Here is a 144,179-nt window from a genome sequence, read left to right as displayed (position 1 = left end):
CCTAATTATTTGTTTATAAATAAGCAACTTGTTGTCAACACTGAGCTTAGAGTTCTGTGCAATGAGCGGATACGTGCGTTTTATCGCCGCACCCGCTCGTTGGATCGCCATACTCAAGTGTTCCTGGAAGTTCAGGCGGTTGTCCAGGATCACTCCCAGATATATCGCACTCTTCTGCTCGTCAATGCATTCATCCTTAACTCGCAACTTCCTGAAGATCTTCACATTCGTGAATTTCCTCGTGAACTTTACGAGTTCAGTTTTATCGGGATTTATTTCGATTTTATTTTGTTCGAAATACGGCACGACTAGCCTATCGAGGTGGATCTGAAGCTGCTGCTTCGCCACCTCGCTCGAGAAAAAGTGCACGTAAATCGCGGTGTCATCCGCGAAAATACCCACTTTCGTCCTCGAGAACATAGGGAAGTCATGCGTATATAATGAATATAAGTGCGGTGACAAACAGGACCCCTGCGGGACACCTGCCTTGATTGAATAATTCGCAGATGTGGTTTGGTTCACTCTTACACGAAAAGTTCGGTTGCTCAACATCATGGTTTTCGTAGCCAATACTCTACTACAACAGCAATTATCTCCTTCTATGAGAAAGTATTAATAGCTACTGAGAAGGGTGAAAATCCAACAGGAATATTTTGTGATTTAAGTCGAGCTTTTGATTGTGTTCAATACGAAACTCTGCATGATAAGTTATATAAATTTGGTATAAGAGGTAAAATTCATGACTGGTTTAGCTCGTATCTGAAAGGACGGAAACAAATTGTAAAAATCTCTCATTGTGGTAAAACATCTCGGTCATCTCCTCAAAGAAATGACATTGGGGTACCTCGAGGCTCCATTCTGGGGCAAATACTATTCGTCTTATATATTAATGAGCTACCTCTGATCTTAACTGATGCATTCACTACATTGTATGCAGATGACTCAACGCTACTTTTTACAGGAGAAAACTCTGAAATTCTGAAAACAAAAATTAACACCACAATGCTCAACTTTTCAGTCTGGTCTTCTGATATGTCTCTTCTTTTTAATACAAACAAAACAAATTGTGTAACTTTTCATACTCATCAAAACAAAAACGTACCGCCATTAAATATCAACATTAATAACACATGCATTTATAGTACTGAAAGTGTTAAATTTCTTGGAATTTTTTTGGACGAAGACTTATCATTTCGAACTCACTGTCTACAGCTTTCTAAGACACTGAACTCAAAATGTTACCAAATCAGAAATCTTAGATATACATTGAACTTGAATCATCTCCGTTCATTCTATTTTGCAGAAGTTCAATCAAGAATAAACTATGGTATTGCAGTCTGGGGTGGATCAGCATATGCACAAAATGTTTTTCTGGCTCAAAAGCGCATTGTTAAATGTATTGCTAGAGTCTCATTTAACCATAGTTGTCGTGACCTTTTCAAAAACATGAGGATTTTAACAGTTAGTGGTATTTTCATTTTAGAACTTTTGAAGAATATACACAAAGCTCGTGACGACCATATGCGTGTAGATGAACTACACAATTATGATACTAGACAGAAAGGCAAATATTGCGTTCCCTTCAGACGCTTAAATATTAGCTTAAATTCACCTACTGTACTTGGCTTAAGACTCTATAATCGATTTCCACAAAGATATAGATCCTTTTCAAACCGGAAATTTCTTATTGAAGTGAAAAAGATACTAATTGATCTGTGTCCCTACTCCCTAGAAGATTATTATGAATTAATTTTTTAAAGAACAACCTGTAAACATGTATTATTTCACTATCCTATGTTAATTGTATTTTGTCTGCAATCCTTGTTATGCATGTACATAATTTATTTTATTTTATCATTTTACTCACTGTACTTTGTTGTATGTCTATATGTTTTTTGACTTGTCCTATAGCTGTATTTGCTCGAATGGATAAATAAAGAATTGAATTGAAAAAAAATTGACCCATTCAAATCAATTAGCAGCATATTCTTTCATATCCTTATTTGAATAATTTTCCTTATTTTGTTGTGTCCCCCATGTTTATATTGGGTTCCATATTTTTCGTGGGTCGGTACAACATATTGAAAGTTTCATTCAACTAGACAAGTGAATTATTAGTTCATCAAACATTAAATTTCATTCATTTAGTTTACTCTACTGATTGCTTGAACAATAGCTCGTCAAATGACCTCTGAAGTATGCTTTCATTCGCTTCTCATATAATCATAGTTTCTTGAAAATTTTTGATCATTCATTCTAGTGTTTTTTCTAAGGGTGTTTTGAGAAAACATTCCCAGAACGTGATGACATGTTAATGAAGTTGACCATGATAATCGGAATCTTGAAAAAAAAATTAAAAATTAGATTATGCCACATTATTAAAAGTTCATATTCCCATACAAAATTTTCTTGATGTTTGGGTGATGAGTTGGCCAAAATTTTATATTCAAGCATTAATATTTTTGGAAAATTTCATTATTTTGATTTATATTTAAATATATATATTTAATAAATTAGTTCCGATAATTTCTGCACATTTGAGACTTCGATTTTTCAGAAATTCCATTGTTCCATGTTTTAAATGCAAGAATAACCTTTGGCAACATATTTGCAATGGATTCTGAAGTAGCTCATGTTTCCAAAGTGCAAGAAGAAGATAGATTGACGTGTGTTCTTGACGAATGCCTGTTCAAATGTCCCTCTGGATACTCTCAGATTGGTAATGGTATAAGTATTTTTTGTTTTTTTTATTTATGAAATTGCTTTTTCATTTATTTTATTCCCATTATGATTGACAACTTAGTTCATCAAGAGCAGCGATTTCCTTCCTCAAGGATACTTTCTATTTTATTCTGTTTGTTGTTTTTCATCATTGTTGACAGTTGTTTGTTTCAAGTTTCTCAATGTTTCGCAGACTTGAGTGCTTGGCATCTTCAGTACCAAGGTGGTCTTTGTACTCCTGAAGATTCTAATCACTCTTGACAGCGTGAAAGGTTTAAAACTTATTAAAAACAAACTGCAATCAATAATCATGAAATGACAAATCATTTTGCTAAAGCCTCACTCTGTTTATTACTTTCTTTCTCTTTTTGGATCATTCTCTATAAATGAACATTCAAATGATACGTAATGTTTTTTATATCAACAGGTATTGACGGACGACGCCAATTCAGCATGGAAGAGGAAGATGATTTACTTCAATTTGCAATACAGCAAAGCCTCATCGATGCAGGCACAGAGAAGGACGAGGTTAGTGCTTAACAGTTTTTTGTTTTAATTGATAAATAACATTATTCAACATTTCACAAGTTGTGTTGTAGGTTGATATCTGGGAAGCATTGAAGGCCCAAAAACCTTCTCGACCTGAAACACCAAGCTTCCTTGGAGAAGAAGAAAGACAACTACAAAGGTATATTTTTTCAATAATGCCACAATATTTATTCTTGTTTAAACTTCTTATTTTTAAGATTTAAAGCATCAACTCCACAGCACTTGGTGTTGACTCAGAAAAAAATGCTTAGAAAAAAATCCTTTTAGTGTATTTGAATTGTACAGGGTTATTCCATCCATTATCACATACTACTGAATTAATAATAATATAAAAATTTAATTTATAATTGACTTAAACGCATCTTTTATCGAATCATTGGGATACACTCTGTACAATTGTACCCTTTCATAATTAGTTATCACTTTAGGTTTGCTAAAGTACTCTAGTTGCTAGTTTGAAATATTATTGTAGAGCAATTCAAGCCAGCTTAGAGCTTTATCAGCACGACGTGAATAATCTTGAGCCACAAAACAACAGCCCCGACACAGATTCAGAATTTCATAAGGCACTGTTATTGTCACAACAAGATCAGGAAAGGAAGAGACAAAGGGAGGAAGAAGAAAGATTAGAGGAACAGAGATTGTTGGAAGAAATATTGGCATTGTCACTTACTGAGAAATAACAGTACTAAAGCTTTGACTAAGATTAGGTTACTTTAAAAATTCTTTTACTAAAATGTAAACTGTACCAGTCTTTTCAGCTGAACAAAAAATATCATCCATCTAAGTGAAAATATCATCGGGAGAAAATAAAATTTCCAAAATTATAGCTTAAAGAGGATTCTGTAACTAACCTATATGTGACAATCTAAAAACAAACGGATGAAGGACTGGTAAACTTCTAATTAAATAATGGTGATACATTTTGTAACGAATATCATTTTTTTACATACCTCATTAATTGTATTCTATCTATATTATCTAACTTACCAGAGCAGCAGAAATTGATGTTTTCTGATAAAAGTCTCGTGATATGTGATTATATAATTTTTAAGCTGAATCAAGCAATGTATAAATTTTATGTTTTTATTTTATAACTTCAATCCAATCTATATAATTTTTAATATTAGTTTTTGTAGTTCCTATATTTATTGTTTAAAACGAACTGTCCTGTCAAATTAGGAATAAAAAAATCAGTATCTTATTTATTAAAAAAGTAACATACAGGAGGCTTTAATTTTTTCTAACCTTGACGTTTCAGGATGATTCCTCTTGAGCTCTGTAAAAAGGTAAGGTATCAATAAATTCACTTCTCGCCACCAAAAAAATAACTACCAGTTTTCAAGTGTTCATGATATTATAAAACTTACTTATTATAAATTGTGTGAAGAGCCTGTGTACTTCTAGAATATCTTGCTTCATTTCTTGAGGCAGTTTCAATCCATTTCTTTCTTACTTTAGCCCACCTCTCCTGGTGCATTTGCATCAAAATATTTTTAGCAACTGGTGGACACTCCTCCTGAAACAAGTTTAAAATGAGAGATTATTTTGTCATTTCAGGTTTTTAATAATAATAATAACATGCTTTATTGTCCAAAGAACTTCAGGTCTTATTGACAAAGTTACTAATTTTCTGCAAATATATATATATATATATATATATATATATATATATATATATATATATATATATATATATATGCATTCATATACATAAATTAAAACTTGCTGAGAATAATTATCTGGTGAACGATACTAATACCAAATTATTGAAGGATCTATTCAACTCATTTAAATTGAGATTCAATATGTTAGGCCCTACAAGAATATTCACCAACATTAACGATCACACTACCAGCACTAGTATTGATTATATGGTAACAAATTTCCGTAAAGAAATTTATAACTGTGTATTGGTACAACCAAACATTGCAGATCATCTATCCCACATATTAACTGTTAAAAAACAAAAAGTAATAATAATGAAAAAAAAAGTTCTGTTAAATCAGTTATAGTAAAAAGACGTGTCAATACTAGCAGCATTAATGAATTAAGAACCAGACTCAGTACTACAATATGGTTTCCAATGTTATGTGATATAACTATTGATGTTAAGAGTCCCTCTTGGTGTTTTGATGCCTCATGCCCCAAAAGAAAAACTGTTTTAAACAAGGGCATTAATAATAACTGGATTTCTGACGATGTTGCCCAGGAAGGAAAATATCTAAGAGATATGTTCCATCTAATTACAACTGATCGAGAAGTTGACCCTAGTAATATGGTTGTATACAAATCTAGGCTGAAACAACACAAGATAACGTTAAGCAAAAAAAGATTAGTTACTTTTCCACTAAAATTGACAATGCCAGTAACAAAACTAAAGAAACGTGGAATATATTAAACGAGTTGAAAAGAAAAAGAAAGTGTTATGCTGATAATGTTATCACTCTCCATCATGAATCAGTTGTGGTTAAACACCCTTCTGCTGTAGCAGACCTATTTGCCCATCATTTTGCAAATTCTGCTAAAACGGCTATTTCCACACACTTAGGTCAAAATCTAACATTACCTTGTACAACAGTACCTTGTATCTCCTCTCATTTATCTAATGAATCAATCCTACATGCTAGGCTACTTTCCAGAAGAGTTCAAGAAAGCCTTAGTCATTCCTATTTTTAAAAAAGGAACTAGAAATTACCTGAATAATTACCGACAAATTTCATTACTTTGTTCTCGTTCGAAATTGTATGAAAAAGTGGTGGCAACTAGAATAGTGAATTATTTAGAGTCGAATAATATACTATGTAATAATCAACATGGATTTAGGAAAGATCGTTCCATAGAAACCGCTGCCTATGATTATCTCAATAACATATACTCCGAAGTTGATACCAATAGTTTTGTAATTAGTATTTTTTTTATCTGTCAATGGCATTTGACACTGTTTCTATATATAAAGTTAGAGAGTCTTGGGTTTCCACATAACATTTTGACTTGGATAAAATCCTATATGAGTGGTCGGCATTTGACAGTCAAATATAACAATATTGTGTCTAAGGAACATGATGTGTTTGTGGTATTTGTTAATGATCTCTCAGAACATGTTGCCACAACTATGTTTGGAGATGATACCACAATGACAATCACTGGGTCTACAGTGGAAGATGTATTAACAAGAGTCAAAGAGGTTATTGATAGATTTACGTTATGGTGTGAATGCAATCATTTGATATTAAATACCTCGCAATCTGTTTCGATTAAATGTTATAATAGAAAAAATAACATTCCAGATGGAGTTGATATAACTGATGGAATAGCCATGGCACATGATGTTAAACTTCTAGGAACCATGTAGATCAATCTTCAAATTGGGATCTACATATTGATGAGGTTTGCAAGAAACTTAATGCAGCATTCTTTGCGATTAAGCAGATTGCTTGTAGATAAAAAAATCTCTCAAGTATATATTTTGCAATGGCATATCCGCATATTTCCTTAAATAAAATGTCATGGGTATGTGGTAGAGATTTTAATAGAATATTTATTGCCCAAAAGCGCATTATAAGACTGATTTTTTATATCGATTATCGTGATAGCTGTAAACCTATTCTTGTATGGGAAAATATATTATCAGTTCCATGCATATATATATATATATATATATATATATATATATATATATATATATATATATATATATATATATATATATATATATATATATATATATATATATATATATATATATATTCAAATGTGTGACTTATGTAAGAAATAATCTTGCAACGAGTGCTTCTACTCATAATTATCATACACGTCATCGTGGTATGTTAAGGATACCCTCACACAAATCAAATAGATTTAAAAATTCACCAATATACAATGCTATCTCGCTTTACAATAAATTACTTGATTCAATCAAGGAGTCAAAATCATATAAAATCTTTAAGAATAATACAAAACTATTCTTAATAAAATTTTTTTTTTATAGTTTAAAAGACTATTGGAGTGATAATTCCTGAGAGTAATTCCCAAAGTAATATAATATATGTATTTGTTTTTAAATTGTAACATTTATATATTAGGTGCCATGTTTTATGTTTTTATATTCATATTTTATCTTCATTCTTTAATTTGTTATTCAAGTATGACTATTATTTTTATTCTTAATATGAATAACATATATTACAATTATTGACTTACCATATGTACATATGGTAAGACATGTACATTAAGTGTATATATAGTTAAAGGACAGTCTTTGGTGACTAGTTAGAAACAAAACTTAGGAATTGTAGTTTTTAAACTACTTTTAAAAAAAACGTTTTTGATTGAAGTTTTTATTAATTTCTTATTTTATTTTTCTAAACAAAATCATCTAAACAAACACATCTCCTAGCAACACCTAGTATACTCCATTTGAAGGAAATTGTAGGGCACTACATAACACCCCCCCTTAAAAAAAAAAATATATTAAACGCGAAAATGAACTCTTCTTCCAAAGCGGGTTACAAATTTGATTTTTCTGGATTTTCATTTTGATTTTCTGATTTCTTCTTGAGAATTCCATTTGGTGTATTTGGAAATTTTGCATTTTCAGGTAACTTTTCATTTGATGATTCTATAAAAGCTGGCTTCAACCTATCAATCGAAATATTCTTTCTTTTTCCATTAACTGAAAGTGTAAAATATTTTTCGGTTCTTTCTAAAACCTTGTAGGGACCAGAATAAGGAGTTTGCAATGGTTTCTTAACACAATCCGTTCTTAGAAAAAAATGAGAGGTGTTTCGCAATTCCTTATGTACAAACATTTTTTTCTCTCCATGATGACTGGACTGATTGTTGATTTTTATGTTTCTCATGGTTTCTTGTAAAGTTTTCAAAAATTCTATATGCGATAATTTTTTTTCTTTTCCATTGGTTAACACAAAATCTCCTGGAACACGTAACGTAGAACCATACAATATTTCAGCATTACTTCAACCATTTAAATCTTCTTTTGGAGAAACTCTAATACCATATAGAACAGTGGGGATATATTCGGACCATTTTTCAATAGGGTGGCATTTTAGTGCAGATTTCATTGATCTGTGAAACCTTTCTATCATTCCATTTGAACTTGGATGGTAAGGTGTAGTATGTATATGTTGAAAACCCATGATCTTTGAAAACTCCTTGAAAAGTGCACTTTCAAATTGTCTTCCTTGATCTGTTGTTACTCTGAAAGGAATTCCAAAACGAGTGATCCAGCCGTCATAAATTACTTTGGCAACTGTTTCTGCTGATATGTCTCGAATTGGAAAAGCTTTAACCCATCTTGAATATCTATCAATACAGGTGAGGCAGTAAGAGAATCCATTAGATGGGGGTAGTGGTCCAACAGAGTTTTTCATTTTTCTTTGGATTTCCTTTCAGGAATTCATTAAGGGGTGCTTGAATTTCAGCTGATTTGGGTATAGATGTTCGGTAAAAATTGACCATACCAAGAAATCGTCCCAGTCCATTAATATCTTCTGGCTTTTTATATTCTATAATTCCTTGAATTTTTTTATCAGTTGGTTTTATTCCATCTTTTGTGACTAAGTATCCTAAAAACTCTATAGCTTCCTTGCCAAATTCACTTTTATCCACATTAATGGTAATTCCATGATTTTGTAATCTTTCAAACAAAAGATTCAGATGTGCTTTGTGTTCATTTTCATCCACTGAAGCAATTAAGAAGTCATCCAAATAGGGGAAGCAAAAATAAAAATCTTTTGTTATTTGATGGACATATCGTTGGCACGTCTGCGCTGCATTTTTTAGCCCAAACGGCATAAAGAGATATTCATAAAGTCCAAAGGGTGTAATTATGGCAGTTTTCTCGATATCCTCTGGAGCCATCGGAATTTGGTGAAAGGCCTTGACTAAGTCAATTTTTGAAAATATCTTTTTGTCCTCCAAATGAAAGGTGAAGTCTTTAATATTTGGTATGGGATACCTATCTGGGATAGTTTTAGAATTCAATGACCTGTAATCCCCACATGGTCTCCAGTCTCCATTTGATTTTCGTACCATGTGTAAAGGACTGGCCCATGGGCTTTTAGAAGGCCGAATTATTCCCTGTTCCATTAAATATTTGAATTCTTTCTTAGCAGCATCCAGTTTTTGGGGATTAAGTCTGCGAACTTTGAATGTGTGGGTTGTCCTTTGGTTATTATTTGATGTACAATATTTGTTTTTTCTTTCGATTTATTTAGACATTTACTTGTCAAATTAGGAAAATCCAGTAAAAGTCTGCGATAAGGGCAATTAGTGTTTATTGTTTCAATACTGAAACATTTATCAACAAGTAATATTTCACCATTGCTCATTAAATTTGTTTTAGTATCAACCAAAATTCCATTTGATAAATAAACTGTTAATCCAAAATTCTTCAAAAAATCTGCTCCAATTATGGCTCTATCAACATCTGCTATGATAAACTTCCAGTTGAATTGTCTTTTCAATCCTAACGTTAATGTCAGTAGTATTTCTCCATAAGTTTTTATTTTAGATCCATTAGCAGCATATAGTGTTTTATTTAAGACTGGTAGATGGTGATCTAACTTTGGTATTAATGATATTTCAGCACCTGTGTCAATTAAATATTTTATCTTGGACTCAGGATCAAAAATTATGAGACGACTTTCATTCGGGCCATTTTCGCTAGTCGTCATTAACGATTGGCTTATAGGTTTTCCGAAGATATTTTGACGAAAGTACAAGGTTGGATACATTTTCTAGCTGAATTTTTGAAGAGTATGTGGTAATAACAAAGTTCATCGTTAGACTTTGAATCTTGGAATTTTGATTTAGTCCTTGATTTTGATCTGAATCTTGATCTTGACCTAGACCATTCTCCTTCAAAAACTGGGCTGCGTCTTCTGGTACGAGATTCATAAAGTTTTTGAATAAGTTGCTCAATTTCATTTTCTAAGCGATTTTCTTTTTGACCAGTTTGAATAGAACAAACGTCCGTATTTGCAATTCCTTTCATCATTCCATCGGCCATAGTTATAAGTTCTTCGTCAGGAAGTTTCTCGTAAAATGCCCGAATAAGTTGTTCCACTGTGTTTGGAAGTTTCATCAGCCAAGATAATAAGATGAAATTTGGAGTCATTTGTCCTGAGGCAAGATCCTTCATTTGCCGATAGAGCTGACTAGGTTTTATATCTCCAAGTTGACACTCACTGAATAACTTCGTCATTTTTTTCTTCGTCTGATATTTGATACATTCTAATGAGTTGACTTTTTAGTAGTTCATATGAATCTGAAGAATTTTTGTGCTGTATTGAAAAAAGATTTGAATTTTCTTTAACAATACTGCAATCTAAAACTGTCAGTATCTTTCCAAATTTGATTTTATTGGAATGTATGCTATTTAGGTTAAAAATTGTTTCTACGGTATTGAACCACAGTTCGGGTTCAGTCTTCCAGAAGGATGGTAAAGTGACAGATTTTGCATGATTGAATTCAGTTTCTGGCTCCATGCTGTAGTCTGGACTAGTTTGACTGATAGAACAACGATCTTTTTCTGTGGAAGTTGAAGGCGTAGTAACTGCTGTATTAAGTATAGGTGTAGACTCTATACTCATTTGTTGAATAAGTTTTTCTATGCCTTCCATTCTCCTATTATTATTTTCGAGATTTTCAGTCAGCTTATTACAAAGAATCTCTAGCTTGTTCACCTTTTCAATAACACTACCTTCTGCTTGAGATTCCTTAGATTTTTCCCGATAACTGATTTTGCAAAGAAGTTCTGTGAAATCAAAGTCTTGGGAATTTATCATTCTAGGATACTCCTTAAGAATTTCAGCCTCCAGCATTATTTTCATGTCAGGAACAGTTCCACCAGGATTGACATTGAAATATATAAGTAGGTTAACTATCTGCTCTCGCGAAAGGTTTTGAAGTAACTTGACCATGGTTTTATCAAATGCGTAAGAACTATTCACTTCTTGGGTCACCAATTGTAGTTTTTAAACTACTTTTAAAAAAACGTGTTTGATTGAAGTTTTTATTAATTCCTCATTTTATTTTTCTAACACATCTCCTAGCAACACCTAGCATACTCCATTTGAAGGAAATTGTAGGGCACTACAGAACTATCTTTGGGTGATCAGCAGAACGGAAGTGTACTCTTAGTTTATTGTTATAATAATTTAGTACATTTTTTTAATTGAATTTGGTCCACCTACACATTCTAATGTCAATATATGGCCCTCTGCAAAATTGAGTTGGACACCTCTGCTCTAAAGTTTCTTTGTTACGTTCAGTGTTGGAGACAACATCAATTTTCCATATTTTTTTATAATTTCCATTGGCGCCATTCAAATTGTTTTTATAATAATCATTTTTTGTTTTTTTTTTAACTGAATTATTAATTTTATTTCCATAATTCTTCACATCGATTATCCAAAAAGTGTGAAAATTTATACATAAGATAATTTTAGATTGTCTCTGGTGTGTAGAGTTTATAAGGTATACTGTAATTCAAGGTTTAAATCAACTCACATAGTTCAAATTGATGTTATCTCTATCTTGTTGTTGTTCAGGAAGTGGCGAAGGAATTCGTGTATCAACAGGACCAGTAGGAGGGGGTAGTCTAGTCAGATCAGATATTGAATCATTCCAACTGGGCGTTGATGGTTCTGGTGAAGATAATCTTCTCCTAAAAAAGAGATATAGTTTAATTTGAGAGGATCAGTGTCGCAAGGCGGTGCCTAGTGTCAATGCAAAACTGAGGAAATATAAAAAAGTACGTTGATCATTTCTTAATTCATAAATGAAAGTAATTCATGAACTTGTTCTCAACCGAAGTATTCACTACAAAAACAAACATTTTTGAATTGTTTACCTGAGTTCAATTCTCTATTCCCAAGTCATTACAAAGAGTTTTACATTTATAATTGTGTAAACGAATATTACAATGAATTAAGGCAACAACAGAGTGCAAACTTTGACGGTCGGATGTATTTCTGCCAAGGCTTAGTTTTTGGGTTTGTTGGCTGTGATCTGTAGGTTTGTATGCCTATCATTTCGTGTATAACTGCGGTATACATAAAAAACATGTTGGTTGTCCTTACGATAAGTAATACTTTATTCAATGTCTGGGTCTCCGGTTTTATTCCATTGGTGGTGGGCGTGGCTTTATTCCTTTTAGTTGACTCAAATGACCTGATGTTATTTTTTAGCATCGGTAGCCAGACTTTATGTTAATTCCCTCTTCCTTTCAATAGAAATTATATGTGTTTATGATATCATATCACTTCCATATACTTGAACAGTAATTGTGAGTTATGTCAATTACTTGTGACTCTTCGAATGACCTAAGGTGAATGCACTCAAAAAAGGCATTTACGTGATTATATAAGGATGCCATACAAATTCATAGAAAATTTCAATCAAATGGAAAAGGAACACTTGATTCACTCAATAGAATAGAACCACCCTCACTACCATTGATATAAAACCAGAAACTGAGACACTGAATGAGGTAGTATGCACCATGAGGACAACGAGAGTACTGAGTCTACTGCCTCATCATCATTGATACTGCAGTTGTAAATGAAACTCAGGCATTAAAACCTCCAGACTAAAAAATCAAAAAATAGCTTTGACACAGTATAGAAATAATAATTTTGAATGTGACGCTATAGTTTCTTATGGCAATGAGCAAAATTGTTCTAATTATAAAACTGAGGTCCTTCCGAATTACCTCAGTGTGAATCAGGAACAGTTAACTTACTTGATGACAGGTTGTGGATTTTGGGGAACGTTTTGCATCCATGCTCTGCAGATGGGGTACAATGGGGTATCCTCCTCGAACCTAGCTAAATCTACACTTCTGTCATATAGTTTCATAACGTAGGTATGATGGTAGGGAGTAGGCATATTTTCAATTGGACGTTTCTTTGAGAATTCTCTGAAAAAAAAACGAGATAAATTATTAGCACGATCAAATTAACTTGTCTTTGTTGAAAGAACTCTTTGTATGCAATGTGAGAAAAGAAAAAAAGTATTTATGGAAAAATATTAATCACATTAAATGTTCTATTACATCGTTATTTTTATATCGACAAAAAATATTTTTTTAAAATATGAACATGGATACAACTCACTCAACACCATGTATTTTTTTCTCTAACTACATTGAGAGAGTCACATAAAAATGTCATAATTATGAGAAAGAACTTGACTTCAACATTGAGGATTCTCTAAAAAAGATAATGAAACTATAATAGAAAAAAAAGTGCTAGAAGGAGGTATGCGTTGAAAAGAGAGCTAATACAAGTTCTGCTTTCACGCTTACTATTTTTAAATCTTATTTAATTGAGTCTGAATTCAAAATTTAGTTACCATAAGAAACGTGTTTTTTTATATTGAATATCATTTCGACCCAAAATAATAATGATTATTGCAGATGGAAGTAATAAATATCACAACTTTTATGTCACAATGCTACTAGTCAATTACAATGAACTAACTGTATTGTATTATTGCTATTACAATGAATAATTGTCAACTGATAGAGAGCTATACAAACACTTAAATATTTTGTGAACTTATGAAAAAGGACAGATATTTACTGATACTGAGATTACGGATAATGCAATATATAATCTATCATCAAAATAGTAGTGAAATTTGAAACAAAAATGTGAAAACAATGAAAGAAATAATTTTTTCATTTTTATTGCATTTGTATAAAAGTTTCTCTTTAATTTTTTTTATAATTTTTATTTTTAAACATTTTTGAATTGAAGTAAAAATTGAATATGTATGAAAATGTAGGAAGCAAATTATTCACCTGGTTGGTGCGACAAGCACCAATCAGGTATTGCCTAATGTCTTTCAAAATATTACTATTTCATTGCCTAGAATCTATAGTTAGATATAAAATAGTTTATAATAATTGTAATTACAGTGAATAGAATAAAGTATATCAAGTATACCAACTTTAATTTTTCATTTGAATTGTTTGTTAACTTATGAAATAGCTCTGGCAATCAAAATTGATGATCAAATCAAATCAATCAAATCAAAATCAATTTATTCATCACTGTAAACTCCAATACAATTGCAAGAAAAAAAAAAACAATGTATAGAGTCTGTTGGACTTGTCAGAAAATAGGATTAGATTAAAATTATGAACATAATATATGTGTATACACACTTTAAATAATTAAACATAGGCCCAGTACATACATCTATACAAATATTATACATACTAAACATATAAATTCTACATATTTAAGAATTCTTCTGTGGAGTAAAATGCCATATTTAACAAATAGTCTGATGATAAAGATTTTATTTTTTTGAACTTTCTTATATGACCAAAAATGTCTATAACTTTATTATAGAATCTTATCTGTTGATAATGATCAAAATTTTGACCCACTGTCAGTCTAGAGAACGATTGATGAAGATGATTGCTATTCCTAGTGTTATAACCATGTATTTCATTATTTCTTACCAATTTTTTATTTGCCATATCTAATACTAACAAATATATATAAAGAGATGGTAGTGTCATGATGCCTAATTCAATAAAATAAGGCCTACACGATTCTCTGGGATGTATTCCTTTCATGCAACGTATCACCCTTTTTTGCAGAATGAAAGCATTATTTAAGTGTGCCGATGATCCCCAGAATATTATGCCATAAGATAATATTGACTGAACCAGCCCAAAATATGCCAATTTTAAGACACTGATCGAAACCGTATTCTTTAGTTGTCTAATTAAGAAACATGCCGAGCTCAGCCTACCTACTATGTTATTAATATGTATCTCCCATGTCAACTTGCTATCTAGTGTTATTCCTAAGAATTTCACTGAGTTCAGTTCATGTAAGGAATGTCCATTCAATTTTATCAGATTACTATAATCGTGACGAATATTTTTCGGTAAGAAAGTCATAAAAACACTTTGAGGATTTACAGTAAGTCCGTTGCTCACGCAGTACTGGTAAAATTCGGCCACACTTTCATTGGCGACATCTATGAATTCTCTGTTTTTCCCACTAATGCCAAATGTAGTATCATCAGCAAACGCCACTATTGAATTTAAGGTTAAACATACTTCCTTTATGTCATTCATAAATATAATAAACAATAATGGGCCTAAGATGGAACCTTGAGGTACTCCAACACTGACATACGTTACGTCAGATTTGGAATTCGCAACTGTAACAATCTGTTTCCTATCACTAAGATATGATTCAATCCACTTATTAGTAATACCACGAATTCCTATTCGATGAAGTTTCTCGATAAGAAGAGCATGATTGATGGTGTCAAAGGCTCTTGTGAGATCAAAAAATATAGTTACCGGTTGTAATTTACTATTCAATGAATTATAAATGAAAGTGGTCAATTCACAAATTGCTGATAATGTAGATTTCTTATTCCGGAAACCGTGTTGATGAGATTAAATGATTCTAAGAAATCAACTGCTCTTCTGTTATAACACATTTCAAATATTTTTGCTACTTGGCTCTGTAGGTTAATATTTCTATAGATATATATGAATATTTATACCTTAACAGAAATCTAAACTGAAAACTATCGAGGAGAGATACATACATATAAGGAAAAAAATCTCTCCCATCTACCTACACAGTAGGATCTGGTAAACATCTATGGGAAGACAACTATTTTCCCGGATAATACCACGTTGGATCTTTTATTATATCCGACAGACATTTATGCTAGTCTCGCAGATGTTTCTCGTTCATTCAGCAGCAGTTTCATGCCAAAATTATTCAAATAGCCTCTGCGAGGAATCTAGCATAAATGTCTGTCGGATATAATTCAATATCCAGCGTGTTATTAGCCGGGGAAGTAGTATTCACTTCCTTATATTTATGTCTTAAGATTTATGAAATAGATAAAAATACTGGTATCTCTGTTTTGAAGAATGAATCAAAGTTCAGTAAATTTCTAGGTTTCTATAATTTGTTTATTAGTTCTAGAAAGGAATATTCTGAACTCACTCCTCATATTTGTCAGAAAAATTAGTCATTTGGTGAACAAAATGATAAGGTGAATTCTAAGCAATACACACCTTTGATTTTTTTTGGTATCTTCTGAAGAATCACTTTCTTCCGAAGACTGTTCCGTGAGCTGTTTCAGAACCCCTTTAAGACGTCCTTTTGCCATGAGATAATCATTGCCCATAGTATTTTCTTCCTTTACTTCAATTTTAACAGGACTTGAACCCGACAATCTTCGTTTCTTGGTCATTTTATTATTCACAAATTTAAGATGACGGCACTAATATTATTCAAATACTACAATCTTTCCTTGGCTTTTTTAGGATTTGAAAATGTTTAGGTTTCAAATGAATGAATTGAATTTAAAATTGAAATCAAACATTATTCTTCTTCTTATTATACCCTACATCTTCTTTTTTATGTTGGGCCTACTCAGAACATTCAGCCAATTATGATATATGCGGGAGGATCACGGAGTGGGCGACATCTATGTATTGTTATTCAAGCGACAGGAATAATGAAAATATTTTTCTTGATAGAGTCCATAAACGAAATGCATTTCACTCAATTCAGAGTTGTTCATTTATACTTGGTAGAATATGACATTCTGTGGTAGTATGTACTAATACGACCGTGTTTCCATGCTTTAAAAATTTGAAGATATTACTTGACACCTACTGTCAGAAAATTTCACGATACAAGTGACTCTTATCGTTGGTATTATTTTTGAATTCTACGAAAAAAACAACTCGAAAAAATCAAGAATGTCGTATAATCAGTATCGTGGTTAAATTATGTCTTTTCGAAAATAATGTCATATTTATTTCAATCTTGCCTGTCTTGACAGGTAATTAAATCAAAAGAGAATAATTTGTTTCTTACATTTTCATACATATTCAATTTTTACTTCAATTAAAAAATGTTTAAAAATGAAAATTATAAAAAAATTAAAGAGAAACTTTTATACAAATGCACTAAAAATGATTTCTTTCATTGTTTGATCTAAGTTATTCTGTGACTGAGAGGCTTGCCGCGGATATAAAATAGGTAATCTTGAGCGGGAAGATTTTGAATGTGTTACAGAATAACCTATATCAAACAATTAAATTATTTTTCCAATTTGGTGCATTTGTGTAAAATAAAAGCTTGTCTTCAATTGCTTTCTTCCTTATTGGTTGTTCAATCTGATAAAAATATCAAACTTGGAGAAAAACAGTGGCGTACACTGATATTTACCATAAATATCAATCAGATAACCCTGTGTGACGCAACTGGAATTATCCGAAATTCAATTTCATGTTTCTATAACATCGGGGAAAATTTTTTGAGTTATTAATAAAAGAACATTTTTTTAGTAAAACATTGACACCCCGTTACTGGGAAACAAAGTAAGTTAGGACACACTTTTGTGAACTGGCATTATTGTCGACGGCGTCGATGGAAGCAAATGATGGCTGTAGATAGAAATTCGATGACACATTGTTTCTTTTGATAGAATAGTATTCATTTGTACTCATGAGTAAGGTATTAGTTAGCAATAGGGAAATAGGAATGATTATTGATTTAATAATGTTTGTTCCTCGATAGAGTACAGTTCGTTACATGTAGTGCATTAGTAAGTTGCCGTTAAAAATATTAGTGAAATTTAAGGATGTTATAGTGAAAGTTCAGTGTATTATTTCTACTAGAAGTTCTCAATTTCGTATTAACTTGTTTTTCATTAAATATGACAAGTAATCACTACCTGAATTTAATAACATCAGTTGAGATAATCCTGAATAACGGGGCTATACGGGGACAGGACCCGACCGGCACGACCTTTTCGGGATGAAAGTAATAATAATATTTACATATCTAGATGAAAAATATAAAATGACTTTCACAGTATAGTCTATACGAAGTCAATCCGAACAGCTAAATGAAAGACTAATGTACCGGGTTTGATAAATTAAATAGTTAATACCATATAAAACCTCCCACATCAAAATAATTATTAGACCTCGTAAATTATAACACGCCGCCCATGTCATACAAAGAAACTGCCGACGTTCGGTAACTATTTAATTTCCATGCCATTCGAATTGACTTCGTATAGACTATAACAGGGTGTTCAACATAATGAACTTAAGTGAATCAGCAATTATGGCCATTCCAAAGAGGTCAGTCCGAAGCGTACAACCAAGGATAATACGAATTTCACTAGTTCGGACTTCCATTGTCAATTATATAAAATGATTTGAAATCCCTGAAACAAGTAAAAAAGAATAATTAAAAAAAGAATAGTTGAAAATAACAATTATATTAAGCAACAATAAACCTGAAATGAAATGATAGTAAAATAACCTACAAGTAAAAATATAATAATTGAATAAATAAAAATTAAAGGAATGCAAAAAGAAAATAATAAAAAAAATAAAAAAAAAGTGTAGAGATTCCAAGTCACGTTAGTTCACGACGTTTCGATTGTTGGTATCTACAATCGTCTTCGGGTGATGACTGGACTGATTCCTCCGAGAGATGACTATTTTATAGGTCGTTGAAATACTTTCACTTTCTCTACTTTCCATTTTCCGCTTCACTGATTCCGTGAGAGATGACCGATTTGGCGGGAGTTGGTCATTTCTCGTTTGATGATGGGTTTCCATATGTTTCGTATATCTACGCTGGCCTGGCTGAATACGTTGTTGGACAACATGTATGCGGCTTCCTTAAATTTTCTCCTGAACCAATGTTCCTCTCTGTGCAAGATCTCAGCTTGGGACCACTCGATGTTGTGTTGATGGGTCCAAACATGGTCTGCTATTCCTGATTTGCTGGAATAGCAGACCATGTTTGGACCCATCAACACAACATCGAGTGGTCCCAAGCTGAGATCTTGCACAGAGAGGAACATTGGTTCAGGAGAAAATTTAAGGAAGCCGCATACATGTTGTCCAACAACGTATTCAGCCAGGCCAGCGTAGATATACGAAACATATGGAAACCCATCATCAAACGAGAAATGACCAACTCCCGCCAAATCGGTCATCTCTCACGGAATCAGTGAAGCGGAAAATGGAAAGTAGAGAAAGTGAAAGTATTTCAACGACCTATAAAATAGTCATCTCTCGGAGGAATCAGTCCAGTCATCACCCGAAGACGATTGTAGATACCAACAATCGAAACGTCGTGAACTAACGTGACTTGGAATCTCTACACTTTTTTTTATTTTTTTTTATTATTTTCTTTTTGCATTCCTTTAATTTTTATTTATTCAATTATTATATTTTTACTTGTAGGTTATTTTACTATCATTTCATTTCAGGTTTATTGTTGCTTAATATAATTGTTATTTTCAACTATTCTTTTTTTAATTATTCTTTTTTACTTGTTTCAGGGATTTCAAATCATTTTATATAATTGACAATGGAAGTCCGAACTAGTGAAATTCGTCACGAAACATTGTCAACCACCTTCAAACAAACCAAGGATAATACAATGTGACAATGGGATTGATTTCTTAGGTGCCTCTTAGGGAATACAAAATGTAATGCAGAGCATAGACGCCACAAAAATTGAAAACGTTGCGTCAGCTGAAGGTATTGAATTTAATTTCATCCCACATGGTGTTCTTAATATGAGTGGAACGTAGAAAAGAACCATAGGGTCTGCATAAAGGGTAATCTGAAAAACATTTACGGGATCGATGAATCTTGGGGCCCTACTCCTAATCATTTCCTGAGTAGAGCATGAAGTGGTATAGAAGAATCGATAGTAAGGTTGAATCCAGATTATACCATTCTTCGTCGCAAGTGGAGAACGGCTCAAATGGTACCTATTAGATAGTTTTTGGAAATGATGGGTAAAAGAATATACATTGGACCTTAATCACATAAAAATTGACCATGTGGTTGTATTGGTCGACGATGATTCTTCAAGAAATGATTGGAAGTAACTAGGCAGAATAATTAAACTTTACTAAGTATCTGATGCACGAATTAGAGACGTGGGCGTTAACAACAACTGGGCAGTTTTGTCACCTTGTCACAACATTGTATCGTTTGGAATCAGATACATAGTTAGTTTCCGCGTGTTACTTTTTTCATCAGATGAATTTCACGAATCAATCGTATAAACACTGCCAAATGAGGCCATTAATTTGTTCACGATGAATTTGATGAAGATTATTTTTGATGAGAAACGGAACAGTGGCCGGAGTTAACAAGTGACAGAATGTTATAATTGTCATAACATAACATTTTCGTAATTTTTATTTGTCTTTATATTTTGAAGCATATCACACACCACTACTTACAAATATAAATAAATGCAACTAACGTGAATTCATACAATTGATCGGCTCTGGAGTCGATATGATCGATGGAATTCATCGATGTACAGCGACGACAAAAGGAACAGTTTGGTGAAATCCATCGGTAAACTGGTGAAAAAATGAATACGCATTTCGCCTTTACATAGTTAGCCCTTCTAATGGGGGCTTGCGTGATAGTTTTCAGTATCACACACTATACAGTTAAAAAAGTTGTAATTACGTCAGTTTTGATCAAATGAGAATCTGTCTAGGGAAATGTTGCCATTTGACTGAAAAAATCGACATCGACTCAATTATTCTGAATGGTTAATATCTCGTCATTCTTTGAGTAACTCCACTTTTGTCAATACATTTCTCACGTCACTCAAAGAATATTAGCTTGTTTCAAAAGTTTTGTCACTTTAAATGTCTTGTGTTTTTGTAGCTCCATATCTCCATGAATATTTCTTCTACTGTATCGTGGTATACGAGTATACTCATCGATAAAGAATTTTTATACTCTTCATTTCTGTTCATTCCTTAAAAATTTTAATTTCTTCCTTCTTTTCAGCTTTTCAGCCCAGAAAATCAATCAGGCATTGGCAATGACAGTGTTATTTAAGGCACTGTTCGACGTTTGGTTTGCAAAATTTCGTTCCGGAGATTTTAGCCTCAAAGATGAACCCCGAAGTGGTGGTGATGGAGACTGACCCATCACAAACAGTTCCTGGTATGGCGGAACAATTGGACGTCAGTTCTCATGCGGTTTTTGATGGTTTAAAACGTATTGGAAAGGTAAAAAAAACTTTATTTCACAATAGTAGAGAGTACATGAGTAGCTCTTAATCAGAGGCAAATTTCTACACTATTACAAGTTAGTTTAAGTTAATCTTAATACAACAAGCACCCAAAATTTTGGGTTGCACAAATCTACAGTTGTTGTCCAGATTGCATTATGTTTTGGCTAATGCTTTGATTTAATGCTTCTGAAACTGTAGTGCATAATTGTGAAAAACAAATATTTTTGGATTGAAAAACTGACAAAACAGAAGTTCTTTTGTCTTTTTTTCGGGGGCACTTAAGGGGATTGGACAAACTGAGTTTCCCCACTGGCTAATTGACGAATCTTGAATTTAAGAGGATATGGACCAACCCAAAATGACGTCAAGTTTTAAATGTTGCAAAAGTAAAGATTGCCAAAACGTCTGTTGTATACAATGCTTCAGTATGTTCCATGCCAGTTGTATTGATAGAAAAAAACATCTTGCAGTTGATGCTCTAAAATATTGTGCTCTAGAGAATGTATAAGGAGAAAAAAAGCTGATGAAGAGGCTGCATTAAAAATGGAAGAAAGGTTTGAAAACCTGAAGAAGGATTTATCTGAAAGAGACCAATAAATTAAGAAATTAGAGATGGAAAATGAAATGAGGATGAATGGCTTAATGGAAGATTTGAAAAGACTGAAGACCGAGAATAAGGATCAGGAAAATTACATTAGTAGAATGAAAAGAGCATCCACGGACTTTCAAAATGAAGCTGTCATTGCAGAAGAGGACAACGTAATAAAAATTAAAGAGCTCAATTGTCAAGTTGAGTATCTCAATAAAATTAACTACGAGTTAGAACTAAAAAACATTGATCTTCGCGAAAAACTAGAGGAACTAATAGCTCATATAGCCACACTTCAAGATGAACTAACTAAAAATAATATGCTGATCTCGAATGAAACACTAACCAAGGAAAATGAAATACATACTGATGAAATAAAAACACTGAGAAATGAGAAACTCGATCTAATAACAAAGCTGAACAGTGAGCTGAGATCGAAAACCTTTAATCAAAATAGACATGAATCGAGCATTCTAACGTCTAACTGTCCAATTAGAACGTCTTACCAAAACAAAGTACAGCCTACTATCCATAATCAAATTAATGGGAGAGGCAAGATAAATATTTTAATAGTAGTAGGATACTATGGAAGGAACTTAGCAGGAGTCATGCAAAGAAATACAGACGATAGATATATAACTCAATCACTCATTAAGTCTGGAGCTAATGATGCAGCTTTAATCAATACCGCCATTAGCAAGTCTACAAATTTTAATGAGAGAGACATTGTAATATTATGGCCCAGTAAATTATCAAAAAAACTCAAAGAAACTTTTCTAACTAAAGTAACTCATACTAATTCATTAATAATCACTGAACCATATCGACCCAACATGCAGAATGGATGAAATGAACGCGTTTACAATAATAACTTAGCAGTATTTAAAGCCTTTCATGAAGCACATTTACATAGGCACTTACTCGACTGCAATAACACTTTGCGTAAATCAAATTTCTACTCAGGGCGTAATTTAAGCCTCCTTAATAACGCAGGGATTTTCTTCCTATCCAAAGCTATTATTGCCCACGTGAAATCATTGATGAAATTAGATCAGAATTCAGAAACATTAATTAAGTACCAGTAGTCATAACAAAAACGAACATAAATGTACAAATTCATTCGAAAGAAGTCCAAATGAAATTGATGCATATAAATATACTAATGATACCGAAAGAAATCCAATTGAAGTTGATGGGGATGTGGCTTCAGGAATCGTGCCAGCAACAAATGCAGCCAGCACGACCGAAGATCAAAATCTCTCTTTATATGAGGAACTGTCACGTCTAGAAAGTAATAATCGAAATTTTCAGAAAACTAGCTTTGTCGGGTCACTAACAACTTAGCATGTATTCCCAAGAACCTCCTTTCATCACAGCAACTGCGAATATCCAGTCAATCCGCCACAAGACCAATGAATTATTTATTTTCTTAGAAAGCCAGAATTTTCCTAAATTAGTCCTTTTGACTGAACATTGGCTCAAGTCAGGTGAATCTGCTCACGTGCCAGGATACTCAATAATTTCCAAATTCAATCGAACAGATCACATTCATGGTGGCACTTTAATTTTGATCAAAAATTCCCAGAACGGACCCTCCTTTATTAACATTGACAAGTTTAATACATTGCAACTTGAAAAAACTTTTGAATTTTGCGTGATATACTGCTCAGAACTCAAATTATACATAATATGCATATATAGGACTCCTTCATCGGACATAAATTTGTTCTTAAAACACTTGGAATCATTACTCTCGCAACTACCAAATAATTCATCGGTTATTCTTGCTGGCGACCTTAACATCAATTTTGAAGACTCCAGCTCCACAAGTACCTTACTATTAACCAATCTCCTTACATCTTTCAATTTATCCATGCATGTAAACTGTCACACTCGTATTTCTCAATACTCAACTTCATTAATAGACTACATTTGCAGTAATTTAGATTTAACAAACATTGATTGCTCGGTTATCCCTTCTGGACTATCGGATCATGAAGCTGTAGTCTTTTCCTCCAAATTCCCTTCCAAAACTGCCAGTAAATGTGAGAAAAGGAGTCGTTTATTCAGCAAGCGAAACTATAATAGGTTTTATCAACGTTGTGAGCAAACAAACTGGGCTTCCTTCTTAGACAATTCTCACCCTTGTGAGGCATTCTACAATGGGTTATTAGAAAATTTTAATAAATCATTTCCTCTACAAAAAATCAAAATAAAAAATAGAAAACCCTGGTTGACTAAAGGTATTAAAATCTCTGCCAAGAACCTAAGATCATTACATTATATAAGAAAATTTATAGATCCTAACCAAACTTCATTTATCAATTACTATAATAAATAAAGGTCAATTTACAGAGTTACTTTGAAGCATGCTAAGCAGATCTACTACAAACATAGACTGAATATAGCAGGAAATAAATCTAAGGAAAGCTGGTCCATTATCAACGATCTCAGAGGAAAGTCCAATAAACATTCATTCGAAGTAGGCTTGGATTCCAATTTATTAAATAACTTCTATTGCACCATAGCGGACAAACTCACCGAAAATATATCATCAACTGTTAATCCCTTAAATTTTCTTTCCAATATTGACATATCAGAAAGTTTCTCCCTCTATGAAACAAATCCCGAGGAAATAATAGCAGTTATCAAAAATATCAAAAACAAGAATAGCAAAGGTATAGACGATATTTCTGTTAAAATTTTTGAAAATCTACCTTATTCAACCTTAGTGGTTTTATCACAACTCATAAATCAGTCTTTTGAATCTGGCGAGTTCCCATCGTTTCTGAAGACATCTCTGATAATCCCTTTGTATAAGGGTGGACCCAATGATGACCCTTCCAACTTCCGGCCTATAGCACTTGTTCCTACCCTTGCTAAACTCATAGAAAAACTAGTGAAAAGCAGAATTTTATGTTTTTGCAATGATAATAACATCCTTACTTCTCATCAATTTGGATTCCAAGCAAATAAGGGTACTAGTGATGCTATGTTCCCTCTGTTAGAAACGATATACTCCGAATATAACGCTAAAGAAGCAGTAGCTGCTATTTTCTGTGATCTATCGAAAGCTTTCGACTGTCTCAACCACGAGATCCTTCTTAATAAGTTGCAACAGTATGGCTTCAGAGGCAACACTCTCCACTGGTTTCATTCGTACTTATCAGGTCGCAAACAGGTAGTTAAAACAACCGAGTGTTCCTCTGCTCAAACTATCAAATGTGGTGTACCACAAGGATCGATCCTTGGCCCAATTTTGTTTCTTATCTACATAAATGACTTAGCTTTTATAGATATAACGTCCACAATTACTCTCTTTGCTGATGACACCACTTTATTATGGCACAACAAGGACATTCCTACCCTTCAAGGTGCCATCTCAGCTGACATCAACAAAATCAAAGAATGGTGCGACTGCAATAAGTTATCATTTAATATCAATAAAACTAGCATACTTACTTTCCACTGCAACTTACCTGAGATCTGCCTTGGTGATAAAATCTTAGACAGGGTACATAATTATAAATTTCTAGGGTTGAACATTGATGATAAACTGAAATTTAAAAATCACACAATAAACTTAAGCAAGAAGCTTGCTGACGATCATCTTCATTTCATCCAGGATTTGGAGACCAGCTCCCCTACCCTTTTGGCTGATCATTGGCCTTGAGATGGACCAATGGGTACATGACTGATGGATGACGGCATGAAGTCCTTAGACATCAGTGCCGCCCTTCACGGGATACCCCTACCTGGCTGGGGTGGGATGGATGAAAAAGTTATTCATCCTTTAACGGGGGACATGAGGGCCTCATTCGACAGAGTATCGGGGCCTTCTATATCGGGAGGGGTCGTCTACAGCATAATCTGTGGCTTCCCTAACTAACGGGTTTTCGTGAGTTTCCGTTTTTTCGAAAACTCTCTCATTCCTCGACTGAATGGACTGCCGAATGGAAGGCAGCTGCAAATCTCTGCGGATGGCTTCATTCCGCACGAACCAAGGAGCATTCACAATCATCCTAATTAGCTTATTTTGCAACCTTTCCAAAATGGAAATGTTGGACGGAGCCGCTTGTCCCCAGACGCCTGAAGCGTACATGATGACAGGCTTGAACATCGAGTTGTAGATCATGATTTTGTTTTTTAAACTCATCTTGGATTTCCTGTTGATCAGAGGGTACAGACCGGCTATCCGACCCTCGATCTTGGATTTAACGTACATGATGTGCGGGTTCCAAGTGAGACTCTCACTTTTCTGGCCGGAGAAGATAGTAATCTCCCCATGGTTATCGCCTGAGTCTTTTCCGGGTTTACTCGGATCTTCCAATCGAGGTACCAGCGCTCGAGGTCGTCCAATGCACGTTGCATGTAGACGACGCCGAGCTCCCGCCCCATGGAAGACGAGAGTAGAGCCGTGTCATCGGCGTACAGGGATATCTTCACTCTTTCGGACCTAGGTAGGTCGCTTGTATAGAGCGAATACAGCGTCGGAGAGAGCACGGCCCCCTGTGGCACTCCAGCGAGGATCTCTCTGTTGTCAGACAGAGAGCCCTCTACTCTGACCTGAAAGGTTCTGCCTCTCAGGAAAGACCCGATCCACCGGATCAGGCCCCGAGGTAGGTCAAGCGCGTTTAGCTTATGTATAAGACCTTCGTGCCATACGCGGTCGAAGGCCTTTGAAATATCTAAAAGTACGATATGTACTTTTTTGTTGTTGTTCAGCTCGCTGATGGTGTTCTCGACCAACCTTAGAGCCTGTAGTTCAGTGGAGTGATCTCTCCTGAAGCCGAATTGTTCGTTAGGCAGAACATTTCGGTCCTCAACTTCTTCGTTGAGTCTTTGCAGAACGACTCTTTCAGCCAGCTTAGCCGCCGACGAGAGTAGACTGATCGGGCGATAGTTCTGCGGGAACAGCTGGTTCTGACCCTGTTTCGGGAGCATGACGACGATCGCATGCTTCCACCTTCTAGGGAAGTGTCTGAGGGCTAACGAACTGTTGATTAGACTCAGCAAGAATTCAACGCAGTTTTCCGGGAGTCTCTTCAACAACTTGTTGGTTATTGAATCGGCTCCCGGAGCTTTCTTTGCTTTCGCAGCCTTGATGTGACCCTTCAGCTCTTCCATAGAAGCTGGACGGATGTCGTCGTCGTCGTCCTCCCTGAGAAGTCGGTGAACCCGGTCTTCCAGCAGCATATCGCGATCGATGTCGTCATCGTCGTCAACGTTAAGTTGAAACTGACGTTCCATCGTGTCTGCAAAGGCTAACGCCTTGTCGGCGGGGGAGTAGCACACTCCGCGCTCTCCGTGAATGGGTGAGAGAGCAGTCTTCTTCCCCCTGAGCCTACGAGTGACTCGCCAAAGCTCGTCACTCCCAGGCTCGAAGGATTCCAAGAGCTCTTCCCACCTTTCGTTTCGGTGTTCATTGATGGCCTGTTTGACACGATTGGCCATCCTGTTCGCCGCTGTTTTGTCCCCTGGGAAAAGGGTTCGCTGATAGAGCCTTCTCAGGCGGTTTCTCTCTCGTATCAAGGCTTTGATACGAGGGGGAAACTCGTTGTAGCTCTTCAGCGGACACTCCTCCCTGGAGGTGGCCGCTCGAAACGCATCATTCACGGAAAGCTCGAAACGCTCAACTGCCGCGTCGAGTTCGTCGGGAGAGTCGAGTACCTCAGGAGGGGCGCGCATCTCTTCGAGCTGGGCTGTGAAGACATCCCAGTCCGTCTTAGATCTCACGCGGTACTCAGGGGGAGGAAGATCATCGCCCAAGCAAGAAGCTTGCCTCAGGTTGCTATGCACTAAGAGTGATTTCTAGAGAACTAGGCTACTCCCATTCAAGAACAGCTTATTTTGCTCTAATAGATCCCCATATTAAATATGGAATTGCCTTCTGGGGAGTCTGTTCTATAGATTTATTTCAAATGATTTTTGTGCTCCAAAAAAGGGCTATCCGATATATGTGCAAAGCAGTTCCCAGGGATCCATGCAAGCTCTTTTCATAGCTCACGGTATTTTAACAGTAGCTGCCCTGTTTATCTTGGAATCAATTTGCTTGATAAAAAAAAAAATATTCTTGTGCATCTCCCCCTTCCTCATATAATACTCGTAGCCACAATAGTAACATTGATCTGCCTATTCCTGCGAGCTCCCTTGTTAGGGATTCAATTATATTCAACGGGATCAAACTGTTTAACCACTTACCAGCCCGAATTAAAGTGCTTAACAAATTCAAAAAAGCAGTTAAAATGCTACTTGTTGATAGGGCCTATTATTCAGTTCGGGAGTATCTTGACGATTCACTTGAATCTTAACTTTTATTTTTATGTCTTGTTATTTCCAGCTGAATATCTCAGTGTATTTCACATTTTTAGCTTATGTTTATTGTATTTTGTTTAAATTGTGTATGTTTTTTTATGTAGATTTTTGTATCTTACATATTATTTATTACTTTGTCTACAAGATGTAGTTCTTCAGACAATGAAGTATATTTGATTGATTGATTGATTGAATGAGAAGTGGGTGTCCATGAGTTGAACGATCGACATAAATTGTCACGTTTCGAAGTCTATACTTCTTTGTTTTTGTGCAACCAAAACGATACTTTTTTGAATCGAACTGTCACTTGTGATGAAAAGTGGATCCTCTACGACAACACGAGACGTTCAGGGCAGTGGTTGGACACCAATGAGCCATCCAGGCACTTAGCAAAGGCCATGGTTACTGTATGGTGGTTAGCGGCTGGTGTGATTCACTATAACTTTCTACAACCGGGCCAGACCATTACAGCAGAGTCCTATTTTGAGCTAAACGACGAAATTTACCGAAAACTATGGTAACAGCAACGTCACTTGTCAACAGAAGAGATCCGATCCTGTTCCACGACAACGCCCGTCCTCCCAATTGATAAATAACCGTCTAAAAATCAAACGAATTGAACGTCGAAATTTTGCCTCACCCATCATACTCCCTAGACCTCCTCGCCAACCGACTACCATCTTTTCAAACATTTCGATAACGTCCTCACTGGTAGAACCTCCGCCAATCAGGACCAGACAAAAACGGCCTTACTCGACTTCATCGAATCCAGAGCACACATTTTTCATTCTGACGGAATTAATCGACTTGTGTAACGTTAGCAAAAGTATACTGATTCAAATTACGCTTATTTCGATTGAGTATTTATTGAGATATAACAGTTTGAAGTAGAATAATAAAAACGGACAGACCTTTTAAAACAACCTAATATAATGAACCTCTCTGAGTCCAATAATATTTACGAGTTTACGTATATCTTTATTGTGTAAAAAGGTTCGAACATTTATCGGCATGCCATAAATTGACCCAACGATTAGGTTTTGTATCTCCTCTCAAAAGCTTTCATATCATATAATTTTTTGATAGAATCAATTTTTTACTTGTGGTCATATTTTTCCTATTCTAAACTTGTCACTTGAAGGATATTACTTACTATCATTACTAACAAATGTTAGTAATATTTGCCACAATCATTTTATCGATAAAATTTTGAAGTCTTATGATATTTTTTGAAGGACAAAACACAAGCACTACAGGAAAATCCTTAAGGTGCTCTCAGAGCGGTGCCTGTGCGAAAGTAGCGATTCACATTTGATTTGAATCGCTGGAGATTAAATCCATTTGGAAAAACGTTCTCAGGAAGTTTATTCCACATAAACGCAGATCTTCAAATGAAAGAGTTCTTAAACAGTGAAATTCGAGGTGTACTAAGTTGAACTTCAAAATGATGAGCAGCCACAGTCCGTCGCGTATTTCTGATATGTACCGCTCTTGATGGAATCAAATGTACCAAGTCACTTGAACACCTCTCGTAAAAGTATTTATAGAAGAGAGACAAATCTCCAACCTTTCTTCGATGTTCCAGGCTATCAAGGTTGCACGTGATGTTCACGTCTCAGATGGATGGCTCTTTTCTGGATGTAATCCAGCAACTTATTCAGGGTATGTTTGGGGGCAGAGCTCCATACATGAGAACAATACTCCAAATAAGTTCTGATTTGAGCGTTATAAAGCATCAAAAGTTGCTGAGGTGTGTACAGTTTTCTGGTTCGATACAGTGTTTCAAGCTTTTGAGAAGCAGCCTTTACAATTCCAGTGACATGATTGTGCCAAGCCAAATTGGTGTCCATTTTAACCCCCAACAAACTTATCGAAGCAGAAAGCGGTATTGTCTGACCTGACATTATTATATCCGGTTCGGAGACATTTATCTCCTTGGAGAAAACCCATGCCTGGGTTTTTGTGGCATTGACTTGAACCTGGTTACTTTCACCCCAATTTAAAATCACTTCTAGATCCTCATTGAGATATGCAACCTTCTGCTGCCGGTGAAGATGTGCCTCCGTAGGCGATGTCCTGGAATCCAAATGTAATGATGAGACAAGTGTGCTGTCGTCAGCAATATTGGATTATTGGTTTTTTCCAATGAGTCGTTGATATACAATAAAGAGAGGGTTTTGAGACAATATGGATCCCAGAGGAACACCAGCGTTGATGGTGAAAGTATTCGAGAGATATCCATCGACGGCCACTTACAGGGAACGTTCTTTCAGGAAGTTTGGCCAGCAAACCCTCATGCCAGATACAGTCAAAGGCCTTAGAAATATCAAGCGCAACAGCTCTTGATTCTCCATGTTTCTCGATTGCGTTATTCCAAATATGGGTGACACACGAAGGTCGCCTGTTGATCTTTGTTTCGCTCAAAATGCTGAAGCCTTCCAAATATTTGAGGATATGGTGGTTTGGTTTACGACTTTCTCTTTACCACTCATGGAATTGTAACAGTGATTTATCTCTTTATAATGGAAACAGTGTGTTTAATTAAGAAATATTTGAACAAATTTCAATCCCCAACAACCCATTATGTGACAAGGCAATCCAACAACATTAAGTTGCCAATACCAATGGCATCAGTCATGAAGAATTCCATTATCTATAATGGTTATAAAATGTTCAACCACTTGCCAAAGAATGTAACAGAAATAAACTATTAACATAGCTTCAGGAAGGCTGTGAAAGGTTTTTTAAGTGATATACCATACTATAATATACAAGAATTTTATAATGATATTCTTAAAAAAAATATCTTATTTGTTTATTATTTACCAGCATCCTGTACGATTTATATGTTTTTATATATACAAACAAAAAAAAATTTTTACTCATTTATTATTTTTCAGTATCATATATGACTTTATGTTTTTATGTATACAAACTGTTTTTTTTTATTTATTTATTATTTTTACAAACTGATTTTATGTATCAAGTGAAAATTGATCAATTTAAATGCACTTTGTTTCTACATAAAAACTGTATTGTAAATTAGGTGAAACTTTGTCCACAACATTACTCTTATATGACAATAAAGTATATTCCCTTTCTCTCTTTCCATGATTTTTGATATCACTGATAGCAAAGCGACTAGTCTATAGTTATTTGGAAGATATTTCTTGCCCTTTCTGGAAAGAGCCCGAACGCCAGCAATCTTCCAACAAGAAGGAAAAACCCCTTTCTTGTAAGACAGGTTGAAAAGTCTGCAAAATACTGGTGCTAGTTCATTTGCGCACTTTTCAAGTTCGATGACGGGCACTTCATCAGAGCCAGACGCCTTGTTGTTATTAAGCTGTTTCAAAATTCGCCTGACTAGACGCTGCCGATAAATAATTTTCGGCATTGTGGATTCTAGTGTGGGAATAGTGGGTGGTGTCTTTGCCAGAAAATCAACTGCGGAGTGAGACGCAAATTGTTCAGCTAGTAGATTTGCTTTTTCTAGCTGTTGCAATAATTGAATCATTCGCTTGCATTAGTGGTGGAATTGTGGATTTTGTAAAGTTCTGATTAACAGCTTTAGCTACCGACCAGAAGAATCTAGACCTGTTGGGATTGGCAAGCAGTTTATTCCTAATTCTCTGATTGTGAAGTTCTTTGCTTTCATTCATCCTAAGTTTGCAGTTGTTGCGAGCATTAATAAACCTATTTCGTTTTCGTCACTGGGATTTTTGAGCCACAGCTTGCTCGCAATTTTTGTTGAACCAAGGTTTGCCGTTAGAAGGTAGTTTCATTGGAAAAGGAATATATGCATCCATGGATGATAGAATAACTTCCGTGAATTCAAAAGCACAAGTTGATGGATCTTTAGAGCTGAAACTTCCAAAAGTTGACCTAGGATAGTTCGGTTTGTTACTGTTTGTCTGCTGAAATATATAAGAAAGGTTTACTTAAATTCAACAAGTGATATTTAGAGTATTGAGAAGGAATATTAGAATGCAAATGAATGAAAGTCTAAAATGGTTTTCTTTATTCTTATAGACATTAAAAACAATTCATTAAAAAATATTAAAAAAATGTATCAACAATATCATGCAATCCTGAATAATAAATAACTAGCAAAATATTTGCTTTGCACATTAGAATCTGTATAAAAAATAGATGTATTACCTACAGAAAATGTGAGTCAGTGAACTATTCGCTTTTCACTCTTGGATTTGTTGAATGAAAGTTTGGTATCTACATATTTATTTATAAAGACCATACTCTAAGAATACCAAAATACACTATTCGATACCACAAAGTTAGGCACAAATTTCTTCCGTTCGTTAAAACCATATGTAACAACATTCAATAATTACGTTTTGGTCACATCTAAGTTCATTGTTCAAATCCATTTACTATTGCGAGTGAATATAGAAATGAATCACTGGGTACACATGAAATAATTTGCCCATTGTTAATGATGTGAATGAAATATTTTCAATCAAGCTATTTTTTTTTAATAAAATTTTGCGAATTTCTAGTAAATTTATTCAATTTAGAAAAAAAACTTTTTGAGTTTCAAAATAACGAATTTGAGTCTTATTTCCGAAATATTGACAAAGTAATGAATAAGATCAAATATATATTCATAATTTCTAGGGTTAGTTTATACAAATGAAACGTATACATCTACTGGACGCAACACTGAATCATAAACATTAAATCTACTCAATGAACTAACGAAGCATACAATGTAATAACAAATAATATCAATCTTTGGACCAGGTAATTGACGATGATTTATCAAGTAATACCTATAGCAATAGCTGAAAAGCGTACATTTTTCTGCATTTGTAAATCAAGAGATAATCGCGAAACTACGAGGTCATAATAATTTTTTGAAGTATTTTTCTGAGAGGTTTCCGCTATCATTTTATTTTTGGGGTAATAGGCTCTTTCCGAAAATATTGGCAGCCATATCAGTTGCTTCATCGAGACCGGCATGTGCTCTTTTATTACTCTCGTCTAAATCTTCGTTAAGATTATTTCTGGTATCATCAAGTAAGTTCAATCCTTGCTGCAGTTTGTTGTCCATTAATCTTCCAGTTTCCATCATTTTGTTATCAACGGTCTGGCCAAAGTGTTGCAGTCCACCCTAAGGAATCATATACTTATGTAGTTAATCTTGTCAATATTCTTAAATGATGAACATTTCAAATTTCTCAATTGAGTTAAATAGTTTGTATTACATCATTAGACATTGTAACAAACATCTACTAAATCTACATCGAACTTTAATTTGTTTAATTAATGTCCTGAAGACGCCAACTTGGTTGGAACGTGCATTCTCGTGATTAATATTTCAACTGTCTGCTCAATTGAGTATGATACTCGTATTTTTATTAGCAATATTTTTTCCATTCGATGTCAAATCATTCAGATACAATTAGAAAATAATTGAACCAAACACCAACCCCTGTGGTAGACCATTATTTATATAGTTAGTTACAGATGATCCACCACATTTATCAACGAATTGAAACTTATTGCTAAAACAGGAGTCAAAACAATATTTTTTTTTTCTCTGAATTCATAAAAAAATTTTAGATACTACTGGATATCAGATGGATTTTAAATTCAAGCGCAATTTACATCTTGATATCCGTGGATTCTGGATTGGAAATAAATACCAATCGGACAATTTGAATATGTAGTGAATAATTCATTTTTCGAGTGTTTTTAATGTATAGGTTGAGCTGAAAATTTCGTAGGCTTACCAAGGAAAAAACATTTTTTTTTTTAAAATTTGATTTCATTCACACAATAATTTTTGCGGTTTGTCTTTAGCCTCAATAAATATAATTTAAAAAACTAAAGAACACGCTTTTAAAGAACATCGAACTAAAAAGTTAAAAATATTTTTTTAAATAAACTTAAAACAATATCGAACGAAGTATTATTGTGAAAAAAGGGACGGGTAATGTTTGTTCGTTATTGTTCTATACTTATTAAAAAAATATTTTTAACTTTTTAGTTCGATGTTCTATAAAAGCGTATTTTTTAGTTTTATAAACTATATTTATTTTTAATTTTTTTAGATTTGTATGCTATAAAAGCGTGTTTTTCAGTATTTTGAAACTATATTTATTTTGTCTAAACTTTGGGATCAATCAGCCGTATATTGTTTAGAAAAATGACCATTGATATTTTCCGATTCCGGAGAGGGAGCCTGAAAATCAGCAACCAAGCCAAAAGGAGGGTTACAAATAAGGCAGCAGGCGCGCGTGCTAATAAAAAAATACTTTTTTCAAATAAAGAAATACATGTACAAGTGAGTTCGAATTATATCAAGGAGGTTACGTACAGCGCCATCTGCCCGCGAATAGATCAAGCAATAATGTCGATAATTTTGTCAAATACAGATCCCGAGCGTTCAAACGGGAATAAATATGAAATGAAAAGGAGAGTTACAAACAAACAAACTGACAAACAAACAAACATACATACATACAGGTGAAGCTAATGTTTTTTTTAATAAGCTTAAATACTAGTATTATTGTCGCCCGTCGCTTTTCTCACAATAATACTAGTATTTTCAAATGAAGAAATACATGTAAAGTGAGTTCAAATTATATCAAGGAAGTTACGTAGAGCGCCATCTGTATCAAGCAATAATGTCGATAATTCTGGAGTTACAAACAAACATACATACATACAGGTGAAGCTGATAAAAGCGTGTTAAAAAAAATTGACATCAGTTTCGACGATTACCTCTTCACCATCGATGGGGGCCAGATCTGAAAATCTGGATGCGAAAGCAATTCAAAGCCCAATTCCGCGATTTTGTCCTTCAAACGCCCCAATAGTCGCTGATGATGGTTTTCTCTTCTCTCTCACAGGTTCGTTCCAACCTTGAGTCACCAACAGATTTCTAACAGTTTGTAAATCGTTATCAACGCGCATGTCTGGTAGATATTGGTTTCTGATTAATTTGAAATTTCTGATTGGAACAGCTGACAGCTGATAGTTCAACTGAAGTTTGGCATGGAATTTCAACATAACCTTCAAAAATAAATCTAATGTGTATTTCTGGAGAGTAGTAGTAGTAGTAGTAGCCTATATTTTAGGAATCCTAATATACAATATATAGTTATGCATATATGAATAATTTATAAACGTACATAATTTTACAGTGCGTCATGTATTACAATTTGATATATTCTAATAATAACTTTTTTAAGGAATTTACATGTTTTATTTCATCAGGTAACTTATTGAAACTATCAAAACCTTTAAAGAACAATGAATTCATTTCACTCTTATAATTTGTTCGGGATCTATAAAATGTATTACATGTTCTTGTGTTATATGAATGAATGTCACTATTTCGAACTAAATATCTGCTAAGATAGGCTGGTTGTATCCCACTCGAAATTTTGAAAATTAAAATCATGCTCAAATAATACATTCTTTTATGTACCGGCTGCCACTGTAGAGTATTCAACATAGATTCAATAAAGGTATATATTGGTTGCATCTCAAAATGATTCTCATACCTCGATTTTGTAGTTTCTGCAACTATCCCATTTGATTTTGATTGAATACATACATCAGTGTGGCGCAGTAGTCAAAGTGTGGCCTCATTATGCAGTTGTAACATGTTAGTCTAGCAAAGGTTGATAAAGATTTTGAAATTCTAGAGAAAAAATACTTTTTCTTACATATATCTTTCTAATGGTATATTCGGCATGCTTATTCAAATTTAATTGATGGTCTATAATGAATCCTAGGTACTTAATTTCATTTACAATTGTGAGTTGATTATTGAATATGCTAATATTAATGTCGTTAGTATCAATCTTTTTTTGATTCGAATTTGTTGTAACCATCATTGCCTTAGATTTATTGATATTCAATTTGAGTTTATTCACTTGTAGATATAATTCAATGATCTTTAAAGATATATTGATATTTTGTACAGCTTCTTTTAAATCACAGTTTTCCGTATATACAAGGGTATCATCAGCAAATAAGAGTAAAAGAAGGTTGAAGTATTTTATATCTCTATTCTATTTACTAATCAACATGGAACTGGGAGGTAAAAGTAGGTCACCGCAATAATTAATTTGTGTAATTAAAGATGTTCATATTTTAGGTTCACTTAAAGAATTCCTAATTTTTCCAGCGCCAGCAAATACATAATTTATTTTATTACAATTTTTGCAGGTTATGTTGTTTGCAAGTTGCATGAACATAAAACAGAAATATGGAATACGCATGCGTCAGATTAATGGTTAGATTAATGGAAACCATTCTGATAGATTTCGAACAGGTTTGAATCTTGGATGGAACAGAAAACTGATAGTTTACTAATGGTTGGAAACTCACGTTGGAACGCAATCACATTACTGCGCACAATCCTGACTGTCAGAAACTGTTTCTGACGCTGGTTGGAACGAACCTGGTCGATGAATATAATGCCATGCGCATACTGATACCATAACATAGGTATACAGCAGACTGTTGCGTCATTGCACGCTTTAGTCAGTTCACCACGTGCAGTCCACTCAGATAACGATCGTTTTTTATTCTGGTGTGAAATGATGGAGTCATGTTTCATTTATTTCACATATCGTCGCATAAATTCGGGTTTTTTATGGTGGAACAGCTTCAAACTCTGCTCAGAATTATCAATTCTTGTTATTTTTGATCGATTGTGAGCTCGTGTGGCACCCAGTTTGAACAGAGCTTTCACATACCCAAATATTAATGGACGATATGTCCAACATATACCTTTGAGCCTCAGATATCTGGATCAACTTCACTTTGCAGTCATCCAAAACTATTTTGTGGTCTCTTTTGATGATTTCATCGCGTCGGTAAAAACCTCTTTCGGGCATCCACTTGTTTAAACTTAGCAAACCACATTTCAACGGTTGATTTTCCTGTTTAATGTTTATCAAACCAAGCCTTCGTTTCAACAGTATTGTTTTTTGCCAAAAAGCAATGCTTCATCAATACACGAAATTTCTTTTTATCCATTTTTTTCAAACTAACAAAAGTTGCTTCACTCAAATTAACAGTTCGACAGCTGTGAAATTTGTACAGGTGTCTTTTGAAGGTTAGGATTAACTAAAAATAATATGGATTCTATGCTAGTAGCGCCATCTCCGTGTTATCCTATGAACTTTTCAGCCCACTAGATAGGTATTGGACGTCGGTCATATATCCGCAAAATTCATAATGGACATCGATTGGGTTGGAAGATGACCAATTTTACTCTATACTCTGAGTAACAGTAGAAGAAGAAACAAAAAACATTTCTCATTGAAATACAGCTTCACGCCCACTGTACACTGTACGAAGACACGAAAATGCATGACAACGAATGTAAGTAACATATTGTTGTGAGATTTTCACTAAACAGTTCACAAAAACGCAACACATGTTTCCCTATACGATAGCTTCTTCTATGTTCAAATTGGTACGTAATTAGTAAATTAATACGTAAATTCAGGTGAAATAATTAGTATTGAGTAGTTACAAAGTCATATAGTTCAAATCATATGAAGTACTAAGCAGGTGAAATTTAGTTAGTATGAATAAGTCTGAAACACGTGTTGCGGTTTTATAAACTGTTTAATAAATGAAAATCTCACAATGAAATAATCGAAGACATTTTTCACCACAGACTGAATCAATATACTGACTGGTTATTTGTTACACGCCGTTTGAGGGGCCTTCAAGTATTTACCCCCGCCCCCTTTGTCAGCAAAATTAGGCGAAGCTATTACCCCCTCCCATGCATACGTAAGCACTGTTATATGCATTTTTCATTTTTCAAACCTTGACAATGTGTAGATATGTGTAGAAAAGTAAATGACTGCTGCTGACGTAATCACCATCTAGACCTCCCGCCCCCATTTCATAAAAAATAATCAAAAGAAGAACCCCTGCCCCCCCATAGTGCCTATGTAATACTTGAACTGCCCCTTGCGAGACGCAATACAGAGAAAACGTCCGGTATTGTGGAAAAACAATGGTTTTTGCAATACGATAATGCAACTGCTCAACGTCATTATATGCTGTTAATTTTTTGGCCAAAAACAATACCGTAATCATGCCCTGGCCACCATACTCACCAGATTTGGCCCCAAGAGACCCATTAAAGAGCAGAATTTTGCGACGATTGAAGAGATAAAAACCGAATCGCTGAGACAGCCCAAGGTCATACTAAAAAGATCTGCTTCGAGGATTAAAAAAAACCGCTGTTACAATAGTATTATATCTGAGTGGGACTACTTTGAAGGGGACACAAAAGAAGTTGATGCATAAATGAATATTTCTGAAGGAAAATGAAAATTCACCTTATTTTCTTAACAGACCTCGTATATCAATTTCATGATAATGATTACAAATTTTCACAATATTGACACGTTTCACTACATAGTAGTTTTCTCAGTCGGGCCACTATGTAGTGAAACACATATTGGAAATAATGTATATATTACGAAAATTTGTATTTATTATCATGAATGGTGGGTCAGTGTATTTAAAATTTCAATCAATTTACTTTTAGTAGGTAATACGTTACCTGCATCTGTTGTTTCTGTTGATTGGCAAAATTGTTTGTATGTTTGACAGTATTATCAAAGGCATTTTGTAAATTATCAGCTCCTTGCTGAAGCGTATTTTCCGTTTTATGGGCTGCTTCTCGTAACTTATTATCCATTGAAATTTCGGCATTGTGAAATCCAGTATTGATATTATATGCTGCTTGGTTGAGTTTATCTAAAATGAAATTCAAAAGAGGTTCATTTAAATATATTGGTCATTCAAATATATTGGTCATTCAAATATATTGAGCAAGTTTACCGAAAAACTAAGAAAAATGCCTGTAATCTAAATAGCTACATTAATAATTGATCACTTTAGTAGGTGATATACATTTTACTTTTATCCTGAAATCCGACTTGAAACTTCCAAGAACAACATAATTTTTGTTCAGATAGGTGATGAAAATGGCCGATACTCAATTAAAATACATTATAAGGTATTCAAATAACACTTCAATGTGAGTTTACAGAACGGCGACACGTGTTTCACTATACAATAGCTTCTTCAGGCATGTTTCAATAGTAACAATTTCTACATCCAGCTTCAATATATTATAGTGATTTGAATATTAATGACTATTAAGTACTACCTGACAATTACAAGCTAATACATTTTCTGCATAATAAAATTTAACTATTTTAGGTTCAAACTCATTACACTGGACATATAATAAAGACAAAACTACCTGTGACATCTTATTTCCTTCGTTAATATCTACCCCAATTATCAATTTCATCATCAATAAAGGAAAAGTATTCAAATCTATTTGGTCACTGAACAATCGTTCCGAATTCTCAATCTATTGAACCTTTCTCTTCGACATGCAATATATCGTATCAGTACTGAACTTTCATTTGTCATTAATATCCACCCTTCGATTAAATTTATGGATGGATAGAAGTGAATAGCTCAATAAATTCTCCAGACTTGACTATCACTGAAACTATTAATAATGTTATGTTTTTACCCGTGGGTTTCCTGATAATTAACTGATGATTTGCAACGCTACCCTCTTTCCTGATGTTGTTCGCTCCGAACAACATTCCAAGAGGGAGCATCACGACCCATGTACGGACTCAATTTCTCTATGTGAACAATTTTAGACTTGCTTCTGGGTAATATTTGGATTCTGTACACCAGATCGTTAATCTTTTTGGCAACCAAGTGAGATCCTTGCCAAGGTCTCTGCAACTTGGGACACAAACATTTCCGACGTTGGGGTAGGTAGAGCCACACTACATCGCCCTCCTTGAAACTCACCGACAGCGTCTTTTTGTCAAAGGTGTAATTTGGATCTGACAAATGTATGTACAATTTCTAGTCTCTCCTTCAGGTCATTCACATACTCTGAAATAGGTACTTCTAGGCTACCACACAATTCATCTATGGGAAGCTTCAGTTCTCGGCCACTTAGTAATATGGATGGTGTGTAACCTGTCGTTTCATGTTGGGAGCTCCTGTATGCCAACAGAAAGAGAGGAACCAGTTTATTTCAGTCTCTTAGGTTGATCCAAGTGTAGTTTCTGGGGTAGTCCGTGTCTGGTAATTACGTTCTGCAACAGGGCTTCTGCCACTGTTTTAGCCTCTTGTTTGGGTAAGGCTACTACTTCGGGCTATTTGGAAAAGTAGTCCACCACAACCATAAGGTACATGTTACCGGATGTGGTCATAAGGGTGGTCCCAGAATGTCAACTGCGATTCTCTCGAAAAGGCACCCACTGACTCTGACACTGACACTGTCCTCTTTGCCTTGTCTTCGGGTCCTTTCTTTAAGATCACAGGTCACAGCGCTTACACCACCTTCCCACATCTCGACGACAATTGACCCAATAGTACCTCTCCTGCACTCTCGCTAGAGTTCTATTTACTCTGAAATGCCCTTCAGTGCACCATCCTGGAGCTGTTCAAGTATATTCGTGATACACGTATTAGGAAGGATCATCTGGAATTTGTGGGTTCCTCCATCCGGGCTTTCCCATTTCCGAGTGACTAGGTCATCTCGAATACACATGGAGTCCCATTGGAGCCAGTAACTCTTTTCCTGCTGGCCGTGCTTGGCCAGCAGGCCCTACTCCTTTGTCAACCCATTTTTGTACAGTTTTCAAGATCGGATCCTCCTTCTGCGCTACGTTGACATATTGCCTTATCATGAAAGTAGTGTCAACTTCAGAGGCTGTTAACGATCGTACAACACCATAGTCAGGTGATACCTCATATTTTCTGTGCGTATCCCTGGACAAGGGACCCTTACATGTTGCTATCCTCTAGGAGAGAGGGAACCCTCAGCAGCGGGAGGTAGAGAAGCTCGCCCCCCATCTGTCCGCTACTTTGTCACGTCTGGTGGAAAGTTGTTCTTCTGGTAACTGGGTATCCTTGTTTTTTTATCGACTCCTTTAAGCTTCTTTTCAAGTTTCCTTTCAGCTCCCTCAAGCTTCTCATCGACTACTTTTTCCAACCCCTTCTTTGTTTGTTGAAATACTTTTCCAAATTCTTCGCCAATCAATTCCTGTACCTCCCCTCTACTCACTTGGGAGGAATTTAAATCTTCAAATAAATGAAGGTACACTTTTTATCTTGTCTTTTTCTTGTTTTCCTCTGAATATTTACCAATAATTTACGATATTCTTCTCTGTTTCTTTCTTCGTCTTCCTCTCTTCTGTGTTTTACATTCTCCTCCAGTCTCGCTTGTAAAGCCTTTTGTCAAGCTTTTCCATCTCGTCGTCCACTCCTTGTTTTCACCATAATCAGAAAATGTTCAGTCAATTATTCCACTTACGACACCAAATGTTACCAATACCCGTGGGTTTACCAATAATTGAGTACACGCGTTTATATTTGGCAATCAAAGGTAGTAAAAAATTCATCGCAATGCCATGGAAAAATTTGACATTATTATCGCCACTCGAATATCGAACATTCGCGAAAAGTTGGTCGGACTGAGCGCGTTCTTAGCCACGTCACAATTGGTTTATGGCTTCCAGTGGCGGCCGGCGTTATTTTATTTAGGACATGATTTACAACAATAAATATGACCTTGCAATTTTCCACAAAAAATTTCATACAAGTATTGTCATTCACAATTCATTGACACATCCAAATCAACATAAAGTAACCTCATTCAATAGTATGCTTCACAGATTATTGAACATTTCACTACAAGAAAGCAATTTTCAACAAGAACTGGGTTTCATTAAACACATTGCTGTCAAAAACGTTCAGAAGGTGGATCACTGATTCAATTCTTTCTGAAAAAAATTACGGAAACAATGTTACGCCAGGTCTATGCAATTTTAAAAAACATTAATTTACTAACCAATAATATCACTCATTTCTTGAAAAACAAATATTTGGAAATAGCCTTTAGAAGAAACAATATTTTGAGTGAATTTATAGAAAATAATAAATCTTTTGACAGGGGAGGACGAGTTCGAACGTGATTACGATGTTTTATTGCATTTGGATAATAAAGGTTCGAAACTCAATGTTTTGGAATGCTTAGTAATCAATGGATTTGAGAACTCAGAACTATTTCTCGATGACCAAATATATTTGATTAATTTTTATTTACAAATTTTTTTGTAACGCGATGAAATTGGTAATAATGCAATATAACGTCACAGCTAGTTTTGTATTTATTATGTCCAGTTTGATGAGTTTGTTCCTAAAATGGCAAAAAAAATGCATTAGATCGAAAATATATTGAATAGAAATTGTCAGGTTTTAGTAGTTATTAGGATTCAAATAAGTATAATATAAAAAAACACGACGTAGAAATAGCTAGAAGCTGTAATATAGTGAAACACGTGTAGAAGTTTTGAAAACTCTCAAGTGAGAATCTCACAATAAAGTGTTATATGAATACGTTCCTATCTCTTCTCATTTACGATCTCTGACTTACGTATACTTTCTAATCATCCAAACCATAATCACCATTCTAAAATCATCTCTACTAAAACACAGAATTGCTTCTCTTCTTATTATATAATTCATTCTGGAATTGGCACTACTCTCTCATGGGATGAGTATGCTAAAATATTCGTGAGATCAGCATCGTGAAAACTCTGCTTTCTTTATCGTGGCCGATATTATCCTTACCACGAGATTTTCTGAAATACTGAAATACTGTTCATCAGTTTCACTACCCAAACCTAGTTTGAAGCGTCATGACTCATTGTTAAGTTGAGCAATTTGTCCCAATGATGACCCTTCATTACCAATGAAAGTTCAAGCATAAAAAACAATATTAAACAAGAGTGAATTATATTATCTGAATAGGATTAAACTAATTTGGGGTCTGAATCACAAAGAAATGACGGCTTACCTTGGGCTGCCTTCTCCAAATTATGTGCACCTTGAACCAACTGCCTTCTTTTCTCGTCTGCTGCCTCGGTGGATTCATGTAGCTTGTTATCAATGTTTCTAGCTGCATTTACTGCAAAATTTTTCGCTCCCTCGGCGAGTTCATCTTTCTTTGCTTCAGCTGCTCTAGCAGTTTCATGAAGTCTGTTATCAACGTTTCTAGCGGCGTTCAGTGCTCCTTCTGCTAAGGCCTTCCTCTTCGCTTCAGCTGCTTCTGCTGTTTCTTGCACCTTGTTATCGACTGTTCGCGCTACGTTCTGTGCCAAATGCTGAGCTCCTGCAGCAAGTTCTCGTCTTTTAGCTTCAGCTGCTTCGGATGTCTCGTGAATTTTATTGTCGATGCTTCTTGTAAAGTTCTGCGCCCCTTCAATCATTTCTCTTTTTTTAGCTTCAGTAGCCTCTGCCGTTTCATGAACTTTGCTATCTATATTTCTAGCGAGATTTTGGGCTCCTTCGACAAGATCACGTTTCTTGGCATCTGCTGCATTTTTCGCTTCATGAATTTTGTTATCAACATTATGAGCTACGTTCTGAACACCTGCTGCAAGTTCCCTCTTTTTAGCCTCCGCTGCTTCAGTTGCTTCACGAGCTTTTCTTGCCAAAACATCTTCAGTTTCTCTAAGCTTGTTGTCGATGTTTCTAGCTACGTTCTGGGTGCCTTGGATTATGTCTTGTCTTTTTGCTTCGGCCGCTTCTACTGTTTCTTTAAGTTTGTTATCGACATTATGAGCAGCGTTCTGCACGCCTTCTGCTAGTGCTCGCCGCTTAGCTTCTGCTGCATCGGCTGCTTCTCGAGCCTTGTTTCCAATTTTATCTTCGGTTTCTTTTATTTTGTTGTCGACATTTCGAACTGTCTGTTGGACACCTTCAGCAAGAGCTTTTTTCTTAGCCTCGGCTTCCTCAGACGCTGCACGAGCAGTTCGTTGTATAGCTTCCCCAGTTTCTTTTATTTTGTTATCAATACTTTGAGCGGCAGTAAGCGCTCCTTCTGCTAACGATCTTTTCTTAGCTTCTGCCGCATCAGCAGCCTCCTTTGCCTTTTGTTGAACAGCGCTTTCTGTTTGTTTGATTTTAGTGTCAATGTTTTGCGCAGTATTCCTTAATCCTTCTGCAAGTGCCTTCCTCTTAGCTTCAGCAGCTTCTTCCGTCTCTCTGACTTTCTGAGCGACAGCTGCTTCTGTTTCCCGCCATTTCTGATCAGCTGTTTGAGCTGTCCGCTGGATAGCTGTGTCTGTATCACGGATCTTTTCGTCGATAGCTCTACCAATGTTCAGTAAACTTTCCTGAAGAGTATTTTCAGCAGCTTGTCCAGTCTCCTGAATCTTTTTGCCAGCATCATTTAAGTCTTCGTTCAAGTCATTTTTGGTTTTTTCTGCAGCTTCGTCTGAAAAAAAATATAAGAATTTTTAAGCAGCAATCTAGCAGATGAATTGTGTAATATCATGGAAATCTACAGTTTTTTTTTCGGACCAGAAAAAAAGGAAAATTGTATTTTTTTACTTGAAATCTAGTTACGATATTTCTCTTGGTTGTGGTCAAAATTGAACACTATATGAATGACTGGTTTCTAATTTCCTCATTATAGGGTTGGTTCTGACATAATCTAAAAGTCACGGATTATCAGGATCACTTGTCCCATTTAGGAAATATACATCCGGTATTATTGAAACAAGGTAAATGGAAGATTCTAGACAAAAAGCACAGTCAACTAGTCTAGTCCTTACATGAGTAAATAGGAATAATAAGAAAGTATGACACGCAGTTCTATGGGAGTGCCATTATCAATAAAGCCATTTTATTTTCAAAAAAATCACAATTTATTATTTAAAATATATAGTTCCAAGGTCATTCATAAAATAGAACAATGAATAAAAATTGTTTACAGTTTCATAAATAATAATTTAAGAAAAACCAAGCTTGACAGTGAGTAAACCAAAAGGTAACCTTTCATAGAATAATACTGAATGTTTAACTTTGAAAGTAACAAAAGTATTTTAAGTTAGGTAGAAAAATTGAAATTGAAAAATAGCTTCTATAAAAATGATTGTCTCACCAATATCATTTGCAAAGTTTTTCCCATCTTTTTTGACTTCTTCAGCTAACTCGGCAGCTTCGTTGGTTTTCTTGTCGATTACTTTCTCAATCTGATCTGCACCTTCTTCGGCTTCCTTGGCGACTTCTTTCTTTTTTCGCGAAAATAGTTCAGATACTCTTGTACCGAAATTCCTGAGAGAGGCTGAAACGAAACTAGTCGTTAGATTGTCTCAAAATGAGAATTATATATTAAGAACAGAAGTACGAAAACGTTAAATTCTATAGTATAGACTATCCAACTACATTTAGGTAATGTTACTTTTTGAAAAAACAAGAGATGATTTTTATTCAGTAGAGTCGTTTTTAAATTTTATCAATATTTGGATAAACAATATTTTGTTTTTTCGTGGATATCTGAAGTGTTTCTTGTTTTCATGCAATTTGTTTCGTTTAATATGTATATAAATAATCTCACTAGATTAAGTAAGAGTGGGTCTATTCGACCCTCCACCGCAACACGCAAGGATTTATTGTGGTTCACACCTATTCGCAATCGACCAAATAAACCCAGTTTCTTAACGCAGCCGATTAGTTGTCTTTCAGGTCAGATAGTAAGAGTACGGCTTTGCCAAACTCTGAAAATTTGATCCGGTCCCCAGCGGGGCAGGCATAAAGTGTGTGCTCTGCTGTTTCATCATAATCCAAACAGAGGCGACGCACACAGTCATCCGACAGTCCGAGGGTCTGCATATGATGATTCAGATGGCAGTGACCTGTGAGAAGGCCTGTTATACATCGTAGTTCATCCCTACTGTAGTCCAACAACTGTTTGGTATCAAGCTCCGAAGGGTGAATAACACGTTGGAGTGAGCCAATCCTAGAAGATTCTCCCAGAAGTCCCTAAATCTTCTTGCCATACAGGTGTTCAATATTTGTTTGGCAAAGTCTAAAGCGATGACAATGACAGGTTCAGGTCCGATGAAGCTGCTTGCAGCACCCTCCTTTGCAGGGGAGTCAGCAGCATCATTGCTTTCCAGGCCAGTATGGCCATGAATCCAGACCAGAGACAATCTGTTGAGTCTTACTATCGAGGAGAGTGTTTATGACAATTTGCTACCAATTTAGACGTCGCTTGGTAGGAGCCCAGAGCTTCCAACGCCGCTTGACTGTCCGAGAATATTTGTATTGACTAGTCGCATAGGTTCCTAGGCAAGTTGATATCTGTCCTGGGTCTGCGACTGAAAACACCTGCACCAAAACCTGGAGGTGTTTTTGATTCATCTGTGAACCAACCATCTGCCCTCGATATTTCTTTCTCAGGGAGGATCTAATCCTCTCTACTCGGGAACAATACTTTATAAGGCAGATTGTAGTTGACAGTTGGAGACATCAAGTCAGAAGTCATTTCCAGAATGCTGTGACTTCCAGTGTCAACCAGCAGTCTGTTGTACTCTGCATTAAATTGGTTTGTGCAATTGCCAATGTGCGAAAATCTGTATGCAGTCCATCTTGCCTCTCTCTCCAGAAAAATGTGGAGAGTTAGATCTAGAAGGATCTCCATGGCCGCTGACCATGTGGTACTGATGGCACCACTGATGGCTAGACAAGCCTGTCTCTGTAAAAAAAATCTGTTTTTCCGTTAATCAGCTGTCGCCCCCATACGAACGACAACTATCAGAAGTTGAGACACTTATGCGAGCTAAAGACTGAGTAGGTCCTACATTTTAACGTGTGATTCCTAACAAGCCAGAGAGCTTCGCTTGAGCCGTTTTCCGTAAAGCTTTCGGCCACCAGACAATTGCTCCATAAGTGATCATTGGTCTGTCAATCATCACATAAACCCAATTGTTTTGTTTGGGACCTAAATCATAAGTTTTACCACAAGTTTTACCACAAATCCTTCGACATGTCCATAGGGACAGTCTGGCTTTGTGTAAAACCTTTTCCAAGTAAGCGTTCCAGATGAGTTTTCTTATCAAAAATAATGCCAAGATATTTCACCTCCGTTCCAAATGGAATGACTTCACCATTGAGGGAAAGTGGAGTTTTTTAGTCACGATATCACTCTCGAGTGATAGTTTTTCTGAGAATCACCTGTTTTCATAAGAGCATACCAGAATCGAAAAAACCAGTAGAGGAAACCGCCAGCGAGACAGCTCGCAACTCAAGAACACTATGGGCTCAAAAAGTGCCCGAAGAAGCAGACCGTCTGAGAAAGGAAAAACAACAAGAATAAAACAAAGACATGGAAACTATACAACAAGACCCACTTATACTACCAAAGCAAGACCGGCGAAACCACCGATAATGGAGAGATATATTGGCCGAATCGGCCCGCCGAAAAATATCGTACACACAGGCAAAGTTACAAGGGAATGTGTGGCAACGGACGCAAATCGGTTCTACGAAGGAAACAGGATAGACTTTCGCACAAACACACACACACACACCCAATCCTCAAAAATTTGTACAACAGATGTACAGGTCTTCATTGACAGGTTGATAGACACGAACAACGGTAAGTTTTGAGGCTAGGTAGTTAACTAAATTTCATGCTGAATTGATAGCTGTGCTGGAGTTTGAGACTGAAAAAATTGCTTACTGAGAGTTAGTAGTGAATACGCCCGAAGAAATGTCATGTTTTTGTAATGCATTAAATGAAAATCTCACAATAAAGTGTTGAATATTTTATGATAGATTTTCATTAATTATTGTCAAGTTCCATCACATTTCCTCAAACTGTTCAAAAACCGTTACAAGTATTTGAGCGGTATCTCAATTGTAAGCAGTATCTCTTTTGAAATCAAACTTTCAGCCGATTTTTTAAACCGACTGCGAAAAGTTTGGGATTGAATCAAATATCTTTAGTAACGGCTAGGTATGGTCCTAATCAGAAACGAATGTGCTCTTCTAACCTGGGCTGAAAAGTTCCGGGCCGATTGTTGTGTTTTCGGGAACTTTGGACGAAGTTCACCAGTTGCTCTCCACTCAGATGACGATCGTTCTGATTTCGGAGTGAAGTGATGGATATGTTTCATTCATTGTCACATATGGACACAAACATTCAAGTTTGTTATGTTTAAACATAGCCAAACGCTGCTCAAAATCATCAAGACGTTCTTTTTTTTTGGTCAACAGTACATTCGCGCGGGACCCTTTTTGACCAGAGCTCATAGACATAGACATAGTCTCATAGACGAATGCTTATGCAATGTAAAGCCAACAAACTCTTTTGATATCTTCACAATGTCAGCTAACTCATGCAACTTCACTTCACTTCAAAACAATTTTGTGGATTTTTTTATGTTGTCTGGTCTGGTCTGCCTCATTTGGTCGTCCACTGCGTTCTGCATCATCGGAGTCCCTACGGCCACGTTTGAACTCAGCAACCCAACGTCGTCCTCTTTCTGATGGAGCAGAGGACTTATAACACTTTTCAAGCCATTACTTCACTTGAATGATATTATTTTTTATTCATCAAGAAGCAGTGTAAAATTAAAACACGAAATTGTTTTCGATCTATTGTTTTGAAAATAACAAAAGTAGTGTCACTCTTAGCACAATATAACTCACAAATTTATGAGTAGAACATCATGAAATTTCAACAGTTTTTTTTTGAAGGTTACTACTAACTGAAAAAGCGATAAATGCAATAAGACTAAGGCCATATATGTGGTAGGCCAGAGTATAACATTCAGCCATATCATTATGTCTGAATGGTTCAGCTATTTTCTATTTTCTGAACACCAAAAATCCGAGTTTTTGAGATATTCAACAATGACGCCATTCATCCAACCTATTCAGGTTCAATTTTTAAGAATCGAGAAATATTCTTTACAAAACACTGCAAACAATTAAGTGTGGGGTTCCACACAGTTCTGTTTTAGGTCCAACTCTATTTATAAATATTCATCAATTCTATTACAGAAATGAATATATATCAGTCTCTTTGCAGATATAAACCTTATTTACTTTCCTAAAAATACCAATATCATTGAAAAATGAATTATTGCTATACAATAATATCCAGTATAAATGCAGGTAACAAAACTTTTTTCCTTAGTTCAATAATTTGATGGAATTTGAGATAAATAAAATGTTAAGGTTTATATCTAGATCAGAATTTATCGTGGAATTCACATATCTGGCAACTCTGAAAGAAATTTGCACCTCTTGTAGGAATATCTTATAAAATAAGAAATATTTTTCCATTTAAAAAATTTTTTTTTATTTATTCGAAACTCCAGTTCTCAGTTTGGACAACAGCTACTAACTCCTCTCATTTCAAACCTGTGCAACAGTTACAAAATAAAATCATAAAATGTATGTATTAGCTGAATCAGAGAGAAAGGATCATCAATCTGTATAAATTATTTGATATTAGAGGAATATACAATTCATGACGTTAAAAATGATAAATAACATTCAGTTCTATGTTTCCACGAAATCAATAAATTCAATCAATTATTATAATACAAAGCAAATACAAAATATAGTTCCATCACCACACAAAATCACATTTGATCAAAATGTATTTCTCATGATTGAGTTCATTCATATAATGAAATTGCTATCAAAATAAAAAAATTAATTACAGACAGAACTAAAATGTCCATCTATTTTGAAATAGATTGACAGTTTTGAAGTTTCGAATATTGTTATTCAGTGTATTATACCCAGTATGGTATTTTTTTCAATATGGGCGTTACATTTTCCCTATCTACTATTAACATATACCGTATCTTTTTTGGTATTAATAAATTTCTGGAAACTTCCTGTATGAGTTTGTCCCTTGTGTATCTTTTATCTATTATGATCTAATACTATTTATCTATATTACAAAGGACAAATACCTGATTGCTCGTGAATAGAATATGTCTAAATAAATGACATCATTTCTGCCACTTTAGTTAACATCGCACAATATTATCACTCTTTAACATCAATTAATTGCATAAATAAAAAATATGGCGTCAGGTTACATTACACATCAAGCAGTGGCCTTGTATTCAGAACTTCATTAAAAAATGCCAGAGTAATTATAGTTCAGCGAAACTTGGAATCATTGAAGATATAAATAAAATATTCGTTAAATTGTTACGCATCCAGAGAATACTGAACGTTTTCCTATTTATGCATCTTGAGAAAATAGGTCGAGAGCATTGATTACAAAAAAAGGGAAGGAGGTAATCTTAAATACAACAGACTTAAGAACAATTATTCTTTATTATGATTCTGTCAAAGTAATGAAAATCTTTAAAACCTTAACAATCATCCACTGTTAACAATCAACAAAATGTACCAATGAACGCATTTCCTTGTATGTGATAATAGTTAGTCCAAAGTAACCAAAAGTACTTGTATTATTTGAACCACTCTCAAATATTTCACTATTTTTTGTCACCCACTTAGAAAACTTCTGAATATCAATTTGTTGGTTACCTACATTCTTTAGCGAAAGGTGGAAATTTACAAAGCAAGGAAAATTTACTTGCCTTCATTACATGCATATAAGTATTTTTGCTCTGTTTCGGAAGATACAACAAGTCAGAAAGGAACACAAAAAATCAAAACAGAAATTTGATGAAAATTCAGTACATCTGCGTAAGTGTTGAATATTTGTCTTATTGTATCAAGTTTTGTGCCAGAAAATGCACAAAACTCATTAGAATAACAATCTTATTTAGCACTTTTGTGCATCAAGCATATTTAAATTGTGATATTTTACAATTATCACTGAATTCTTCTTAATTTGGATCATATGACCTTCTACCTAAGTAATAACTAATAATTTTATTTTACCTGTGTATACGTAAGAACTAATTAAAATGTTTACCAACTCATTAAATGGGCATGTAATAAACATCAAAATTTTGCTTGTTGTGGTTGTTCTCTGTTAGAGAACACAAAGTATCCCAAAGTATAGTTCAAGTAAACGATATAGTACAACCTACGTTCCAACAGCTTCCCTTTAATAATAGAGTTAGGTTAGGTTATTCAATAATCATTTCGGAGAATGTAAGAATCACAATAACTATATAATATATACAATAAATATTTCGTTTATACAGGTGAGTGGGAAAGTAGGGATTCAAATGCATCCAAATCTTATTCACTGGTATATCTTATTCGCATTGTTCACCATCGCTATTGGAATCACTAACATGACTTCAAATTTAATTTTATGACTATTCAGCTAATCATAAAACTCGATTGGTAAAAATTATCCAATACGAACCGCCAATTCTACAGTCCACGTGGACTAGTTCGCAGCCAGTTTATTTCTATGTATTGGTTCTTTTGACCTTTGAGAGTGCCGCAAACTTTAAGTATACACAATATCGTTTACTTCGACTATATCTACACCGTAGGTGTATCTATCGTGTTTGTGAAGCGCGATTTAGAGCCATACTAACACGGCTAGTGTTGCCAGATCATTTTCATGCTCAGAAAAAAAAACAGTAGATTGATACAAATGGTTTGATAATTATCATAGAAAGTAACCTGGGTATCAGTAGGGTTCAGCTCTCTACCAGAAGAACAGTAGCTCGAGAGTCAAAACATGAGATCTACTGCAAACACAGTAGACCTAGCAACAACACAGCGTTCCTCTCGTGCGATTTCTTCTTCATCTGAAGTGAATTAATTTGCAATATAGTATTACGGTTTCGTTGAGAAAGATTCGATTTTGTCGCTCGCGGCATTATGAATAACACTGCGATAGATATTGCTGGCTTTGCTTTTTTATGACATAATTATTCTTGCGCGCACAATCACATATGTCATAACCTCAATTATCTCTATGCGCATCATGACAATTGTCATAACCTCACAAACTCTCTTATTTTTTTTATTTAATGGAAGGAGACAAAAGAGAAATCATGAAAATTGGTTCAGCCGTTTTCAAGTTATAAATTGTGTAACTATCACAATTTCACAACTTTGTTTCATGTATGAGATCAGAGAAAAATTACCTACCCTTTAAATCCCTGAAAGATATAATGGTGTTGAAATACTTTTCTTGCGATTGCTAAACTGATATTATTGAAAAAAATTGATTTCTAAAACTTAGGATAAATGTTTTTGTTGCAAATTTTCTCATATCTACGGCTCAGTTTGAATAATTGATTATAAGTAGGTTAATAATTAACGGGGATATATGATTCGGTTTTGAAGTGAGTAATTCTTTTCATGAGAATTCTACATCTCAAGACATCTAATTCTGATATTTACTGGAAGTCAACACAGCATTTGATCAATTCACTAATTAATAGATAAAAATACAAATTAACACATCTAAAGCTAGTGTAGAGTTACCCCATATACATATGCCATATCGCAACCTTGACCCAACTGTCAGAATGCTTTTGAGGTTTCTGAAAAGGTAACATAATGAATTCAATTTGTTCATCACGAGGGTGCAGTATTTTTCCAAGTCAGTCATGGTTATCCTCAGAAATGTTGTATCATCTGAACTGTTGAGTGTTTGATCATTTATTTGACGATTGTTGTATCTCACCAACTGAGTTTTTGCAGCATTGAGGTACAATGAATTGTTTCCGCACCAATTCACAACTGATTTCAGAGTACTTTCACACTTCTCAAACAAACAGAAGATGATCCACATTACTGGACACCACCAAGGATGTGTCATCAGTGTTACATCTTTATGAATTAATCTGTAATGAAGTTATCGATTTCATTTATACAAAGAAGAAATAATATCGGACCTAGCACAGACCCTTGTGGTACACCCATCGTGACGTCCAAGCGCTCAGAATCAAAGGTAGTAGTGGTAGACTAACTATGATATTTCAAGCTAACAAACTGCTGTATATTCTTCAGAAACGATAAAGTCCAGTCATAGGTAACGACTCGTATACCAAACGAATAAAACTTTGACATGAGTTGATATTGATTGACACAGTCGAAAGCCCTGTTGAGGTTGCAGAATATGCCAACAGGGCATTCTCCTTATTCCAGAAGCATTGAAACTGTTTCGATAAATGAAATTATTGCAGTGTTTGTGGATTTGTTTGTGCGAAAACCATGTAAAAATGTCGCTTACATGGAACACTGTCTCCTTACTGGTAGACATCGATGTTTCGCCGCAAGACACTTGCCTTAGGGCTCTTCAGTACGAATGTGGATAACATTGTGAGAAAAAACACACAATTCATTCATAAATTATCAAGATGGAGTAGAAGAAAGCCAAAAACTTTTTTCCCAATGTAATTATTCTTATGTAAATGAATTCTGGTTTGTAACTTGTATAAATAAAAAAATTGCGATTGCTTTAGTTCAGCTTGAATACGTATTGCAATGAACCTCAATTCGCAATTATTTTCGATGTAAGTGTTATAAAATTTGTAAAACAACACCTACCCGGTGAAGAATGCGTATCGAAAAGGATACAAATGGAATAAACTGTTTATAAAGACTCTAATAACTTTCCGGAAATGCAAAAAATCTCAAAATTTTTTAATCTAACAATTCGTATCTCAAAATCATCATTTCATTAATTTTTATTAATCAAAATACTAAACAGCCAATACTGGGTGCTCCAAACTCCGAAATCATGAAGTCTCGACGATTTTCAAACTAGTACCATTTTCTCTTAACAAATCCATTGTCCATCATCTATCCAGAATATACATGATCACACATATTTCTTTGGAAAGCTAATCTCTAATTTTGCACTTCATCGGATCATGCTATTAGTGCAGGTGAGGTCATTCTAATAATAATAACATTGAACAACCGTAACAAAAATGTATTAGGCATGTTCCGTTCATTTTCGAATATGGTAACTGAATATATTAACAAAGTAAAACTAAGTAGGTACTAACAGTTATGAAAATATGGAAGATATACCGACTATGACTGCATTCATGAGAGAAATATAAAACGGGCTCAGAAATGAGAAAGGAGGATACATTGCAAATACTGTTCTGACACAGCAGAACTACAACATTTCTGGTTTCACCAAAAAAGTTATCGTTATCAAGAACTTAATTATAATGCATCCTTAATTGTAACTTCGCTTATCTATACCTAAAAAGGAAAACCGAATGATTCCTTGACAAATTAGTAAAAGTTCCCGCTAATTTTAGTAAAGTAGTTCACAACAGACCAACAGGCAGCTTGGAATGGGACCTTCGTCATTGTCCATAGTCCTCATCACCACATTTTCCAGAATTTCGAAGGCATCCAAAAGTCGCAACAATTTTAAGCAATGTTCATTCATTCTACGATCGTTTTCTAAGACATGTTGAGCGACACCAGACTTTTCTTCTCTTCGAAATGAGACATGTGTCCCATGTTTCTTGAAACTAGGTTTGATACTACAGTTAGTCTGACCAACAAACTTTTGAAGTCAGTGATTGTCGGTATACTTTGCGAGTACAATTACTGCATTTGTAATTTTTGTAAGGTAAACAAAGTTTTCTTTCTTTATTTATTTCTGCTTACTTAAAGAAAACCTAAAAAACCTTCGGATAAAAACGTATACCCCCTCCCTTTTCTACTGTGGACGATGCGGTGGTGGAATCTGCTAGGAATACAGATTGAAGTCATTGCACTAGTTCTGCGCTGTCAAATAAAATAAATGAACAATGGATAACTGTTACAGGAGACTGAGCCAATCGTATGCTTGAAAAGTAATGTTCAATGAACTGCTAAAAGTAGGTTACCTATAGAGATTATTGAAAACGCCTAAGGGACCTTATAAATGCACAAAAATGGAAGTATGCTGTTAGATTGAAGTACATCATTACATTGAGAAGAAACGAGAACTAACGGGAAACGTGGACGAAGGATGGTATCAACAATATACCCGAGAGAGGGCACAGTTGCTCAGTTCGCCGATACCAAAAATAAGACGAAAGAAAGAATGAAGGGCAAGTTGTATACCTTCTGAGGTCCATTAGAATGAAAGCAGATTCTGACAAAAGAAATACTGCGAAACCTGCAAAAAAAACTTAAACATCCTTAAACATCCTCTTCCCTTGCTACACAAAAACAGAAACAACAAAAACAAAAACCAATCCCGAGGCTGGACAGAAGTACTCACCTCAATCTAAGGCGGTGGCTGGTGATGAACATAAATGTCCACCCCAATCTACCACTTGGAATGAGGCTGGACATAGCAGTTCACCTCGTGATGTAATATAAAGGCCAAGGCGTAAGCGCATTTGCGGCGCCGAGGACAAAAGGGGAAAGAGAACGAAGGAGGCAGCAACTATAAGTGCACCCTCATCCTCCCCCACTCCACCTCCAACAGCAAGAGCACTTCCTGAGGCGGACACTAAGAGCTCCGCCTTGAATAAAGCCAAGGAACCGGCTGCCCCTGCAGGAAAGCTCCCTCACTTGTGCACCTCCACGGAGGGAACCCCAAGAAGGTTGAAGAAGCCGCGCATCATCAGTAATGTCGCTGCACCTTTCAAAACCTTCGCGGAGGCCACCGTGAGACACCTCAAGTTTGCCAAAGAGAGTGTGTGTTCGGCAGGTCTTGGCCTACATCTGCCAATATAAAGGAGATGTCTCCTAATGACCTGTCCACCTTCCTGAAAAGGACAGGATGGAGGATGACCTAGGAGGACAACTCCTCGGGAGGATGTACAATGGGTCACCTGTGGCCTAAGTGCTGTGGGTAGGGTAGGGAGTAGGGAGGGTGAGTGCATCACCCTCCCTACTCTCTACCAGATACAAAGAAGAAAAAGTATGAGGAAAGATGATGAACAACTATCCTCAGTTCGAGGTTGGTTAAACAATGGAATTTGCCGTAATTGGTAAAAAGTCTTGGTTGGTGTCCAAGTTGTCAAGGGTTATTGGGTTCAGTGGGATTCCTTGTGCATTCATGAACGAATGCTACTTTATTGCAAATGTGGCAGCCCAAGCAAGACAACGGTAATAATGCAATAACCAAGGGCACAATTCAAGGATTTTTTGAACCAACCCCACATTAGTGGAGCAGAGGGCGCTTTGAAGTTAAAGAAATGACAGAGATATACTACTTCATTTATGTTTAGAAAAAAAGCCCTATAATGAGAAAATCAGAAGAAATGGTGAGCTGTCCAGAACCTCCTCCAAAGAAGAGGTGAATGCACTTGCACCCTTCGCCATGACTAACAATGACAAATAATATCTTGTTGTGATTATGGATTATTTCTCAACTCTTGTTCCGAATTAATAATCATTGGTTAAGTGGCAGATTTCCTCGTTAACAGAGTAGCCAGGCATGAGAACAAAAAGTAAATGACTTAACCTATCTCATCTAAATAACTCGAAGGAGTAAATCGCTAGTTATTTACATAGAAAGAATGGTTCCTCATAATTCTTACGTCAGAATCAAGAATAGGGGATGGAATAGTTTGAAAAAGGGGAAATACTGAGAATAGAACAACTGTGGTCTTGACAAACACTGAAGAACATTTAACTCATCATGTTTTTAGAAGATACTAGAATGTTCTATGGATTATTTTGGAGTGAATGACGAGCGGATCCTGTTCGAGGAAGGATGAAAGCGAGGAGGATTCCACAGACGTTTTTTATATAATATAACCTCTCCACATATTTGCTTTCTCTTCTTTATAGTTTAATACCTATATTTCATAATATAGGTACTGATTGTCCCATTTTTTACTCAGACTCAAATAACATTCTTTTTGAAACTTTAATTTTATTTTTTTCATTTCAATCCAACGGAAGATAGCTTTATGATAGGTATCTGATGGAATTGGCGAATACTTGATAATGTATTTAAGTAACACTTTATTGTGTTCTGGTTTTGTAGCATGTATAATGAAAATGTCACAATAATGTGTTACACTAAATACGTTATTTCATGATTCTTTCAATACTTCATATAACGCATGCCTACTCAGAGAATTATAAGACTGTTTAGTTTTTGAAAGTGTTAGAGCACCCTCGTAACATAAGCATGAAAAATACTCCAGAAGATTGGCAATCTAACTGATTCAGGTAATGCAAGTATAGGGCAGAATAAGGAAAAGAGTTTTCATCTGAATCAAGAAATAAGTCAGAAATATCTGAACGGAAATACGAAGTTATTCAATAACTCTATCCTACACGCTTATTATGAGATTCCTAAATTTTCGTTCTAAAAATAGAACATGATCTTCAGCACATTTCTTAAAATATTCTTATTTCTGTTCAAATATATTCTATTTCGGATATGATCACACTGCTTCGTTCCTTTAATTCATGTACAAGTATTAACACTTGTGGTTTGGAACAGTTGAGATGGAAGTCAAATATTCATTTGGATTTAAGAAAATTGGAAAATGTGAAAACTGTTAGATATTGATATTAACATGTGTCACAAAAAGGATTTGAAGCTTTATAACTTTTATTTATTATATGAGGGCGCTTTCGATAGCTGTCTGTGCTATCATCTTGGCTTTACTCAAACTGAACGTTTTATCTTCTTGTTTGTTCTTTTATGCGGTTGGAATTCCTTAGTGCAGGTACTGCAGGTACTTAAACCTTCAATTTACGTCCATTTCGATACCTACATTTTTTGCCACGTTCTTGGGACATATAACTGTATCACTAATAACAATATTAATCTGAAAAAGGAGTTGGTTGGGTAACAGGATCATTTTTTTCTTAAAGAAACAATTGTATTGTTGCCGACGTTTCGAATTTAATTGAATTATTCTTCAGGGTTCGAAAAGTAGTTTTTTCGTGTTGATAATATTACTATTTTAAAAATCATCAGACATATTAGATACATATTTGAAAAATAAAAATGAAAAACATTGCAACAACAAATTTTTTTCAGAAGAATTATTGAATCACCAAACTAGTCAACCAAACAATATTAATATATCCTTCCATTAATTTTGTTTCAATTGATTTGGAAATTATGAGTTTCAGATGCTAGATCTTCATTCAATTTTCGATTAGCAGTAGCAAACGTCATTAGGGTTAAATTTTAGATATAATTGTGTCATAGTGTCATTCGCATACATATGTGAATTACAATGTCTTGTAACCTAACAAGGTTAGGCAACACAAGTGTTGCAGACTCAAACCGCAAGATGCAGCTTGGTTTTGTTGATGACTCCATGCATATGTATTTCTGCAAGTGTTGCCTAACCTTGCACTTGGCTATACCGTTCTGATGATAGCTTATAAGCCAGAAACCTGTATCAACACGTGTCTGCGGCTTGCATATATATTTTGTGAAAATACGACCATAACCTTCAAAATTATTCAATACGTAAAACAAAACCAACGCAATTGCAACATTTCTTCATCACGCGGTGCCGAACCGTTTTGTGAGACCGCTTTATATTTGAAAGCGGATTGTTATGTCCTTGATAGAATATTATATTTATACCTTAAAAGAGATGATGGGGAAGTTGAGATGGCGATGCAGTAGGTTATATTGACAGTTGAAGAATATTTGCAGGGCGCTGTTGTGCTATTTCGTTGTTGAACCGTATTGTTTCACCTATCCGATTAAAACTGTTCGCGTTCTCATTCAAATCACTGTTTGTTGAGATCAAATCGTGAAGGTGTAGTTTATGAAAATACAATGGATCTTCATAAAGTAACGACTGAATCAATCAGAAAAAAAAGGTGTTCTTCATCAAAGTATTCAACAAATCCTGCGGGAACGTTCTGCAATTGTCTTAATGGCTCCTTGATTTTGACGGGGATGATTAGAAAGAATAAGCCGGTATTAGTTCGTGTGAATTAGTTTCCGGGTTACGGTAGGGAACTGAAGCATCCAGTACAGCGAAAAGATGAAGAAAGATGGATAAATAGCTTTCTTGGACGTCCTAGTTAGAAAACGTGGTAGCCGTCTGATCCCCAACAATCCATACGAACCTATATCACCATGTGCATATCAATCAGTATCAGTCAAGTAGTTATTAGTACACTTGCAGAAGTTCCCGCAAGATTCGTGAACCAGAATATATTAATGCATAAAGAACCGAGTTTTGTCTTTCAATCGAATGGAAGAACAGAGTTTCGTCTTTCAACCGAATGGATATACGATATCCGAGATTGATACGCCTTTGAAACACAGGTGCATTGGGAGGATTTGAGAAGATTTTTTTGACAAGCCAGACAATTTGTGCTCATAAGAGCTTTCGCACATGGTCGTGTGGTAAAATATACCTATAGGAACCACAAAGAGATCCATGGATAGCGTTACTTGCGCCAGCCGAGAGATATCATAGTTGGCTAGTATAGATATAAATCCTCAAACTCACAAACACACACGAACAATTTGAATAGTCGGCTTCCAACATATGAGATGAAAGCATCTCTGAAGAAGCTAGCCATATGTGCTAGTAGAAGGCAGAAAAAAACTCCCCAGTACTTCGGCCCTCAAACTCGACAAAAGATACTGTAGAACATGATCGCGAAAGCCCAACAACTTTTGAGGTATCAATATGAATTGTATGGTGTGGAGGGCAATTATGATGTGCATGAAATGCTTAAGATAATTAATGCATTGATAAGAATATCGTATCCGTGAGAATAACTTTCCAGTTGTATCGGTAATAGTATGGGTAACAAACTACCCTCAGAAGAATATGTCGATGCTTTTTTAGTTTATCGTTTTCAGATAGACAGACGCGACAGGGATCTTTGTTTTATAATAGATAGTAATAGTGATCGTGATAGTGATAGTGACAGAGAGAAGTATAACTGTAACTCATGTTACGATGACACTACGTAAAAAATGCATACGCTTATTTGTTTACAATTCCAATCATAGAAATCTTGTTTGAATTCAGAGAGGTATATGTTCAGAAGAGATTAGTTTTTGGAAAAAAAATTTTTGTCTTGCTACTTCTCAATCGCTCTACAAAAAATTGTGAGGAACTTCCAATGGAAGGAAGAGATCAATCAACTTCCAAATAAAGTAATTATGTGTAGATCATACATAGAAGTTACTTTCAGATACAAATTGGGATAAACGCCCTTCAGAAACAACTACTTTCATATGAACATTGAATTATACGATATAGAACAATAGAAAGCCAAAAAGCGTTTTTCCCAAAAACGAATCTCTCCTGAAAATTATTTTAAGAAGTATTTCGTATTTCTGATATTTTCTTCAAATACTGGTCATGAACAAGTCGATGAAATGAAGAAGAATGAAGAGTTGCATTTCCACAATTTTGCAACAGTAGTAGTAAGCGAATATTAGAAATATGTTCTATGAATGTTCATTCATCTGTTCGAAACATATTTATATTATTGTAATACGAGTTTTAGATCATTTTTGAAGAACATTCAAATGAGTACAGATTGACTATTCTTTGAATATACTTTATATATAAACTACTCAAAATGAATATAGAGACATATCCTTAAAATGCAACAAGTAAAAATATATGTATTATTTTATCGAACATTTATATTTATAAAATAGTTTATAGGTGCCTTTATTAAATTTAACTTACATTGTTTTCAAAATGCTGTTTGGTAATACGATAAAATTTACTTCAGAAAAAAATTAAGAAAAATGTACATTAATAGTGAGTACGTCCACCCCTGGCTCTAAGAAGTTCGGCACAACGACGAGGCATGTTTTCCACCAAATTTCTAATTATTTGTTGTGGTAACTGCTCGTAAATCGTCAAAATAGCATCTGCAACTTCGTTCTGATTGTGGAAGGGTTGATAATCCTTCAAACATCTTTCCAGTTCATCCCAGAGCTGATCAATAGGATTTAAATCCGGACTATTAGCTGGCCTTCTCATGACGTTAATATTGTGCTCCTGTAGGAAATTTCTCACGACCCTGGCTACGTGTGGCCTGGCATTATCTTGTTGTAAAATGAACCCAGCGCCCATATTTTGGGCAAATGGGACGACATGAGGTTCCAATATCTCCTCTATGTAACGGACAGCCTTTAAAGTCCCTTCCCGAAATACCACAAGGTCCATGCGGTCTGTCAAAGCCATTATCGATCCACCTCCAAATGGAACAATTTCTTACACACAGTAATCCAAATAGCGTTCACCGGGCCGTCTCCATACCCGAACACGTCCGTCATTGTTGAATAACATGATTTTTTTTTCTGTAAACATTACATTAGCCCAATTACGATGCTCTTGACAAAAGTTTCTACGATTTCCTCGATGAGCTGGAGTTAATCTAGGGGCTCGAGCAGGTCGTCTTGCATGGAGTTGTACTTCTTGAAGTCGGTTTCGTATCGTTTGGTTCGAAATTCGCGTTCCCGTAGCTTCTATAAGGCGATTTTGCAGTGTTCTAGCAGAATCGGTGCGACCTCTAATTGCCCAAAGTCGCAACAAACGATCTTCTCTGCGGGTTGTTGCCCTTTGTCGATTGGGATAAGGGGCTCTTTTTACTATGCCGTAAATTTGGTAGCGATTCCAAGCTCTGGAAACCGCAGAATGACTCACATTAAGCATTTGGGCTACACGACGCCTTGAATACCCTACTTCGATCAATGCCACTGCTTTAGCAACAATGAAATTCGTTGAGGTACACCCTACGTATCCTCCTTCTACCCAAAACATCAACATTCATTGTTTAAATTTTAAAATTTAATACCTATCACGAACTAAAGTAAAGTGAAACTGAATAAATTTTTCATATTAATGGTTTTGTAGCTAAAAGTAAAAAAGAAGTAAAAAAAGTAAACAACAACCGAATGGAACATGATAAGAATTAGTACTTATAGAGTACACACCAGAAGTTTTTATCATGAAATAATACATATTTTTTTACTTATTGGATTTCAAGGATGTGTCTCTATATTCATTTTGAGTAGTTTATTTCGAATAAGTTTTGAATACTAAAATTTTATCAAAAAAGATATTTTATGTTTGATGAATATATTCGAAGAACTTCCCAAGAAGACGCAAACTGTAACTCATTCAAAAATTATTTCATGTTATCGGATTAATATTCGAAATATATTAATTGAATAGGAAGTTACATATCTTTGAATGGGTTTCACCGATGACCAACTGTCGTCCTATGGAGTCTTGAGAACACATGTACGATTAACAAGTCGTCCATTTCGCGGACTACATACATTCAATTAGCGTTTTTTAATTTTGTATATTGGTATACTCGTCTCGAACATATGTTCACAGTTTCAGCTATTTAGCACGTTTAGTTTGTTGGTGCTTTACGCGTTCGGCGATTTTTTGCCATCGACAAAAATGAATCAGAGAATTTGCATCAGATTTTGTGTTAAAAATGGAATTGAGTGCTCAAAAACACTTGAAATATTGACAGTGGCATACGGTGATTGTACTCCGAGTCAGAAAAATGTTTAACAAGTGTTACAAGATTTTCACAGAAGGTTGAGAAGAAGAAGAAGTGAATGACGACGCTCGTCCTGGACGTCCCATCACATCAACAACCGATGAAAATGTTGACAAAGTGACTAAAATTGTCGTCGTATCACTATTAGAGAAGTTGCTGAGAATGTCGGAATATCGGTTGACTTACTCTATGCAATTTTTTTGAAAATTTTGGGCATGGAGCGTGTGTCACCGAAATTCGTTCCAAAATTGCTCAGGAATTGTTGAATGACGTCAACGACGATACATAATTGCTTAAAAGGGTCGTAACTGGTGACGAATCATGGGTATATGGTTATAACATCGAAACCAAAGTCCAATCGTCCCACTGGAAGAGCCCAGGAAAGCCAAGACTGAAAAAGCACACTAAGTTCCATCAAATGTCAAGGTTTTGCTTACTGTTTTTTTCGATAACCGTGGCGTAGTGCATCAGTTCTTGCCACATGGTCGTACGGCCAATAGGGAGTATTATCTTGTAATTATGCGCGGCTTGCGAGAAGCAATACGAAGAAAACGTATTGCTTCTCGCAATACGTTATTGTGGAAAAACAATTCATGACATTTGCATGACGATAATGCACTTGCTCACTTGACATTGCTTGTGTGTATTCATTTGGCCAAAAATAACACCGTAATCGTACCTCAGCCACCGTATTTACCAGATTTGGTGCCCTGCGGCTTTTTCTTATCCACAAGATTGAAGATTCTCATGAAAAGACGGCGTTTTGCATCGATTGAGAAAAAACGCTAGCACAAGTGTATTATATCTGAGGGGGACTACTTTGAAGGGAATAAATAGAAATTGATGAATAAACGAATATTTTTTGAGAAACATGAAAATTCTCCTTATTTTTTGAACAGACCTCGTATGTAGGTTGTTTTATGAGTGAACCCGGATACCGCCTGAACAATTTGAATCTGAATGGCATATGGCATATGAAATATGTTTTTTGAAAATATTCGTAAAAATTAAAACTATAAATTATTCAATTATAGGTACTAGGTATTCGATTTGCAAGAAACAATGCAAAGAATTCTTTTGTGGGGCCGCGGAGATCGAGCGAAAAGTATTACGCCACTGATTTTTCACCTTGAAATAGTTTCTCCATAACATTTGAAATATAAGTAGATAAAAAAATTAGTTTCTAGATGCTGAAAATGTAATATAGTTTATTCAATTTGGTAAAGTGATTAAAACAGTTGAAATATTACATTCAAACCTCGTTTCACTAAATCATTTTGATATTCTTAATTGAAAGGCCTTTCGAGTGTAGTGTCATTTTTACTATTATAGCGATGGCGTCATCAGTGTTAACACCGATTCATCGAACGGAACTATTTATTATATTTTTTACAATAACAAATACCTAATAGGTAGATACCTGATGTAACAATTTTTTTTAACTTTTCAATATATTCCAATGATAATTATATATGTCATGTTCACATGAAAACCTATATTTAGATACCGGTCATTTGAGTAATATCGCCGAATCTACGTCTTGATTTGGTACGCAGTGATTTATAAATGTGGTTTTTATAGGTAAACAAACTAGGTTCCCATGTTCCCATAGGATGAAATCAACATAAAATAGTTGCGATGCATCAGCAATAACATTCATCTGTTAGTGTTCAAAAACATCACGCACATTCTTGTACAAAAATAGATTAATCGACTCACCAAACATTTCCAAAGTTTTATTTGTTCTATTTTAATTTGGCCCCTACAGGATATACGCGTATTTGTTCTTCACGAAAGAATGACTTCTAGAAATTAACCCGCACCTCAGTTTATCGATTCCAACCCCAAGAAGGTGCCACAAAGTCTGACTGACCTACAAACTTTCCCAACAACAAACTACGTAATTCCTGAAATCAATATATAGGAATCGCGCGAAAAAATTCAAAAGTAGTTGTGAACAACAGTAAGAGGCGGCTTATTTTAATAATTGTTACATACCCGTAAGAGAAGACCAAAAAGACATTATGATAAAGTGTATCCAAATAACCTGATGAAATCAGAAAGAATCACTGCATAGAACTTCGCGGGCGCGGTAACACAAGGATGACTAGATTCAGTGTGTGTAATATTTTATTGGCGGCATCTAACAGTCGAGTAGAGCGTGGGTATCGCTGCCATTCCACCGGTTGCTGGATATATGCTTCGACGCTTGCCGGTTGCAGGTTTACAACTGTTGGTATGACCTTCCCACCTTGACATTGCAAGAGGCCCATATGAATCATCTACTGAATGACTAGCCCGTCAGTTTGTTATAACACACAAGCTAAAATATTTGATTAAACAAGTGATGGAACCCGATCTAGGAGAAGGTAGGGAAATCTTGCCAATTTGTTGAAATGAAAGGGGGTTCCGAACAGGATAAGACGTTTACGAAACGAAGAATTGATATATTCCCAGTGAAGCAAAGGATACATAGCTACCTGATCATTATATCATTATCTTCTTTCTTTCAATTTTTAGGCTATTCCATATGTAAATATTACGACCAAACGTGAATCAAATAAAAATTATCCTAATTTTATAAGTGAGTACTTGAAACTTTTTACATCTATTATTGAAAACCAATTATCTAAATACTATGGCCAAATACAGACCGTAGTACTTTCAAGAAACAATATGTTTTTAAACAATTATTAAATACCAATAGTGTGAATACTACGACCCCCCGCAACCACCCGATATATAGTGCAATATACCTTCCAACACCTCCCCTTCAATAATATAGTTAACTAATTACGTTATTCAACAATCATTTCTGATTATATAAGAATCACAATAATCATATAAAATATATATAATTATATCACCATCACAGTCGTCCTTTATTAAATCAATTATGAATTTATTTCTACTATTAATATGGAAGTGTCCAATCTCCATATAGTCTTTTTCAACTAAAATTACATTTTTAATCATTTTCTACCAGTCTTCTTTGGTAATATTAGATATTTCTTCTTTAATTAGCTTTATTACATTCTTATCAACAATTCAAAAGTATTCAATAAAAAGAGAAACTGGATTATCTGGCACCTTTCCCAATCACCAGGAATGCCATACTCTTTTCGATACGCCTTTCTCCAACCAAGTTGGCGTCTTCAGGAGATGAATAAATCTGAAGAGGCAAACTTGGTTGGAGAAACGCGCGTCCAGAAGAGTGGGAATTGTATTTCTGGTTATTGGAAATAGTGCTTGTTTTGGTAAAATCATTTATTAATTTAACAACCCTTTTCACTCAAATATTTATGTTATAAACGCTAGTGACAACTTTTCTGATTTATTTATTTTTGAATCAAATCAAATAAGTTTTACGCTCAATTAATTTGAAGTCAGTAAAATCAAATACGTAAACAAAATTATGCAGTGCGCATTAATATAATTTCAGTGACATATACCAAGTACTTAAAGATTCGAAATCTAAAAAAAGAGGGTATTATACATTTTTTGATCTCTCACATTATGAAAATTTTGTTTTTTTGTTGGTAGATACTTGTTTTCTTCAACTTCACAATTTTCGTTAAAAATGGGATGTTATTTAATTATTTTGTTTAGATATATTTAGAAAATATGACAGATTGGTGAGTTATTGCATTTATAATGGAATACCGCACAGAGCTTTTTTTGATCTACCATAGATTTTTTTCAAAGGTCGGATAATGTATTTAACGTTTGAAATCTCTGACAATCCTGAGTGAGCATTTTATATGACGACTCAGATGAAGGCATTACCTAGACGGCTCGTTTATTAAAGGTTAACAGAGAGTTCAAATGGCGGTTTTCTCTTTATGATGATACACAAAAATCCTTACACATGTACGTTGGATTTAATTTGATGTAGTTAGGGCCGTAGCGAAAAGAAATACCAGGGGGGAGGGAATCCAAATTTTCCCAACCCCACCAGCAAAATTTCCCAACTTTCGAAAAAATGAAAGCCGAGGGATTAGTTACTACTATTATACAGTGTCGTCACCATTAAAGTGCGCACCATATGGGAAACTTTTTTTTCGAAAAGTTTCAATGAAGTTTAACTTCGGCAATTGTTTGTTCTTTAAATTTAACTTAAAATGATGCTGCCAACTGCGACCCACTGACGTTTAGTGTTTGTCAAATTCAACTTTTTTTTGAAAAAAATTGAAAAAGTGCATTTCTAGATCGAATTTAACAAAAAGTTACTTGAAAAAAAGTTGTGTCTACGGCAATTTTATATCCATATGTCAAATTTTATGCAACTAGGATAAAGTTAACGTTTTGCTTATTTTTGACAGATATCCCCTTCATTTAAAAAAAAACAAGTTCGGTTAATTGTCATCAATTCATGTATACATGTCACGTCATCATGGAGTTTAACTTTTCTGATACATTTTTACTTATACGGACATTTTTAGAGAGAAATTAAAAATGTGCTATAAAAATTTGGCTATTTTCTTAAACAAACCTTTGATTTCGAAAAAGCAGAGGCAACTTAAAAAAAATGCAAATAATTTCGATAGAACTATTATTATTATTATAAATTTTAAACAACAATAATATTATAGAGAATACAAATGAGTACAAAAAATTACTTTTTGATCTAAATGAGGTTGTCAAACACTTATAGCCTACATTGCAGTATGTCGTCCTCCACGTTCAATACAAATTATGGTCCTTCTACTGACATCTGTAACTGAATTTTTAATAAATCGGGGATTTATATTTGCACAGCACTCGCGAATGGTATTTTCCAGATGTTGTATGTCAGTAAATGGTCTACTTCGGTACACTTTTTGTTTCAGGTAACCCCACAAGAAAAAGTCTAAAGGTGTCAAGTCGGGTGATCTAGGTGGCCAATAATGTTCCCTGTTACGTCCAATAACTTTGCCTGTGAACATTTGTTGGAGGGACTGTTTTACAGCAACCGTGTGATGTATTGGTGCGCCATCAAGCTGATACCATAGGTCGTATTTAATATTTAAAGGCATATTATCTAAAACTTCACTAACCTCATTATTTAAAAGGTTGAGATAACCGACGGATGATAAATTTTCCCTAAAGAAAAATGGCCCAATTATTTGGTCGTTAAGTATCCCACACCATACATTAGTTTTAAAGGAATACTGATCACCACATTCAACTGTGAAATTGGGATTTTCTTGGGCCCACCATCGGCAATTTTGAGAACTTACCGTTCCATTTGAAGAGAACGTTGCCTCATCTATCCATAAAATTTTATACGGAAACTTTACATTTTTTTCTCTCTCTTCTTGAAACCAGAATGAAAACCCCAAACGGACATCAAAATCTCGTTCTTTTAATGTGTTAATAAATTTTGGCTTGTAAGGCCAAAATGTATTCTTCAATAAAAATTTTCTAACACTTTCTCTCTTGTAATCGGTATTTTTTATATCGGTTATGCTCGTTTGCGTATGTGGTGTATTCTCACCACATATTAAAACTATTTCTATTCTTTCCTGAAGAGACAATATTATTGCAACAATAACTGTTAAAAATTTGACAAGTAAATCAACAACTTGACACTACCATAGCATGCATTTTGTTTCTCAAGACCTACTTAAAAATTTTATTCACCGTGATTAAGCATCCTTACCGTCCTAGTTAGTATTTATAAATAATCTGTAAATACTGAATATTGAAATTTTAATGTAATTTCAACTCTAGTAATTTTATTAATACTTATTGCAGTTTTTGAGTTGTGTCTGCTTTTTCAAAATTGAAGGTACTGACGTTTGTTTAAGAAAATAGCCAAGTGATTGAAACTTTGCACCAGTCATGTTAAAATTTTTATAGCACATTTTTAATTTCTCTCTAAAAATGTCCGTATGTGTAAAAATTTATCAGAAAAGTTAAACTCCATGATGAGTTTGTTATGTATACATGAATTGATGTCAATTAACCGAACTTGTTTTTTAAAATAAAGGGGATATCTGTCAAAAATAAGCAAAACGTTAACTTTATCCTAGTTGCATAAAATTTGGCATTTGGATATAAAATTGCCGTAAACACAACTTTTTCAAATAACTTTTTGTTAAATTCGATCTAGAAATGCACTTTTTCAATTTTTTTCAAAAAAAAAAGTAGAATTTGACAAACACTGAACGTCAGTGGGTCGCAGTTGGCCGCATCATTTCAAGTTAAATTTAAAGCACAAACAAGTACCGAAGTTGAACTTCATTGAAACTTTTCGAAAAAAAAGTTTCCCATAAAGTGCGCACTTCAATGGTGACACTGTATATTGATTTTCTTACTTAGCTATCAAGATTGGCTGAATGCTTATGCCCGTTAGGGTATGCACAAACAAAAATAAATTTTGGTAATTATAAAAATAATAATGGGAAATATTCTACTTTGGACCAAGGTCCACTACATCCATCATGTATAGGAAAATTCAATACAATTGAAAGGAAACAACACTTGAATAATATTGTGCTTATTGTTTTCTACTATTATTTTTTCTATTTTCACGGCCCGAAATTTTACAACTTTTCCAAGTCGAAAAAACAGCGAAAAGTTGGGAATTTTGTAAAATTGTCACTTAAAAATTCATTGACTCTTCAGCACTGTTCTCTCACTTGGGAGAAATTGAACTTTTTTGAAGTTTTCAAACAACTCAGAATTTCAAAATATGGGATCTCCAAGTTATGCATGTTGGGAAATCCCAACCTTCTCCCGGTTCTTTTCTTATTACCTCTCCCTTTCCTTTCTCTCATTTTAATTTTTTTGATTTTCAATCATTTTTTTACTAATATTTACTATTATCTTCACTGCCCAAAATTTCTCAACTTTTTTCCAAGTCGAAAAAGCAGGGGGGCGACGGCCCTGGATGTAGTTTGTTCTCATTTGGAAAAACGGATGCAGAAAGTTTGTTCCATAAGGACCCTCTTCTTCAAGTAAAAGAGTTCTATAAAGTGTAGTTCCAAAACTATTCTTCAATGATTCAGAATGTCAAGGTTCCGATTTGTTCTTTTCTTAAAGTAAAATAGCACTCTGTGGAATGTATCTTTCATCTGAATGGGCAGTTAGGTAAATCGTCAAAATTTCCGGTGTTGCAGTAATTCAAATTCCAATTGGATAACCGCCAATTGGATAACCATAATATAAGAACCATCGGCAGTTCGTCAGAGGAGGCAAGGGAGGCTTAACCTCCCCATAAAATTTGAGGCTATTCATCGCAATAAATTAAAAGATATTGACAAATTATTATAACGTGTTAGGAATCACACGTTAAAAGGCAAGACCTCGTTAGTCCTTAGCTCGTACAAGTTTCTCAACTTCTGAGAGTTGTCGTTCGTATGGGGGCAACAGCTGATTAACGGAAAAACAGATTTTGAAACAGACAGAATTATGATTATTTTTTCTAAAAATGCTTGGGTATCATTACTTTACCATTAATTTTTAATATAAATACATAATATGCCCGAAAAAACACTATCACTCATTACTTAGTACGTACCACACTGTATACTGCATCAAAAACGTGCAACGCCCATGAACGAATAACAAATAAACCATCAACCTGCAAGGGAGCCAAGCCTCCGACCGCCTTAAGAAACACAAGCTCCGCAAGACCGAACCAACCAGCGACATACGTCCCGATTTGTAATTTCAGTTGCGGAAATTATAGCGTTAGAGGAGGCTAGCCTCTAGTTGGTCTCCGTTAGTGTACGATTGCGTTTGTTTTTTATTTAATCATTCAGACGGAATACCGTGACCGCTCGTGACGGACTGGGACTGAAAAATATTTCGGTAAATCGTTTTAGTGTTTCTTGATATTTGTTATTTGTGTATAAAACGGGCAGTATTGTATTAGAGCAGTGCTTTTTGGTAATATTTTTAATGTGTTTTTTAAGTGTTTTCTTTCAATTTCAAGGTGTTTTCAGGTTTTCACTTTTCGGTAAGTTTTTTTCCATTTATTATGGATAAGTTGGACAAAATTAAAAAATCTGACGATATTGTCGATTTGTTGCTGACAAATAATTTTAATCTTCATCTTATGACAATAAATTTTACATTATTAAAACTCTGGGAAGACCTCAACCAAATTTGTTTTCAATTAAAGCGTGAGATAATCGACAAAATCGGGGATTCAATATTAGTTGGTACGATAAATGCAATTGGTTAACCGGCTCCATTAAACAAGAAAAACTTTTTTGTTGGCCCTGTGTTTTATTTTCCGTACAAACCGAAAACCAAACGTGGTCTAAAATAGGATACTCCGATTTAAAAAAATTACCTCGTTCTACAGAAAGACATTTTAAATGTCAGGAGCATATATTTTCGTGTTGTGAATTAAAATTGTTCAGCATGTCCTCCGTTAGAAGATGAACAATATCTTCATCCAAACACCCCACCCAGGTAGGGGTTCACCGTGAAGGGCGGTAACGATGTCTGAGGACTTTCATACCGCCACCAAATAATCAGTCTTGACCCACTCGTCCTTCTGACGAGCATCAGTCCTAAGGGTAAGGGAGCTGGGCTCCAACCTGCTTGAAATGAAGATGACTTTCCACTAGCAACAGCTTTAGATACAGCTTAAAAAGAGGCCATAATGTCTTTTAATAATCAGGTTAGAGAAAATCGGTCGAATTTAAAAAGACTTATCGATATTACGATTTATTTGGATTCCCAAGAATTAAATCCTTTAGTAGGAATTCGATGAATCAAAATAGATTAAGTAATATATCTGTTCTTTCAATTGGAATAGAGTATATAAAAGAAGTGACAGGCAACCTCCAATTTTATGATGAAGTAATTGACTACTTTGCCAATTTTAAAAATAGAACGATTCCTCTTATATTCAAAGCAGAGTAGATAATTCAGAAAGTCTGTATATATTATATACAGACTTTATATATATATATATATATATATATATATATATATATATATATATATATATATACATCCGTCTATCATTTCTGCGTCTTTACATGAAGGTGGTGATTCTGCGTCCATATGAGTATACAGGATTCTGTAATGATAGATGTGAAGTTCAGGCTTTTTCCAACAGATAGCTACAAAGTATATTAAACTAACTTCAAAATTAAAAGAGTTTACCACATATTTATATCATACCACCATTTCTGAATCCGTACATAATGAAACCGATTCGGCTTCCTTGTATATTTCAAATTCCGACATATTAATCAACCTTTTTTGCGTCCTCAAGTATTTTATTTTTCAATCTGTAATCATTTCTGCGTCCTGCAGTGTTGCCACTTCTAGTCAAGGAGAATAGAGTGGAAGGGGTATATATCCAGAATACCAGTATATGCATACAGAAGTGGTGCTGATTTGATTTGTACCTCTGGGACACTAATTGTATACAGTATGGACGTAAAAAGTTCTTGAATGTTGCTAGTTGGGACTTCCATTCCATTCACAGTGAAAAAATAAGACAAAAAAAATATATAGACACAATAATCTGAAAATTAAAAAGGAAAAATTAAAAGATTTCAAACCAAGTTATTTGACGACGTTTCGATTGTTAGTATCCACAATCGTCTTCGGGTGTTGACGTCATCACCCAAAGTAACTTGGTTTGAAGTAAGTTGGTTCGAAATCTTTCAATTTTTAGCTTATTTTCATAGATTTATAAATTTTTCTTATTTTTTACTGTGATTTTTTTTCTGTTTTTTGTTTGTTTTTATTATCACGTTTTATTGTTAATTGTAATTGATATCTTAGCTTTTGTACAACCTGTAATTGATTTATTTTAATTTTCATGCTACAATAAATTTGTTTCCCAACAGCATTGATTTCGAACCTGTTAACACCATATTAGACAGTGGAAGTCCGAACTAGCAACATTCACCACGAATCGATAGATTCATGGTGAATGTAATGAGATATCATTACAACATGATGCAATGCCAATCAAATGAAGAGAATAAAAAAAGAGATATGGTGTGACAGGAGACTTTATATCAGTAAACTGAAAAATCAAAAAGAAACTTTATTTATTTACATCAATATTGACTAAAACATCAAAACAAAAAAGTAAAAGAAACTTTATTCATTGACATCAATATTGACTAAAACATCAAAACAAAAAAGTAAAAGTCCAAATTAAATATTCTTTTTGTATACATTTTGGATGAATACTTTGATTTTTGCCCAAGACTTATTTTCCAGCAATTCAGGATATTTGCTTATCAGATTTTCACATTCGTGTCGTCTGGGAGGTTTCTTCATATTGATGTGATTCTGAAAGAATTTTGTAACAACTTTTTTTTGTTGATTTGTCCAAGGTACTAGCAATCGCTTTTTGAAATTATTTGCATTTTTGTTCACTGTGGGAATTGATTCTCTTATATTTTGTTGCGATGCCTCAATGTCTTCGTCTAGAGTATTGGCTGAATTATTTATGCCCTCAGTAATTTCCAAATTATTTTTCATGTCATAATTTTCTGCATCTTCTTATTCCAGAATGTCATCATCCATCTTCAAATCTATTTCATCTAAGTTTTTCCTTTGTAGTTTCCTGCTTCCCCTCTTTCCATTAGCATCAACAACTTGGCAATTTTTGCAGTCTGATATACATTTTGAGTTGAAATGGATTGTTTGTCAGAATTTTGAATAAAACAAAGAGATTTTGGACTATTCATTTTACTCACTCGAAATGCATAATTTTCAGTCCGACATCCCATGGTTTCATTTTCATCACAGTCGTAATCAGAATCTGGTAGATAAGTTGGGTCATCATCACTGTCAGATGAAAACAAACAACTCTTTACGGAGTTATTTTCTGAATGTATTTTCAATGGAATTGATAAAATTTGTGTATCTTGTATAGTACTGGAACATGCAGGAAAACCTAGAAAAAATTAGAAAATAAAATTTATATAAATTCGATTATCTTCTTCGAAAATGTTAATATTAACATCAAAATCGCCTGAAGCCGAACAAATAAAATGGAATACACTTTTTTTTAAACATTTGAAATAACAAATCTTGAGAAGTTACTCAGGACTAAGTAAAAAAAGATCTGAACTTATTTTTAGTTTTCATTTTATTTAATGAAAAATAGTATTGACGGAAAGTACAGCTAGACAAGCGACAAACTACTTTTAAAAAAATAATATTCGAAAAATTTTCATGTTTCAAAATGAGATTGAAACAGTTCGAAAATTTTAATTTTGTTTGAAGAGAAAATTGAAAGCATGGTTTAGCTACATTCGACTTAGAAACTAATAAAGATCAGCAAAAAAATGTGTTGGAAATTTGTTGGCGATTTTCAACATGAAAAATATGAACAAAATTAACTCACATAGTAATTAATAAAATTCTTGAGAGTGGTATTAATTTTTGTTTATATATACTACAACAGTTGTGAAGAAAATTTGAAGCATATTTCTTGTGAATCTCTTCAAAATAACGGAAATTAGCATAACTGAAAGAATTAATATCCATTTCTGAGATAATGAGAAAATATATTAACTTTTGAGTCAGATATTTCCGTATCATTATGGTACTTAGTAGAAAAACTAATTCTTGATCTTCTTCAATTATATCTATAAAATTGAAAATTTTCGTCTACACTAAAAATTGCTATATAGTGAGAAAAATCAGGTTTTCCATCTAAATCAAAAAAAGGGGATCTGTACTATCACTAACCCAGTTATACAAATAAAAATGAACAGCATGGGGATATTAGAAACGGTAAGTATTACGGTGTCGATTGAATTAAAGGAAAGTGGCGCATTTATGTGCCTAATAATATGCCATTCAGGAAGTGTCAATATTTTGAGTAGTTTCGGAGATATCCGAGAATAGCCAAAATTTGAGAATTTCGTTTTTATTTTCTCCTAGATTTATTTTCGGAAGAAATGTAAAACAAATAGCACTTTGTCAAGACCACTTTTTGAGGACTCCACGATAACATAAGCAGAATTTTTCTTCGACGTTTCGTCTTGTAGAAAACATCATCAACTTTATATTTTCATATGGGCCTAACCTAAAGTATACCATGTATACGACTCCATTTTTCATTTTGAATGTAGCAACATATCACACAATATGATTTCATGACCATTTTTCGCGCAAAATGAAAAGTGATTACTTAACCTGCTTTTCTTCAATTTTAAATAGTATGCGCTGGGAAAAGTGACACTCAATGTTATATTGTCATAATAATACTGTTGTTTGGTAGAATTGTTGACATATTGCCGTTCCTAATTTTACATCTCGCTACCTACCTAATTCACCAACAATGGCATTTTTAATAAGCGTTTCGATTTTACCATGTGGGTTGAGAATCTCGGTACGAATGTAATTGGGCCTTTCATCTACCAAAACGATTCAACAAAAGAGCGGAACATGAATTTGTTAGTGAAGGATTTGGAAGACGCTTACATAATTTGCCTTTAGGGGTTACTCACAGCTGCTGGTTTCAACAAGGTGGTGATTAAGCACATAACGCTAGAATTGCTTGTGATTATTTGAACTGCCCAGGACAGTGAATTTGTACTCATAGTGACACAATGGCCTGCAATGTCCCCCGACCTAACCCCACTAGACTTTTTTCTTCGGAGATATACTAAAAATCAAATGTTCTCTCATAATTTTCAAAATGAAGAAGATTTGCTAAGATTGGTTACTGCGGCCTTTAACAATATTGTCCCCAATATGTAAACTCAAGCTTTAAATTCGTCTGTGAGACGAGCGTACTTGTGCTCAGAAAATAACGACGGGTTATTTGAACCCTTGTTATGAATTTCTGTTTATTTTTTTGAAATACATAAGAGCTCCTAATTATTACATTACAATTACATTTCATAAAGTAAACTTTTGAAATTGCGACTCATCTTTATATTTAGCAACGCAAAAATTCCTGCAAGTGGTAAGTTAAATTTTATTTTGAATAAGACTAATCAATTTACTTCGAGTATCAAAATATGACATTTTTTCCAGCGCGTAACTACTATCTAAAATTGAGGAAAAGCAGATTAAGTAATCACTCCTCATTTGGCGTGAGAAATGGTCATGAAATCATATTATGTAATACATTGCTGTATCCACGATGGAGTACAATGCAGGCTATACTTTGGTTTAGTTGATGATGTTTTCTACAAGACGAAACGTCACAGAAAAATTCTGCTTACGTTCTGCCTAAAAACTGTTCATGGCAAAGTGCTATTTGTTTTGAATTTGAAAAAAAAAAACGAAATTCACAAATTTTGGTTTTTCTCGGATATCTCCGAAATCACTCGAAATATTAAAATTTCCCAAATGACATATTATTAGGCACATAAATGCGCTACTTTTCTCTAATTCAATCGACCCCATATCACTTACCGTTTCCGATATCCCCATGCTGTTTATTCTTATCTCGGACACAGTGTATTCTTGAGTCAAGTAGTGGAAAAACTCATCAAATTAGGTCACTCTAAATATCGTAAAATTCTAATCTTAAAGGCTGCAGCATGCAAGTGCTTGTACCTTGATCACTAACAAAATCGATTATTTGAGGAAAAAAATATCTCTTGAAATTTTAGTCGAACAAAACTGTTTGAAGAAATGCAATTATTTTGAAAATCGTTACTAACAGATTACAGAGGTAGCAGTGCAAAAGCCCATGACATCGTTCTTGCCGAGAACTCGCGCTGTGACCTCTTGTAGAAAAAAATTGACATTAAAAATGTTTTTTCATTCCGAGGTAATATTCGAAACAATTTATCGTCATTCACCTATTGCACTCATAATATGCACTGTAATATGAAAAGTACACAAATTGTAAGGAAACACCAAACTCATTACTATTATCTAACACTCATTTCTTACCTTCAGAAAGAATATTATTTTTCTCTGGTAATTTTATAGACTCAGTTCCAGAATTAAGGCACATTTGGAGTATTCTGCTGGACCGTGCACTGGAATTCATTGCTCTCAAATTTTCCATATTGAACAACACAACACAACACATATCATTTGTCACGGAACGAACAACTACCCAATTCTCATGAATTTTGGACATTCCCATAGAATACACGGAATATACAATGTTGTCAGATTTGCGGAGTTTCAATCGTCTGCGACATGTCGCAAAAATATACAACAAGATATACTTGTGTCGACGCGAACACCCCCTAGCGAAGAAAGACATGAACCACTTTCGGGAACTGGCTGTACATTCAACAACCTTTTTTGCGTCCTGACGTAACCATCATTCAGACCAAACTCGGGGTTTCCGACAATTTATGGCGCGAAAATATGAATCACCAGATTAACTATTACTGAATACTTTTTCGTGCACTCGCTTTATTGATATTATGACGACACCATAACAGAAAAACCTTTCGGCGTCCGTATACGGACGTAGAAAGGTGGAGGACGCTGGATCATATGTAAATATACAATGTATGGACGCAAAAAGAATAGCGGGATGTATATATATATATATATATATATATATATATATATATATATATATATATTATATAATGTATATATATATATATATATATATATATATATATATATATATATATATATATATATATATATATATATACTATATAATGTATATAAAATATTAGAGTTATGTTTTATTTATTACAGTTTGTAACTCAAACAAAAAAAAATATTTTTATGTTTTGTTTTGTAATTTGTTTTTTTTTGAGTTTTTGTTCGTCTTGGTTAAGAACGAATATTATGTTAACTTTTAGTTTCTTTTTTTATTTTTTTCCTTCCTATCCAAAATTACAAAATACACTTTTCAATTCACCTTCCAAAATGCGGGACCCTCACAGACTATATTGAACTTGAATGACCGCCGATTAAAAGTAGTTTGCGGGTGCCTTGTGAATTCACTTAAACAAACCAGATTTAACCTTCCTTCCTACCCCATCCTTCCTTTCTTTTCCTGGCAAGACACAACTCTCACCTCCCCGTTGGTTCTTGTTGGACAATAAAATTTACTTTTAGACCTGTTTTTATAAGCATAATTAAGTACTTGTTCCTATAAAAAAATTGTAGTAATTTTTAACAAAACTGTTATATTAGAAGAGAAAAGTATTATTCATTGACTGAGAAGAGTTCATTTATATTAAATAACTGAAATACAACCCTTTTTGCTTGTTTTTGTTTTTTTAATGGTCAGTTTTATACGTATAATTTTTGGCAATACACAATTTTTGTTTGCATTTATGCAAATATTACGTATTTTGCTTTAAATAGGTGCGGTACCCCAAAAAATGTTCGCGCCTCCGGCGGGCTTTTCTGTGTGTATATATAGTCTTCATGACTTTAGCCTCCCCTGTTATCCAATGCACGAGCCGTCACTGATAGGAATAATCAACTTATGCCAAGCATTAACAAAGCCATCCAGTTAGATCCTACATTGCGAAATGGGATAGTTTTTAAAACAGATGGGGCTCCTTCTCATTGCGTACCACTACAATAGTTCCTTATCGGTTGGCATAGCCAAACAAACTTTTTTTTAAAATAAAACATTCAGTGTCCAAGTGAATCATTCGATTACATATTTTTTAGGTAGATACATCTTTGAAAATCACTCTCTCTTTACACGTTTATTGGAACTGAAAAAAAATTATTTAGGACTAGTTCACTTTTCAAAATACAATCTTAAATGCTTTCGAGAGGGGGTGTCAGGTTCAATCTATATACACTGACTTCTCGAGTAAATCATGAACTATTAATTTCTAAACTGAAGGCATATGGCATCACTGGCAATCTACTGAAGTGGCTCCATAGCTTCTTAACGGGTAGGTATCAATGGGTTAAAATTGGCAATTACACTTCAGATAGTATTGAAGTTCATTCTGGGATTCCCCAAGGAAGTCACTGTGACCCCCTACTTTTCAACCTATTTGTCAATGACATTGCCCTAAGTATTGAGTATTCTCAAATTCTACTATTTGCTGTCGATTTAAAAATATTTAAAGTTATTGAAAATGAAATTAATTGTCATCAACTTCAGAGTGATATCAATAACCTTGTACATTGGTGCAATTCCAATGGAATGGATCTGAACCTCAATAAATGCTTCTTTATAAATTACAATAGAAATCAAACTTTCATAGACTTTTCATACTCTATCAATTCATTAGACCTAGAACGGGTATCTCAAATAAAAGACTTGGGGGTTTTATTGGATGAAAAACTATCGTTTTCTCAACACATTATAGGTAATGATCTCCCTGAAAGCACGAAAGATGCTAGGTTACATCAAGAGAATATCCAGAGACCTTTCAGCCAATGCCTTCAAAGTTCTCTACTGTACATTTGTCCGTTTAATTTTGGAATATGCGTCGGTGGTATGCAACCTTCACTATCAAACTTATATCAATATGCTGGAAACGGTTCAACACAAAATTTTAAGATCTTCTGCATACAAATTAGGAATCCATGTAGACAATTATGACTATGATTATCCAGCATGTTCATCTTTGAACATAACTCCTCTGGTGAACAGAAGAATAGAAATTGGCTTATGCTTTTTGTTCAAGTTGCTTGCTGGTGAAGTTTATTCACCAGATCTCTTGTCTCACATTGATTTTAAAATTAATACCTCTGGTACTAGGTCAAATGACCTTTCATAATAAACACCATTACCGTAACTATGGATTCCACGGCCATTTATCAACAATGGTAAAGAATGCAAATAAAGTAGATTTGAACTACTTCGGCATACCCTATTCTACTTTCAGACGAGAATTAAAAAATATAAAAGATAAAGATATACACCTAGCCTTATGATGTTGTTTGAATGAGTGATCTCCTTATTCTCTTAAGAGTATATTAATGTGCAGTGAATGAATATTTTATATGTATGTGTGTATTTATGTATTTATCTATATATATATATATATATATATATATATATATATATATATATATATATATATATATATATTTTATTTTTATTCTTTTTATTTTTATATTTTATAAGACCACAATTTAAAATAAATGTATATAGCTTTTCTCTGTAGTGAAATTATGTTTTGTAGGTATACATATTCAGGACCGCAAATTTTATATTAACTTGTACAATGCTGTAATGGACATTCCGTAAAAAATTAATAAATAAATAAATAGTTAGTGTTAGTTACTGTGATAATTCCTAGTATCACAAGTTGTGGAAACAATATAAAAGGTGCTCAATAAAACCATTCAAGTTTCATCCATTTTCAAACAGTAATAATTCAAATATTACAAATGGGACACCCTGTATTTTTACATTTTGGTGAAATACTCCAACATTACGAACAAAAAAAGTATTATTTTCTCAATCATATCAGTTTTAATATTTGTTGTAACCAGAAAAAATTGTATTCTCACGTTTACTTACTCATCTTTTTTTTTTAATTGAATACCGACCATTTTTTTTCATTCCATCTAATGGTAGATTTCACAAGTTTCAAAGACATCTAATAATTACGGAAACAATTTCTTTTTCATTTCGAAATCCTGTTATCCATGAATGGCTTCAAAAATAAATATCGAAATTTGACAATAATGCCATTTTTTGTGGCTGCTTCATACATTAAACTTTCACTTTGAGAAAGTATTGTCACAATTTAAATCAATGAGTGCATTCAGGCACCTACACTTTTACTATAAAGGGTGCCTTCTTACATATGGAATATACAGAGGTTTTCGAAAATAAAACAAATGGTGTGGCATTATATGTTTGAAAAACTATTTGAAAGAACTGGAAATGTCACGAGAAGTTTGAATAATGTGCATGTCCAGTGACGAATGAAGAAGATGCATTTCAAATTGCTCTTCACCTATTTGAAAATCCACACGTAACTATTCGAAACCCATGCTCCGGGCAGAAAATTATAGCATTATCCCAAACCAGCATGTCTCGAATCATAAGAGCAAGCATATTTCACCCTTATCACACAGGTCCCACAGGCAATTGTAGAAAAAGTTGAGAGATTTTGAGAAACATGTGAAATTTTGCCGATGTATGAACCATCAACAGCGTTGGTAACTAAATGTTTGGGGAGGAGTTTCGAAAAATGACGTGTACCACCTCTTTTCAAAACCGAGGTACGAGAATACCTCAATAATCATTTTTATCAAAAATGGATGGGTGGGGATAACCCAGTGGCCCGGCAATCCAGATCACCTGATGATAAGTATTAGTAGTTGTAAATCATGCCCGAAAGAAAATAACGCCGGCCGCCACTGGTAGCCATAAACCAATGGTTTATGTACGCGGGAATGTACGATGTTCCCTACCATTCTAGAAGCAGCGAGAATAATGCTACCTACTTTTGACGGAACTTCGACGAAATTTCTACGGCATTCGATTACGATATTTAAACGCTAGTCGCGTGCATACCGACACAATCAAGTGGACGTTGCAGTGCGGTACGCGAAGTGATTAGTAAGGCGATAGACATGCAAATAATAGTTGAAGTTATAGTTGAATTGTTTGTTGTTTTTGAAGTGAAATAAAGTTAAGTTTGATTATTCAGTGTAGTCAATTATTGGTCAACCCACGGAGAAAAACGTAACAGTATAACCAAAATGGATTTTTATGAGGTTGAACTAAAATTGTCTAGCAAAATTCTCTTACATCTATCTATAGAAGAAATGAAACAAAATTCACCAGAGCTTTCAGGAAAATCCCAGGAGAAATGCTGGAACGTATAGAAAATTCGTTTATAAAAAGACCGAGGTTTATGTTTCATTTTGAACATCTTTTTGATTCTATTCTATAAGTAATGCCTATCAACTTGAATATTTTATAGATTGAACTCACTTATAGCTTAGTTACCAAATGTCTAACATTTCATTATGATGATATGATGTATTGGAGCATTCTTTTATCCTCAACTGAGATGGAATAGTCATAAATCATAAATAAAATAGGTACCTCGATCGATACTAGTACAACATCCAGTTGAGAATAATATAATATATCATTAGAAATCAAAATTGAATTATATGCGATATACATTTATGCAAGATATCTCACAGAGGATGGTCCTGCAGATGCTTCTCGTTCATCCAACAGAAGAATTACACTGAAATCAATGGAGTAGATCACCTAAAGACCGTTTTCGAGGTATTACATCTCAATAGTGCAGGAAAGATCCGACCCAAATAATAATGTGCCTTGATCTGGGACTCGAATGACTTCAACGAGGCTCGACTGTGTGTATGAAACATCAAACACACACTTAGTATTCTTTGGTATGAAACCTTCATCTGGGAGAAAGATTTGTTCACTAGTAACAGCTCCATCACATGAGCAAAGCCCCAAAGACAAGGAAGAAATATCTCACGAGTCTTGGACAATAAGTCTGAAAACTCGAGGAGAGATACATACCTACATATAAAATAATAAATATTTCGACTTATTAGAATTTCATTCACTGGATATCTAATATATGTTCAAAATATATCTTATGGGCATCCTCCATCTGAACTTCCTTAGGATATCCGTTAAACAAATGAGATAAAATTAAACTTAAAACGGTGTCGGATGAAATCACTTGTTGGTGGAATTGTTTCATATGTTTGGCTACTTAGTTATTGTTACCCTAATTGATAGGTTTCAGGCTATTGTTCGTCTGAAACGGAAAGTTTACATGAAACATATGATGAAGTGATTCCGAAAACTTTTAGTTAAAAGCTGAACTAAAATAGTTGTAGAATCTTTATATATAGTATATGATGGTATACAATTAAATCCTTAGACAATGATACAATGGTATATTTACAAAGGTAGAATCTTTGTATATAGAGGATGGATATAGTATGTATACAAAGGTAGAATGGAATATAAATTGACACATTTGCATAACAGTGTCTTTGTACTCAAATTTCTCTGACAACAGATTTGCTTTTACTTTAATATTGAACTATTTGTCATGACTCATTTGCGTAAATTCACATTGTAAAAAAGTTTCGAATTTTTCTTAATTTTTTTGTTTTCATAAAAACATAAATGATTTCCGTGATTACTCTATCTTTCTTCTATATACATGTTATATCTCACTACATATAACATACATGCCAAATTTAGGATTTCAAGACTTGAGACAAAAAGTATTGTCTTGCATTGAATCACCACCTTAATCCCTACACAAGTTAGTTTTTTCATAAAGGAGTTTCGAATAGAACATGTAAAATATTAAAGATGAAAATATGATAGCTTTCTGGAAATAGTTCTTTAATTGAAATCAAACAGAAATAACATTAGATAAAAATATATTTAAAATTCATAACCACAAAAAAGTTGATATTGTTGAAAAAATCAAACAAATTTCAACTTCAAGGAACTTGTAAGTATCAAAAACTTTTCACAAGAAATGGACTCATAAATATCAAGCTGCTGGAATACCTGAAATTTGAAAAATAAATTAATAGTTAATTAGATAAACAATACTCTCATTGCTAATATACGGTGAGGACGTAAATAGTCCACCTTTCCTATTAATTTTTGAACAGGACAGGATAAAATTTACGTAAAAAGGTTATCATTTTTAGTACTCTTTACTAATAAAGACAATAGTGTTGCATCACTTGTCGCCAAGAGGTCGCTACCGAATGGAATTATGAGTCTTGTTATAGGTACCTTGTTTGATAAGCATTAAAACTTATTTTATTTTTTAAATTTGTATTTACGTAATTTCTCGATCCCGAGTAACCAGCGGTTTTTTGTTCGTTAGTAACAACTGCAAAAGAACGATAAATATAATTTCAAGAAAAAATATTATCCAAACTCATTCCAATTAATGTTCAAAATGTTCACCATTCACTCCGTGGCAATAATGATGTTTGTTTACAAATTTATTTCCTACATTTTCAAATGTTTCTGAGGTAATGTCGTTGCCAGCAACTCTTTTCCCATCCAAAAATTTTGAAATGAACTGCGGTTTTGTATCGTACATTTCAGGTAGCACGTATCCCCTCAAAAACATATAGAGGTGTCATATCAGGTCTTCAAGTGTATTCTTTTAAGGGACCACGTGTGCCTGTCTAGTTTGAACAATTGACAAACCTTAAAGAGTTTTCATGTGATGTAACGTTTCAGAAAGAGTACATCTTAATTATAAAGGGCTGATGTCAAAGTGGCTAGATGATAATAATCAAAACCGGTGGATAGACAAAATTAGTCCCTTAGAATGACCTACTACATTACCTGATACGACACTGTTAGATTTTTTTTTGTGAGGATTGATAAAATCTGAGGTATACAACCGCAGTCTATTCTAAGACGTGTTCCAAACGAAATTACCCTAGAAACATTCAATAATGTAAGAAATGAATTTGTAAATAAACCTCGTAATTGTTGAGAAGTGAACCGTCATTTTGAACATTTATTGGAACGAACTGGAATGTTATTTATCGTTTGTTTTCAGATCCTTAAAATGAACACAAAACTGGGCTAATTATTTGGGAACGACTAATCCGATTTCTAAAAATAAAAAAGTGTTGGATAGAGAATTGAAATACATATCGAGAGAGGTATCACAATACAACCTCTTTCCATAAAAAAATTAATGATAACTCCCGCTCAACGACGAGTGACGCGACCCTTTCTTATAAAAAAAAACAATTGATGAAAATAATACTTGTTTACGAAATTTTTGTCCGACTTTGATATCTTGTCCCGTTCAAAAGTTACTGGGGAATGTCCACACACATCATTTATTTATGAAAAATGAAACTTTCTATATTCAACGGAAGTCATTTTTTGTGGAGGAAAATCAGTTTTTTATCGACTTTTTTGGGTATTTTTATATTTTTCAGATTGTGGAAGGTATAAATACCCAAAAAAGGTCGATAAAAAAACTTCCTATGTTTTTATACCACTTGTAACTGCAGTTTCATCCTATGTTTAAAATACAATATTGTATTAGTCTGAAAATGTCATAATACAATATTGTATTAGTATTGTATGTCAGAAAATGTCCTGGCAGGACTATTACAATATTGTGTTGATTTGAAAATGTTCTGGTAGGACTAATACAATATTGTATTAGTATTGTATATCGTATTAGTCTGAAAAATTATATTAGTATTGTATATTGTATTAATCTGAAAATGTCGTGGTAGGACTAATACAATATTGTGTTATTTTGAAAATGTTCTGGTAGGACGAAACTGCAGTAACATTAGTCACAAATACAAGTGGTATAAAACATAAGAAGTTTTATGTCTCATTTTTCATGATGATCTCCTACCACATAGTTACGGCTACATCCATCAATTTATTATTTTACTTCAATCTATCTAAATCACAAACCACCATCAAATATTGAATAATTCCACTTGAAAAAAGAAAATTTTTTATCTAAGGTAGGTCTCTCAGGATACATCAGGTTCTACATCGTTTCAAAATAATTCGTTTATTAGAAAGAATTACAGCTACCGGACAGAGTCATGACCGGTGGGATAAATCGTATCTGCGTAAAGTTTGGGTCGGTGTATGACAAAGAAAGTATTAGGGAAAAAAGGAATAGAAACACACTTTTGTCTACTTTCCACGATATTTCTATATTCTTTAGTTTCGGTCATTACACCATTTTGAAAATGGTCATTACACTATTTTGAAAATGAATTTCCACAAAATAAACAAGTCGTCAATCAAAGAAGTTTACGTTCACAGCTCCAATAATCTAACTCTAACAGACTGATAACAGATTTCTACACATCTACTGAACATCTTGAGGGAGGGGCTTTTTACCAGTCATGACTCAGTCCGGCAGTTGTATAAGTATTTAATCGCGAAGGTCAGCATTTTATCTACTTCAATGATATTGAACACATTATAAATATCCCTCAAAGAGAAATTCAGAGCTTAATCAACTGAAGGCTTTCACTAAAGGTGTCAAGTCACGATAAAATATCTTGAAACATACTTTAACAGAGTGGAATTACTTTATTTTTGTAAAATACTGTTAACAACCAAATTAGAGAAATAGGATTATTGTTACTCTTCCCCAAAATGTATCTTTTGATAAATTTTCCAAAAGTTCATGTGTTTAATGTGATAATAAATTATCACATTACGAAATTGGCTTCTACATTATGAAAACCAACATATTTCCTGATACAAAATTTATTCTGAGAATTTCACAAAATAGCTTTACTGAACTGTTATACCTGCTTTTCTTGAGGCAGACTTTATTGCAATGTCATGAGAGTTTTCATAAGATGAGTACCTAATTTCTCTTGGAAGAATATTCAAGCAAAGGTTCAGAACTTCTTATTTTCTTATAGGATGAAACACCTAGTAGTCAGCCTTCTAACATTAAACACATTTCGATATGCTGTAGTTCAAGTATTACAGTGGAAAAAAGGAAATAACAATAAATTGGTAATAATTTATTGAAAATTTTCATGAAATTTTCTAGGCATATTGAAAACTAACATTATTCAAAAGATAACATTTTTACCAGTACTCAGCCGCTTCAAACCAGTAATCAGTTTCTGCCCACCTTATTCTCAACTGCTTTCTTCTAGCTGCACTTACAAATATCAATTTCAAATCAATATTTTTTAAATCATTAATTTCCGTATCCCTAACAATTTCCTCATCACATTCTTCAATGTTTTTTTTCAAGCACCCCACTGTTTTACTTTTCTTTGTTTCTTTTTTTGTTATTTACAGTATACATAGCCTTTTCTGCTTTTCTTTTTTGCACTTCAGCTGCTTTTCTTTGCCTTCTAACCTCATTTTTCTCATTACAGTTTCATTCCTTTTTTCAGTCTGTATTTATAAACATCAATGATAATTTTTGGATCAATTCAAGAATTTTTTAAATCTTTGGTAGCAGTATTTGAAGGGGGTTTCTTGATTTTTGTAGCTGGGGCATTTGATTGATGTGTGGTCTTATTTTTAAAGTTTTCAATATTATTTTGAACACATTTTGCATAATCCAATGCATCCAGTTTTAATAGATACAACCCATATTTTCAGAAAAAACAGGTAAATTTTCTTTTTCAAGTATTATTCTCAACAATTTACAAAATGTTGACATTGTTAGGACAGAGTTTACATTTTCAGATTGAATAACCCCATTCATGCTCGGTATTTTTCCACTCGGACTTGAAATACTTGTTAACACTAGCGTCAGCAGACTGAATCAAATGTGTTGCATTGGGATGGAGTGAATAAATATTATGTCATTTTCATGACAATATTCGCTGAGGCCCAATGTGATCATCTACGAAAACAAGTATAGGTTTTGTTATATTTTGATCTTCAACCCAATGTTTTGAACACTCCACAATATAATCATGAAACATATTAACTATAATCCATCCTGCCTCTGATTTTCTGAGTAACCATTGAGCAGGCACACTATTTATAACATCTTTTAGTGGTCGCACATAGGAGGCAAAAATCTACCAGAAGCCAATATATAAACAAAATGACCATACTTGCCTCCTTTTCTTTCCCTTTCAGGATTTTATATACATTTTTGTACCCTCTGGTTGCAAGAATTTTTCTGTTTTGAGAAAGATACAGAAACTGATTTTGTCCCCATTGAATATACCATCTGGCTGCATGAGTATATCAAATGCTCCTTCATCTTCATCTTCTACTGTCTCAGCAGCTCAACCCTTGGATATGTTTTCCAGTATTCTCTCAATTAACTTCAGATTTCTTCTTAAGAAAGCCTGATTCCATTTTTTTCCAGGACGGTTGTTTGAAAATGAATTTATTCTTTCATCTTCAGATATTATAAACAGTGTTTAAGAGATAATCCGATTTTGAGGGAAGTCCACATTTTGCCAAGGCTCTGCACCAGTCTTCAATGGCAGTTTCTTCTTCTTTGGAGAGGATTGTTTTGGGACCCATTTTACAAGAAATATCAGGAACCCTTGAATGGAGTATGTCTTGAAGAGTTCCTTGTGGAACAGCAAAAACTTCACTTTGCTCTCTAATCTTCATTCCATTCCTGATCACCACCACAGCTTTCATTAGGTGATCTTATGGATATTGATGGACCGGTCTTTGGAACAGGATAATATCTAAATGTAAAGAAAATACTCGAAATAAATAAGAGACATAAATTATACATGGCTGACTATCGGATTCACAGCTACCTCTGCACACAAAGTTTAAATGTGACTGACTACTGGTAGAATTGCTGTTAAAACTATGAAAATTATATAATAAATATCTAGTAAAACAAGAACAATGGACCGAGTCAATTTCAACCAAATCGAATGAAAATCATAAAATTCTTGTAGTCAGCCCCCGAAACATAACCTAATTCACAAAAAAACATGCTTTTCCAAGCATATATTATCACAAAGATTCTATTACAAAGTCCACCCCCCAAAACATAACCTATTTCACAAAAAAAATATGCTTAGCCAAGCATACATCATCACAAAGAATCTATTGCAAAGTCCAAACAAAGCGAAGATTTGAGGTACAACAATAAATAATGAGAAATTCTCACTTGAATACTAGGGCAGGACTGACTAATAGGTAGTTTACGCTAATTGTTTCAGAACAAATAGTGAACCAAATGAATTATCTTGAAACATACTATAACTTGAGTAAATTAGTGATAAGACCACAATGCATGTAGTGCCAAAATAATTTAGGCTATGAATTTTTTTATTAGAAAAAACTTATTGTTTATCTCAAAATTTAGTAAGCTGGCAGATAGAAGCCAGTGGCAGTTGAGTTGTTACATGACTAAATACAAATTCCTGTACCTGTAAGATAGATGAAAATGACCAAAATTGCAATATTATAGCCTCTGCGAAATATTCATACTGCATAGGAAATAGGAATGCTATTTTTATCCCTCTAGGTGACTCTCACAACAGACAGGATTTTAGTCCAAACTCAATGACTTTTCAGTGATGTGTCCCACGATTGGAGTAGGGCTGAGTAGTTAGCATGCTTTAATATCCAAGCTAGGAACCATTCTATATGGTCACTGAACTGATTATTACCATTTGTGAAAGGGGAAATATATTTCTTAAAAATTGTTGAATTTGCAAAATGTTCTGTTATGCACAAATATTCACCTAAGAATTTCCTGAGTTTTTTGTTGAATCTCTACAATTGTGGTACACTCTCGACTCGTCATTCAGACTATATTCATACACCTTTCCCTTGCAATAAAAACATGATCCACATGATTGATGCTCGGTTATTTCTTCTGTGAAATGCGTCCAAAGTCCAACATAGTTTGGAGCAAAGAATAAATTACACTGAGCACAAAAATAGTAGTTTTCTTTCTCATATTTTTTTATGAACTCAGAATCTTCTTTTATAAACCTGGGATGTACCGCGTCAGATTCTGTAAATGTTTCCACTGTGATAAATTCTTCGGTGGCTTCCTTTAACTTTTCCATTTTTCAAATAATATCGATTAAAATGTAGTTTATATTTTCAAAACAAAAACAATAACGTAGACCTCTTCAAAATCAGTATTTATCTCTCTGTGATTTGTGACCTACGTACTAGATGACATAACGTCATACCTCATTACGAAACAGTTCTTCTTCTTTTATTTTAAATGGTCGTTTCTTTTCTGTCGGCATATTTGACCAACCCACAGAGGAAACAAATCAAACTGGGAACAGGCTTCGTTTTGTTTTGAAAAATGCTGTACTTTTCTATTTTATCTTCTTGTAATTTGGAATGTCTGAAATCGGAATGCGCATCAGAATCCATCCCATTACTGACTATCACCCCCAGGCTCGACTCAAGGAAGACAGTTCCTTTACCGCTTCAGGAAGAGCGAGGAATCTGATACATACAAAGAGGCGTCAGTTCCAACTTTACGTTAGCCCGGACGATGATATCCGTCCGGCTTCAGAGGAAGAATTCAGGGGATAAGAATAAGGCACTGGAAGTCAACTCAATCACCAATAGGTTGTTGAAGCGGCTACTTGAAAATCTTATTCCTTCCATATCGAACCTCAAATACAGTTCTATCACCCTCGGGTACTTCCCCCGCAGGTGAAAGCATGCCCTGGTCGTCATGATCCCGAAGCAGGGTCAGAACCCGCTGTTCCCCCAGAATCACCGTCCGATTAACATGCTGTTCTCAACGGCTAAGCTGGCTGAACGTGTTATTCTGCAAAGGCTAACTGAAGAAGTCAATGACCAAATGTACTACCTGAGAAACAATTCGGTTTCAACAGGGCACACTCCATCGAACTTTAGACCCTGAGACTGGTCAAAAACTTCATCTCGGAGCTTAACATTGGCAAGAACGTGCACTTAGTCCTCCTCAAATTTTGAAGGCCTTTAGTGGATTTCCACTTGCCTTTTGTGGTCTAATACGGGGTGGATTAGGTGCTTTTTGGAAGGTGGAACATTTCAAGTGAGAGTCGAACGAAGCCCATTTAACGTCAGGGTAATCCAGGCTGGAGTGCCTCAGCAAGTTGTGCTGTCTCCCCTACTGTCTACGAGAGCAACTTTCTTAGATCTGGCCACATAAAAGCCTCCCTATATGCTGTTGAAAGGGCTCTTCTTGCCTCTTCCATGGGTCATGAGTTTGGGATCGTCTACATGCAACATGAATTGGACGAGCTTGAACGCTGTTATATCTGGATTGAAAGATCCAAGTGAATCCAGACTAAACTCAGGCGATACATCTGGAGAGACCGACAGCCATCTTGAGTTCTTTCAGGCTGGAGCCTCGCTCTCTTGCCCTTTGAGCTGGTCTGGGGAGACAACGTTTTTCCGATCAGGAGGATAAGGGAGATCGAATGGCAGCCACGAGTCGAGTACTTGGGTCTAATGGTACATGGTGGTCTTACCACATTGAGAGCATCAAAAATTAGGCACAAATGAGGATAGCTAAACTCTATCCCCTTATTGATAGGAAATCAATCTCAACCTTGAGAACAAGGTGTTATTGTTCAACACGATGTATAAGCCTGTCATCATGTATGCATCAGACTTCAGGATTTGAAGCTGCCTCCCATTCGGCAGTTCATTTAGTCAAGGAACCAGATACAGAAACTCATGAAAACATATTGGTTGGGGAAGCTGTAGATTACGCTACAGACGACCCGTCCGCTTCAGGAGGCCCCGTCACTCAGTGGAGTGAAGACCCCACGACGTCCGTGAAAGATTAATAGTTTCTTCATCAAACACCCGTCAGGAAGAGGCACACCTTCTATACCTATATCTATAGGAAGGTCTTTCTTGATGACATTAAGGTTTTCATTTTGAATGACCGATACAATTTTCTGGATATACGTTTCTCGTTCAAGGATAACGATGGCATTCGACCTGACCCTTACACACAATCATAATAAATTCGAGTTCAATATAATCAGAAAACCTAGCTATACTGAAATTATCACCCCAAGTGATTCTTTCCATCCAGACAGTCATAAATTAGCAACCTACAATGCAATGTTGCACAGAGCATTCTCACTATCTTTGTCTGCTAACAATCTAGCTAGGGAAATTAAAATAATTACTCAGATAGGCCATAATAATGGTTTCAACGCAGACACAATACAAAAGGTAGTCAGAAAACAAAGCCGTAAATTCACTTACAGATTAACATACCTCCAGATCAGAAATCAAGAAATGGGTAATTTGATTTCGGTAAAAGAACAGAGATAATTGTGGGTTTCTTTAGAAAAAACAATGTGGAAGTGGCATTCAGACCACATGCCAGGTTATCTGATTTCCTTTTCAATGCCAAAGTGAACAAGTTGGAGAAATGTGGGACAATGTGGTCGAAATTTCGCAAAACAGTATGCTGAACATGAAAGTTTCTTCAGACTAGGTAAAAATGATTCGACGGTTTCAAACCATTCCTTGGGATGCAACCACAAATTCCCAAATCTAAATGATGCGGAAATTTTGCACTATGCAAGGAAGGGTTGCAAACTCAATTTTTTGGAATCATTGGAAATTCATAAGTATAAACATTGCGGGTGCAAAATCAATGATGGTGATCAAATCAATCTAGTTTACTCACCGGTTTTCAAATTAACGTATCTACATTGTCACAGGTAAACAAAATTCGGGTACTCAAGTATCTCTGTTATTACCTACAGTGGTACATAAATGGATTGCTGGACACAACTGTCCTTAAAGAACTAGTCTAAGTGAAAATGATGTGAGATGTCATCGTCTTTTCTAAGTTTTTGTTTGCTTACAGCTTGTCGAACTTTAATGTTACGACTAGGTAAGAAATCAAAATCTCTTTTATTCTGGTTTTCACAATACCAATTATGGTCAACATATTCCTATTAGAATTTAAAATGTTGAATGATTTCAATGGTGATATTTTTGGATCTTCAGCATTGAAACTAAAAGCTATATCAGGAATGTTTAAAAAATTTTTGGTCCTACTCCACTTACTCAATAAGGAAGTAGATATGAAAGTTATTTCTGTAGAAATCACTACTAAACAAATTTGAAAGCAATCAACATACAAAATTATTTAGTTTCATTTATAGAAAATACATTTATTGAAAGAAATTCTGAGTAATAAACTAGTTATCTCCATTACATGACTCAGGTAAATTATCACTAGCACTGGGAAATGGTAATCTCATTACTTCACTTTTCCCCAGTGATTAGGAATGTGTTAATTTGAATGGATTTACATCTCAGCAAATTATTTCATTTGAATACATGGCACTACTTTCAAAATTTTTGCTGTTCACTAATTAGTTCTCTTACTTTTGAATGAATGAGCATTTCAATTTTTGAGCTTCATACATGTTATTCATTACAAATTTTAATTGTTTTTTGGAACATTTCATTTTTAGTGTGAGTTCAACTGAAATCATTGTATAAATCTTTTGATCTTGTCACTGAACTCTTTTAATAATAAAATGAATGTTTTTACTAAACTTCATAATTTTATATTTATAATACATTCTATTAAAAATATGTGTAATCAATATAACATAAAACACCATTTACAATAATCATAATCTTACATATTTGTATCAAAATAATAAATAATTTTTTTGGCCACACCTGAAAATTTCATCAGTTCAACATACATCAATCCTGGGTGTAAACTAAATAGATTTTTCAGGAATTATTTCACTTAGCATGAATTCTGACAATTGAAAACTAAGTATATATATATATATATATATATATATATATATATATATATATATATATATATATACATATATATCTCCATGAGAATAAATTAATGTTCAAATTAATTTTATCTATGCCAGCCCAGCCGATCATATACACATTTTTAGATCCTAGTTGTTAACCATGAATCAGAAGACACACTATGTTGGAGTTGTTAAACAAAAATAAATTTATGGAATCAAATTAGGATTAATATAATGCAAAAACAGAAACATATTTTTGAATGAGAAACATAATACTCCAGGTGAATTAAAAATGAGCGTCAGCTCATTTCTTCCTCAATAAAAACGGACTAGTAACTTTTGATGTTCAATGACTTTTCACAATTCAATATTATCGTATCTTACATTCCAAGAAATTTTGCAAAGAACTCATAATGTCTCAGATATAAGAAGACATAGGTTGACACCTGAGAAGATATATTTTTGATCAGATACAACAGAATCCGTTTTTCACGAGGTCTAGAGGTCAAATTGAAATAACTCATAAATATAATTTTGATGACCTCTGATTAGTCAAAAGCTGTTAAATATCTATATCTCCTTTGAAAACTGTCAACCTTCCGGTTGATTCTTTTCCATTCCAATCTTTTCCAAAGAATGGAATGGTTATAATTGGCATAATGAGAATAAACATTAATTGTACAAAATAAATTTTTATAACTAGAAAATAATTGCCTGGCTCACAAATTCATCAGCTTTTATTCAACTTGTAGTGAAGAAGTAGTTAAGATATGTATCTGAAAGTAGTTCTAATGCATGAGAGACCTATGAAATTTTCAGATAAGGTATTGTCAATTTTTTATAAGAAAATCTCACTGGTTTGGGTCTGTTCCTAGAAACTATCAGCATCCAATTGATTCATTTGACCAACTATCTTAAAATGTTACAATCAACATAACAAAAGAAGTTATCAAGTAAAACATATCGTTAACAAACAAAAAACAATAACCAATGTTTCAGGAAATTGGGCAATGGTTGTTCCATGGTTATCACACAAAAGTGGAAAAGAATTCAAATTAAAAATACATTTGAATTTCTGTGAAACATTAGATATTCAGTATTTTTGTGACATTGTGAGAGATCCATATTTCGATAGTTACTCTCTCTCATAGGAGAACCTACTTTCTAATAAAGTCCAAACCAATATGATATGCGGCAGCAAATCATTATCGTACAATCAATATTTACACATTAAAATATACTACCTACGAATATTAAAACCATTTGTACCATCAGGTCCCTTGGGCAATCTTATCACATTTGCATCTTCAACAAATCTTAATTTTTGTATTATTCTGCAAAAAAAACAAATGAGAGGTTTGGCTACATACTCCATGCCTACAAAAAACAATGTCAGAAATATGACTCTACCAGATGAAACACAAAAGTAGACTAAATAATATCGCAAGGGATAGTGGCGTCAAGACTTTATGTATTCGAAATATTTACACTATACTTCATAGTTTACACAAAAAAAGACTTTCTACGGCTGGTCGTAGAGAGTATGGATCCAAGTATGAGTGATACCACCAGAAAGAAAGCACTCCATAAACCAGAAGAGATGGTTGACATCAAAAGGTTGAGTGGCTCTTAATTAATGTTTAGACAAGCAGCACCCAGTATGTCTACATTGTTTATGGTTCGTCTGTAATATGGTGAAAGGTTATGCAATATTGCTAAGCAACATTTTTTGACCTGAGTTCGGCCAGCTTTTATGAAATGCATCACATTTCTTGTCGATTGTTTTTTTGCCGTTCTATAATAATAAGCAATGAAATAATGAATTTCTAACAAAAAATGTTAAAGTTTTGTATGTCAGTGAAAAAGTCCACTAACCGGATCTTACTTGTTCGATTTCTTTATTTGGAGATATGTTAAAGAAAAGGTCTGCCCCAGCCACTCTTGAAATCTTGAAAGAAAGAATTTCAGATGTATTTATAAGAATAACGTCTCCAAAGTTGCAAAATGTGTTGAGAGAAACAATTGAATGAATAGAAATACTACAGTAACATTTTGAACTTTCAATTAATTCAAGTGCAGCGGCTAATAACCTAGCAGTTGATGCCGCAAAAAAAAATCAAGTGCATTGCTGAAGTTATTAGTTAATTTTGTTAATCTAGTCACAATTGAACTAATATCATTAGTTCCAACAAAAATCCTTTTCTTTGTGTTTTTCAAAAATGATTGCCATTTGAAAAACAGACATGAAAATGTATTTTTGTTAATTTGTCTTATTGCAATATGTCATACTGGTCACTAAAACTTTGCAATTGTAATTTTCTGATATCACCTGAGATCTTTGGATTAGTTTAAGTTAGATCATGGTCACCTAGATGCAATATCAAAAAAAGAAGTATGCTTCAAAACTTTCAAAAATGATATTTTCAATAGCAACAGCAGCAAGTCTTTCGCTATACAATAGCTTTCTCAAGCATTATCATACTTGTTTGTAAACTGCCTTGTGAAAATCTCACAATAAAATATTAATTGAATACATGACGGATTTCCAGCAAGTATAGGCAGATTCCATCACATAGACCTATGGATGAAAATTTATCAAAAGTAGATCTGATAGACATCATTTTGACTTCAGATTCGTGATCGTGAACCCAATAATATTTTTCACAACATAAGCTGTGTAACCAAATATTTACCAAGCAATCATAGCCATTATATATCAAAAATAAAAAGTGTTACGGAGTAAAATACAAATAAAGTAGCAAATAAAATCTAGGACGAGATAAACATATTGCTTACTTTGTAGATTCGACTGTCTCATCTAGTTTATCTGAGCTGGCTTCTCCCAATATCCTTAGTCTAGCTTCCGCATATTCTTGTTTACGTTGCTGCAAAGTTTTTTTGGGTTGATACACCTTACAATCACTGTTATTCTGTAAATCTTGAGAGGGTCGTTTAAGTATTTTAACAGTTGGTTCTGGAGGCACATATTGGGTTCTTAAGGCATCTTCACCAGTTAGTATAATTTTTAAAGGTTCTTCTAAATTTCCATTACTACTGAAACGGATGAAAACCAGAAGAATGATTGAACTCACAAGTATATTAAACTACCTTTTACTATCTAAGGATCTACTTGATGTTATAAGACCTCCAAACTTTTTATCCAAAACCTAAAAAAAAAACTAGTTCACATAACCTTTCCACACATGTGCAATAAATAAAATTGTAAACAGTTACTATAATACTTGAATATTATATTTCCATAATATTGATCTATGATAATGATTACATCAGTCTCTTCGATTTCTTCCCAATTTTCCAAAACATCTAACTCTTGCGATTTGGAAGCCATTGCAGGGCCCATTTGTCAAATTTCAAATCGCTATTTGCCATTTCCCTATCCCCACTCTACCTCCAGTTGAATGTTAAGTAGTTCAAATAAACTAGGCGAGTTCTTAAATTCAACAGAAAATTTCTTATGAATTGTGCTAATGTTTCGACTAGACCAATAAATGAATTGATCGGTGAACTGGTCGGTGAATTTGAAAACTGGTCTATTGTTTTTATTTCGGTTTCGATTACAAGGCATTGTGGAGAATTGGAAGCCTCAATTATTGTGAATTTGTTGTTTTGGAATGAAAATAGATTCTTATGAAGCGAAGTATATGATAGAATAACACTTTTTAAAAATAAATGTATGTTCTTTAGGAAAAATGGGGAGTCTGGATGGAGCGATATAATTTCGGTTTATCTATTATATTAAAAGTAGTTTTGCTGTGACCGCCGACGAAAACAGATATAGGATATATACCGATCTTAGGATAATACCATGACTTCAAAATCCTGTTGTAAGATGTCGAAAATACTGTTCTTTCTAAACTCCCATAATTCTTCAGTCGTACAATTTGTTTTTGCTAGGTTGCTCCTACTGAATCTACCTATCACTTCGGAGTGTTTAGAAATTTGAATTTCTTCTTCACAGTGGATGACTTTCTCTGGATTTATGAAGTCTGCCTAGGTACTTTGTCAAAAATTTTATTAAATGACTCCCAAGTTTGAAGTAGCGTGAATTAGCGCAAAAGGTAGTGCGCCCGACTTACGATCGAAAGGTGGCGGGTTAAATTTCTTCCTCTACCAGATATTTTTCTTGAGATAATTCATCTAGTTGGAGATGTTATTATTTTGCAACGTTACATGGCTGATAGCACCAATACTTCTTAGCCACATGCTAGCTACGTCTGGGTGTTAACATTGAAATACCTACCCAGAACACGTGTCTAAATACCATAGTTGTCGATGCTGGGGATACAAAATGAAAGTTCAAGCTATTTTGTTATGATTTCTATTCAAACTGTTTCTCTTCTCAATTTAATAGTTGACAAAAATTTTAGAAAATATTTTTCTACTATTGTTACGCATAAGGATTTCTTAAATGAATGGCATACTTATTTATCTTGTTTTGGTATTTTTCTCAGATTGAAACCTGATCAAAGTCGACCACTTTTAGAACTCGCAGTTCTGTTGAGTGCACAAACTACTTACTCTCTCTCTATAGTAGGTGGTTTGTGGTTGAGTGTTTCGGCCTGAATCTAAACTGTTCGTACTATAGGATGTTCAGGTTTTTGGTTTGGTCCTCGAGTTTTTTCAGCATCGGCTCACCAATGGAGTCAATCTAATTTTGGATGATGATTGTAGGGGTTTGTGAGGTTCTTGTTGGGCTTAGGAATATTAATGACCGTGGCCTTCTTGAGTGACTACGCAAATGTTGCAGTCGAAGTATGGTGTTAATGTCAGATTTTCCTTCCTAAATAGAACTTTTAGTGCCTTCTGAATATATTTCTGACTTCCTCCGGAATTGTGGGGTTGTGCGTTCTCCCTTCGCTGTTATCTGATTCTGTGCACCGTCTGTTCGACCTGTTCGATATTCACCATCTCTTCGGTTAAGATGACAGGCATAATTCTTTTCAGTTCGTTTTTTGGAATTGTCGGCAATTGCTTCGGTTTTTTCCTGATCGGCGTGGACGTACCCTATTCTCTTTGTTCTCTGCATTCAATTTTGGGATAGTGGTTGGGGTGTTCGGTGTTGAGGTTGAACTCATTATGATTGTCGGGAAACATGTGGTTCTTGATGGGTTTGAGGATCATGATGGCCGTGGTCTCCAAGGAAAAATACAGGAAGTGTTGAAGTCAGAATATGGTGTTGATGATATTCTCCATAACCGTTATTCCACCTCTGACAATATCTCTGTGTTTCTCCGCCGATGTGGTGCTTATAGTTTAAGCGACGTCTTTTCGCTGTCGTTTGATTCTGCGTACCGTCTGTTCGACCTGTTGCTCGACGTTTTGCACCTCGTCGGTAAAAAAGACACCATCGCTGTAGATGATACCCTAGTTTTGGCGGCACTTCCTCAGAAGTTTCTGGATTTTCCATACAAATTGGTCTTCGATGTTGAATTTTGTCTATCGGGTTGTCTAATGTCAGTTTCGGAGGGTTTGCAGTTTTTGCTGCAGAAGACTGTTTGCTCTGTTCATACATCGCTTGTCCATTGAAGCGAATGTCCGTTAGCATCGTCTCTTCAGACGTTTTCTGATTTTGTTGATATTGAAGTGCGAGGCTGGACTTCCCGTGGGTTTCACGCCATGGATTACTGGACCGCTTGTTGCAGTCGTGTCGTAACGTCCTCCAGGTCCATCATCGTGTCGAGTATTTTGAGATCATTGTCCACTATGGGATAGTATATGTTGGATTCTTTGGGGGATGCTCGCATGGTCTTGGTCTCTCCGGTTTTCATTCATACGACTTTGCATTGAAATCACCCAATGGTCACTTTTAGGCGGAGTTCTGGGAACATTTCTGCTATGTCAGATCTCTTCAAGTTTCCCTGAATGGGTTGATACACCAAGTAGATCCAAGGCGTCCGTGACGCCTTATGTTTAGTCTAACGGCGACTGCTTCAACTGTTTGGAGTTTCGGTTTTTGTCTTCGTGCTGTACTATGTCGATCCTCGCTAGGAAGAAAGCACTTCCGATAGCTACTTGGCTTGGCACACCCACCCTATAAAAGTTGAAAACCCAAGTGCGTAGATCTTGCGCAACACTTGGCTTGACTTTCTGGATTGTCTTAACGTTGATGGGAAGACAGCAGTCCTATTAGCTTGTCTTTGCGACTTGTGACGGGTTGTTCATTGTCGGTTTCTGTCTGCCAACTATGCGTATATACACCTTTTGTCTATTAGAAGTGTTTTTTGGTATATTTATAATTCTCATGAGATTAATCATATCTAGTGAGCATTTATAGGCGATTTCTTAATTTCAACAGAAAATTTCTGAAGGATTGCTACAACCGATAGAAACGCGTTAACTTTTTAATGGACCAATAGATGAATCCATCGGATTCTTTGTCGAATCATTGATGAATTGAAGAATTTGTCTCATGTCAAAATCCCGAGAACCACATGAACTTTTATATTTTACTGTGTCTTTACTCTTCAATAAAAATTTTAGTATCCATGAAAAGGTGCCTTAAGCTTTGTAAGTTTTCTACAATCTATTGGCAGCCTATAGAAGTAAACACCTTCTATTCTATACTGTGCCATTGGAGTTTTGCTCTTTTGCTGTCGCTTGTCATTTGAACTTGAACAGTTGTCAAAATGGCGGAAAAGAAGAAAGGCAAGAGGAAGAAAGATGTAAGTTTTCAGAAGTACCTAATAAGAAATTTAAAAACAATTTAAAGATGATAATTTTCAGTTGAAACTATTATACCCTAATATATATTGAATAATGAAAGCTGCTGATAATAATATATAATAAATATGTTTTGTGTGGTGACGTTTTTATAATTATTTCTTTACACAATGAAATAAATGATTTATTAACTTTTTTGTAGCTACAAAAAAAATTACTCAATACTTATGTGTATATTCAAACAAAAAATTATCAAAAACAATTTTATTTAGGGTGTTTTTAGGATTTGCTGGTTTATAATATCATTATATATTAATTTTGTTTGCAGGACTACGTTCATCCCGGAGAGGAAATTGAAGACAAGCCGACAAAGGATGAGTTTAAAGTTGCCAAATGGATGAGGAAAAATTTGCAGATTAAAAAAACAAAATTTTTAAATCACAATGTTGAATATTTTACAGGTAAAAGTAATACTATAAATGGTGGTGATGTTGGTTGTATTCTTGTAAACACAGGATCTATCAACTGAAACCACAAATGTGCGGCTGGCTTCTACTGATGGCTCCGAGCATTTGTGGTTCTTTTGACAACCAAGTGTTGCCCGTACTTGCACTTGGCTGCACCATACTGATGATGGGCCAAAAGCCCGAAACAAGTGTCTATGGTTTGCCACTTTCTTGAGTGCTATATATAGCACGCAGAGATATATATTGTATGTGAGTCACAAAAAGGATTTGAAGCTTTATAACTTCTATTTAATTATCTGCAAGCCCTTTTGACAGCTGGTCGTACTGTCATCATCTAGGCACTACTCATATTAAAAAAAATTGTAAAATTTTGTGACTCACATTCAATATTAAAATACTGAAAGTAAAGAAAAGTTAGTTGCATCATTCAAATATATATATATATATATATATATATATATATATATATATATATATATATATATATCCAACTATCAATAGAGCTTCCGTACATTTACAATTTTCTATCAATCGGGCGTCCGGTTTCAATGAGGCGTCCATATATGGACGCCGAATTGTTTCACCATGCCAGGCAGTTCAGAGGTTCCCTATCTTCCATCTGACAAAATTTCAGATGGGCGCCTATTTATCAATTTCATTGTCAAAATTATATGTATTGGCGTATATTCTAGTTGAGTCTTTTTTATTTTGGTGGCGCTCGGGAGGTACGCGTATACTTGTGCCGTATATTTTTCATACATGTGAGCGATTATGAGGCGTCCATATAACTGACAACAATGCAATAGTTTTTGCGAGAGGGAAGTCTCAATGATTTGTTAGAAATATCGTTGATTTGGTATGTTTGTAGGTCGGCGCCGGTTTCATACACAGGGTGACAATTTGAAAACTTACAAGGTCTATCTCTGAGCAACCAAATAAAATATAAGAAATCGCTGAAAACAACTTTCATAATACAAAGGGAGAAACAAATGATGTGATGACTAACTTGTTTTTTCTCTCACACCCTTGCCCCCAGCCACCACAACTTCATATTTTTGAAAGGCAACCACCTACTTGTGATACATTATCTGAAAGCTCTTAAGATATGCTCTTCAATGGTACTCTTCAAAGCTACATTCGATGCAGTAAGTTTTGGTTCATCAAATAAAAGAATTCATTCAGAATAAATTTTATTTTCTATTATTAATTTAGTAAATTTTCAAAAACATGATTTTTACCATCGTAGCATTAATATTAAGACTTGAATATTTTACGCCTCTTCTATTTTTTTTTATTCGTCTCGATAATAGATAGGGATAGATAGGGAAGGAGAGTGGCACCTTGTTTTAGAGGTCTTTCGAATACCTTTACTACTCTGTCAACAGAAAATTTTTGTGACGATTAGTTTTCGAGATAATTTGAAGTTTTAAAGGTATTTGCATTGAGTTCAACTCTTTTTAAAATAAATCAAATTGTTTTTAAGGTGCAAGTTACGTTCAGAACTCTCATAAAAAAAATAAATTTTTGCTTTTTATGACAACCTGCTAATACGTGTCCATTTGATGTCGAATTATTTGTTTATTACGAGGAGATTTCTCCGGGGGATGGGGTTGGTTACCACCATTACATTTTAGGTAAATTGAGTGGCACCTACTTATGAAGGTTGAATTGCCTCTTCAAGAAGTTGTTAATAAGAATCACCGGTTGAATTTCCATCAATGAAAAATGAACCTATAATATGATTGCCTAATATTCCCTCCCAGATATTCAACTTTTGGGGATGTTGGGTATGTATTTCTGCGTATTGTCTTGGGTTTTCATCCGACCAATAACGGCAATTGTAACGGTTCACGCAACCATTTGAATAAAATGAGCTTTCGTCCGAATAACAGATGTTATAAAGCAGTTCGGGATTTTGCATTGATATTTCACTCATGCCCTCACAAAACTCCTGTCTTCGGTCAAAATCATCCTCATTGAGTTCACGAACAAGTTTAATTTTGTAAGGATGGTATTTGTGGTTTTTAAGGATTCTCCATGCGATCATATGGCTTATTCCTGCCATTGCGGATAAACCTCTGGTACTTAACCTGGGATTGGCGATGACTTGACCAAACACTACAATCGCATTATCGTCATTCACTACCCTTCTCTGAACATCTCTTTTTTCATTTAAAACCGAACCTGTCTCCCTGAATTTCGTGACCAAATCCAGAACGTGATTTCTGCTTAGGTGTTTACCAGGTTTTTGCTCGTTAAATAAAATTGATGTTTTATTAGCATTTTGGTCGTTGCCAAAAAATGAAGCAATAACTGAAACCCTTTCGGCAGTAGTGAAAGAAATGTTTAAACAAATAACAATACACGACCCGTTTCAACAAAACAATCGAACGTTGTTATTTAACAAAAAATTGATAAGAAGAACTGCTTAAAATTTTTTTTATTTAGGCATACAAGTTACCGAGTGGTCTGTCTAATGTATTATCAACATGGCAATTTTAACTTCAAATTATCTCGAAAACTAATCGTTACAAAAATTTTCTTTTAACAGAGTTGTGAAGGTATTCGAAAGACCTTTAAAACAAGGTGCCACTCGACCTACTTTCCCCATCTAAATAAAGGTCGTCGGACGCACCTCTCTGAGGGGGTGCGTACTACAAAAAATCTGATTAGTCTGAAAGGTGTCCCCCTTCAATTAGAAATCGACGTGTCCGAGCTTTTTTGAAAATCTTACTTTTTATATTCAAAAACGGCTCTGTTAGGTTTTCGTTGTTACACACTGTATATAGAAGAAAATGTAAATGGCGAAATGTATGATCACATGCTAGAAAGATCTATCGAACCTCGGATAGTTCATGAATTAGAGAATCACAGAGCCATACACGGCAATTTATCTTTGAAAGAAAATGTATTACATTTTCAACAGAATGGGGAACCTTATTATTTTGTAGTTCCAGTTATTCAATGGTTAGATAATAATTATGCTGATCAATGTATTGGAAGAAGAGATTCTACTGAATGGCCTCTCACATCCCTGGACCTATCTCCTCTAGATTTTTTCCTCTGGGCCACTTACTTAAAATAGGTTGTTTTAAAGACGACGCAATCTGATTCAATAAAGCCATTGAAGGAAAGAATAATCCAAGAATGCTGAGCTATTTTCAGAGAAACATTTGCCAATGTTTCGGAATGACTTTCGGAAATGAAAATTGCGAAAGTTATAAACAATTTAGTGAAAAATAAAAAATGGGTCCAGTTTTTTGGAAATATCTCAAAAACTAATTGGAATTTTCAAAATCGAAAAAAAAAAATTCGAAAAGAGGAAGAAATTTCCTATCGAAAAGTCCTGACTACCGGAACTGTAGGACCAATATTTATAATTTTCCCGGAGCTCTGAAATAGAGCTCTAAATCGGGTGTTTAGCCGCGTGTAGGCCGTGCGTGTTTAGGTTAATTTTACAAAAAAAAATTTATAGCATATAAAATATATAAATTGAGGAATGAAAAAATTCAGTCATATACTCAAAAGATAAATTAACAGTAATCTGTCGGTAAAAAATTTTTAATGCAATTATTAGATTTATTATGCTATTGTTAATTAACAATTTTTTATCACTCGATTATCATTATTGCAAGTGTGATATTTTTCAAACTAAAAGTGTGGAATTTTTTTCCTTCCATAGAGTTATGATTATAACGGTTAGGAATTGATTTACTTCCAAAATATTGAAAAATTATTATTTTTCAGTTATTTATTAACCATTTACTGCATTTTTGAAATAAAAAGTTTATTAAATAATCGAAGAACAATTTTTTTTTGATTATTATTATTAGTATATTTTTTTTTCAAATCAGAAGCGCCATAAAAATATTTTTTTTATTTCATCACTTATTGTTTAAAACTTTGTTATAAATTCGATAAAAAATGGAGTGAATAAAAAAATGCATGGTTTTTTTCATTCATCAATTGCAACTGGAACAAAAATGAAATGAAAACATTCATTTGTTTATAACAAATTGTTTATTCAATACACAATGGAGAATTTTAAAAATTTAATTGTTTTTGTTCCGAATTAAAAACAAGATGAATAATTATTTAAAAAAATTGGTTTCTTAATATTATTAATTGGTGGTAAAAAATTGTTACTCAACAAATGCGTTTTTTTGCATTGTAAAAATTTCTTCAAGAGACAATTGAAAAAAATCATGATTTTTATCAAAAATTAAGATCCAAAAAAAATTCAATCATGTTATAAACAATGCATTTGTTTATAATAAATTTTTAAACAATGAGTGATAAAAATTTTAAAGAAATATGTTCATCTAACTTCTGATTTGTTGATGATCGAGCGATAGAAAATTGTTAATTAACAATAGCGTAATAAATCGAATAACTGCAATAAACATTTTTTACCGACAGATTATTGTTCATTTATCATTTGAGTATATGCCTGAATTCTTTCATTCCTTAATTTATATATTTTAAATGCTGAAATTTTTTTGGTCCTACAGTTCCGGGAGTTGAAACTTTTTTATAGGAAATTTCTTCCTATTTTCGAATTTTCGATTTTGAAAATCTCAATTAGTTTTAGAAATATTTTCAAAAAATTAAATCCATTCTTTATTATTCTCTAAATTGTTTATAACTTTTGCTATTTTCATTTTCGGAAGTCGTCCGTTTTCAAAAACTTTCTAGACGCTATTCCGAATCGAATGACACCTCAACCATAATTTTCAGAGACTGCTGAAGAAAGTTCGGAAAAAAGCACTTCTTGATCAGATTAGTCAAGTTCAAACATAGCTTAACAATCTTTCAACAGCTACAGATTGGGGATGAGAAAAAACAGAGACTCTGTTTTTGCCCATGAAAACACCATAATCATTGGCAGGTTTAGAATTACTGAAACTAGTTCATTGTAGTTGCATAGTAGGTATCTAACTGCAGTAAAACTTAAAGCAGTAGAAAAACAGTGATGAGTGCATCCGATGTTGTTGGGATGATGACAATTTCAACTTCGAGTACGGCATGATTGTTGATCAACAAAATACTAACCATCCAGTATATCGAAAACTGATTCAGGCATTCTACGTATCAAACTCAGATACTAACTCTGACGGTTAAGAATGCGTTAATAATAAATTGTTTTGGTAATAAATGATAAAATTAATTATGAAAAATGTTTCTGTCAATTTGTAGAGAAATGTCAATTATGATTTTCAAAATAGAAAACATTCTCCGAATAATCATTTGAACATTCGAGATATATAAAAAAACGTTCATAAACAATTAAAAATCGTATTTTTTTCTGAATATCATATTATGAAGATAAAAATTTTTTGAATTCCCATACGGTCATACACAATTTATAAACAAGTTGCGCTAAAACAGTTTGTTCAACTTACCGAATGTCTTTATTTGATACAGAAACAGGATATAATGATAAATATATAGAAAAATTAAAACAATATGTTATGTTACTAAAAAAAATCATAATGAACAAAATATAATGTTTTTGAACTTTTATAATGTGATCTTGTGGAGCACATTGATAAAAAGAGATTCACGTTCATTACAAGACCAAACACGACTATGATACGATATTTCATCATGGAATCCTAGTGCCTATCTTCCGGCTCCATCATCAGATCAGCTCCAGAGTACCTACCATATTGTCATCAAAATCACATAAAACTGCCAATTTTCATAACGCTACGATCTTTAAAAGATGGTTAAATTAGTTTTCTTAGATTTGACTACATAGTTACATACATACATACAGGTCGACCTAATAAAAGCGTATTAAAAACGAAAAACTCTAGAAAAAATTAAAAAATATTTAGGTCAGTCCTTAAAGAAATATTGAAAAATGCATGACTCGAAAAATCGTATACCATACACGGAAATGAATCTTGACAGGTCTTGATGCCTTCTAGATGGCTATCCTGTGTAGTGTGTATCAGCCAAATGGAATAAATATGACACTGAGTAAATATGACTGTGCTCAACAAAACACTCAGGCACGTCCAATTTTCAACAACCAAATTTTTCAATGCTCAATAACTCAGTTAACGGGAACAACAACTCGACCACGAACTCGGGCTTTGCAACCGTTACCACATCGCCTCTGATAATGTATACCGCAGTAGTAGACGAAACGTCAGGCATAAAAACCTGCAAACCACGCAAACGCTGAAAACAGATTTTACACTGTCATCTACGGCCGTGAATATTTACATTCTTTGGTAATTCATATTATTTATCCTATCGTCTGTCATTTTGGCGTCTTCAACTAGTTTGAATACTTTGAATTCTTGCTGTTTTCTAATGGAAATATACAATGAACTTTTTGTAATTAAAGTTGAACTTTCAATAATCACACCATGCATGTGTCGGTTTCACTTCTCCTATCATTATATTCGGCTCGCTTAAATATCATACAGTGTTAAAATGGAAATATGCCAACCAAGACAAAAATTATCGAATGATATTGAAAATTTCGTTATGGAATAAACTTTTCATGATCAGTCAATATCACTTGGTACCTATGTAAAAATGAAATACATACCGGCTACCTGAAATCCATACGCAATTTGTCGTTGGCACAACGCTTGTTGAAAAACAGATGTGAAGAAATTAAAACCCACTTGCTGCCTACATTTAATGCGGTAAATATTGGCAACGTTGTAAGGATTCCCAATAATCTATTTCATGTATGAAAATATACTTATTGGACTCCCTATTATCAATCAGATGTCTGATGATGGTGTATACTGAGGAGTTCTTATGAATGTTTGACGGACGGACGCTCTACTATCGAATCAATAGTGAACTCAATTTTTTTATGGTGGTAAAAATGTCATGCCAGCCTACAGAAATCAGTTTTCTAGTACTTACCATGAAATATATTCGGTAAATTCTTCAAATTATGATGGACGCCCTATCAGCACATTCAATGTATGGATGCCATATTGATATCGGGATGTATATATATATATATATATATATATATATATATATATATATATATATATATAATCAGGCATCGTCAGTACCAGGCAGGCGGTCCTCGATTGAAAACAAAATGTAATATCGAATAGTACACAACGGATGAACACCCAGAAAAACAACACATCATATTCTACCATCCGTGAAAACCTACATTGTAATATATATATATATACAGTGCTAGTCAAAAGTCCCCTCCCCCCCTCGTATCTTTTGAACGGGTATACTTCTAATAATGAAATTTGGAGGGTGGAAATAAACGGATGTAGGCTTCTTAACTGGTCATAACAGGTGACGCAATAGTCATAAATGACGTCACAAGGCCACTGTGACCAAAAATTTTAAATGGGACCCTATGGCAAGTGACAGCTCGTTTGAAAGGTATTGAAAATACCTATTCAGTCATATCAATTTTGTTTGGGTTTCGGCTGATTTTGATTGATAAATTGAATAAATACGAAAATTATAGTTTCGCATTTAATTAATAAAGATTTAAGAACCAGTTCTTGTAATAAGTGTTCAAAATGTGCTCCATCTACTTCCTGGCAGTAATGCATCCTATTGCTAAACTCTTGTCGTACTCGTCCCAGTGTGTCAGCGGAAATTGCCCTACATTCTTCAACAATTCGTTGTTTCAAAATGGCAATACTGTCAGGTGCTGTAGCGTAAACCTTAGATTTCAAGTACCCCCATAGAAAAAAATCTAATGGTGTAAGGTCCGGTGACCGAGCTGGCCATTCGATCGAACCTCGTCGTCCAATCCATCTACCACGATATTCTTCATCTAGGTAACGTCTTACTGCACCGTAATAGTGTGCAGGAGCACCATCTTGTTGAAACGTTATTTCCAAATTGTCGAATTCATCTGGATTATCTTCTAGAATTTCAAGAATTAACGCCTCAATATCAGTTTGTAACATCTCCAGATACAATTCACCGGTTAAGTTAGCATTGAGAAAAAGAGGCCCAACTATGTGGTTTCCCAAAATACCTGCCCAAACATTTACTTTTTCTGGAAATTGAGTATGTTTTTCACGAAAGATGTGAGGATTTGTGTCACTCCAATACCTCACATTTTGAGTGTTAACATTTCCATTGAGAAAGAAAGTACTTTCGTCACTAAAACAAATTGTCTGTATGTTGTTGTTGGTTGTTGGTTCATTTTATCGGACATAGTTTCACAGAATTCTAGTCTTCGGTCGGGGTCATCATCTGAAAGTTGGTGCACCATTTTTAATTTGTATGGATGAAATTTGTTTGTAGCCAACACCCTATGTACTGTCCTTTGACTGACTTCACAGATAGACGCAACTTGGGCTGTGGAAGAAGTAGGGTTCCCTACCATTTCTCCAAGTATGTCAATTTTTTTGTCATCACTAATTGTTGGTCGACCAGATCGTTTGGCATCTTGAACACTACCTGATGCTTCAAACTTCCGAAGAAGCTCCCTCAAATAAACCCTCGATATAGGGCGATCGGGGTACCTCTCATTAAACAGTCGTTCCGCTGCATGGAAATTGTTTCTACATTCACCAATTATTAAGATAGCTGCTACTTTGTCGGCTACACGTACGTACCATTTTGCCTATGTAAACACTTAAACGTCTCGTTAAACAATAGCTTAGGTAAATTTTCAAGGTATAAACACTTTTGACAAGTAGATAATTCAAACACGTCAACCTTTTTGACAATGAACCAGAGGCGTACTTTAAAATCTTTATTAATTAAATGCGAAACAATAATTTTCGTATTTCTTCAATTTATCAATCAAAATCAGCCGAAACCCAAACAAAATTGGTATGACTGAATAGGTATTTTCAATACCTTTCAAACGAGCTGTCACTTGCCATAGGGTCCCATTTAAAATTTTTGGTCACAGTGGCCTTGTGACGTCAGTTATGACTATTGCGTCACCTGTTATGACCAGTTAAGAAGCCTACATCCGTTTATTTCCACCCTCCAAATTTCATTATTATAAGTATACCCGTTCCAAAGATACGAGGGGGGGAGGGGACTTTTGACTAGCACTGTATATATATATATATATATATATATATACATCCCGATATCAATATGGCATCCATACATTGAATGCGCTGATAGGGCGTCCATCATAATTTGAAGAATTTACCGAATATATTTCATGGTAAGTACTAGAAAACTGATTTCTGTAGGCTGGCATGACATTTTTACCACCATAAAAAAATTGAGTTCACTATTGATTCGATAGTAGAGCGTCCGTCCGTCAAACATTCATAAGAACTCCTCAGTATACACCATCATCAGACATCTGATTGATAATAGGGAGTCCAATAAGTATATTTTCATACATGAAATAGATTATTGGGAATCCTTACAACGTTGCCAATATTTACCGCATTAAATGTAGGCAGCAAGTGGGTTTTAATTTCTTCACATCTGTTTTTCAACAAGCGTTGTGCCAACGACAAATTGCGTATGGATTTCAGGTAGCCGGTATGTATTTCATTTTTACATAGGTACCAAGTGATATTGACTGATCATGAAAAGTTTATTCCATAACGAAATTTTCAATATCATTCGATAATTTTTGTCTTGGTTGGCATATTTCCATTTTAACACTGTATGATATTTAAGCGAGCCGAATATAATGATAGGAGAAGTGAAACCGACACATGCATGGTGTGATTATTGAAAGTTCAACTTTAATTACAAAAAGTTCATTGTATATTTCCATTAGAAAACAGCAAGAATTCAAAGTATTCAAACTAGTTGAAGACGCCAAAATGACAGACGATAGGATAAATAATATGAATTACCAAAGAATGTAAATATTCACGGCCGTAGATGACAGTGTAAAATCTGTTTTCAGCGTTTGCGTGGTTTGCAGGTTTTTATGCCTGACGTTTCGTCTACTACTGCGGTATACATTATCAGAGGCGATGTGGTAACGGTTGCAAAGCCCGAGAACGTGGTCGAGTTGTTGTTCCCGTTAACTGAGTTATTGAGCATTGAAAAATTTGGTTGTTGAAAATTGGACGTGCCTGAGTGTTTTGTTGAGCACAGTCATATTTACTCAGTGTCATATTTATTCCATTTGGCTGATACACACTACACAGGATAGCCATCTAGAAGGCATCAAGACCTGTCAAGATTCATTTCCGTGTATGGTATACGATTTTTCGAGTCATGCATTTTTCAATATTTCTTTAAGGACTGACCTAAATATTTTTTAATTTTTTCTAGAGTTTTTCGTTTTTAATACGCTTTTATTAGGTCGACCTGTATGTATGTATGTAACTATGTAGTCAAATCTAAGAAAACTAATTTAACCATCTTTTAAAGATCGTAGCGTTATGAAAATTGGCAGTTTTATGTGATTTTGATGACAATATGGTAGGTACTCTGGAGCTGATCTGATGATGGAGCCGGAAGATAGGCACTAGGATTCCATGATGAAATATCGTATCATAGTCGTGTTTGGTCTTGTAATGAACGTGAATCTCTTTTTATCAATGTGCTCCACAAGATCACATTATAAAAGTTCAAAAACATTATATTTTGTTCATTATGATTTTTTTTAGTAACATAACATATTGTTTTAATTTTTCTATATATTTATCATTATATCCTGTTTCTGTATCAAATAAAGACATTCGGTAAGTTGAACAAACTGTTTTAGCGCAATTTGTTTATAAATTGTGTATGACCGTATGGGAATTCAAAAAATTTTTATCTTCATAATATGATATTCAGAAAAAAATACGATTTTTAATTGTTTATGAACGTTTTTTTATATATCTCGAATGTTCAAATGATTATTCGGAGAATGTTTTCTATTTTGAAAATCATAATTGACATTTCTCTACAAATTGACAGAAACATTTTTCATAATTAATTTTATCATTTATTACCAAAACAATTTATTATTAACGCATTCTTAACCGTCAGAGTTAGTATCTGAGTTTGATACGTAGAATGCCTGAATCAGTTTTCGATATACTGGATGGTTAGTATTTTGTTGATCAACAATCATGCCGTACTCGAAGTTGAAATTGTCATCATCCCAACAACATCGGATGCACTCATCACTGTTTTTCTACTGCTTTAAGTTTTACTGCAGTTAGATACCTACTATGCAACTACAATGAACTAGTTTCAGTAATTCTAAACCTGCCAATGATTATGGTGTTTTCATGGGCAAAAACAGAGTCTCTGTTTTTTCTCATCCCCAATCTGTAGCTGTTGTAAGATTGTTCAGCTATGTTTGAACTTGACTAATCTGATCAAGAAGTGCTTTTTTCCGAACTTTCTTCAGCAGTCTCCGAAAATTATGGTTGAGGTGTCATTCGATTCGGAATAGCGTCTAGAAAGTTTTTGAAAACGGACGACTTCCGAAAATGAAAATAGCAAAAGTTATAAACAATTTAGAGAATAATAAAGAATGGATTTAATTTTTTGAAAATATTTCTAAAACTAATTGAGATTTTCAAAATCGAAAATTCGAAAATAGGAAGAAATTTCCTATAAAAAAGTTTCAACTCCCGGAACTGTAGGACCAATATATATAATTTTCCCGAAGCCCTGAAAATGAGCTCGAAATCGGCTGTCTGGCCGCGCGTGAGCCGTGCCTGTTTGGGCCATTTTTACTAAAAAAAATTTCAGCATTTAAAATATATAAATTAAGGAATGAAAGAATTCAGGCATATACTCAAATGATAAATGAACAATAATCTGTCGGTAAAAAATGTTTATTGCAGTTATTCGATTTATTACGCTATTGTTAATTAACAATTTTCTATCGCTCGATCATCAACAAATCAGAAGTTAGATGAACATATTTCTTTAAAATTTTTATCACTCATTGTTTAAAAATTTATTATAAACAAATGCATTGTTTATAACATGATTGAATTTTTTTTGGATCTTAATTTTTGATAAAAATCATGATTTTTTTCAATTGTCTCTTGAAGAAATTTTTACAATGCAAAAAAACGCATTTGTTGAGTAACAATTTTTTTACCACCAATTAATAATATTAAGAAACCAATTTTTTAAAATAATTATTCATCTTGTTTTTAATTCGGAACAAAAACAATTTAATTTTTAAAATTCTCCATTGTGTATTGAATAAACAATTTGTTATAAACAAATGAATGTTTTCATTTCATTTTTGTTCCAGTTGCAATTGATGAATGAAAAAAACCATGCATTTTTTTATTCACTCCATTTTTTATCGAATTTATAACAAAGTTTTAAACAATAAGTGATGAAATAAAAAAAATATTTTTATGTAGCTTCTGATTTGAAAAAAAATATACTAATAATAATAATCAAAAAAAAATTGTTCTTCGATTATTTAATAAACTTTTTAATTCAAAAATGCAGTAAATGGTTAATAAATAACTGAAAAATAATAATTTTTCAATATTTTGGAAGTAAATCAATTCCTAACCGTTATAATCATAACTCTATGGAAGGAAAAAAATTCCACACTTTTAGTTTGAAAAATATCACACTTGCAATAATGATAATCGAGTGATAAAAAATTGTTAATTAACAATAGCATAATAAATCTAATAATTGCATTAAAAATTTTTTACCGACAGATTACTGTTAATTTATCTTTTGAGTATATGACTGAATTTTTTCATTCCCCAATTTATATATTTTATATGCTATAAATTTTTTTTTGTAAAATTAACCTAAACACGCACGGCCTACACGCGGCTAAACACCCGATTTAGAGCTCTATTTCAGAGCTCCGGGAAAATTATAAATATTGGTCCTACAGTTCCGGTAGTCAGGACTTTTCGATAGGAAATTTCTTCCTCTTTTCGAATTTTTTTTTTTCGATTTTGAAAATTCCAATTAGTTTTTGACATATTTCCAAAAAACTGGACCCATTTTTTATTTTTCACTAAATTGTTTATAACTTTCGCAATTTTCATTTCCGAAAGTCATTCCGAAACATTGGCAAATGTTTCTCTGAAAATAGCTCAGCATTCTTGGATTATTCTTTCCTTCAGTGGCTTTATTGAATCAGATTGCGTCGTCTTTAAAACAACCTATTTTAAGTAAGTGGCCCAGAGGAAAAAATCTAGAGGAGATAGGTCCAGGGATGTGAGAGGCCATTCAGTAGAATCTCTTCTTCCAATACATTGATCAGCATAATTATTATCTAACCATTGAATAACTGGAACTACAAAATAATAAGGTTCCCCATTCTGTTGAAAATGTAATACATTTTCTTTCAAAGATAAATTGCCGTGTATGTCTCTGTGATTCTCTAATTCATGAACTATCCGAGGTTCGATAGATCTTTCTAGCATGTGATCATACATTTCGCCATTTACATTTTCTTCTATATACAGTGTGTAACAACGAAAACCTAACAGAGCCGTTTTTGAATATAAAAAGTAAGATTTTCAAAAAAGCTCGGACACGTCGATTTCTAATTGAAGGGGGACACCTTTCAGACTAATCAGATTTTTTGTAGTACGCACCCCCTCAGAGAGGTGCGTCCGACGACCTTTATTTAGATGGGGAAAGTAGGTCGAGTGGCACCTTGTTTTAAAGGTCTTTCGAATACCTTCACAACTCTGTTAAAAGAAAATTTTTGTAACGATTAGTTTTCGAGATAATTTGAAGTTAAAATTGCCATGTTGATAATACATTAGACAGACCACTCGGTAACTTGTATGCCTAAATAAAAAAAAATTTTAAGCAGTTCTTCTTATCAATTTTTTGTTAAATAACAACGTTCGATTGTTTTGTTGAAACGGGTCGTGTATTGTTATTTGTTTAAACATTTCTTTCACTACTGCCGAAAGGGTTTCAGTTATTGCTTCATTTTTTGGCAACGACCAAAATGCTAATAAAACATCAATTTTATTTAACGAGCAAAAACCTGGTAAACACCTAAGCAGAAATCACGTTCTGGATTTGGTCACAAAATTCAGGGAGACAGGTTCGGTTTTAAATGAAAAAAGTGATGTTCAGAGAAGGGTAGTGAATGACGATAATGCTATTGTAGTGTTTGGTCAAGTCATCGCCAATCCCAGGTTAAGTACCAGAGGTTTATCCGCAATGGCAGGAATAAGCCATATGATCGCATGGAGAATCCTTAAAAACCACAAATACCATCCTTACAAAATTAAACTTGTTCGTGAACTCAATGAGGATGATTTTGACCGAAGACAGGAGTTTTGTGAGGGCATGAGTGAAATATTAATGCAAAATCCCGAACTGCTTTATAACATCTGTTATTCGGACGAAAGCTCATTTTATTCAAATGGTTGCGTGAACCGTTACAATTGCCGTTATTGGTCGGATGAAAACCCAAGACAATACGCAGAAATACATACCCAACATCCCCAAAAGTTGAATATCTGGGCCGGAATATTAGGCAATCATATTATAGGTTCATTTTTCATTGATGGAAATTCAACCGGTGATTCTTATTAACAACTTCTTGAAGAGGCAATTCAACCTTCATAAGTAGGTGCCACTCAATTTACCTAAAATGTAATGGTGGTAACCAACCCCATCCCCCGGAGAAATCTCCTCGTAATAAACAAATAATTCGACATCAAATGGACACGTATTAGCAGGTTGTCATAAAAAGCAAACATTTATTTTTTTTATGAGAGTTCTGAACGTAACTTGCACCTTAAAAACAATTTGATTTATTTTAAAAAGAGTTGAACTCAATGCAAATACCTTTAAAACTTCAAATTATCTCGAAAACTAATCGTCACAAAAATTTTCTGTTGACAGAGTAGTAAAGGTATTCGAAAGACCTCTAAAACAAGGTGCCACTCTCCTTTCCTATCTATCCCCATCTATTATCGAGACGAATAAAAAAAAATAGAAGAGGCGTAAAATATTCAAGTCTTAATATTAATGCTACGACGGTAAAAATCATGTTTTTGAAAATTTACTAAATTAATAATAGAAAATAAAATTTATTCTGAATGAATTCTTTTATTTGATGAACCAAAACTTACTGCATCGAATGTAGCTTTGAAGAGTACCATTGAAGAGCATATCTTAAGAGCTTTCAGATAATGTATCACAAGTAGGTGGTTGCCTTTCAAAAATATGAAGTTGTGGTGGCTGGGGGCAAGGGTGTGAGAGAAAAAACAAGTTAGTCATCACATCATTTGTTTCTCCCTTTGTATTATGAAAGTTGTTTTCAGTGATTTCTTATATTTTATTTGGTTGCTCAGAGATAGACCTTGTAAGTTTTATAAATTGTCACCCTGTGTATGAAACCGGCGCCGACCTACAAACATACCAAATCAACGATATTTCTAACAAATCATTAAGACTTCCCTCTCGCAAAAACTATTGCATTGTTGTCAGTTATATGGACGCCTCATAATCGCTCACATGTATGAAAAATATACGGCACAAGTATACGCGTACCTCCCGAGCGCCACCAAAATAAAAAAGACTCAACTAGAATATACGCCAATACATATAATTTTGACAATGAAATTGATAAATAGGCGCCCATCTGAAATTTTGTCAGATGGAAGATAGGGAACCTCTGAACTGCCTGGCATGGTGAAACAATTCGGCGTCCATATATGGACGCCTCATTGAAACCGGACGCCCGATTGATAGAAAATTGTAAATGTACGGAAGCTCTATTGATAGTTGGATATATATATATATATATATATATATATATATATATATATATATATATATATATATATATATATATTTGTTCTTTTTTATATTACAACCCTTGATAAAGCTAATAATATCATTAGCGAAAGCTCGGACAGCTCAAAAAGAGTACATTTACTTTCTGAACAGACCGAATTCCCGAAAATCCACTATATATATATATATATATATATATATATATATATATATATATATATATATATATATATATATATATATATATATATATATATATATATATATACGGTCGTTATATTATCTTCCATTGTTTTAGGTTCTAGAGCTGTTGATGCTCTATTGGAATCAACATTTGCAACAAATGAGGATCCACTTTTCAAATCCAGAGAGGAAATATGTGATTATCTTCACATAATGCTGACACATAAGTTTTTTCATAGAGCACGTAAAGTTCCAGTTGATGAACAAGAATTGAAAAGCAAGAAAGGAAAGAAGAAAGAAAAAGAGAAGAAGGACTCAGGTGATGAGGAGAAAAAAGAAAAAGATAAAGGAACAGATGCTGAAAGTAGTGTTGTTGAGGGAAACAAAGAACAAAAAGTAGGTTTCATAATCTCACAACGGTTATTTATGAAGAAAAGTCTGAAACTTTTAAGTTGATATTATTATTGTTATATTATTTTCTTTATATATTTATTCATACTCTAGAATGTAGGTATGTATATTTTAGCCAGAAAAAGAAAAGCGCAAGAAAAAAATCAGATTGGAAATGCATAATGATCAAAGATTTGTTGACACTTTAGATGCTTATGTTTGGATATACGATCCTATTCCCTTCCATTATTGGATAATTGGTACTTTATTGGTGTTGGGTGCTATAGGAGTCTGCCTCTTTCCATTATGGCCTCCATCTGTAAGGTAGGATTTCAGATTCCTAGCTAGCATTATTACTTGATATAAAGTAACAATCATTTACATACATACATGATACGAAAACCAACAACTTAGGAATTCAACCAAAAATAGTTTTAAAGCCAAAGAATTTGATTTTAATTCTGCTGAATGATTAAGTGAAATTTAAAAGAGTTTTTGATTGAATATACTTCATTCAACCTGAAGGAAATGAATAAAGAAAGTTGAGAACTTTTTGTGTTGAAGAATTGTTTCAAATGTATCATTTATGTTTGTTTTTAAAAATCATGGAATTCTTTATTTCTCTGCAAGTTTTGTAGATTATTAGATTATGAAGTATATGGGCTGGATACTCCATTGATATTGTTGATTTTCAAGAATTCTTTTGTATTTGGTCATACACAATGGTCAGTGACTTGACAATAATAATGAAATAATTATAGAAAAAATTGACTCTTGAATACCTATATAAAGGAATGTACATCTTAGTTGATATCTCGATATAGGTGTACGAATGTTGGAATAGTGTTTTTTAAACCTGGGGAAGAGTGGTCTTCGTTTTATTTTGTGTGTTATGATCGTGTTTAATTATTTGTTTCATTCTTGCTGAAGTTATATTTAACATTCAGTCAAAAAATATAGTTTTTTCAGTTGTTAGATTGGTAAACATACTTTCAGTATTCTAAAGTCGTATGCTATTGACTATAATTTCTTAATCATGTATTCAACATGCTGGTCTCATCTGATATGTATATCAATAATCATCCCATGGATTTCAATATTGTTGAGTAGGAGATATGCTTGACATGTTATGAAAGGCATATAGTGTGTAACTAACAAACGGTCAAAGTGGTTAGTTAATACAACGAAATTCTTGTACAATTTTTTTCCATATTCTTTCCATGTTTCCCCCTTATACAATATCGCGGAATCATCAGTATATCCAATAATATCGCCCCTATACTCAAGTGAAAATATACTGTTGATATAAAAGTTAAATGAAATAGGGCCTAATTCAGATGTGGTAATGCATTTTCAATTTTTTTTTGATTGCTTAGTGTCCTGTTCATTTTCACTATTTGCTTTCTTTGTGTCGAGTATTAAGTAGTTATATCATTTATATAGAGAGGTAACAAAATTGGTCCAGACAAGGAATTACCATTTCCGAACTGCATTCTTAAGCTACCCCCCTCACACCATTATAAGAAAGCTTCTGCGGTAGTATTTTATGACTCACACAGTCGAAAGCTTTGAAGAAGTCACAAAACACTGTAGCAGCCATCTTCTCATTATTTAAGCTGGCGTCCAGTTTGAAAGCCAAATTGATTTGCAGTCAAAACTGTATACTTTTTGATGAATGATATAATGTTCACTTTTACAAGTTTTTCGGTAATTTAAATGTACATAGAAAAGAGATTGGTTGAAAGTTTGACGGATTTCCTATATCACCTTCCTTGCGTACTGGTAACACCTCAGCAGTTTTGAGAGGATCTGGAAATATTCCTGTTTCAAAGGATTTGTTCATGAGTCTTACAAATATTTCCATTAGTTCATTGGAAAAATTGTTCAAGATTTTTTATGTCAGATATAATTCCCTTTATTGTTTCACGAAATTATATGGTAAAAGTAGAAGAGAATGTGCTGGCCATGATAGAAAAGGATCCAGATCTACTCGAAAAATTGAAATTATTGAAATGTAAGTAAAGGGACGATTTGGAACATTCTTAGGCAAGGCGCGCACTGAAGTAGTGTGGTAGTAGCGAGGTATTGGAATGGTGAGTGGTATAGGGATGGTGAGCATATGGCGTGGCGATCAAATAGCAACGAAGTGGTATGGAAATGGTGTAAAGCGCATTGTAGTGGCAAACAACTTTGGTGTCACCGATTCATCATGTCGTCCTCAGAGGATGAAGATGTTCTTTTACTTGTGCAACTTGCTAACCTGAATGCTAAAAATCAGGAGAAGGAGAAAAAACACTATTGGGTTCATCCCCTATGGCAGAAAAATAAAGAATTTGGAATTTTTAACGTATATAAAAAGGATTTGAACTTGGACGACCAAAAATTTAAACTTTTCTACCGAATGAAGAAAGGGACATTTTGCAAGTTGCTGACAAAACTACGCTCTATGCTTCAAAAAAAGGATACAAACTTCAGAAATTGTGTGTCTCCCGAAGAAAGACTTCTAGTAACACTGCGGTAAGTACGATAGAAAATATAAATAATAAGCACTTAAAATAATAAGTATTTATTAACCAAATGCAAACTTATAAAACATTATTTTGTAACGCATACTTAGAAGGTATCTGGTAATAATGAGGTTTTTAGATAACTATACTGACTATTTGGTAATAATGTATCTTGTGTAGGTAGCTGATGTACTGTCGAAAACGAAATATCTTCATAAGATGGCTGTGAATCAGCTGTCTCACATCGAGGTGGAGTACAGTTAGTACATGCTGCAGATGAACGGATGGAAGACATGCTGTCTGCAGCAAGCGATGAATAAGTAGGAGTTGGGGAGAAGAGAGGTGCAGAAGTAAGAGGTTCATCCAAGATTTCACCGGCAAGATTTAGGACTCCCACTTTATATTTTCTTTTCTGCTTGTCCGTCATTTTTTTCAAGTCTGGCAATAAACTCAACAAAAACTGCACATCGGCGTCATCATTAGTTAAAGCAGGTGGTCTATAGGATGCTTCCTTTTTTTATTGAAATATTCCAATGCAGATTTGTTAACGTCTTCCAAAGTTACTTGATTCTGAGTATTTTTTATTATTTTAGGTTTCTTTACACCGATTACTGACAAACTGGATACACTTCTCTTTTGTTTTCCTTGCTTTGGATCACGGAAATCGTTTTTTACATTTACATTTGATACATTCTGGTCGACTTCTTCAGTAATCCACTGTTCACCATCACTATCGTTATTTCTCCCTTGATTATTTTCATACGTTCCAGTTTTCTTTGCACTTCCTAATTGTTCACTTTCAAGCTCTTCGGTCTGTAAGTCTTCCGTAAATATTTCTTCATCAAGTATATCTGCCGCTTCATTATCCTTTGGTGCGCCAACATTACCCTTAGGTTGACGTGACTTTGTGAATGGTAAAACAAAACATATGTACTCCGAGAGATAGTAAGGGCGTTTTACTGATGCTCCAGATACATGTATATATATATATATATATATATATATATATATATATACATGTATATATATATATATATATATATATATATATATATATATATATATATATATATATATGTATACATAAGGAAATGCAAATCATCCTAGCTTTTTGGACACTATTGAAAAAAAAATGCAATTTCTTATATTTTGGAAAGTAAATGCCATACCGCTTGCTGCGCTTGTAAGGTAAAACAAATTACTAAATTATTGTCTTTGTTTCCAGGTATTTCGCAACCGGATGCAATCTAAAGGCACTATCGTGTTATTTTTTGAGAGGTCATACTACCATTAGGGAAATAATTGCGAGAACTTCAGAAGTAATTTGGGAAGTTCTACAACCAACTTATCTTCCTAACCCTACCAAAGAAACATGGGTACAATCGGCTCAAAGATACTGGGAGTTATGGAACCTGCCAAATTGTGCTGGGAGTATAGATGGTAAACACATTAGGATCAAACGTCCACCAAAGTCAGGTTCCGAATTTATAAATTACAAAGGGTATTTTTCCATTGTTTTGATGGCTGTGTCAGATGCAGATGGATGTTTTTTGGCCATTGATGTAGGAGAGTATGGCCGAAACAGTGACGGGAGGGCATTAAAAGAAAGTAATTTTGGAAAGAAATTAGCCAACGGCACTTTAGACTTACCAGACCCATCTCCATTACCAGGACAAGACACAAATTTTCCATTTTATTTTGCTGCAGACGAAGCTTTTCCATTGATGTGTACTATGATGAAGCCCTACCCTAAAAGAGACTTAACAAATAGGAGAAGGGTGTTTAATGGAAGGTTATCAAGAGGTCGCAAATCAGTTGAGTGCGCGTTCGGAATGATGTCATCCAAGTTCAGAATTTTACACACAACAATTGGTCTTAATATAAATACAGTGGACAGTATTGTTAAAGCAGTATGCGTATTGCATAATTTTATTAAAAAAGAGGAAGGTGTATTTTCGCGCCCACGAGGAAAGAAAGGAAACGATGATGACATAGAAGTAGAAAATGAAGAACAGCGTGATCCAAGACTCTCAAATCAAAGAAGAGCTACCAATCCAGCAATTGCTACACGAACGAAACTCTGTGATTTTTTCTTCACAGTGGACGGCTCACTTGAAGGTCAAAAAAGATTTTGTGTATGAAGACAAAAGTATTAACACTTATAAACAATAGGCATGCGAGTACTGGAGAATCACAAAATAACCAATATATTTTTCAAAGAACCAAATTTTTTATTACTTACCTTCTTTCCCTATGTCTTTTGCAATTTTGGACCAAGCCCGCTCTTGCACATGGCTCATATGATAATCCTCCCGCGTATTATCATATAGACAGGGATATGCCTCTACAAGGGTTACAAAATGTATGTTGAATTCATGGTCATCTTGCATGTTTTTTCGTTTTCGTATAATTTTATTTTCATTCACAAATCCACGTCGTCACCAGTCGCTTGCCACTCGAAAATTAAGCTTGTCCGAGCTCAGTGGCACCAGACTGACATCACGCCACCTGCAAAATACCACTTCACCACTATTCCATTTTGATACGCGCGTCTTCATTTGTTTACATAGACTTTACCGATTCCACGTGCCACTTGGTCATCACGCCACCGCCACGGCACTTGCTGACCACTTCAGTGCGCGCCTTGCCTTAGAGTCTATTTGTGTACCCATACCACATACGAGTTCAGGCACTTCTTCCTACAGATTTTCTTCCACATATTGTATTCTGTCAATGACTTTAGCGCACATTGGTGCAAATCCCCCAATACAGGAGCTTATTCTTTTTACCGATGAAGCCATTTTCTCAAGAAATGCCCTAAGGAATTTCCTCAATAACTATGTTTGGGCTGAAGTAAATCCACACGAGGTGCTTGAAGATCGCTTTCAACATCAGTTCTCATTAAACATTTGTAGGTGACTTCCTTATTGAGCCAGTATTTCTGCCAGAAAGACAGACATACCTGCGAGGTATACCATAACTTTTTGGAACAAACGCTACCTCAGTTTCTGGAGGATGTACCATTGGTTACAAGAAATGCAATGTGGTTTATGCACGATGGTGCACCAGCACATTTTAGCATATTGGCTCGAGAGTTTTTAACAGTAACATACTGAGATCGCTGGACTGGTCGAAGTGGACCTCACTTATGGCCTGCTCGATTACCGGACTTGAACCCCCTGGATTATTTCCTATGGGGCCTCGTAAAATCATTAGTTTATACTACTCCAGTGGAAGATTTGAGAAATCGGATATGATATGAATTCATATGATCTACTTCTAATATTTCCATTGACGTTGCATCTGGATGATAAAATTTCCTGCATATAACATAACCTGTGGTCAAGATATGATGTTTTCATTTTCAATAGTTTTCACAGTATCTACAAAAAAATGCAAGTCAATAAAAAATAGTCTTTATACAAAATTTTTGTTTATAGGTTAGGGGTGTATTATCTGAGCGTGGCCGCAGCAGGATTTTTGGTATCAATTATAATTTTAGCGGTTATTCGGCTCATAATATTTTGTTTGATATGGATACTGACTATGGGTAAACATCACTTGTGGATCTTACCAAATTTGACAGAAGATGTTGGATTCTTTGCATCATTTTGGCCCCTTTATACAGTAAGTAATTGAAAGTTTGAAGTGATTACTGTTTTCTTATTCATTTCTTTTTTTTAGTACCAGTATAAAGGTGACAAAACCAGTAAAAAGGGGAAGAAGAAAAAGAAAGATAAGGATTCTGATGCAGAAGAAGAAGGTGAAGAACTTAAAGACAGATCTGACAAAGAGTCTGTACCTTCCAATTCAGGAGTTGTTGAAGTTGACGAGTAAGAATTTGTCTTATAAACTTAATATTATTATTTCTAAAATTGGATTCAATTTACTTTAATCAATTTATTGCAACATTCAAAAATATATCATCGACTTCATGTTGACGCACTGACGAGTGGCCAAATAGCCCGAAACCGTACTGCTAGTGTCTTCCAAGAATTAAAAATCAATTTCGGCAGTTGTATTGCCAACAGTATATGCAGAAATTACTTCTGTGAAGAATCCTACACTGACACCTCTCTGATATAATCCTACGCCCTCCGTGGTATTAGCTACGGTGTCAGTCCATATGCCTACTTTGTTGGTAAGGACTTAACGAATTGTTCTTTTGAATAATTTATTATTATAAAAAGATTTAGTTCCCAAGAAACATACATGCGTGGAAAAAACAGTTATTCAAATCATTACTAAGTACAAACAAAACAAAAAAAGGCAATACTGATGATCATTAAAAAACATCTTACACATAAATATGCACATCAGAGTTTTGAACTACAAATACTTCATTTTTATTCCTTTTAGATTGCCTGAATATTTTGTTGAATGGTTGTGTGTTGATCACGATCAATTTTGAAAGTAAGATTTGAAGTTGTTATATATGAATAATTCTTGTATAGATTCCCTGAATAAATCATTCAGGTTCCTTAGGAAAAACTAAATGTTTATCTAAGAAAAAAAAATGTTTGAAGCTCATTCATGGTCAAATTTATGAAGGTACATAATTTCAATTTATGTAAGGATGATAAATCTAATAGTTTTCTTGTTTTATACAAGTTTATTGTAGGCTTCTTGAAGTTCAGCTTGAATATATACATTTTATAATTTATTTTGAAGTTTAATCAGTTGATTTCAGTAAGTTATTTGTTGTTATTACCAATATTGGATATTGAACTTTTGAATAAACTAACTAAAAAAATTCCTATTATGGAAGCTGTTTTCATTCTTTTTGTTTGGATGTGTTTTGACCATGATGAATTTTCATAAAGAATGAGGCCAAAAAATTTCTTACTAAGAGAGTATTTTATATTTTCATTATGTATTGTTTGAATCAATTGTCACAATTTTTTTTGAGATGAATGTATATGAAGAGTTCTGAAAATTTACTGACAGTATATGACTGTGAAGTGACATTTTATGAATTTGAAGATCTTTCTTGTAGGCTATTTCCATTGTAAATTGAAGTGGTGTCATCAGCAACATTTGTTTTTAATAGAATATACTAATGGGGGTATGTGAATCACAATTGAAAATTATCCTGAGAACTCTATATTCTTTATTCCATATTCCAGGCTTTCAGATTATAGTCACTAAGAAAGTGAAATTAAATGTAGCAAATCAAATGATCACTTCAAAAAAAATTTAGTTGAATATCCTAAGTTGAAATACACTCATAAATTCGTTTCTTCTTTTTATATTTACGTTCATTTTTTCTTGTGAGTTTCAATCATGAAATGTTATCGTTACGTGTTAACAAGTTTAGTTATGTATATTGGGGTTTCTATATTAATGAATAAATTTCTTTTAGTTTCTTTATAAATAATGCTGTTATTGACGGTATTTGCTGGTTGATAAAATTATTTAATCTTATAAGTTCCAACAAACTTCCATTGTCTAAAAAGGCGTTTCCAGATTTGAAATATATGGAAGAACAAATAAAATGACATCGGATATTGACTGTCATCACCCAAAGAATATTGTGGATACTAACAATTGAAATGTCGTGAAGTATTTTTCCTTTTGCATATTTTTCCTAATTGCTTATTCATTTTGGAATATTTTTTTGATTTGACTGACCGACTCATCCGGCAATTTTTAGTATATTAGATTATTTTTAACGAAAGAAAGTTGTTTGGCTTTTTACTACTCCAAAAAACTTTCTTTCCCAAAAATTAATCACTTCTAACAATATAATCCCTTCAATTCATTATGTTTAACATTTCATCATTTTCATTATATTTGTTTCATTGATTTCAAATCTGTTAACACTTTCATGGCAATGAAATTCGAACTAACATTCACCACGAAACATGTCAACTACTGTCAAATCAACAAATAATTTATCAATAACAAAACATCTTATAGGAAATGCTTGGCTAATCTGGACACATTTGAATACAAATTATTATTCCTCTCGGTTAGATGAATATTTTATCTGTAAAGCATAAGTTTATTTGTGTTTTGGACTAAAAACTTGAATACTGAATCAATTAAATAAAGAATGGATTCATTAATTGTTTTGTTCCATAATTCCTTCACTACTTTATTTTCTAAAATCTCACTTTTTCAGAACTGCTGCTGGTACAGTAAATGATCAAAATCCAGTAGATAATTTGAATGCATCGGAGAGCGAAAGCGAATCCAGTCAGAGGTCAAGTACAGGAAAAGATTTCGAAATGGTAGACCAAGAAGATTTGGAATCTTAAGGTCATCTCTCGATGAATCAGAGTATAGTTTGAATTTTCTTAACTTTGCACATTTAAATTATGGTAAGGAGTACCTTCCTGAATAGTTGTGCTACATTAAAATAGTTGTCCATTTATTTTCACAAAAATGGGTCTCTATAAAAGTGGTGATCTTCCCTTCTTAGTATAATTTATATTTATTTTTTACAGTGTGGTTTTTTGTAAATAGTTTGAATAAACAATAGAGAGGTATTGTAGTTTTAGAATCATTTAATATTGGGCTTAGGAATGCATTTTATTTTTCTTGAATATCTTTAAGTTTTGTTTGTTCAATACCTCACAAATGAGATTAGGGTCACTGGATTTTATCATATTTATATATCTTTTTTCTGATTGGTGCTAATAAAATATTTCAAATGTTTGCTATGAAGTCATTTATTATCAATTGTTGCATTTAATAATTGTATTATTCCCACATGATATATTCTACATAATAAATATATTGTACATATTACTAGTTCCATGTGCCCATCACTTGCCTTAACATTTGGTTGCACAGTGCTGCATACGGATTCAGTTCGATGAGCTGAAAAGTAAGATAGTATAATGGATTTTCAATACGCAAAAAAAATATATTACAAAAAATTATGTGTGTCTACTCACTAACATAAAACAAATACAGATTAAAGTAATATAAAAGTGAGTATAAATATAGTTTATAAAGTGGTTGTTTGTTAGGGCATTTCATTTTCAGGCATTTTTTTTTCCTACCTAAAAATGTGATACTGTTAAGAAACAGAAAAATCTTTCCATTGGAAAAAAGTGATTGGATTTCTTGTTCATCAAAAAGTTCGATTTTCTATTTGAATAATATCAAATTTTTTTGTTTCAACTCGATTTTTGTGTAATATTTTTTTATAAAAGAGTGAGTAAAGCATTAAATTTGCTACAAAAAAAATCCTTTGTGTTGAAGCTGTACTACTCATAGTTTATGAAATGAATTTTAATAAAATACATATTTAATACTGAATAATTTTGAATTATTCTCACATAGAAAATAAACCAACAATAAACTTTATGAGGGTTTTGAATCAGTAATTTTGAAAAGTACTAATTCATTTACAGTAATTTGATATTACTTGTAGCCAATAATTTCTATGGAGTCATATCTCATATGAAAAGAAAATGCTTTTGTCACATATTTATGTAAATGTTTTTCCAGTTCCATAAATATAAAAGAATTATTTGCAAGAAAACATTGTATGGTTTTGCATAAAAAAACCTCGATTTTTGAGAGAGGTTTTTGGCTTTCTGCTTCTCCATCTTTGTACAATAAATGTGGGGAAACTTTCGGAGGAAGAAAGAAAGCAGCCAAGTGCATTGAAGTTACTTTCAGATAAAAACCGGAATTGCTGTCATATTCATAGCTATACTCAAACTGAGTATCCCTATGAGGATGAAATGTACAGAACACGGTGCGAAACCTGAAAAAACAGCTCACCATATATCACCATACTATTTTGATCATTCCCATGTTGATTTCAATTTAAGAGCCACAGGTAGACAGCTCTTTCAGCCTATTGGGCATCGTCAGTACCGGGCAGGCGATCCTCGATTGAAGATAATATGTGAATAACCAAGAAAAGTACTTGATAAAAATAACTGCGTAAACGCAAGCGAGACATAAGTGGAACCACCTATTGCTGTGACACCCAAGTCAACTTGCCAAGTTTTTATGTCAGTGTTGGTGGTTTGACCAATCGACCGACAACTGTGGTAGCAGAAATTTGGGAAGCTAACCTGAAATCAAACCATAGACACATGTTTCGGGCTTTCATCAATCAGTATGGTGCAGCCAAGTGTAAGGATGGGCAACACTTGGTTACCAGAAAAAAGAAATACAAATGTACATAGCCACCAGCAGGAGCCAACCGCACATTTGTTTGGGCCAAAAGCCCGAAACACGTGTGTATGGTTTGCCATTTTCTTGAGTGCTATGTCCGATTATTAACTTCTGTTTCTATATCAATACACTCGATAACTTTCATGTTTGTATAATTTCCTGGACCCGGATGTCGCGCAGGTAGCTACAGCTGCCTCCGTGGTGATTTTGATAGTTTTCTTGTAAGCCCAAGATATATATATATATATATATATATATATATATATATATATGTATATATATATATATATATATATATATGTATATATATATATATATATATATATATATATATATATATATATATATATATGTATATATATATATATATATATATATATATATATATATATATATATATATACATATATATATATATATATATATATATATATATATATATATATATATATATATATATATATATATATATATATATATATATATATATATGTATATATATATATATATATATATATATATATGTATATATATATATATATATATATATATATATATATATATATATATATATATATATATATATATATATGTATATATATATATATATATATATATATATATATATATATATATATATATATATATATATATATATATATATATATATGTATATATATATATATATATATATATATATATATATATATATATATATATATATATATATATATATATATATATATATATTTGATTATCTGCGATCGCTTTCGACAGCTGGTCGTGCTGTCATCTTCTAGGCACTCTTCTATCTGACAGATAGAAGAATAGAAGAAGAGTCAGACAGATAGCAGAAGAGTGCCTAGAAGATGGCAGCACGACCAGCTGTCGAAAGCGCTCGCAGATAATCAAATAGAAGTCATAGAGCTTCAAATCCTTTTTGTAACTTACATTAATAGTAAAATACTGAAAATAAAGGAAAAATTAGTTGCATCATCCAAAAAAAAATTATATATATACATACATATACTCAATGTGTTTGTAGAATATATGATTAAATTTTTGTATGCAGTTTTCATGAAATCACAAGTGGTTTGGAATGTAAATATACGTGTTTTCAATCGAGGAATAGTCCACCAGGTTATGAGAACTGAAAGAAATTTCTTTCCAAAATATTGACCATTTCAAAAAAGACAGGTGTATTGAAAAATGCAATCATTTATATTTATTTATGGGCAAAATTTATAAATACGATAATTTACTGACTGATTATATGGTGAGGGAAAGTTATTTTCGATAGAATATATAATTTATATTACACTGCAGCTTTCCGAGCTGAACTTTTCAGATGGCTCTTTGGTATCAAGATTTCGGATTTATTCATTTTTTAGATTGTGAAAGGTTCAAATGCCAAAAATATAATAAGTGGCCTCCGTGGATGCCATCCCTCATTACCAACCCGTCTCCGCTACACAACATCCGTTACAACACTGACTTGTACATTGATGGGTTCCCTTTAATACCAATTGCTTTCGGTTTAATGTTTATCAAGTTTGAAAAATATTCCAAAATTCAACAAAAGGAGGCAATATTTTGAGTCTACTTTCTGTAAACAATTTTGTGCCAATGACTTGCCTGTTTCTTTGCAAAATCATTTCCCATTTTAGCAGCATTTTCGAAATCTTCTCTGGCCATTTCCATATTTTCAGCTTTCCTATGAAGAATGCCCCTTTGGCAATATGCTAAGCAGAGTGTCCTTTTATATTTATCCGTGCTTAAATTTATTGCTTTTGTCGCATCATTTAAAGCATCTTAAAAAAAGAAAAACATTTTTAGTAGTAAATAATTTTCTTAAGAAACAATAATTCAGAACTATAATATAACTATACTAAAACCAATAATGATTGAGAGTAGAAGTAAGCCCAGTTGACAGCAAATCGGGGGCGTGCTTATTAATTTTTGAGAGGGTTGAGAATGAAAGAAAAATTCTTAGTACAATTAGTTAAAATATTCATACACATTTTTTATTTATTTCATTAAAACTTTGCAATATCGTAATTTACCTAATCGTTGTAGTCATTAGGTGGGCCTTATGAAAACTGTGTAATAATCGTTGTAATTATAGTAGGTACCAAATAAATTAACAATATTATATATATATATATATATATATATATATATATATATATATATAACTTTTTTTCACTATTGGGTTGCAACAATTGATAAGTGAACTCTTTATAACTATTCTCAAGCTTTCGAGTAACTTAAACTCATCGTCAGGGGTACTAGAAAATACAAATTACAAATTTTTGATGATAGAATATAATGTAAATGTACAAATTTTCGTCTAATCTTCAACCTCAGATTCGTCACTGTTGCTACCGCTATCATCAAAGTAATTATGATTGGTTCAATATTGTGTTCAATACGGTTGTCTACGTTCCACATTTTTTGCTCCTCTTTTAAAACATGCTGCATGCATTTCTTCCAGTCTTCTGCAGAAACAGTTCGAATAGCTTCTTGTAGGTGATGTTGCACGTAATTTAAATGTTCTGTTTTCTCGTGCCACATATCCTTTTACTTGCGCCCAGATTAATTCTATTGGGTTTAATTCGCAGTGGTATGGTGGTAACCTTAAAACTGTAATTCCACGACTTAACGCCATTTCATCCACTGCGAATTTTTTATATTTGTCTGTGTGTAATTTTGTTAGCTGAAGTAGTTCTGCCTTTAAACCTATCTTTGTTATATTGGATGTTCTTATTAATTAACCATTCTTGAATTGCTGCTTTTTTCCATGATTGTTTCGGTAATGGTTCTAAATGTCGACTATGGTATGGGGCATTGTCCATGACGATGACAGACCCAGGTTCCACAAGTTGAATGATGCCTTCAAACCATTTTTCAAACACCTCCGCATTCATCTCTTCATGATAGTCGCCTGTTTTCTTAGATTTAAATATTAATTCACCATTTGGTAAAAATCCACTGTCGCTTCCTATATGCGAAACTATCAGACGAATACCTTTTCCAGATGGCTGTTTTAACCCAACTGACAAACCTTCAATAAAGGCTTGTCGTGCACTTGTTATATTACCATCCTGCCATACTTTTTTGACCGTATGTCCTTGGTAAACCCATGTCTCGTCCATGAAGTACATTTTTTTTTGGAGCTTCCGAAATTCGTCAATTTTTCTTAGATAGTTTCTTCTCCATGCTATTATTTCTTGACGTTCAATGAGAATGCTTTTCCTGTCAACTTTTCCGTAGGTAAATTTCATTTCGTGTACAAGTTTCCTAAAAGTTTCTTTACCCATTTTTGGGACCAATTCATGATCGCTAAGTGCCTCCAGAACTGTTTGTAGTGTGGGCAGCTCATTTCTGAAAAAGAAACTGTGAATAGTTCTGCGTATACTGGTTTTGGCTTCTTCGTCAACTGTGATTTTTTTTCGTCCGCTACTAGTTTTTGGCGTTTGTACGTCCCCATGAATTTCTGCTTCTCTTAGTATTTTGTAAATCGATGATGGTACACCGGTATAATCAGAGCACATATCAACTAATTTATCTTTTGTAATTGTGGAACTTAATGATGTAGAAATGCCCGGTTGGTTATTCGGAGGTACACACGTAGAATTACAGCACATATGCACAAAGTCATCTTTTGGTGGCTGATGATCTCTTTCAAGACAGTGAAATACTCGCAGTACAATTTGTTTTTCTCTTACTGACCGAGACTCCGACCGTTTTACCTTTTTCGACGTGGAAGGCCCGACCATGTCTCCCATTTTTTGAGTAGTTTGAGAACGGTGTAGAAATATAATTATGTAACGCTTAAACCAGGGGTTCCCAAAGTGTGCGCCGCGGCGCCCTGGTGCGCCGTAGAAAGTAAATAAGGGCACCGTAAGTCGATCCTATAATTATTGGACACCACAAAATTAGCGGATACCCTTTTTGAGTGTTCGCATCAGAAACGAACATATCGTCGTAGAAATCTTTTTTGCAGTCGCGTCGTTCGCTTGCCAAAAAGTACCTACGCGCTTCAACACCGTTGATACTCTACCCCTCCCACGTCTTGACCCGCCCGCGCTCGCATCGTAATGCCCGTTTATTTACCTATAGTCCTATAGTGTGCCCAACGACGGACGTTTTGTTTGTTGTTGTTTTGTTTCGCTTTATTTTTCTTCAAATACCTCACACAAAATGAAGAGATTTTTATTAAATAAACAAGCCGGTAGTACAAATGATAGTGATAAAGCATCTACTAGTGGCGGCGGGGAAGCAAAGATGGCAGAAATTCCAAGTAAGTTGAAGCGACATCTCGAGACAATTAATCCAACTATGACTGATAAATCGCTGATAAATCACCGGAAATTAAAAAATTTAAATAGAACGAAAAACGTATTCACGCAGCAGGCCTCAGTACCTAAAAACGCACTATTAACATCATTCAAGGTGGCATACAGGGTGGTAAAACGCAAAAAGCCTCATACTATTGCAGAAGAGCTTATTCTACCGGCTCCTCTCGACATGGTGAATATTATGGTGGGAGAGTCAGTTGAAAAATTAATTTCCAAGATACCCTTATCAAACAATACTATCAGTCGAAGAATCCATGACATTGCTGAGGATCTCAGTTACCAATTAATAGAAAAAATTAAAAGTAAGGATTTTGGTTTGCAACTTGACGAGGCTACTGACAGTAACGATGATGCACATCTTATTTGCTACGTACGCTTTCTGGCTGACAATACTATTATCGAAGATCTTTTATTCTGCAAAAACATCACCGGTAGTGCGAAAGCCCAAGACTTGTTTGACATTTTAGACAAGTTTATTACAGAAAATGGTTTGAATTGGGGAAAGTGTATCGGTGTATGTACTGATGGTGTTCGATCCATGTATGGCAAATATGGGGGAGTTCAAGCGCTCATTCGTAAAAAACGCCGAATGCGATGCATCATTCATAGGGAAGCTCTTGCTTTCAAATCAATGAGCTCTGAACTGAACCAAGTACTGGAATGTGTAATTAGTGCGGTAAACTACATAAAAACTAGGCCTCTAAAGGCCAGACTTTTTAAAAAACTATGCACAGATATGGGAGTTGAACATACAGCCCTGCTGTATTACTGTAATTCACGATGGCTTTCACGTGGAAATGTTTTATTTCGTGTGTTCGAATTACGCGATGAAATTCGCACTTTTTCATAGCAAGAACGTCAAGAAAATGCCAAATATTTCACTGAACCTGATTTTATGCTAGAACTAGCATATTTATGCGATGTATTTGAGAAATTAAACAATTTGAATTTGTCTTTGCAAGGTAACAACACGCACATTTTGAAACTTTCGGAGAGGATTGCGGCGTTTAGAAAGAAACTGCATTTGTGGATAAAAAAGTTGAATGAAGGTGGCGGTCAAATTACTTCCCGCAATTTTATAAATATGCGGCATCAAATGAACTGGTTGTCTCACAAGACCTGATCGTCCTTTTCACGGAACACCTAGCAAAGCTCACCGAATGGTTTTCAAAGTACTTTGCAGATGATGATGTTGAAAAAATTGCGTGGATCCAAGATCCTTTCCATGCCCAAAGTGCATGCACAAGATGAAGAGGGTCTCATTGAACTCTCTTGCGACAGCAGCTTCAAAACTAGATTCGCGAGTGTCGATTTGGTCGAGTTTTGGTTATCGATTCAAAATGAATATCCAAATTTAACTTCCAAAACATTAAAAATTTTCATTCCGTTTCACTTCTTCGATATATTTAATGCCAAACCTAAATTAGAGAAAGGAAAGAGATCTGGTATCTATCGAATAGAATGTGGTGAATGCCCTGCCATATATACAGGCCAAACTGGGAGAAATTTTGATACAAGGTACCACGAACATGTCATTTCGGATAAAAAATCATTAATGTACGAACATCTTCAAAATTCGAAACATAAAATAGATAAAGATAATTTAAAGATCCTACATACATGCGAAAAAGGGAAAATGATGAATCTGTTGGAATCTATGGAAATAAACAGGTCAAAGAAAGATCCCAATTCTATTGTCCTCAACGAACAACTTGAATTAAACAATAGTCCTCTCCTGAACCTATAGTCCAGATCCCAAAACCTACATTATATTGAAAGCTTTGTTATGTTCATGGATTTTACAGGTATATGAAACGCAGGTACCGGATATCAGGTATATCAGGTATATCAAATCATTTATGCTAGAATAATATAGGTATAAATTACTCGGATTTAAATGTAATCAGTTAGTTTTGAAAATGGTATAATAGCCGAAACCGGTCAACAATAAAGAAATATAGTGGAAAATAGACAAAAGTGTGTTTTTGTAGTGTATCCTCAGTTCATTCCGTTTGCAACATCATATCTATGTGAAGCTGGGTTTTCAGCTGTAGCTGTGATAAAGAAGAAATATCGCTCAAGGATCAATGTGGAGCAAGAAATGAGAGTAGCAGTGTCAAATCTTATTCCCCGCTTTGAAAAACTGTGCGAAGAGCACCAAGCTCATCCTTCACATTGAATTGACTGAGTAAATATCATATTTAATTTTTGTTTTTCTTCAGTCGTTTTCTCTTCTTTGTCGTTTCTTCAATTGTTGTTTTCAGTTTAAATTCTTTTATAATAAAAAAGTCAATTTTATAGTGGTGTTTTAATTTCGTTTCAATTAACTAACCTAACTACTATTATTGTAGGTACCTATTTCTTTCGACTGTATTCTTCAAATAGTTAGCTGGGACAGGGCGCCGTGAAAAAATATTAAACATGTAACTGCGCCGCAGGCTACAAAAGATTGGGAACCCCTGGCTTAAACACTTATTAGCACTATTATTTTCACCAATTGTTATCACAACACGTCGATTGCTGACTAACTTAACTGTGAAACGTACAATTCACGCTGTATAATTCACAAACCAATGATACGCTCATGGCTGCAGGTACATTAGTGAGAACTGCAACGATGAGATGGAAGTTACGGTAAAGTGACAAAGACAGAAATATCGTTGCGAACAGCCACTAGTTGTAATAAATATCTAACACTATACAGAAAATAATGAATTTTAACTGATCAGTAATCAGGAAATGTATAAGTATTACTCATTACTGATTTTTGTCATAAATAATACCTTTTAATCGTACTAGTATTGTGTATTATCTATAATTTGCCACAACCTACAACTCCACTGCTTACTATATTTTGATTCTGCTATAAACTGGTAACGTAAAATTTAGATATGACAACGCGCTTTACTCTCAATCATTATTGGTTTTACTATAAGTATGAACAAAGCAAAAATTATATCAGAACTGTTATATAAAAAGTTAATGTACTAATATAATATGTTGTGATCTATTTTTTTTATAAATTATTATTTATTTATTTTTTTAATTATTTTTATAGGGGATTAACGCCATTACAATGTAAAAATTTCACAGAAAATAAGTAACAATCTAAAAATATAAATATTGAAATAGGACGCTACGGAATGTTTCTGCAGCAAACAACTAAATACAGCATAAGATACTTTAGGATATATAATTAAAATTAAAACTTGTTACTACCTTATATAAACAACTGTCGACTTAAATTATTCGATGATTGTTTGAAACAACTATAAGAGACACCAAAAATACTGATGTTTTAGGGTTAAGGTGCTTTAGGGTTCTTTCCAAGGTGAACCACCTGAACTTTCCTGGTGTCCTTCTCATCTTTATTTTTTTCACTTATTTCTCTGAATGATGAATCTTTAACATTGTAGATCATGATGTTGTTTGACCTCAATTGTCGCTCATTCAATTCTTCAAACATATATTTAAATGGGATATTTAATGATCCTTGATTTTTTAGTGATTAAACATCCGATTTCCGTGCCTTTATACGATTGTCTTTGTCTATTATCAAAGACTCATATGCAATCTTTAGCTGTTTAACTTCAAATTGCAATTCTTTCTTCATCTTTTTCAGTACAGGTATTTGTAATGAACCATTTTCGCAATCATCACAAAAAACCTTGAGCTTTCTGTCACCAGCAAGTTGCAGATATTTCACCTCTGTAGAAGTTACATTGCACATATAAGATTAAGCAGCCATCGCACCCGAATACATTTTTATCATCGAATGCATCTTTCTTACACTTTTAATACTTGCTCATTCTAAAAGCTGATTATCATTATTATTGTTGATTTTCTCTAAATCTATTTCATGAGTAATTCTATATAATAACTTTCAAAATCTGCCATGATACCTTAAAGCAAATGGATTTTGACCTTATAGTTGGCCCTTATTTTTAATTAGATAAAAAAAAACAAATTTTGAGTATCTTTGAACGAGTTATTGTGAAAATTCAACAAAATCTTCATTTATATATAAGTATTTCAAAAAGTATTAGACAATATTTATTGATTGATATTATTGAAGGTTAAAGAAGCATTATTTTTTTCCAATGATATATGCTTACCTTCAAATTTTCGTAAATATTGGTAGATGTTGGCTCTATTATTGAACAGAGATGGCCTATAAGGTGTGATCTGAATAGCCTTATTAATGAGGTTTAGTGCTTCAGTCAATTTACCATTTTCTGCTAGCTGAATTGCCTGAATTTCCAATTTTTTGGATTCTTCTACTTCAGAGGTTGAATCTTCTTTATCTGAACAAAAAAGTAATATATGAAATTACTTCTTAGGCTGCTAAATAAAAATTGTATAGTAAAATCTTGTGTAATATGAGGAATTAAATAATAGAATAAAAATTGGAAATAATTTTAAGATCTATTGTAAACTGTAAGGGTTTATTGTGGCTCACTCCTATTGACACTCGACTAAATAATCTCAGCTTCTTAACGAAGCCGATTAGTTTGTATGGTGAGTGGTATTTCAGGTCAGATGGTAAGAGTACAGCTTTGCCGAACTCTAAAAACCTGATTCGGTCTCCAACGGGACAGGCACAAAAAACTGTAATATAATGAAAGTGCAACTATGAAAGTTAACTTGAAAAAGTAAAACATTCAAATTTTAAAAAGGCTACATCTCACCTACAGCCATGAAATCGTTAGTTGTTTGTATTCTCTCAAGTTTTAGCTTCTTCATAAAACAGAGATATATTCATTGTATCAAACCAAACAACCTCTTAAAATTTTACATATGCCTCATGCTTCAATGATGTTTATATTTTTTAAGCATTGATTATTAGTATTTCAAATGATAACAGGAAACCTTTACGTTAGGATGTGGCTTCATTAAAAAAGTATCATCCTGACATCTTAGATGTTGTGCAGCTTAGTGGATATACAGAGTGTGCCAGTGAACAGAAAGCAAGGCCATTTCTCATGAATAGCTTGAAAAAATATCGCTGAAACTCGCTGCTTTTTATTAGGAGCGAGAAATATTTTACGCCTATTATTAACATTGTCATTTCCACTCCTTATTCCGGCGTGGTGAGATCGAACCCTCAAGTCTTAAATAGCATAAGGAGTCAAAGGATACCTCTTTGGAATGATTATCTATTTCTATTTTCATCGCTTTCACTTTTGAAATTTGATGCAGTGGTTTTACAGAAAAAAACATAAAAAAATACGTTCGTTTCGAAAGCGTCTTTTCATTTAAAATAACTGATTTTTCAGTGGTCATCTAGTACGATTTTATTTTAAGAATCCCTCTAGAATTCGATGCTGGTATTTTCTTTGAAAGTATTCAAAAAAATAACCCTATTTCTGCTTATTTTGCTCAGATCAGTTTATTCAACTACACATAATTGAGTTTAATGAAAATGGTAGGTGCGTTACAGTTTTCAATTACTAAGATCCGAATAACTATCTTAACCAAAAGTTCATGATTGAACTCATAGCCAAATTCACAAGAGACAGAATTCGTGGCAAGTCGCATGCAAAAGCCATTCTACTGATCCAACCAGTATCTCAAAATGATTTAAGTCAACGGATTATTGATAACTGCCGCAACATCACATACATCTATAATCCTTCAAATCATCCGAGAGCGCTTTAAACAACACTTATATCACTATATGGAAGCCATACACCATAGACCATTATTAATAGTGGTCTATGATGATTTGAAAATGCCTTTTTTCGATATCGGCTGCATCAAATTCTAAAAAATGAAAAGTGTAAAAAAGAGAAATCGATGACCTTTCAATTTAGGTATAGCTTGACCCCTAATTCCATTTAAGATTCGAAGATTTGCTTTCACCCCGCCGAGGGGATGAAAGGGATGAGATTGATAGATGATAGGTGCAAAAAGTTTATCCATCAACATAAAAATCGACAGGACTATCGATTCTTATCCCGCTGGCCCATCCTGAAAGTCAAACATTGGTAAGTATAACTCAGATGATTCATTGCATCAAAATATATTGATCAAAAGAATTTGTAGTATTTATATTTTGTGTAATATACTATAGACATTGGCTTTTTTTGAACAAACAAAAACACTATTTCAGAATCATTTTAGAAATTACTGAATCTCAATATTTCATTGCATGTGATGAATAATTAATTAATTAATTAAAATAAAATTATCATAATGCTGGCTTCAGTCTTTTAAAAGTTTCGAAACAATTCACTAATATTATTAAAACACACTGTTTTTTAAGGACAAAACACAAGCACTACAGGAAAATCCTTAAGGCGCTCAAAGAGCGGTGCCTGGTGCGAAAGTAGCGATTCACATTGAATTTGAATCGCTGGAGATTGAATCCATTTGGAAAAACTTTAACAGGAAGTTTATTCCACATGAACTCCAAAGAGTTATTAAACAGTGAAGTTCGAGGTGTACTGAGTTGAACCTCAAAACGATGAGCAGCCACAGTCCATCGCATATTTCTATGTTCCGCTCTTAGTGGAATCAAATGTGTCAAGTCACTTGAACATTTCCCATGAAGGGTTTTATAGAAAAGAAACAAATCCCCAACCTGTCTTCGATGTTCCAGACTATCGAGGTTGCAAGTGATGTTCGCGTCACCAATCAGGCGGATGGCTCTTTTCTGGATGGAATCCAGCAGATTCGGGGTATGCTTAGAGGCGGAGCTCCATACATGAGAACAATACTCCAAATAAGGTCTGATCTGAGCTTTATAACGCCAAACACAATGATGTCAAACTACTTTCTGAATACACACACTTGCATGTTCACATCTCAGTACTCTGGATATTTCAAATGGCATCCAGTGGCCAAAATTGGGTAGTGGTATCTCATTTTAAAACAACTGATGATTTTTGTGTTATTCACTGCATTTTTATAAACCCTACTGAGAAGTTTTTTAGTAATAGACAGTAATATAAAGATTGGACGAGATATACCAACCAGTATGAAGTGCGTAATTTTAGGGTGACTGTCACCTTGGGTTGGAAGATGTAAATGAGAAGGCATACATACATACCAGAGCAAAGTGTTTCCCACTTCATTCAAGCAGTTTCTGATAAATATTACTGGAGTTCTATCCCAATACCAAACCGTTATCTTTAACAACTCGACACGTGTTTCAATCACACACCAAAGGTCCCAAACAATGCAACACAAGTTTCTATTGAGGGATGTTTCGTTGGGCTACCCTATATATTATTTATGTAATATAAAAATACGTTTTGTAAGAATTTGACCATTATCCCTCCCCCGCGAAAAAGACGATGTTTTTCCGGCAAATGGAAAAACAGGTTGTTTTTTTTTGTTTTCCACTTGAAATTCAGGAACCTGTATTTTTTCTACGCTTCATACAAAATGAGGTTAAGACCAACTCAATTATTTGTATTTACTTCTTTATACTCTATATTTTATGGTCCAGTCTCGATATCATACTATTAATTACCTATTAAGAACCAATATTGAGAATGATTATCTTACCTTCAAGTTTCTCTGGTGGATAAGAGATGTTATCTTCAGGTGGTAGATGGGGATTGAAAATACAGTTCAAAATTGTATTGTCATGTTCACTCAACTTCGACATGTTTACTATAGATACCTACGTTATAGAAAATAAAAACTGAAACGTGTAAGAGTACAGAATTCAATGAGGAAATAAAACTAGTTTCATTTGCATATATTATAACTTGTTTATTTTGAAATAAGAGAATAATTTGAATTCCTTTCAAATGCATGAATAATTAATAAGGAAGCTACGGTGTTAGCGAAAGGCGTCTTAATTATTATGGATAGATTTATTAATCAATATGACTGAAGTGATGTTAATCATAATAATCAGTTAAGCAATATTTTCAAACAAAACCATGTGCAAATTTAAATGTCATCCAAAAATTGATAGTTTGTTAAATTGCCAAGGAACTTATACTTATGTTTGAATATTGTTACAACGTTGGGGGTTGCTCAGGGGTAGCATTAAGGGAGAAACTCCAAACCAATTAAATACTAGGTTTATTGCTTACAAGTTTCACATGAAATCCTTTCCCAATCAGGTCTTACTAACAAATGTCTTATTATAAATACATGTTAAGTAGGTATGCATTCTCAAAGTTGTAAGTATGCAAGAGCCTTCAGATTGAAAAAAATATAAAAAATTGACTGTTATATGAGTATATTGTGTATTTTTTAATCACCACTCAAATGATATCTATCATCTGATATAATCAAAAGAACAATGACCTTGAAATTACAGAAATATGTTTTGATATTATAAAATTATTAGGTGGTTATCCCCTGTTTCTTCGGTCTGCTCTGAAATGAGCCAATCAGTGATTATTTGCACAATTAATATGCACTAATGATAAATTTGGAAGAGTTACAGTGAGAAAGTTAAATGGTGACCAACTTTTACTTGACATTTATTGATTATTATTTTTTCAGCAAAAACATGTCCATTAAAAAGTGGAAAGTTCAACAATACATCATTTTTGCTTACTTTATCTTTGGTATTCGTAGATTGGGTCTTCTGTCTACCCCTACTTACTTCCTGAATGTTAATTGTCACTTGGTAATTGAGCAAGCTTCGATTCACTTTCAGGCATAAAAAAAACTAATTTTATGAATTTCATTAGTTCGGACTTCCATTGCCTGATATATAAAATAATTTGAAATCCCTGGCCCGGAGTCTCTGTTATTCGTTCATGAACTCGGAAGGAGAATAGGCCAAGCAACGAAAGATCACCGTTCTACCTCTTTTTTGATAGAAAGAATTAATATTGCTATTCAACGTGGCAATGCTGCTTCGGTCCTTGGAACTATTCCTCCTTCACATAATTTTGATGAGATCATGCATTGCCCTAATTTTAGTACGGAACTGAAATCTCTTCTAAACAAGCCGAGATATGTGGATATTCATCAGTCTCCTATCAAGGTTAATTCACAAGTGATTGATCCACCTTCTTCTTTTTCAGTGCAGTCAGTGGACTGAGGTCATTCTTGCCACCCAAATATGAGTTGCAGTCCTCGTAATTCTGGTTCCCTTTCAGAGGAAGAGCTTCATGAAGCAAGAGCCGAATCGATCCCTCTACGAAACCCTTCTTCACTTGGAAGGATCGATCGCAGCTTGAGAAATGGTTCTTATGGAGATTCTGTGAAATGTGTTCTTCCTTACGAATCAGTAGAGAGTTGTCCTGAAAATCTAGAGAAGAAAATTGGATTGGATAATTTAGAAAACACTTGATACATGAATAGCATTTTACATTCAGCTGCAGTTTCGTAAGAATGTATCATCTTTCCCTCCAACCGATTTCCTGGAGTCTTTGAAGTCCACTAGATACTCGTTGGGACAACAAGAGGATTGTTCCGAATTCTTGGGGTTCTTGTTGAATACTCTTCTTGAGCAAAACAATAGCAAAATCAATACTCCTGACCACTCTGGATTGAATGATTCCGTACAGTCCATCTCTTCTTGTGTTTGTAAATCTTTTGCTGGAAAAATCCTCACTTGTTTATTTTGTAGTAAATGTTCAAGAGGTAGCGAAAACTTATGTGAATTTCTGGAACTTCATGTAGCTTTTCCTAATATGACTAATAACCAGTCCGTGCAAAGCTTATTGTTAAATCATCTGAAAATGGAATTTTTAACAGGTGATGATCGACTGTATTGCCAAACATGCGCCAAACTAACTGACTGTTATAAGGAAAAAAGTATAGCTGAGGCACCAGTCACTAATAATAACACTGATGATCTTCAAACAAGACTCAACCTCTAACGGAAGCAAGAAACTCTTTGGAAGGTTCGAAATAGATGAACATTTCAATCTAGCCGACCACTATTATAATATTCATGCAGTCATTGTGGTTCTGGCGTTGAATTTGGTCATTATTACGCCTCGGTCAAAGACAAAACGGACTGATTTAAGTTTGACGATAGTCGTGTCACGAAGTGTTCTGGCGATGCATTGAATCTATTGGAGCCTCTGGAGACACTCTACACTTTGTTTTATAAGAGAGAGGACATTGGTAGATCAAGATCTTCAGATGATGTAGTGCTGCAGGTTTTTCCTGCAGCTGAAAAAGCAAATGCGCCACTGGAATCAATGAAGTCGACCCAAAGCGCCAATTAGTTTTTATTGTGTTGTTTTTATCATTGTTTTAATTGAAAGAACTAATAGAAAAAAAAAAGAATTGAAAAAAAATAGCTGAAAATAACAATTATATTAAGCAAAAAAAACCCTGAAATGGAATAACAGTGAAATAAAATACAACTGAAAATAGAACAATTGAACAAAAAATAAAAAATTTAGCAGGTTCTGATATTGTACTTGGAACCAATTCTTCTTATCCTTTCCGATAATACTCTAATGTTGGAAAGTGCAAGCACTGGTTGTGACGGCCTCTCTTCCTTGCGAGGTTCCTGCTGTCTTTCAGCCAAAGTCTGTTCCACCAACGCTTTGGAATCGCCATTCCGTTGAAGATCATTTTTGATGATGTCTACTTCCTTCTAGAGACTTTCCTTCGTATTACAGAGCCCGAAAGCACGGTCTAATAGAGTCTTGATGATTCCTCTTTTAGTCGATTGATGGTGGTTGGATTCGTGGTTCAGATACTGTCCGGTGCGAGTTGGTTTTCGGTATACAGATGTTTCCCATTTAGTGTCGGTCCTCTTAACCAATACGTCTAAGAATGGGAATTCGTTATGGACTTCCTTCTCCATTGTGAAAATGATGGAAGGTCTTAAACTGTTGATGTGTTTCAGGAAGGCGTCTAGTTCAGTATTCCCATGGTTCCATATTATGAAGGTGTCGTCAACGTATCTCAACCAGACAAGAGGTTTCTTATGGGCTTCTTCAATGGCCAGAATTTCAAACCACTCCATATATATGTTAGCTATGACTGGTGAAAGTGGCGATCCCATTGGCAATCCCTCATCTTGTGTAAAGAATTCGTCCTTCATTTAGAAATAACAGTTCCGTAGACAGCATCCTAGCAATTCCATAATTACTTTCACATCTGGAACATTCCCAGATGTTAAGGAATCAAAATGTATACCTGTATTTAAAAATAAGGGCTCTGCTTGTGACATACATAACTATAGGGCTATATGCATACAAAGTCAAATCGCTAAACTATTCGAAGCATCCTATTGTGATAGATTGACCAAGTACTTGGAATATTTTGAGCTCATCCCAGCAAATCAGAATGGTTTCCGTAAGCACAAATCAACCAGCTCGGCAATTTCTGATTGCCTAGAGTTTATCTACAGTGCAATGAATGATAGAAATAATGTTCTAGGACTGTTCTATGACTTCAGTCGGGCTTTCGATACCATTGATCATCATTTGTTAATCATGAAATTGGAAGGGTTAGGAGTCAGGGGTGTTCCGCTTCAATGGGTAACATCATACTTAACAAACAGAACCCAGTGAGTGACATTGAAGACACCTGTAAATTCGCAAATCAAATGATATTATATGCCGATGACACTAATATTCTGATGTCACACAATAACATTGATCAATTAACAAATTTAAGTAACAAGGCATCTAATGAAATAGAAAGGTATAGCTTTGAGAATGGCCTCAGCCTGAATGGAAAAAAAACCAATTATGTCCGGTTCTTGCCAAAAAACATGAATCCAAATTATGACCTATACTTAACCTTATCTGGTAAATCTATACAATCCATGGAAACCATCAAGTTCTTAGGTGTTACTTTGGATAGTAAGCTAACATGGGAAGCACACATAAATACTGTATGTTCGAAACTAAGCACTACATGTTATATAATAAAAAATCTGCGAGATACTGTATCAGCAGACATCTTGAGACTATGTTATTTTGGGATGGTACAGTCTACTCTACAATATGGCGTGATATTCTGGGGGTCGTCTTGTCACTTTGAAAGGGCATTTGTATCTCAAAAAAGGATAATAAGAACGACTTGTCATGCTCATCCAACCACAACATGTAAACCTTTATTCAAGAATCTCCAAATACTAACCCTTCCATGTTTATATATTCTTGAACTGATTATGTACATAAAACGTAACCAAAAAGAAATAATGAGGAATGAAGACACTCATATGTATAATACTAGGAATAAAGAAAAACTTCGACAACCCTATTCAAGGTTATCAGTCTGTGAAAATTCACCAAAGCATATTGGTATCAAGTGTTTCAATAAAATAAGAGATTTGATAGATGTGAATCTGAATGACATTCTATTCAAAAATAAATTGAAAAACTTTCTTCTTGAAAAAGTATTTTATAATGTTGAGGACTTTTATAATTCGTGATATCTCATAATTGTAAGACTGACTATTGTATGTACAATTTATCTGGTTTGTTTCCGATTAACAACTTATTTGTAGATTACCTTCTTTTCTTTCTTGACTAGTCTGATAAGTGTTATGTATGTGTATGTATAATGCCTTGTATAACCTTTGATTGATGAATAAATTCTATTATTATTATTATTATTATAGGCAAATTCGTTCTATCTTTCGGGTCCCTGTCTTCGGATAGCTTCCTCTGTTTAATTTGGAGTGCTTCTTCTACCGGAACGTTGGTATAAAGGCTATCCACGTCGAAACTGATTGGTTGATCTTCATGTGTTAAGATTAATAGTGACCAGTGTATTGTTTGACACTTGTTGTGTGTATTGTTTGTCAGAAGTCTGAAACACTGAAACTCTTCAACATGGAGTCATTCCATCTATCCAACTAGGTTTAATATCCCACTAACTTGCTGTACTGCCTGGATAAAAGTACTCAATATCTGGACTCTCAATTTCCTGTCGACAATTCTCTTTTTTATTTTTCTAGCAAAAAATCAATTATTTCATAAATTGAAATGTATTGGTGTGCGAGAATAGTTTCACTGGTGGATAATCGATTTGCTTCCGACAGATTTTTCAGAGTGAGAGTTTCGACTTGCCTGGTGTTATTTCTGGTACCCCGCAAACCTCTGTTTTGAGACCCCCCACTTGGTTTCTAACTCATATCTATGTATGATTTGCTTGTATTCCTTACACATGATTAAGATTAAACTTTGTTCACCGATGATAGCAATTCCTTCAGTAATGAGCCATCCAGCCGGTCGGTTTGACGTGGGTGCTTTGTG

General features: G+C 34.1%; 7 protein-coding genes and 1 long non-coding RNA gene across 15 annotated transcripts in view; 2 read left to right on the top strand and 6 right to left on the bottom strand.

The window, feature by feature from the left end:
* LOC111511936 (ankyrin repeat domain-containing protein 13D) overlaps nt 1-4,496 on the top strand; it is a 12,811-nt gene extending 8,315 nt beyond the window's left edge. Inside the window, exons 8-11 of the mRNA XM_074179991.1 lie at nt 2,558-2,725; nt 3,149-3,249; nt 3,321-3,409; nt 3,743-4,496. Coding sequence (XP_074036092.1) covers nt 2,558-2,725; nt 3,149-3,249; nt 3,321-3,409; nt 3,743-3,953 — 569 coding nt within the window. The 3' untranslated portion in view covers nt 3,954-4,496. The remainder of the gene's footprint in view (nt 1-2,557; nt 2,726-3,148; nt 3,250-3,320; nt 3,410-3,742) is intronic.
* mip40 (Myb-interacting protein 40) lies at nt 4,343-16,681 on the bottom strand. Its single transcript, XM_023168013.2, has 5 exons — nt 16,364-16,681; nt 13,040-13,216; nt 11,806-11,962; nt 4,641-4,789; nt 4,343-4,549 (listed from the first exon to the last, which is right to left on the bottom strand). Exons 1-5 carry the CDS (start codon nt 16,540-16,542, stop codon nt 4,528-4,530), a joined length of 684 nt encoding a protein of 227 aa, XP_023023781.1. The 5' UTR covers nt 16,543-16,681; the 3' UTR covers nt 4,343-4,527.
* A 15,601-nt stretch (nt 16,682-32,282) lies between these two features.
* On the bottom strand, nt 32,283-64,758 carry LOC111511938 (uncharacterized). 2 transcript variants are annotated; one of them, XM_074179989.1, is made up of 5 exons: nt 64,561-64,758; nt 45,290-45,472; nt 43,199-44,620; nt 38,855-39,051; nt 32,283-33,415 (listed from the first exon to the last, which is right to left on the bottom strand). In XM_074179989.1, exons 1-5 carry the CDS (start codon nt 64,583-64,585, stop codon nt 33,194-33,196), a joined length of 2,049 nt encoding a protein of 682 aa, XP_074036090.1. In that variant the 5' UTR covers nt 64,586-64,758; the 3' UTR covers nt 32,283-33,193. The 2 variants fall into 2 exon arrangements, with proteins under 2 accessions (XP_074036090.1, XP_074036091.1); XM_074179990.1 differs by lacking the exon at nt 64,561-64,758 and adding an exon at nt 64,282-64,439.
* Nucleotides 64,759-72,555: 7,797 nt separating this feature from the next.
* Nucleotides 72,556-77,017, bottom strand: LOC141484717 (uncharacterized). Its single transcript, XM_074179988.1, has 2 exons — nt 76,396-77,017; nt 72,556-73,429 (listed from the first exon to the last, which is right to left on the bottom strand). The coding sequence occupies exons 1-2, from the start codon at nt 76,715-76,717 to the stop codon at nt 73,074-73,076; spliced, it is 678 nt and encodes a 225-aa protein (XP_074036089.1). The 5' UTR covers nt 76,718-77,017; the 3' UTR covers nt 72,556-73,073.
* A 5,772-nt stretch (nt 77,018-82,789) lies between these two features.
* LOC141484716 (uncharacterized) lies at nt 82,790-91,125 on the bottom strand. Of its 4 annotated transcripts, none has more exons than XR_012466756.1 (3): nt 88,282-89,413; nt 86,001-87,582; nt 82,790-82,939 (listed from the first exon to the last, which is right to left on the bottom strand). It is a non-coding gene; the product is annotated as an uncharacterized lncRNA (long non-coding RNA). The 4 variants fall into 4 exon arrangements; XR_012466757.1 differs by having other exon boundaries at nt 86,993-87,582; nt 88,282-89,395; XR_012466754.1 differs by having other exon boundaries at nt 82,790-87,582; nt 88,282-91,125.
* Nucleotides 91,126-91,578: 453 nt separating this feature from the next.
* LOC111513016 (SUZ RNA-binding domain-containing) lies at nt 91,579-96,071 on the bottom strand. 3 transcript variants are annotated; one of them, XM_074179987.1, is made up of 5 exons: nt 95,924-96,071; nt 95,746-95,804; nt 95,434-95,691; nt 94,513-94,585; nt 91,579-93,971 (listed from the first exon to the last, which is right to left on the bottom strand). In XM_074179987.1, the coding sequence occupies exons 1-4, from the start codon at nt 95,996-95,998 to the stop codon at nt 94,519-94,521; spliced, it is 459 nt and encodes a 152-aa protein (XP_074036088.1). In that variant the 5' UTR covers nt 95,999-96,071; the 3' UTR covers nt 91,579-93,971; nt 94,513-94,518. The 3 variants fall into 3 exon arrangements, with proteins under 3 accessions (XP_074036088.1, XP_023024943.1, XP_023024944.1); XM_023169175.2 differs by lacking the exon at nt 94,513-94,585 and having other exon boundaries at nt 95,924-96,070; XM_023169176.2 differs by lacking the exon at nt 94,513-94,585 and having other exon boundaries at nt 95,434-95,688; nt 95,924-96,069.
* Nucleotides 96,072-99,167: 3,096 nt separating this feature from the next.
* Nucleotides 99,168-125,185, top strand: Trp1 (Translocation protein 1). Of its 2 annotated transcripts, none has more exons than XM_074179984.1 (7): nt 99,168-99,320; nt 99,647-99,779; nt 115,744-116,024; nt 116,155-116,342; nt 121,966-122,152; nt 122,210-122,358; nt 124,650-125,185. In XM_074179984.1, the coding sequence occupies exons 1-7, from the start codon at nt 99,285-99,287 to the stop codon at nt 124,783-124,785; spliced, it is 1,110 nt and encodes a 369-aa protein (XP_074036085.1). In that variant the 5' UTR covers nt 99,168-99,284; the 3' UTR covers nt 124,786-125,185. The 2 variants fall into 2 exon arrangements, with proteins under 2 accessions (XP_074036085.1, XP_074036086.1); XM_074179985.1 differs by lacking the exon at nt 99,168-99,320 and adding an exon at nt 99,432-99,458.
* Nucleotides 125,184-138,711, bottom strand: LOC111513013 (tetratricopeptide repeat protein 36 homolog). Its single transcript, XM_074179986.1, has 4 exons — nt 138,541-138,711; nt 135,144-135,332; nt 128,303-128,478; nt 125,184-125,350 (listed from the first exon to the last, which is right to left on the bottom strand). Exons 1-4 carry the CDS (start codon nt 138,641-138,643, stop codon nt 125,279-125,281), a joined length of 540 nt encoding a protein of 179 aa, XP_074036087.1. The 5' UTR covers nt 138,644-138,711; the 3' UTR covers nt 125,184-125,278.
* Nucleotides 138,712-144,179: the final 5,468 nt, after the last annotated feature.

Source organism: Leptinotarsa decemlineata, unplaced genomic scaffold, assembly GCF_025532065.1.
Source record: "Leptinotarsa decemlineata unplaced genomic scaffold, Ldec_3_MD MMD2_tig00026282_RagTag_RagTag, whole genome shotgun sequence".
Taxonomy (NCBI): domain Eukaryota; kingdom Metazoa; phylum Arthropoda; class Insecta; order Coleoptera; family Chrysomelidae; genus Leptinotarsa; species Leptinotarsa decemlineata.
Note: the sequence above shows the minus strand (reverse complement) of the source record. Positions and strands in the feature narration are given on the sequence as shown.

Bases quoted from the DNA above. Each gene is read 5' to 3' on its own strand.
- LOC111513013 (XM_074179986.1), bottom strand. From the start codon at position 138,643: ATGTCGAAGTTGAGTGAACATGACAATACAATTTTGAACTGTATTTTC. The intron at 128,479-135,143 runs GTAAGCATATAT...TCTTTTTTTAAG, and splicing joins ATATTTACGAAAATTTGAAG to ATGCTTTAAATGATGCGACA. The intron at 125,351-128,302 runs GCAAGTCATTGG...CTTACTTTTCAG, and splicing joins ATGATTTTGCAAAGAAACAG to CTCATCGAACTGAATCCGTA.
- LOC141484717 (XM_074179988.1), bottom strand. From the start codon at position 76,717: ATGTCTTTCTTCGCTAGGGGGTGTTCGCGTCGACACAAGTATATCTTG. The intron at 73,430-76,395 runs GTAAGAAATGAG...AATTTTTTCTAG, and splicing joins AAATAATATTCTTTCTGAAG to GTTTTCCTGCATGTTCCAGT.
- LOC111513016 (XM_023169175.2), bottom strand. From the start codon at position 95,998: ATGGGCCCTGCAATGGCTTCCAAATCGCAAGAGTTAGATGTTTTGGAA. The intron at 95,805-95,923 runs GTAATCATTATC...TTTTTTTTTTAG, and splicing joins AAGAAATCGAAGAGACTGAT to GTTTTGGATAAAAAGTTTGG. The intron at 93,972-95,433 runs GTAAGCAATATG...TTTTTTTTGCAG, and splicing joins GAGACAGTCGAATCTACAAA to AATAATACAAAAATTAAGAT.
- mip40 (XM_023168013.2), bottom strand. From the start codon at position 16,542: ATGACCAAGAAACGAAGATTGTCGGGTTCAAGTCCTGTTAAAATTGAA. The intron at 13,217-16,363 runs GTGTGTATTGCT...TTTTTTTTTCAG, and splicing joins GATACCAAAAAAAATCAAAG to AGAATTCTCAAAGAAACGTC. The intron at 4,550-4,640 runs GTAAGTTTTATA...ACCTTTTTACAG, and splicing joins CTTCACACAATTTATAATAA to AGCTCAAGAGGAATCATCCT.
- LOC111511938 (XM_074179989.1), bottom strand. From the start codon at position 64,585: ATGTCTTTTTGGTCTTCTCTTACGG. The intron at 39,052-43,198 runs GTAAGCCGTCAT...ATTTCATTTTAG, and splicing joins TTTGGAGAAGGCAGCCCAAG to ATAAACTCAACCAAGCAGCA. The intron at 33,416-38,854 runs GTAACGTATTAC...ATGATTCCTTAG, and splicing joins AACAGAAACAACAGATGCAG to GGTGGACTGCAACACTTTGG.
- Trp1 (XM_074179984.1), top strand. From the start codon at position 99,285: ATGGCGGAAAAGAAGAAAGGCAAGAGGAAGAAAGAT. The intron at 99,321-99,646 runs GTAAGTTTTCAG...TTTTGTTTGCAG, and splicing joins AAGGCAAGAGGAAGAAAGAT to GACTACGTTCATCCCGGAGA. The intron at 99,780-115,743 runs GTAAAAGTAATA...CCATTGTTTTAG, and splicing joins CAATGTTGAATATTTTACAG to GTTCTAGAGCTGTTGATGCT.